This window comes from Heterocephalus glaber, unplaced genomic scaffold, assembly GCF_053883595.1.
Source record: "Heterocephalus glaber isolate CG9 unplaced genomic scaffold, H.glaber_assembly_v1.0 deba00000347, whole genome shotgun sequence".
Taxonomy (NCBI): Eukaryota; Metazoa; Chordata; class Mammalia; order Rodentia; family Bathyergidae; genus Heterocephalus; species Heterocephalus glaber.
Window position 1 is genome coordinate 9,035,480 of NW_028258143.1, and position 144,179 is coordinate 9,179,658.

The window sequence follows — 144,179 nt, forward strand, 5'->3', positions numbered from 1 at the left end:
GCAGTAAACCATATAGTTCACATTTCTTTTCAGAATGAGTTTTTTGGTTTTTGGGGGGTTTTTTGGTACCAGGGATCAAACTCAGAACCTTGCACTTGCGAGGCAGGCAGCGGAACCACTGAGCTAAATTCCCAGCCCTACATTCTTTTCAGATACTTAACTTTTTGTGAAAAAGTACTTATATATTTTTCCCTATTTGAAACCTACTGAAAGTAATTATAAGACTTTATAATATGATCTTTTAACATTATGCTTAATAGCTCCTTTGAGAATCTATGAAGTGTGGAACATCAGAGTCCTGGTAATAGGAAGAAAGTGTACAAACAGTTGTGAACGCTGGGAGGGGATGGAAAACCAATGCCAGTGCCCAAGCTCCAGAGCAGACCTCACACCTGTTGGATCCCCTAGGAACACAGAAGATGAGCTCTGTGGGGGTGAAACTAGTCTCCGAGCACAGGAGGCTGTCCTCTCATTCCTCCTCAGGATCCTAAGTTCTTGCCAGTCCCTCTACCAGTCACACCCACCACCTCACTGCAAGCTACTATTTTAAGTAAGCTTGCTTGTATCTCGTTTTCAGAAGGGTCATATATTCTGTGGCAGTTAGCCCCACATTGCTAAAAATGACTAAAATGACTGTGCCTCTTCGTGGCACCATTTGCCAACAGATTTATTTTTCTGCTTCCCTGCTTTCTTCTTTGTATCGTAAATGGGGAGGCAGTGAGGAGAGAAGGTTGGCTGGTCCCATGGGCTGTATATTCTTGGGTCCCTTGTTACACCTATAGGCACCTATTTATGGTTGGGTTTTGGCCAAGGAGGACATTGATGGAAGATTGTGGAGGTCAGGGGAAGAAGGAAGAATTTTCCATTCTGTGTCTTGCATGGGCTATCCAACAGCAACTCTTTCTCCTCTGCTTCTCCGGAAAACCCCACAATGACCTACATTAGCTCCAGTTTGGAACTGGTGCCTCCCACCTGCAGGACATGTGACAGCACTCCTCTCTTGTTCATCCAACATTAGCTGCTACGGGCTTCCTATCATTGCTTATTTCTAGGGAACCTCCCTCTGTACTATTTGATTAAGCAATGTCCTACTTTTGTCTTGCATAACTGTAGGATCAATGCCCTGTGTCTGTTTTAAATGCTTAGATGCTTTCTGTTTTTTCTCTTGACTGTGACTAATGATAGCTGATTTTAGAAAAAATGGGGAAAATATGGGTAGGGAGAAGCATAAATTCATGGATATGGTACATAGAAGAAAGAGTAGGCTGTGAGTAATGAGGTAAGGAGGAGCTATGGGTCTTCTGTGTAAAAGCACTGAGACAGAGAGATGGAATGGACATAGGATTGTGTTGGGTGTGAAAGGTACAGGGGACTCCAGGAGAAATTCAAGGTTTCTCACCAGTGCTTCTAGGAGGATGGCATTAATAGAATTAAAATAGGGGAAATATGAGACAGAGTTGAGGTTGGAAAGACTAGAAGACTAATATTTAGACATATTGCACATGATAAGGCTTTGAAAAATTTCAAAGGAGATACCACTGAGGCATCTGGAAGAGGGGAGTAGGGGAAGGGGAGGGGGAGGGAGAGAGAGAGAATGGAAGAGGGGAATGGTGGGGAGGAGAGTGGAGGGGAGAGAGGAAAGGAACAGATAAGGGAGGGAAGGGGAGAAGAGAGGTAAAAGGAATAGAGAAGAGGAGGGGAGGGGAAGGGAGAAGAGAGGAGAGGAGAGGAGAGGAGAGGAGATATGAATCCTGCAGTAGATCTTGGAGTAGTTAGCAAATCAAGAATACTTAAATAGTATTTAGAGCACCAAAGGAATAAATGTCAGCATAGATAAAAAACATAAAAGGCCAAAGAATGAATCCTTGGCACTCCAATGCTAAGACATCAAGGAGATAAGGAGAAACTTGAAAAAGATTCTTAGAATTAGTATGCAGATGATATGCAAGGCAAAACATGAGGAGATGGGAGGGGTGTCCTGGAGGTGTAGTGAAGAATGTGTTTCATGGCAGACTGTGGCAAGCAATGCTGACCAATAGAATATAATGAGTACTGAGGGTTTACCATTGGGTCTGAGGTCATTGGTTATGCTGACAATAGCAATATCAATGGAATGGTGTGGATAAGACATAGAGTATGTTCAAGGGAGAATGAAAAATAAGACAAATGACTTTCTTTACTTACCGACTTTAGCTTAGTGTAATCATGGAAGTACTGATTTCTCTGTAAGGGGCAAGGAGCAAAGGCATAAATATGTGCTGGGCTGTGTTTAAAAGTCAGTCTTCCCTGTGCTATGATGCGTGAGGCTCACAAGATAATGAATGAAAATTGGGTGTAAGGCTCAGGATGGTGAGCTTCTTTCAGACTTAGAGAAATTTACATGAAAGTGGGAAAGAGTTATTAGAATGTAAAATACCGGGCTGGAAATTGAGACTGCCTATGACTATGGGAATTGCCCTTACACAGTCACCCCAAGCATAAGATAAAACACCCTGGAAGTACAACATCCAAGTGTAAAAGGAGGAAGAAACTGACTTACATAGATCATGAGTCCTTGCATGAATGATAGAAACAGCAAATTTTTATTTTTTTCATTTTTAAAATTTAAATCAGACTTTTTCTCATTTTCAGGTTAATTCAAACAAATATGAGACTGGTCAGTCATTTCAAGTCAAATCCCAAACTCAGAAATGTTTTCTCTCTTCAGCTTCTCTAACTTCAAAAACTTAAAATTGAGGCAGATGCACCTTCCTTGCTGAGAATCAGCTTTCTTGCTGAGAGACAGCTTGTGCTTAGGTTTGATCTGCATACCAATGGTGCTGGGAAATCTCTAGCAGAAGTACAAGGTCACACACACACACACACACACATGCACACACACACACTCTTCTGCGTCTATTCCTCCTACTAAGCAGTTCTCTATGGCTGTGACTCCACATCATAAAGGGAAAATCTGTTGAGGACCAGAGCCCATCTCTCTATTCTTGGACAACACCCATTTGGGAAATAGTGGGTATAGTATGTAGGGATCTTTGAAATCCATTTCCAGCCACTCTCCAGCCTGTAGGTAAACACCTTTGGGAATGATTTTCTCTGCTGCTGTGTCTTGCAGGCTGGACCAGGCTATGATAGAAGGTAGAGATCATCTCTGTGGTAGCTACTTGTGACAGCAGAAAAATTCTGCATCATGTGCTGCTCCCTGTGCTTCACTCAAGATGGAAAACTCACATATACTGTACTATCAGATCTTCACACTTAAATGCCTTTTTTGTGTTACTTCACATATTTGCCTCACAGTTGGGCATATGTGTCTCTTCCTCTGTTTCTAACAGCAAGCAAAATGTCTCTCTAACATTCCTAATTTTTCTAATTACCTTTCTTACTATTTTGAGTTCAACCATCTCTTTTTTAGCTCTGAGGAAACTGGAATTTGACTAGGACAGAGAGAATAAAACATTGCTTACAAAAGTCATGTATGAGCTTTATCCCTGGGATAAAGTATTTTATGCCCTTTAGTTCACATAAAGAAAAACTCTCCTGATATCATTGGATAAAACACATGGTAACAACTTACTTTCCCCTGAATTATCTACTGTTATTGTGGTGAAAAGATGGACAAATAAATAATAGGCACAACGATTGATAAACACTTTGAGAAAAAAGTACTATGTGAATGGAAAAACTTGTTTATATTTTTAGAAATGAAAAAGAATGAACAGATGGCCCATTAATGCCTTTGTTGGCTTTAAGGTTGATTCCAAATGGCAAACTATTGCCTGGGCAAATATTTGGAATTGCAATGACCCTACATTATTTGTTGAGAATATTTCAGTACTCTGTGTCCTCTGCAAGTCATGTTCACCACTATAAAAAAACATAAAACTTGAAAGAAATCTGTGATTTATTAGACCACAAGAATGGAGTTTGGGTCAGGGGGAAGCAAGTGAATGAACAGATATCCATCACCAAAAGGAAAAGATGCTAACAGGAAAAAAAAAAAGACTCTAACCACATTGTGGAATCTGAGTTAAGGCAGGCATTATTTTTTTTATCTTGGCATAGACGAACTCTATTTGCTTGATTCTTCTAGGGATCAGAACTGTTATCAAATGATAATTGGGTCTACAATTATCGATTTTATTCTAAACAAGTCAAAAGCTATGTAATAAAATTATGATAGAACCAAAAACCTTTATAAGAAAATAACATTTCACTTTTATCTGCTTTTAGTTAAACACCAATTCAGTGAATTTTGGAATAGTTTTTGAGAACAAAATTAAAGTACAATGATACATATCTGAGGAACATCAAATTACTCAGGCTTACAAAGATAAAAGCAAAGAAAGTTGAAGCATGATTGGTAAATAGGAACTAAATGTTGGAGGGTGGAAACTGGCTCTGCAAATGCCGTAGAGTACAACTTGAGAGCAATGCAAAGACAAGAAGAGGTGACAGAGTCTGTGCAATCAGGTTGGGGTTTGAATTCCCACTGTGCCCTTTAATAGTTGTTTGATATTAGTCAAGTCTTAACCTGTCTTAGGTTCCACAATTTGCCTAAATATTAGTTTCTTCTATTAAATGGTAATAGTATACCAAAATCTATTTCATGATTTGCAAGAATGCACTGAGATCCATAACTATATCACTTAGCATAATATCTGGGGCACAGATGTAGGATTTTGCATGTAGTCACTACCAGTAAATTCTCTACACAAAAGATTTAACCGATATTGTCTGGGTAATTAGATTTCCTTTCGAACACATTTGGGCATAAATTCAATAAGAGGACACAATTGCTCTGCTTTCTCTCACTCAGCAGTTAAGTAAAACTGAAAAGCCATTGTTTTGTTGCAAGGAAGTTAGAAGAACCCAGACTCTATTTCATTGGTGTTTCCCCGAAGCAAAATAAATTTATTTCTCTGTGCTGTATTTTGGAAGTTCTCATTCTCTTATTCCCCTTCTTTATGCAATTGGTATACATAGCTATGATTTGTATTTGTCATGGTTAGAAGTTGGACAAATATAATTTACTCTACCGCATCCCAAGCTAATGCTCACTCCTGTAGGAGGAATCCATTATTCTCTTCATATCATGACATATTCCAGAAAAGAACATTGCTTTGTGCAGTGGGAGAAAGGGATCTCTAAAAATAAAAGATGAAATTCTTCAAGATCCTGCTCAACTGTGTCTCATCCATGAAATCTATTTTTTTCATTTCTCTAGTAAAAATTAATTGCTTTAAATGTCTTTAGTTTCTACAGTTCAATTTTGCATTTATATCTTGCTGTACTTTGTATTGTATTTGTTTTCTTACACTGTGAACTAGGTGACCTCTCTGAGGACCAGACACAGCCTCTTTCGGTCTTAGTTTTTGCTCCCACTGCATCAGGATGTAGCCATCCACACAAGTGGTGTTCAAATAAGGTTAGTGCCCATAAATCCATTACCCTCCACAGAACCCTGAGACTTGAGAGTTTTGATTATCAGCACTATATGTATAGAAATGCATGTCTTAATTTGGGAATTGGGGAGATCTTTTTTCATCCAACTGGGATTACAACCCCATTTTGAGATAAGAAAGATGAAAATTGTAGATAGTGTCTATCATGTAATGGAAAAAAAAATGTTTTCTGGTCCTGCTGGCTTCCAGTTCCTTGGCTGAGAAATGTCACAGACTGCTGAAGCTTGTCTCCAAGCCAAAGGCACATCTATTTACACAGTTATGATTATTTCTGTTTCAAATTTATGTTTGCTTCTCAAATGCCCCTCTTCCTTCACAGTAATATTTTCTCATGACTCCATGTAAATCATCCCATTTTTCACATTATTGCTCTGAAGGGGACAGAAACAGTGGCTCTGGCATGTACGGAAAAAAACACTTGGCATATGTAGTTGCCTTGAATGTCTGACACTTATGTCTACTTCCTCTTCTGAAACTTAAATAATATCCTTTTAAGGTACGAAAATGGGACTGTTATAAACTGATTTTAAACAGGCATAGATATTCTGGGCCAGATTTAAACATATTTCTCCTGGTTGAAAATGATGTTGTCTTACAGATCCCGCCAACACTATTGTGCTCAAGGAAGCCAACCTCTGTTCTTTCTGATTGGAAAATGTAAATCATACTTAAAAGTTATTTTGAAAAAAAGTCTTGAGCTGAGTCCTTGGATGCAAAGTTGCAGCTCACTGCAGATTCTGATAGTTGAGTTACAACTCACTGAAGATCAGGGATTTAAAATGGAAGTGCTGACAAACCTTCAAGCCAGGGCAGCACAAATGGCGCCTTGATAATTTATAGTCTACAGGCAGCTCTTGGGTTTATTATCACAATGACAAATGCACTGTCATTGTTAATAGGATATTTCCCAGCAAGGACTTCTTGTTATGCAAGCCAGGTTCAGTGTGTCATGCAGCATGATAGCAATAAAGTCTACAAGAATTTGTAATGAACTTCAATTACTAATAGATTATGGTTAATGGGAAATATGTGGAGTAAAGATATGGGTTTTTATACGTGCCTTCTGGTATTCTATGAGGCAGTGATTTATGCTACAATTTATGTTAACATTTTCCACTATCACAAGGCCCAATTTGGTAGAAAGCCACTTCATTTAAAACACATATTTAAGATAACTTTGCATACTATACAAATGAAGGTATAAAATTAGATAGTAATCTATTTAATTCTAGCATTTTTATTTTTATTAAAAACCGAGGCTCTTTTCTGAGTAGTACAGTTTGTTAAAAATTCTTACTATAATGCTTGCTTTGGCAGCACATATACTAAAAATTCTTACTATAAAACAAAAGCATGTGATACATGGACTTTGATGTAAATGTAAAATATTGCTTGTTAATGTCTTTCTTTAATTCCCTCTAGTAATTAAAGACAATATTAAAATTTTATATATTGTAATGTCTTATTTATGTATTAAGAAAATTCACAAATATTCTTGTTAAATTAAGATGAATTTGTAATTCACATCATGCTTCTTCTCACTGTGAAGATAAACAGCTGTTATGTAAATGTGCAAGTGCAAATATAAATGATTTGTATGGGTGTGAGACACACCCAGATGCAGACACAAATGCACATGTACACACATATATGTAGCCTATATGCCCACAGACAAAACTGACAAACCTGAAAATTGGTAACCATGATTTAGCCAAATACAATCAAAACAAAAATCAATAAAATTAAACTACAAAATTCAAATCAGGCATAGTGGAGCACACCAGTAATCCCAGGTACTTGAAAGGCTGAAGCAAGAGGAGGATAGGTTCAAGACCAGCCTGTTCAACTTAGTGAGACCCTGTCTCAAAAACAAAAACCAAAATAACAACAAAAGACCCAGAGAGACACCTCAGCCCTCCCTCCTAAAAAAAAAAAGGTCAAAATATAAAAATAATTCACTGAAAGATTATAAGTTACTACAAGTTAAAAATTATAAAAATAGTATAGTTTGTCTTCAAAACCTAAAAGCAATTTTACGAGTGTGTGTGTGTGTGTGTGTGTGTGTGAAATAGCTAAGAGAATTTACACAAAGTTTTGTCTTTCAAATTAAAATTGTCCACTTTTATTTTGGTACTGGGGATCGAACTCAGGACTTTGCACTTGCGAGGCAGGCGTGGCGCCACTGAGCTAAATCCCTGGCCCAAAATTGTCCACTTTTTATTCTCCTTTTCTTCTAGTTCCCAAATTAATGTTTTATTGAGGGAGGGGGAGTCATATAACTATACGATATCTTGCACGTGGTAAGTATAGACATAATGAAAACCTATGCAGTCACTAACTGTCCTTACTTAAATAGCCAGTGAACCAAATATTTTTCTGAATGATGATGGCTCCATTAAGCAGAAAGGCCTTAGCATCTAAGAGTTAGACGTTTGGACTTTGGAAAGAGACAATTCCAGAAGAGATTCAACTCTGTCCCTTCTTAGTTTATAGTGTGTGCAAGTCTATCTAAACTTATCAAATCTCACAGTCTTCATCTAAAAATGACAATAATTAATAAAGACTCACTCTTTTCCATGATAATTAAATGAAATAACATGTCAAGAATTTCATATTGGACTTGGCACCATAATAAGTACCCAAGTCATTTTAGATAGTATTTATTATTATTATTATCATTATTATTATTATTTGTAGCATTTAGAGAATACTGATGTATGTAAATCAGTGACTTAATATTTACATAATTATTACTATGTATTATTATGATGATGATAGTCCTTACAAGTCTCAGTATCCTGTGGGTTTTGAGGCTCTTGTGAGTCAGCCAGAGGGTCACTCGGTCTATTCATAAAGACAGAGTCCTGGGGTGCACACATGGTTTGGATTTGAGATAGAACTATAATTTTCATATCTAAAAATCCTTCCATGTGATTTTTCAACTCACTGAAATTTTAAAAGCTGTACATGGGTGCCATTAGTAGAACCTATTAATATTTATTTCTATTTTGTTGAAAAGAAACTTAATACCAGGATTAATGGGTAAGTCATTTGTTGGGTATGTGACAACATGCATATTAAACATGTAGAATCTAAGTAATTGATAAAATGGGTACACTTCTCATCTAAATATTTTGGCCCTATTTTCTCAAATAATAGTCACCCACTTTCTTAGCCCTACTGAAATGTGTGTTGTATTTTCCATAGTATTTTTCATTTTTTTTCCAAAATGGATGGTTTTTGTTTTGGTCTATTTTATAGATCAGCAAAATTATTCTGAAAAACATGTGAAAGATTTGGGTCAGATCAACCTATCTATGGTAGTTGAGGCATAGACACGGTTGCTAGCACTACAAAAAGTTAACTTTGTACATACTAAGTAGAATACTGTTTCTCTTTGACTTAATAGCGAATAAGCAGTCCTAATGTGGCAACTCTCAGACAGGTCCAGTGACCTGGCTTCTTCCCTTTGTTGTTCCACATTTCTTAGGGTATTGCTGCCCTTTTTTGCATGGTCTAAGATAGCCCACTGTCACATCCACATTCCAGCAATCCTGGAGAAGGAAAAACAGAAAAGAATAATGTCTCTCTCCATTTGTCATCTTGTCTTATAAATTATTTTACTCATTGGCTAGAACTTAGTTATATGATGATACTTGTTTTGGTTACTTTTCTTGTTGCTGAGCAAAAATACCCAACACTTAAAGTTAAAGGAGGAAAGGTTTATATTGGCTCGCAGTCTGTAGAGGTCTCAGGTCATAGTTCACTGGCTCCAGGGCAGGGTGGCACATGGCAGTGGGGTATTGTAGAGGAGAAACATTTCATGGCTGGCAGAAGCCAGGCAGGCAGCAAAGTAGCAAGCAGCAAGCAGAAAGCAGGCACATTAGCCCTTTTTCTATCCCTTATATCTGGGCTAGTCTCTTTTAGGGCTGGTAGCACTCACACCCAGGGTGGACCTTCTCAGACTCAGAACTATGCAAAATTGATCAGTAAAATAATTTAGTAATCACACACCCTTAAACCCAGCATCACACACTAGATTCAGCCACCTCTGAAAAAGCCCCACCTATGGCCGCATGAGGCTTTGTGGGGACATCTAGACACAAACCATAACAATATCTAACTTTAATGGACAAGTTATGTCTCTGGCTAAGAATTAAACATTCTATTACCTGAAGGGAGATGGGAGATGGGGTTGGGTAATGGGAACCATTTCTTTCATCATGCCTCACACATCTGGGTACCTGGAGGTACTCAGGCCTTATCAATTGTCAGAAAATGGGATCTTGTTATGGATATTCAATAAATGAGGATGTTTTCACAAGGTGAAAATAAAAGGTCAATTCATCAGGATTGCTCCTCCAAGCCCAAGAAGCCAGACCATAGTCATGCAAGCAGTGCCTTTGTTGAGCCAAAACTGATCAAGTCAAATAAGGTGCTTATCTTCCTATCAGAGTCCCCCCAGGTGAGATCAGTCCTTAGGAAATAGAATAACAGTTTGGAAACTAGTAGATAATTCCTAGATGAAGCTTGCAGAAAAGAGACAGGGACATAAACTGAACAGGAGTCTATGTTAAAGGCAAAAACACATGATGGTTATGAAATGGTCTTTGGATTAATTTGTGTGGTTTGAAATGACTTCACTAGATATAAGAACATGGGGAACCTTATATAAGCCAATAAATATTAGTCTCTTTCATGAAATTGGAAGAAAAACAGTAACTCATTTATAAGCATGTACAAAGTTTAGATTGCATGATGCATATAAATACTTAAAGCAGTGTGTGACTTCTAATAAGCCCTCAATAAATATTAACTATTATTAGTGTGAAGTACTTAAATTTGTCTATGGTTTACTTTATTTAGCAAAGAATTTCTCCATGATTAATTATTATTCAAGTTGGAAATCTACAAATTAGGCCAAAGAAAGCAAAGGGAAGCAGCCAAGCTGAGGAGCCAGTTTTTGCTCCTCCATTCCCTAGGATACACAGATGGGAGACCCATGAATTGCCAAACTTGCCTGAACAAATTCATCTCATGAGGGTTCTCCTGGAGCAGTTAAGCCCTGGCTATTCTCCTTGTCTTATTTACTAGTAACTTTTAAACAGTGAGACAGAATTCCAAAGTCTTCTCCCAATCATTGCTAGAGGAATAAAACAAAAAAATAATAGTAAACAACCACGGCAACTGTAAGTTGCCTTCCATTAAAGCTATTGTGGGATGGATGAAGCCTCCTGGAAAACGTGCAGAACAGCAGCAATATCTTGATAAATAAACCAGGGTTACAATGTGCTTCTGCTGATAATAAGTAGCATGGAACAACTGCTTCTTCCACAAAATGCTGGGATTTATATCTAGTCTCCCTGCATTGAAAACCAGAAAATTAACTCATGAAACCCATACATCAATATGTGTAGAAAAGAGTATCACAGTATAGAAATGAAATTAGCATGAAATTAGTTATCTCTAGGACATAAATATAAGAACTGACATTTTCCTGCATCTTCTGTACCAAATGTCTTTGGAGAACTCACCGAGCTTGGACTGGAGTTGATGGCCCTTGTGATTTATTTCAACATTTTCTACCCTAGGTGGGTTGTTTGCAAAGTCCTTCAAGTATCATTAAGACGAATCAGGAAACAGAGATAATTCTTCAAGAGAAGAATATGATCACAGCAAGACACTGATTATATAGAACATTCACAATGTATCATTACAGCCTCCATAATAGCACATCACTGTATTTATTAATCCATTACCACAGAGATTACAGCAATCTGACGTGGAGCTGTAATGAATTTTTGGCATGTTTGGAAATTGTGACTGTTGTTGCCCAGGGAGCTTCCTAAATCAACCCCTTTCTTACTGTGGTTGCATTTTCCTGGTATATATCACATTGAGAAATGGATTACATGATCCATAACTTTAACTATCCTGCATTAGTTGATCTCATACTATGGATGTGTATCTCACAATATGTGAATCATAGGGGAGCTAGAATATGGGTGACAGATAATTTAAACATGAAATTGGTAATGCTGGGAACCTCGTAGGAATAGAAGAAAAGAAATACAGGCAAAAAGTCAAAGCAACTGAATGGGAGAATACAAGTGTTTGTGACTAGCTTAACACAAACTTTTTAGTGAAGTATGGTATTTAGAAACACTGCTATTTCACTGAGTTTTTTTTTCATACTACTTGATTTTTTGATTCCCACATCTTCTGTTCTGTAATTACATCTCCTTTAGTTTATAGGTGGACATTTTGCAGCAAAGGTAATTTGGTTCTACGAAATCTCACTCTACATCTGAGATAAAAGATCATAAATTTAATTTGCCCAATACATAGATGCACTATCTGACAGCAGAAGTTAGCTTACTTCTTGTTGCCCACTTGCATTGAGAATTGCACTAAATTGTTTAACTTGTATCTCATTTCCCCATCTGCAAAATAAGATAATTAAAAAGTAATCTTTCTAACTCATTAAGAATCAAATGAGATATTCTATTTGTTCTAACTATGGCATTTTGAAGACAAGAACTAGGCACCAACATGTATTCCTCTTGTAAAAGGGTTAACTGTTCTTGTATAGACATAGGTAGGGATTGGAAATGACAATGAGCATTCTGCGATACAGTCTAAGCTCATCTCCCTCGCAAAGATTATGTCATCCTATGCTCCTGGCATCTCTCATTTTCCCTACAAGTCCTGCCCATTTCTCTCTTTCACACTATGGCATCCTAAAGAGATCTTTCTGCATGTGCTCCCAGAGGCTTCTCTGAGCTTGAATCTATGTTATGACCCTTTGGCTCCTATACTATAGGAAGCCACTAATGCTCCTTGCTGTTCTGCAGACATGCCAAGCTCTCTCCTACATCAAGATCTTTGTATTCCCCTTCTTCTTCAAATGCTTTTCTCCTAATTCTTCCCATGGATTGCTCCTTTACTACTTCAGTTGAATCCCTGTTCATATTTTACCCTCTAAAAGAGGCCTTCTATGCAATTCCACCTAATACTATACACTCCACTACTCCTTTCCCCTTAGTTACTTTTATTTCCTTTACAGTGCCTATAACTATATGACATTTTTGTCTATTTAATCAACTAGAAATTGGGTCACCTAGGTCAGGAACTTTCTTTCTTTCATTTTTCTTTCTTTCTTCCTTTCACCTGCTGTATCTTCCTTACTTAATGTTTCACATCTTACAGGTATTCAATAAATATGAGAGAATGCATTCCATAAGTGAGTGGATGAATGACCGACTACACCAGATTTGTAGTTCCAAATCTCTAAGAGGAGAAATTAACAGATCCATCTCTTGTTTTTAAAAGAAACTGCTCCAATTAATTTCTAGCTGACTTATAAATTGCTATCCATGAGTCAGGTGCCCACATCTTTCTGATCAGCCAGGGTTGAGATGGAGCCACTTCACATGGTACAGAGCACAGGCATTCAGAGCATCAAGGTTAAGGGAGGTGGATCCCTTCAGTGGGGCCGGAGTGGTCCAGCCCTGATGGTTCTTGGGCTTCCTGGTATACAATTTACCCCTTCAGACACAGAGAGGCCATATGCTTCTGGCTAAGAATCTCAGTTGGTTCCTTCAGGTACTAGCTTTCTACTCTCAGTCATAATCTTCTATAATAGTAATGTTTAAAAAATTTTCTCTACATTTTACATTAAAATTTTTAGCAAATAATAAATTATGGTTAATAGTTTTTAATCTTTATGACTCTGGAAACTTAATGAGTTTATTACATAGCTTAACTCCTGGAATCCTTAGTGACCAACATCTGAGGTAGGTCCTAGGATTGTATTTATGTTGCATATGAAGAAATATGAGAATAGAGAGAAAATGAACTGCGCTCATTTAGTGAGTGATTAAGGCAACAGGATTTGAACCGAGGAAGTCTTGTTCTAGAGGTCCAAATAATAAGACTATTTTTTATCCATTCATTTTACTGTGGGATCTAGCAAGAAATCTATATTTTCTTATAAATAACATTCTCATAAAGTAAAACATGTAAACATTCTTTTAAATGACAATAATATGTGCGAACTATTTTTATTCAATATATATTTAAATGCATTAAATGTACATTTGGTTCTGCACAGTTTCAGACTTAATCTCTAATATTCTTCTGTTATCTTTGTATTTCTTTTTATGGATACACAATACATATTACTTAGGTTTTTGGTCCAGAGTGGCAGAGTTGTCAATTAAGAAATTTGCCAATTTTTAAAATAAGCAAATATCACAACTCTAAAATGCTATGCTCCATATTATGCTTTTGCTTCAGATTTTGGCAATATTTCTTAATAACAAATGCAAAAATGTGTCTTAAATAGTCCTAAATGAGTTGAACTTTACACTCACTAATTCTATGGGCAACATATCATTTTACTCTCTCTCTCATAACCCTAGGGATTAAACAGAAGGCCAAAAGGCCTTGTCATGCCATGTAAGCACTCTACCACTGAGCTACTTCCCCAACCCCCTTTTGGGTTTTTTGAGCTATATTTTTAATAATAATATGAACACATAAGGTATAAGATATATGCTAGAGAAGAAAATAATTCATCACCCTTTTCTTAGCATCTCCCATATGTAAGGCACCATGTTGAACACTGAGAAATGTGATGATGTATAAAGCAACACTCCAGATTCATGCTGTATCCCCTTAACTACAAGAACTTCAGAAGTCAATATGTAACTTTCCAAATCCTTTGTAATATGAGGTGTAGAAAGAAGCCAATAGTTCCATCTCTTGAACCTATATAGCTTTGTACCCCTAACTGGTAGGTATTTTCCTAAAGAGAGCTGCATATTTTCATTACTTTGAACTAAAGCAGGCGAGAATTTATCCCTATATTTTCTAGAAAAGGAATTATAGGGATGAGAAAAAAAAGGCTGAGAGAAAAATGGTTTTTATGAATGCCAATGTGTGGACTGCTGTCTTTTCTGCATTTAAATAGCACGTTGGTTCTTTTCTCTCTCTTTTTTTTTTTTTTTACACATATGGTATTTTTTTACATGTATGGTATTTTTTTTCTACATAAAGGGCCATAAATTGCTCTAAAGAGTCCCAATTTCCATACTCCTCATGAAGTTGTTCAAGGTCATCATGGCCCCATCTCCATCCATCATGTTTGTCTCACAGATTTCCTTTGTCAGTGGTACATATCAGGATGATAAATGATTCAATGTTCATAGTCAGGAATCTGACTACATAACTGTCATTTTATTCGTTGGTTATAATTTTTTTAAAAAATTGATAAAGTTGTCTAAGAAAAGAGATCAATGTAAGTCAGTTTTACTTATTAGGAAGGACAAATTTTGGCAATTTATTAATTTAAATAGACCCAATGCCAGTGTAGTCTCAAAGGATACATTGGGGGTTTCAGGAGGCATCACCCCTTTTAAGTGGCCATCCTGCAGCATGAAGTGGTAGTGCTATTAGGGCAACGACTGAATGTTAACCTGGGCTGAAATCATCTGTACTAAGAGAATGAGGGCCTTTGGTCTGTTTAGTAAGGCCTTACTTCTATTCTCTTACTGGAAGTAGTAACTATTTACTTGCTTTTGAAAATATTTATAAGTAAATTACTTTTCATTTACTAATCTAAAGATATGTACTATTTTTACAAAAATGACAGAGCCTTATTATTAAAAATAAAATAGATAACATCAAATATGTTTTCAAAAATCCTCTAAAATATTACTATCCAAAAATAACTGTTGGTATTAGAGGAGGTCTTAGAACAATATACAGAACTATAAAATATCAAAATAAATTCATTTTACTAGGAAACTAGTAAATAATAAAATGTGCATTTGAAGTTGGAGATTTCTGCTTTCTGTTTGCCAGGAAATTTGTTTATGGATTTGGATACTATTTTTGTGAAAACAACTTGTTCTCAATCTGACCTTTAAACATATACATTTCAAACAAATTAAAAATTTTATTTTTAAAAAGTGAAAACATTATTATTATGACATGTATCAGTATTTCAAAACTTTGATTTTAGAGGAACATTTAAAATGTGTCAGAAACCTATGAATTGAAAAAAGAAAAAGAAAAAAGTATATTTGGCTGAATAAAGTAGAAAGTTTCTGTACATCAAAAATAAACACCCAAACATTATTAGATCATAGATGAAATTAAGAGAAAAGAAAATGTGGAAATGACAATATATTACAGAGTTAATTTTGTAATATTCTAAAAGTGCTTACTCTTAATATTCAATAAAATTAAGACAGAAATAACAATAAGATAATATACAAAGACAAATCCTTCACAAGAAGAGAAATATCTGTTTTCTAAGTAATCAAATTATTAGTAAATGTTGACTTCAGCAGTATTTAAAGAATCCACAGAATATATTTTATTACTATTCTAGAAAATTCTAGTACAGTTAGCAAATGGAAAGGGTTTATTATAAATAAGCCAGTAAAATTCAGTGTCTGATGTTTCCAGCTTGTGTGGTACTTAGCCTGCATACTGTCTCTGAGACAGGTAAGACTAGAAGTATTCCAGGTGATTCTACATGGAAGTCCAAAAATGTCTTAGAATTTCCTAGGTTTCATTTATAAGAGACAATGCTTTATTTATGAGATGTAGTTATAATTTTAATATAGAAATAAATGATTGACAGCTGTTCAAAATGTAATTTTTGAATACAATCTCATGGCTGATAGTTATGCCTCAATCACTATGAAGCTCAGGTTATTATTAAAAAGAACCTTCCCCTCTATCCTAACACTAAATTCAGGCTCCTGTAGATCTTTCATAATTTCTGCTTTGAGATCCGGTGGTGCTGTCATGGTGAAGTTGCAGGTTTCTGTCAAAAAATCCCAAAGCAGTTCTCCATTTTCATTACCATCAATAAAACAGTCAGTTATGTCCATGTTGGACAGAAGATCATAACATTCATACTTAATCCCCAGGCTGTCCAGCATCTGAGTGAGATCAGATGATGTGACATACTCGCAGAGGTCATTCTGTGGTAGGCAGGATCCATACTTTTTCCACAGCTTGTCCCAGCCACTGGTTCCTGTACAACAGAACAAATGTCATGTTTTCATTGATTCTTTCTTTCATTTCTTTTCCGACAGTTAGCACACTAGAGGTATGGAATAGAGTGGTGAACAAAATAATATTCTCACCCTTTTTGGAGCTCAAGTTAAGGAACATGGCAGAGAGAAAAATTTAAATAAGTAAACATATCACCTATCCAATGATGATAAGTACTAAATGAAAATTGAATCAGAGTAAGTGATAAGGAAGGTCAAAGACTTGAGGTACTGCTCTTTGATCTAGGGAGGTTATAGAGAGTCTCTTTAATAAGATGATAACTGACAGCAAGCTATGTAGGCCTCAAAGAAGAACTACAGCAAAAGACCTGAAGCAGGTGCATGCTTGGTATGCTTAAGAACTAACCAGAAAGACCATGCAGTTGGAATAGTGTGAGCAAGGAGGGAGAGTAGAAACAGATGGGGTTGGACAGGTAGAAGAAAGCATACATGAGGTACCAGATCACATGAGGCCAGATGGGAAACCATTTGTAGTCCTGCCTAGCAGAAGTTTCTGAACTTATGGAAATGTTCTATATGTGTTGGCCAACATGTGAGCCACTTACTACTTGTAGCTATGGAGCACTTAAAATGTGACTAATATGACTAAGGAATTTAATTTTAGTTTTCATTTCATTATAATCAATTTTTATTTCAACTTCAATAGCCAAATGTGCCGTCCATATTAGATAATACAAGGTTAAGGTGACTTAATTTACATTTTAAAAGACCACTCAGACCATGCACATGAGAATAGACTATAAGAGCATATGACCAGAGCACAGAGAACAGGGAGGGGACTACTGTAATAACCCGATATGTGATGGTGACTCCTAGAGAACCAGGAGGTGAATAGAAATGGTTGGGTATATTTTAGATAGTAGGTTCCCAGACTCAATGGAGTTTTTAACAACTTGGATATAAGGAATGAGCAAAAGAAAAGTTAGTGAAGGCCCCAGTGATTTTGCCTGTTCTGAAAAAAAGAACTTCCATTGTTGGAGATGAAGAGAATGAGAGAGGAGCAGTTTCAAAGGCACCTGGTTTGGAAAGGTAAATTTAAGATACATATTAGACATTCAAGTGGTGAAAAGAAGGAGGCAGTTACTTGTGTTAATCTAGAGTTCAGGGGGAGGCTGCTTGAATAGTAAACTGAAATGGAAAGAAAAATTACAATAAGTGAATGATGAGCTACTCAAAACCAAAGGGATAGACTCATTTCTTTACATCACTTATAAGATGCTGTCTTGTACTGTTATTATGTTTATTTCTATAAATTTTGTGCCCAACTCGAGAAGATAATTTAGAACTATCTGTTGTATCTAACTGAAAATTCAACCCAGTATCAAAGCTAAGAGTTGTATCATGAGGATTCAGCTGAAGTTCCCATATTTAACTCAACCCCAAGGATTATCCAAGACAGAAAATGGTAAATAATAGTCTAGATAATTGATTGTTTACTAATATTTCAGAAGATAGATAACAGCAGGATATGCTCTAGAGAAAGGTGAAATTGGAATAAGACAGAAAATAAATCTCAGTTGAATGGAAAACAAATAGAGGGTCACAATGTGTATTTAAAAATTTTTCATTTGAAAGACAGTGGATTGTCTTCCCTAAAGTAAAGCTGTTATCATCATTATTATTATTTTTAATTTTGGAGAGAAATAGGAACCAAACACTAATTGCAAAAAATTTTCTGGTGTCAGTGCTGTGACTCAGTGCCATTTTTGAGCTGAGCAATTATATTCTTTCTGGCTGAGGCATTACCATAATGGCTCTCAGTGGGCACAACATATGGTGTTACTTCTGCTTTCAACATGATATAAACTACATCCTTTTTTCCACAGTATTAAAAATAACACATCATGATTTGCCTACTTCCTTAGTCAGGTAAGAAGAGGAAAGACAAAAAGCTTAGTGAACATTCTTGCCTCATCTCTTTGAACTAAATAGGTTGCCTTTTATTTAACACATCTCTTATCTAATGCTTGGCTACAACACTTGCAGAAGCACAAGCCATTGATGTTATTTCAGTCTGAGATACTCTTTATTTAAAACAAAATCCAACTCTTTTCCTCATATTTTTCTTTTTTTTAAATTCCAAATCAATCTCTGTCAACTTCATAATTAAGAATTTCTGCTAGTTATCACTAAATGAGTTTTATTGAGCTCAGCTGGTTTTGTGATGGATGTTTAGGAACATAGAGGAAAAGTTCTTTTGACTTAAGTAAGATGTATTCCAATAGGTTGGTTAGTAAATGTCATCACTTAATTTTGATTTCCATTTGTCTTTTTTTCCTCGTTTTATTTTCCACTTAATGTTTTTGTGCAGTGTGCTTGTGCTTGTGTGTGTATAACTTTTATTTGAGCCTTTCATTCCTATTTATTAAACCCATTTGCACAGAAAGACCCTGCACCAAAAAAACCCAGCAAACCATCTGCAAATATACAAAACTTTCTATATTCCCTGATTTCTTGTCTACATATAGTCAATTTTAGATGAAATATATTCTCTTTTGTGGATAGAGGTTCAGAGCTAATAATAGTTCTGATATCACAAGGTAGAAATAAACAACCATTCAGTTCAATTCAAATTCAGTTTGAATTATCTTTTATGTGCTAAAGACTTTACAAAAATCTATAAATACAATTGAGAGGCAAAGACCTAGTCTCAAGGACTCTCTTAATCTCACTAAATGGCTCTGATGGGAAACAGCACGCTGCTGAAAGAGTTTCCTACACAAATCGGCCTTTAGATTAAAAGTCTGAAAGGCAGAGAAGTTATTTCTGCAGCCTCAGAGCCTACCAGAGTCTGTCAGTAGCAGCTCAATCAGCTGAACATACCAAATCCACACATCATTATCTTATACAGCAAACATGGAACTGAGAGGACAGCAATGCTTTGAACATGTCTGAAGACACGGTACCTTTGTGAAACTAGATGCTCTGCATAATTACATCTAGAAACTGACTCTGTATTTCACTACCTTACTTCCCAATAAATTTCACACACAGCTGTCTGGATGATGTTCAAATAACTAAGTGCTTCATTCTATTCAATGAAATAACCCATCTGTTTGGCAGTCAGTTAGTATCTGACTGAAATGGGCAGCTGTGAACCTGAGGTATGTGGCAACTCAGATAATCTTCCAGAACAAGATATGGCTGGAGTTGCACTATGGATCTAACTGGATGAGATCTTGGGTAGATGGGTGATCTTAGAAATTTAGTTCCATGAATAGTTCTAGGGTGATGTGAATCTGTCTATAACAAGTGCTCAGTTTTCTGCATTGCAGAGCATTTACAGATGAAGATGTTACTTTGAAAAGGATATATACACAGGAGAATGACCTGTGTGCAGCTGAAAAGAATGTGTATTCCAATTTTGTGGAGTGGAACACTCTGAAAACATCTATTAAGTCCATTTGTTCAATAGCTTGGTTCCCACCTCATCCCAGGAAGAATGGCTGTTATCAAGAAATCAATAAATAACAAATGCTGGTGGGGGTGAGAGGAGAAAGGAACCCTTCTCCATTGTTGGTGGGAGTGCAAATTGGTGCAACCACTGTGGAAGTCAGTATGGAGATACCTCAAAGAACTAGGACTAGAGGTCCCATTTGACCCAGCTATTTCCCTGCTGGGTATCTTCCCCAAAGAATTAAAAGAATCATACCACAGTGATATATGTGCACCCATGTTCATAGCAGCACAGTTTGTAATAGCTAAAGCTTGGAGCAGCCCAAGTGCCCATCAACTGGAAACTGGATAAAGAAAATGTGTTTTTTTAATAAAATGGAGTACTACTCAGCCATAAAGAAAGAAAAACTAGAGTCATTTTTAGCTAAATGGATGCATATAGAGGCCATACTCTTAAGTGAAATAAGTAGGACACATATGTGTAAATACCGAATAGTTTCACTAGTGTGAGAAACTGATAGTGTAAATAAGAGTTAAAATGTTTAAAGTGAATAATTGATAATTTGAAATAGGAAAAAAGGTCCAAAGACAAAGGAGTGAAGGGAGGGGAAGGGGAAAGGAAAAGAGGGAAAGGAAAAACTATGAGAAAAGAAAAAAAGAGGAAATGAAATCTATGTAAATAGGGAAGGGTGGAGGGGGTGAAGGGTGCACAGGTAATGGGGAAAAAAAATAAGAACCAAGATATATCATGTACAGGTACAAACACCCAATGATAAATGTAAATGAATTGTATACCTAAAATGTACCAATAAAAGAACTAAAAATAAAAAAGGATATATACACAGAAACATCTTTGTTGTTAGGTAATTGTGAAGTAAATTCCATTTATAAAGTAATCACAACTTAAACTTGAATATTGTCCTAAAATTTGGAACACCTATACTAAACTGGTCCACACTGGGCTGTGTTTTGACTAAGTGTTGTGTTCACTTTCTAAATTGAGAATGTGGTTTCAAAAGGTACAATTTGGGGTTTGAAGTCAGGCCAGGCAATGGTTCCTAAAGAGTGATGAGGAGGGATCCAGATGGAGCACCTCACCTGGGGAGGCTTTTCAAATTTGTTTCCTATTCACAGACTAGTCTAACAGATAGGGATTTGAAGATTTTTTTAAAGTACTGTGAAATTAATTGATAGACTTTGCACTAAGCTGTATCTCCAGTCATTTTTAATTTTTTTTAAATTTTGAAAAGAGTCTTGTGAAGTCAATGAGTTGCCCAGACTGAGCTTGAACTTGGAATCTTCCTGCCTCAGCTTCCAAAACTTCTGAGATTAGATATAAGTGCTACCATGCCTGGCTCACTGTTAGCATCAAATTGCAAAAATGACTAGTAATAACATGGATTATATCTATGCCTGTTCACAAATGCTTTTGTGAAGATATTCTAAAATAAAATTTGCAGGGGGATTGTTTCCAATGTTAGAGTAAAGCTTAATCTATTTTTCTAAAATCAGACACACAAATTGTATTTAGTATATTAATACAACAAAATAATTATTGCTGTTTTTAAAAAGAAAATATGTCCAGAGCTATCTTAAATAAACAAACTAATGTTGAACCTCAAACTTCTAGAAAAAAAACAAGTGAGGCCCAAAGCTCATACAAGGGAGGAAATTATAAATATTAGAGCAGATATTAATAGAATCAAAACTAAGAAAACAATACAAAGAATCAATGAATTGAAGAGTCAGTTCTTTGAAAGATTAAATAAAATTGATAAACCCTTAGCCAACCTTATCAAAAGAAGGAAAGGAAAAATACAAATCTATGCAATCAGGAATGAAAAGTGTGAAATCACAACAGTTCCTGCAGAAGTCCAGAGGATCATCAACACCTATTTTGAGAACCTTTACTCTAATAAGATGGAAAACACAGAAGAAATGGACAGATTCCTAGATACATGTGAATTACCAAAGCTGAATCAAGAAGGCATAAAAATTCTAAATAACCCAATATCAGCCAATAAAATTGAAGAGGTAATTAAAAATCTACCAACAAAGAAAAGGCCAGGTCCTAATGGAGCCACTGCTAAATTATACAAAAAAATTTAGAGGAGATCTAATATTACCTTCAAACTCTTTAATGAAAGTCATTACTAGAAGCAAATATTACCCTGATACCAAAACCAGAGAAAGATTGATCAAAAAAGAACCACAGGCCAATCTCCCTAATGAACGTGGGTGCAAAAATCCTCAATAAGATACTGGCAAAAAGATTTCAGCAAGTTATCAAGATTATACACCACAACCAAGTACTATTTATCCCAGGGATGCAGGGGATGCAGGGATACAGGAGAAGCAGGGATGCAGCACACACAAATCAATAAATGTAATACACCATATTAACAGAGCCAAGGACAAAAATGAAATACTCATCTCAATAGACTCAGAAAAAGCACTGGACAAAGTCCAACATCCATTAATGATAAAAACCCTACAGAAAATTGGAATGGAAGGTCTTTATCTCAATCTGATAAAAGCCAATGACAAACCAACAGAAAAATACAAAATGGTTAAAAACTGAAAGCTTTCACTCTAAAATCAGGAACAAGAAAAGGATGTCCACTAAAACCACTCCCATTCAATATAGTTCTTGAAACATTAGCCAAACAATTAGACAAGAGAAAGAATAAAAGGAATAAAGACAGGAAAGGAAGATGTTAAACCATCATTATTTGTAGACAACATGATCTTCTACATAGAAGACACCAAAACTCCACCAAACCACATCTAGATTTAATACTCAAATTCAGTTTCATAGCTGGATACAAAGTCAACCCTCAAAAATCAATATCATTCCTGTATACAAATAACAAACTTACAGAACGAGAAACTAGGGAAACCATGCTTTTCACAATAGCATCAGAAAAAAAAAAAGAAATATTTAGGAATCAATCTGACAAAGGAAGTAAAAGATTTTTACATTGAAAAAGGAGATCAAAGAAGATATCAGAAAATGGAAAGATATCCCTTGCTCATGGGTAGGAAGAACCGACATAGTAAAAAATGGCCATATTCCCAAAATTGTTATACAGATTTAATGCAATCCCAATAAAAATACCAATAGCATACCTCATGGAACTAGAGAAAACATGCATAAAATTCATTTGGAATTAGAAGAGACTTGGACTAGCAAAAGCAATTCTGGGCAATAAAGGGAAAGAAAAGGGCATCACACAATCCCTGACTTAAAACTATATTATAGAGCTACTGTGATAAAAACAGCATGGTACTGGCAAAATAAAAATGGACCTGAGGATCAATGGAACAGAATAAAAGATGCAGAAACAACTCCAAACACACTCAGCCATCTTATCTTCTACAAAGGGGCCAAACATCTTCACTGGAAGAAAGATAGCCTCTTTAATAAATGGTGGTGGCAAAACTGGCTTTCCACATACCGAAGACTAAAAGTAGACCCATGTTTCTCACTATGCACTAAACTGAAATCAAAATGGGTCAAAGATCTAAATATTAAAACAGAAACACTAAACCTGCTGGAAGAGAGAATAGGTAGAACTCTTGAAGACATGGATACAGGGAAGGACTTTATGAACAAAACCCCAATTCCATGGGAAGTATTACAAAGAATCAACAACTGGGATCTCTTCTTATTAAAACCACCAACAGTGAAGAGACAACCAACAGAGGGGGAAAGAAGTTTTGGCAGATAATCCTCAGATATAGCAGTAATATCTAGAAAATATAAAGAACTGAAAAAAATCAAACCGCCCAAATTTAAAGACCCAATACAAAAATGGGCATCTGAGATGAATAGACATTTCTCAGAAGAAGTAGAAACAGCAAATAAATATATAAAAAAGGTTCAACACTGGCCATTTGAGAGATTCAAATTAAAACAATGCTGAGATTCTATCTCACTCCAGAAAGAATGGCTATGATAAAAAAAAAAAAAATCCACCAATAACAAATGCTGGTGGGGATGTGGGGAAAAGAAACACGTCTCCACTGTTGGTGGGAGTGTAGACTGGTGGAACCACTATGGAAATCAGTGTGAAGATTCCTCACAAAACTAGGACTAGAAGTTCTACTTGACCCCACTATCTCACTATCTCCCTTTTCTTGATATATTCCCCAAAGAATTAAAAGTAATCATACCACAGTAATATATGCACACCTTTGTTCATAGCAGCACAGTTGTAATAGCTAAATCTTGGAAACTACCCAAATGCCTATCAACCAATGAATGGATGAAGAAGATGTGTTTTTTTTATATGATGCAGCATTACTCAGCCATAAAGAAGGATAAATTTGAGATATTTATAGCTAAATAGATGCACCTTGAGATCATACTATTAAGTGAAATAAATCAGACACACATGTGTAAATATCTCATTGTTTCTCTATGTGAGAAACTGAAAGTGTAAATAATGGCCAAAATAGATATTGTGCAATAAGAAGAAAATATTCAAATGGGAAGGAGCACGGGGCGGGGGGGTGGGGGGAGGAAGGGAAAAGAAAAAGAAATGAGAAAAGAAAGATAAAACTGAAATAAGTTAGAAGGGAAGGAAGGGTAGAAAGGGAGGAGGAGGGAAATGGAAAAATATAAGAATCAAGATATGTCATGTATCAGTAGCATGGGAGCTAACACAAAGAATCAACAACTGGGATCTCATCTTATTAAAAAGCTTCTGCACTGCAAGAGATCTACCAACAGAGCTAAGAGACAACCTAAAATATGGCAAGAAAGTTTTAGCAGCTGTACCTCAGACAAAGGTCTACTATCTAGAATATATAAAGAATTGAAAAAAATCAGACTCCCCCAAATTCAAAGACTCAATTCAAAAATGGGCATCCGAAATGAACAGACATTTCTCAGACAAAGAAGTAAAAACAGCAAATAAATATATGAAAAAATGTTCCACATCACTGGTCATTGGAGAGATGCAGATGAAAACTACATTGAGATTCCACCTCACCCCACAAAGAATGGCTGCTATCAAGAAATCAACAAATAAAAAATGCTGGCAGGGGTGTGGGGAGAAAGGAACCCTTCTCCATTGTTGGTGGGAGTGCAGACTGGTGCAACCAATATGGAAATCAGTGTGGAGATACCTCAAAGAACTAGGACTAGAGGTCTCATTTGACCCAGCTATTCCTCTGCTGGGGATCTTTCCCAAAGAATTAAAAGAATCATACCACAGCGATATATGGGCACCTATGTTCATAGTGGCACAATTTGTAATAGCTAAGGTTTGGAAACAGCCCAAGTGTCCATCAACTGGAGAAAGGATAAAGAAGATGTGGTTCTTTTATAAAATGGAGTACTACTCAGCCATAGAGAATGAGAAACTAGAGTCATTTTTAGCTAAATGGATGCATACTGAGGCCATACTCTTAAGTGAAATAAATAGGACACACGTGTAAATAGCGAATAGTATCTCTAGTGTGAGAAACTGAAAGGATAAATAAGGATGAAAATGATTAAAGCGAATAATTGATAATTTGAAATAGGAAAAGGTCCAAAGGAGTAGGGGTGGTGGGAGGGGAAGGGGAAAGGGAAGAATGGAAAGGAAAAATTATGGGAAAGAAAAAAAAATGGAATCAAAATCTATGTAAATAGGGAAGGGTAGTGGCGGGGGAAGGGCGCATAGGTAATGGGGGAAAAATAAGAACTAAGATACATCCTGTTCAGGTACAAACACCCAATGATAAATGTAAATGTATTTTATACCTAAAATGTACCAATAAATATAAAAAAAAAGATATGTCATGTACAGGTACAAATTCTATACAATGAATTACAGCAGACACCTCTGCTCCATATTAACAGACTGTAAGTGACAGCAGCTTCTTGCCCCTCTATCATTTGACTGTATTATCTTAGGAGTCTGACTGAAGTTTTACATGATTCAAATGGGCATGTCAGATAGGCGAGTTGGGCTAATATTGCTCTTTTGGTCACTGATAACATTGATAAGGAGGTGCTACCTAGACTTAAGTCCAAGTCTGTGAAGTCGCAGGGCTCGGCTGAGTTCACTACCAGCCAAGGTCAACTTGATTCCAAATAAATTCTTCCCTTCTGAATTAAATTTGTTCTCTTCAAGCAAAGATATGCTAGTGTCCTCTTTTTACAGTCCTGCCTTCAATAACTGCTATCAGCAGGTGTCCAAGCTTTACCCTGCTCCCCTCTTTTCCATGCTTGCTATGTCCTTGATGCCTTTTGACTTTGTTGCCCAGAACAGCTTAGATCAGCCCAAGACCCAGCTTCTTCTCTCAAGTCTCTGTGTCTTTGTCTATTCTCACTCTCTTTCTCTTTCTCAGCTTGCATTAATTGTCTCGCAGGAAATTGAGACCCACTGTGGGGGTCACTGATAACATCTCCTATAATGAATGTGATCATTATGTCTATCCAAATTGTACCAATAGACTTAATGATAAAAAAGAAAATATGTCACTTCCTTATAATGAAGGGATGATAGAATTTATCTCTAGCACATGTGCTTTGTTCAGACAGGCTTTTGCGTACATAGGCTTTTCTAGGTGCTAGCAATAGAGCAAAGGGAATTAAATTTCTCTACCTAACAAATAAGAAGGCAGAAATTGAAACTAAGAAGCTGGTATTTTAGCACTGAACTAAGAGAATATGAAGGCAATCATAAGTTGTGAGTAGCCCAAACCGGGCAAACTTGTATCAAGCAAGATAAAGGCCAGAAATAGACTGGCTGAGGAATTTTAACCCTAACTTCTGCTCTTTGCCCATCTTCCCAGTGATGGGTTTCAACATCTCTGAAAAGTAAAGAATGGTGCTTTGGAGAATGAAGGAGGGAGGGCTATGTCCATGCTTGGGTCAAGGTGGGACAAGATGAGAAGGGGCAGCTGCAGCACACACAAGATTAGGATAGAAGGAATCAAATGTTAAACTGGGAAGAGGAATTTGAAGCAAACAGTTGTTAGCTTCCATCAGGAGTATGTAAGCATCACCCCTGGGCATTCTCATGAGTGAAGCATTGTGATTAGAACTGTGATGTTACTTGATACGAAAGCTCCAGTGACTTGGCTTGAATTCTTTTTTTTTTTTAAATTCTTTTATTGGTACATTGTAGGTATACAACACATTTACATTTCTCATTGGGAATTGTACCTTTACATGATGTATCTTGGTTCTTATTTTTCCCCCATTCCCCTGCCCTCCCTTCACGTCCTCCACCCTTCCCTATTTACAAAGACTCTATTTCCATTTTTTCTATTTCTCATCATTTTTCCTTTCCCTTCTTTCCTTTCCCCTGCCCCTCCCACTACCCCTACCCCTTTGGACCTTTTCTTCCTATTTTACATTATCAATTATTCATTCTAATCTTCGGTACATTTTAGGTATACAATATAATGACTTTCATTATTGGAAATTTGCACCTTTACGTGATCTCTCTTGGTTCTTATTTTTCACCCTTGCCCAGACCTCCCTTCAACTCTTCCATCCCTCTCTATTTACAAAGATTTTGTTTCCATTTTTCCATTTTCTCATATTAATTCCGTTCCCTTCTTTCCTTTCCCATACCCCTCCCACTTCCCCTTCCCCTTTGCCTCTTTTTTTCCTATTTCACATTACCTATTATATGTTTTAGTCCTTATTTACACTTTCAGTTTCTCACACCAGAGAAACTATTTGGTATTTATACATGTGTGTCCTATTTATTTCACTCAAGAGTATCGCCGCAATGTGCATCCACTTAGCTATAAATGTCTCTAATTTCTCATTTTTTATGGCTGAGTAGTACTCCATTTTATTAAAAAAAACAACAACACATTTTCTTTATCCAGTCTCCAGTTGATGGGCATTTGGGCTGTTTCCAAGTTTTAGCTATTACAAATTGTGCTGCTATGAACATGGGTGCACATATATCACTCTGGTATGATTCTTTTAATTCTTTTGGGAAAGATACCCAGCAGGGGAATAGCAGGGTCAAATGGGACTTCCAGTCCTAGTTCTTTGAGGTATCTCCATACTGATTTCCATAGTGGTTGCTCCAGTCTATACTCCCACCAGCAGTGGAGCAGGCTTGCTCTTTCCCCACAACACCACCAGCATTTGTTATTGGTTGATTTCATAATAGGAGACATTCTTTCTGGAGTGAGGTGGAATCTCCGCATTGTTTTCATTCGCATCTCTCAAATGACCAGTGATGTTGAACATTTTTTCATGTATTTATTTGCTATTTCTACTTCTTTGTCTGAGAAATGTCTGTTCATTTCAGATGCCTATTTTGAATTGGGTCTTTAAATTTGGGAGGTCTGATCTTTTTAAGTTCTTTATAGATTCAAGATAGTAGACCTTTGTCTGAGGAAAAGCAAGTGAAGATTTTTTCCCACATTGTGGGTTGTCTCTTCACACTGCTAGTGGTTTCTCTTGCTGTCCAGAAGCTTTTAAATAAGAAGAGATCCCACTTGTTGATTGTGCTAGTTCACAGGCAACTGAAGTTTTGTTCATAAAATGTTTTCCTACAGCAAAGTCTTCAAGAGTTCTACTTAACCTCTGTTCCAGGCAGTTTAGTGTTTCTGTTTTAATATTTAGATCTTTAATCCATTTCAGTTTTAGTTTAGTGCATGGTGAGAGATATAGGTCTAGTTTTAATCTTTTTGCCTTGAATTCTTAAAGAGTTAAATATAAACCAATATGACTCTGGGACCTGGGAACTTTCCAGCTGTACAGTAAGTTGATGGCAATGATAAATAGACATAGCAATGCTATTTCTCTTTTCAAGTAGAATATCTTCTTTAAGTGCAAACTAAACTATATTGATAAAGGTGTTTTTAAAAATTAACTTATATTTCATTAATTTACTTAGTACGTCTGATAAATATAAGCAAAACAAAAAATACCAGAGACTATTTTAGACTTAGGGAAGAGAAGTAGAAAATTCAAAATAAAATAACTAAATCTATTTTTTCCTTTTAAAAAGAAATGGATGTGGTATTTCTTCCATAACAGTGTAAACCTCTTCTAAGAAGTAAAAATTATAGTAAAGGAAAGAGGTCATCTGAGTCACAATTTAATGATGTAACAATTATTATTTGTTGCTTTTTTATGTTTAGGAACAGTGTCTGCTAAGAATATTTTCCCTTTCAGGATAACGGTCTCCTGTGCTGTAAGAGGTAATAAAAAATTGTGAACTACATATTGAGAAAGTGAATCAAGTATTTCCACCATACAAAATATACTAATTGAATAATTTTTGACCCAAACACTTTTCAAAGAAAAATATCTAGTGTGTGAGTCTTTACTCCCTTTCTTTTATTTTTGCCCTGTGGTTGCACATCAACCTAATATAGATGGGCTGCACATATGCATAGATGTAATATAATATAGGTATGATTATCCATAATGAGCCCCTGAGCTAAGACTCAGAGACCAAATTCACTCAGGTCTACACAGTGCTTTGGCATTCTTGCTCCATGTATCACTAGACCTTTCACTGGTTCTATTTTCTTTTCAATATTTCTTGATGTCTAAAACCATGGATTATATTAACTTTTCATGGCATATCCAGCATAATACTGTACCTATAAGTGTACTTATTCAATTCTCAGTTGCATGTAAGAACTTATACCACTTTCTAAACCTTAGGCTTGCTTTTCTTTATTGGTAGATACATATTCATAGAATGTTGTCTCTGGCATGCAAATGTTTAACTTTTGAAACTATTTTAAATAGGACAGTGGATATGCTATTGATATGAAATATATTCTAAAATCAAACTTTTGGATGAGTTTCTGGTTTATTGATGCATATCATCAGGAACAGGTTTTCTACAATATTAGTAACTGAGTTTATTTTCAATTCCTAAATGCAGTACAAAGTACTTTTGCCAATGTTCTAATTTAAACAGAGGTTAGCAGGAAGGAGTCAGTTTACATAATTCTTTCAAATAGGAAGTCAGACCTTTCCCACATAAATGAATACTTTTAACTAGAGGTAAAAATAGTATATCAAGATGTTCACTTGGGGAGCAGGTTGCATACAGGAGCTCTCCATTACCAAACTCTCACATAAATTCAAACCCAAGATTATAGGCAACAATCACATTTGCTGTTTATTAAACTATTCCTTACAATTCAGAACAAACGAATTTTGTTATATGATTTTGGAGTGGGAAATCTGCAATATGCTTGGGAAGACAGAGACTGTTGTGTACTTAGAATCAACCCATCTACCATCAGGAGGATAATCCATAAAACTTGATGAATGGCTCCGTCTTGGAGAACAGTGCCAAGGAGCAGCCACAGGACAGAGTGGTTCAGATCCTCATTCATTCTGATCATCTGTAGGACGTGAACCAAGGCATCACCCCCTGCAGGTCCCCCCCTGGAGTGACCTCCAGATGAGAGGCAGGACCGCGCCATTTTGGCCCCGTCCTCCAGGCAGATGGGGACGCTGGGGACTTCGGTGTGGTGAGGGCCCAGCTGCCACCTGTCTGGCCCCAGAGGGATACTGCCAGGACTTTCCAACAGTGTTTTTCATGGAGTCAAATCCACGTGGTTTGTATATTTTTTTCCTTTGATCTTGGGCATTTTGTTTCTCTTTCTGTAACTTGAAACACTACCAGAGCCAATAATCCTGTACAGAGTGTATCTGCGGATGCTGTACAGTTTTATATACCTTCACAATGTACTTTGCTGCCTTCTAGATAATTTATTTTGCAACACATTACTTCACAGTTGTAAATAACTTATGTACTGTAACATCACTTTTAGTTATGTGTAAATAAATAAATAAATAGATAAATTTTTTAAAAACCTGATGAATGAAAGAAGTAGTATAATGAATAAATGACCTCAACAAAGTCAATGTTTCACTTTATAACGATGGTTACTAATGTTCTCTGTGTAGTACTTTTATATCCCTGAAAGCAACATGGTACGGTCAAATGCTTTCTTTGGAAAAGAAAACAATACCACAAAACAAAGCAATTACATCATTTTTGACAAATATTTCAGAAAAGATGCAATTAACAATGCAGCTAATGCATTGGAAATGCGAACTAATTAAATATGAGGTTATCTCAATAGTTAAACCATTATTTATTTATTAATAAACAGTACAGAGGGAAAGGGGACACTTAAGTGGCATAAAGAACATAAATATAAACATTTATTATTTTAGTTCTTATTTTAAAACATTTACCACTTTAAATTTATGTTATACAAAAATAATTCAAATATAGAAAATGAAGACTTTTCCTCAATAAAAAACTAATAGATGTTCAATTCCACTACACTTTGTGAGTGACTTTCGTGACAGAGAAAAATTAATTGACTATGATCAGAAACCAAGGCAAGAATTTTATAACAAAGACCAGATATACTAGCTTTCTCCAAACATATGAAACCATGCACGCATGCACGATTGCTGTTTGAGAACTCAGATTAAATCAAATAACTCACCTGACACAACAATAATGAGAATCTTAGCATTGGTAGCTAAGAGACTATGGAAGAATTTCAGAGTAGCTGGGATATCTTTCACATAATACAGCATCTAGATAGGAAACAAAAGAAAACTGAGACACTTCTCTGTGTTGGAGTCTTTGTTGGTTGAATTAGATACTCACTAAATGGTTTGAATTTTAAGCTGAATAAATTTTTATCCAAACCAAAAAAGAAAACACTTCTGATATTTAAAGATATTTATGGAGAGATAAAACAATAATGTAAGAATAAAACAACAAGGTAATAAAATATTTGGGGAAAGGGAAAACTATTGAATTTACCCAACTAAAGCCAAATAGATTTAACTTTACTTCCTGGCTTCTATAACACATACATTAATAGCTGGAGACACTTAGAATCCATTGTACGTGAGAACACTGATCTTATGCCTATTCTATGTTTTGTGAATTGTAGCCCTTCTGGGAGCAGGTGATATTGGAACCATAAAAACAGACTCTATTTCATGGAATACTGCTTTAAAATTAAGTCCTTTGTACTAGCTTCTCCATATGCTCACAGATTGCTTTTTTTTAAAATCACAGAAAATGTGACAGATTTTGATGTTGACAGATTCTCTAGGACGGTGGACTGTATCGAGCATGGGGTTATACTCTTGGTCACAGAGTGTTAAGAGTTAGACCAACTATTTTTAGTTAAGTTCAGGCCTTTCTACCAACACACAGAACTTGATGTTATGCATAGGGAGTGGGAAACTGTTCCTAACTGTGTGCATCCTTTGTCCACTAGCAAATCTGTCTCTTCCGATACTTCTTATATCTCATCTTCATCTCTTTTGGACAAGAAGTGAATATTCCATGTGCGTGCCCACAACAGAATTCATTGCACAAAGGGAAAACAATTAAAACTATGACTCTTCGCATGAATGAATGAAATAACATAAATCTGAACATGGCTCATGCTGCCTCAGGAGCTGCCATTTAGTATCAGTTCACTCCATGTCATTCACCACCAGGACAATAGATAGGTACCCGAAGGCAGCTGATGCATAAGAAGATTAACAACCTATGATTTGGCCTTGATAAAAAAGAGACAGTGGGCCATAACAGATTCCTTCATCTTTATCCAAGATACACTTAGATATTTGGATTGGCACTGAATACTAAGTTGAAAAATATCAAGAAGGTGTTATGGTAAGTACAAATGAGGAGATATAGTTCAGAAAGATGCATAATATCTAAGGTTAGAGAGAGGAATAGAATAGTCATGTGGAAGGAAGCAGAGTTGCTATGAGAAAGAACAAACCTGGAAGTCTTAGAAGAAATAGGAGAAAGAATCTTATCCCTACAGGTACTATATTTGGTAACAGGGAGAAGAATGAAATTCAGGGCTTAGGTGGAGGAATAATAGGAGGTTATTATAATAATATGAAAGGAAGATATGATGGTTGTAAGTGCATCTACATTTGCAAGTTTAGAGGGTGAAAGTTGAGTTTTCATCTGATGATTTCTATTTTCTCTGTACAGTATGAAGTGAGGTCATGAGTGGGAATGAGTGGTTGGAAGGTTGGAAGGTTGCATGAGGTATAAAGAGACAGAGGAGTTATAAACTAATGTGAGGAGATGGGAAAGCACTTCAAATAAAGAAACATTCTAGACATAGCAGCAAATGCTAAGTACTCCCTGAGAGACAAAAGATTTTGTCAGCTAAGGGAGCAGAAATATATGATTGCTGGAATATTTCAACCTTGGAGTTCATTTTTCCTTTGGTTTCTTACCAACTTAGCCCTTTGGAGTAACTATGGTTGTGGACTACAGAAGGAAAAGTATTTTGTCATTAATCAAGTGGCATATTTCCCAACAATAGCTAATATCCAAACTCTCCTGGTATATAGAAATACTAGTGAGACCTGAAGATCCAGCCTCATGGCATTTACTAATCACTAGTCTGTTAGTGCTAGACCATAGAAATAAAGTCTTACTGAATTCATATCAGTAAAACATTACTGGTTCTCAGGAATCATGTAACCTATGCCCCCCCTTCTGCCATGTACACACTAGCCAGGCCGTCTAGAGAAAGCAAGAGCAAGATGATTTAGAAAAACTCTGGGACACTGGACCTTAGACATTAGAGCCACTTGAGAACCGGTTAGGATATGTTGTCATGCTACTATCATCAAATCTATATATAAACTTTCCATTGTACAAAACTATTTAAGACAACATTGAAAAAAAGATGTCTGCTAAATGAAGACAACCAGCTTTTTAGATATTAATGAAAATTCGAGTGCTATCAATACTTTGATTTGGACAGATAATGCTCACTTTTAAAACTAGAAATCAGAAGATTTTATCTAAAAAATATTAAAACATTGTCCATTCTTCATACATATATGTGAAAAATCTCTTTTCTGATAGTATATTACAATAAATATTTCTTACCTGAATCATATGAATAAAGTCCCACTTATGAATGTCCTTTTTCTCCATCACTCTGTTTTGATATTCAGACGATGTCTCCTTATGCCAAGCAAACTTTATGTTCTCAAGGTTTGATGTCTTGGCTACAAGCTCTAAAATTCAGAGAAGAGGTGGCACACCATCAATTTTAATTGCAAATGTGGAGCCCATTTCCATTTAGAATTTTAATGCAATCAATGTTATATACATAACAGATATAAACCACATTTTTCTTTTTTATGTAGCTCTGAGAAACCAGAAGGCTCATTCTGATATTTTCCACTATTAAATGAAAGTAGAGGTGAAAGAGTCAATCAGAAGTAATGAGAACCTGGTCAAACAAAGGTTATACTAGTATAAATGGGGAATCAATTGATGAATTTTATTAATAGAAAATTGATGTGAAGTGGGTGACGTGTTTGTATAACCCAGGAACAGACAAACAACAGCCAGGGTTTCATCTACCCCACTATTCTATTTTCTCATGGGGCACAAGCTAAAACTAGACATTGTTCTGCTTCCTAACTGTGTGTCTCTGTCATCCATATCTCATGCAAGTTATATTACTAAATGATTAGAAAAAATCAAAAAGATAAATTGATAATTTGTCAAATTGATGTGAAATTCAAATATTAGTGTTTACAAATAAAGTTTCATTAGAACACAGTCACAATTGGTTTACACATTTCTTATGGCTGCCTTTGTGCCAGAGTTATTAGTTGTGACAGGTTGTGTGCACTTGTGAATCTGAAACATTTACTACTTAGCCCTTTTCAGGAAAATTTTGCTGCCTCCTCTTGTAATCCATTAAACATAAGCTCTTTCAGGGCAGAAACTCTATTAAATATTTCTCAGTGAATGAATGAATAAATCAATGACTCTGTCTCAAAGAATCAATTTTAAAGACAATAGCTGATGATGACGGAGGAATGGATAGAGTCAATGAAAGAATTTAATTATTCACTGTTTATATCTGAAGTGTTCAGTCATGTCTGCAACAAATAATTAGGCTCTTCTCCCAGCAAGTTTAAAAAGAGAATATCATGGTAACTGTACTATTAATCATCCAAAGCAAAAAATATGAGATGATAAACCCAAAAGGTTTATCTTATTCTAAAAGAATAAGGGTTTGCACACAGATCAGTGAGTTACAGGTACCTTTGTACTTGGTGATTTGTTCAGCACTTGGTTCAACTACCTCATTGTTGATATGAACTCCTGGGTATTGAGCCTTGACTTTGGAGAGAATTTGAAGATCAATTTCACCTAGAAAATAAATATATTTGGAATAGTTTGCATCATTCCAGGCAAAAATGATTAAGAACAGTTTGAGCTGATTTATTATCTGCCTTACCTTTGCAAGAAAAGACTAGCATAGAGAATAAAGCTCAATTATTGCACTGTCACAGTGCCTGTGAGGCAGAAAAGCTAGGTTTTGAATAGGAACAATGTGACTTGAGGAGTCGTACTGACACCACTCATTCAGTCATATAATGTTAATAGCTATTACTGTATTTTATTAAATCAAAGATATCATTGACTGTAGGAAGCAGAGCAATCCTTATTTCTGTTTCACTAAGTAAAATAACTGTCAAATATAATTTAAAGATTTTATTGATTGGAAGATATAACTTAAATCAGAGATATTAAAATATAAAAAAGAATGTATGTATCTTAGAACTAAATAAACTAGCCTAGGCTGGAAGAATTTTTAAAATGTTAGTTGAAAAAAAATACAAACATATGTTAGGTACAAATAAAGGATATGAATATGTCAGACATCTGCCTTCAAAAATTCCATTGCCTAGTGGAAGAGATGGACACAGAAACTGCTCTGGATGTACTGGGATGGATGAGGGTAGGAAACATTGTGGGGAGGGAGTGAGAGAAGAGGCCAGAGTGTGGCAGAGCTTTATGAATGAGGTCATTCTCGAGTTCTGTGTCTCTCTCCAGGTGAGCTGGAGTTAGTCTAGAGACTTTTGGGAAGTGAAGGATCGCAGCAAGAAGGGCCAGGATGACAGAGGCACAAAGTCAGGAAAAAGAAGAGTACATAAGGAACTATCAGCCCTGGAATATTAAACAAGGGAAGAACTCCAAGCAAGAGGAGATCCCAGAGGTAAACAGAGAGGAGAAATGGGTCAAATGGGTATTTATTCATTAGTTCATCAGTTCATTCATTCTTCACCTATTAGTAAACTGTTTACCATATGCCAGGCACTGCAGTAGGCTCTAGAAAATAATGATAAGAAGAACAGGTTGTTCCCTTTCCTGCTAGAAATTCAACCTGCAAGTGATAGTATAAGACACAGTGGAAAGTCAAAGGACTCAAGTCCCAAACATTGTCTTTTCCATGTACTAAGTGTATGTGACTTTAGTCAGTTTTCTTTTCCTCACCAGAAAAATTAAAAAAAAAAACAACCTAATTTATTACTTATGAGGGTTAAATGAGGTAATGCATATTAATTACAGTCCAAAACAGAGTCAGCACTGAATAAATGTTAGCTGCTAATTATTTTTATTGTTATCACAGAGTTCCTCTTGTTAAAAAAATTCCTTTCCTCCCTATTGCTGATGTCTCCAAATTAAATTTTACACTTTTATTCGATTAGGTTAGGATGTTGACCTTCATTAAATGGAAATACCTTTTGGCAAGATTAGCATATGAAAATTATGTTAGTCTCTAATGTTTTGGCATAAATGACATTAACAGAATCTTTCCAAGGTTACACATGGAAGGCAGCAAAAGCACAGAGCATAAAGACTGGGAGAGTTGGAAGGAAGGAAATGAGAAAGATAATCCAGGAAAGGAAGATGCTAGGCTAGAAAAAGAGGGCAGTCAATGGCAGAATGACAGCCCCAACTACTGTTAAGGGGACCTGAACTCTGGAGTCCCCATGTGTGTGGATGGGAAGGAGGGCAAGTGGGAAGGAAGCTGAACTGGGGGATACAGAATTTAATTTTTTCCAATCTGGCCTTACTACCTAAAATCTTTCATCCTTTCCCTAACAATGATAGCTATCATTTACTGGCCACTTTCTATTTGCCAAACACTTACTATCTCACTTGCTCCTGACAGTCAGCTCCATGATAGTATTCCAAACCAGAGAAGATGATTTGAGTATGTTGACACTCAGGGGATATTAATGTGATTAATGGTTATGGCACTTTTGTCTAAATCTGAAGTTTTTGTTTATTTAACCACTTTATACCAAGGATTAGAAAGATGCCAAATACTAAAATGGCATAAAAACTATTTTATTCTCCTCTATAGGAACTATTTTTGAAAGAAAAAGGCAAAGGGCTAATAAGAGAAGCTATGGGATAGTGAGAAATAGAGGGATCCCAGCTTGCCCCAAACGACTAGGGACACTAGATGATGAAAGTTCTAGTCTTGGCTCCATCAGTACAGCCACTGTCTTCAATTTAAACATCAGTTGTGGAGACCTCAAACTCAGAATTTTGAAAGAAATAACTGACATGTTTTCCCCTTTGTGAGGTTTGATGAGATCTCCTTCTCCTGAGATGGATTCAGACCTTCCAGATCTGCTTAAATAACAGATCACAACCAGCACAGCCAAATGCATGTTCAGAACAGGAAGTCCCTGCGCCTGGATCACTGATAAAAACACAATACTAGAACTACACCTGAAATTTGGAAACCATGATTTTAAACAGCCACATCTGGTCTGCAAGCCCAGGTGTGCTGAGTCTCTAGCAAAGTCAGTAAATAACAAGAGGAGGTTCTGAGACTGTGTCCTTAGGAGCAAGCACATTGACTGTATTTCTGACTTTATAAGCCAGGTGACCATACTTCCTGTTTGCCAAGGACAGCTTCATTTATGCCTATTGTCCCATATGCCATCTGGCTTTCTTTTGTTCTCAAATTTTTGATTTTTAACAATGTAGTATTATTATAATTTTATGTCTGAGGATAACTTTTTCCCCAAAAGAACTATTCCTTAAATAGATCAGTACAATAAAACAAACATTCAAATTGATTAATACATAGTATATTTTAAGACTGTAATAATTTTAATTGTTCTACCTACTTGTTCCACCTCTTACTATCATTTTTTTTTTGTACCAGGGATCAAACTCAGGACCTTGTGCTTGCAAGGCAGGAGTGGTGCCACTGAGCTAAATCCTTGGCCCTCCACTTCTCACTATCAAAACTATCCCTGGGCCAGGGATTTAGCTCAGTGTTTCTGATGCCTGCCTTGCAAGTGCAAGGTCCCAAGTTCAATCCCCAGTACAAAAGAAAAAAAGTATCCCATGTTGAGATACAGTAACACCACTGCGCACTCAGGATCTGGTAAAGTCCACTTCTCAGAGATAGCACCGTTCAGTCATCCTCACATGGCAGAAGAGGCTCACTAGTTTCCTTGAGCTTTAATTCCATTGAGCTCACTTAGTGACTTGAGATCACTAATTCGATTCATGAGGACAGGGCCCTGATGATCTAATCACATTCTAAAGGTCTCATCTCCTAATGCTATTACATCAGGATTAATATAAGTTTTGGAGGATTGTAAACACTTAAACCATAGCAAATATCAAGAATGAGCCTGGTTGTAAACTGTTGACTTTGAGTGGTTATGATATGGCAACATAGGTTGATGAATTTTAAGAAATATACAAATTTTTTTTGTATTAAATTTTTTATTGGTACATTGTAGGTATACAACACAATTACGTTTCTCATTGGGAATTGTACCTTTATATAATGCATCTTGGTTCTGATTTTTTCCCCATTCCTAGCCCTCCCTTCACACCCTCCACCCTTCCCTATTTACAAAGACTTTATTTCCATTTTTTCCATTTCTCATCATTTTTTCCTTTCCCTTCTTTCCTTTCCCCTGCCCCTCCCACTACCCCTACCCCTTTGGACCTTTTCTTCCTATTTTGCATTATCCATTATTCATTCTAATCATTGGTACATTTTAGGTATACAATATAATGACATTCATCATTGGAAATTTGCACCTTTACATAGTCTCTCTTGGTTCTTGTTTTTCACCCTTGCCCAGCCCTCCCTTCAACCCCTCTAGCCCTCCCTATTTACAAAAATTTTGTTCCTATTTTTCCATTTTCTCATATTAATCGCATTCCCTTCTATCCTTTCCCTTAGCCCTCCCACTTCCTTCCCCTTTGCCCCTTTTCTTCCTATTTCACATGACCTATTATATATTTAGTCCTTATTTACACTTTCAGTTTCTCACACCAGAGAAACTATTCAGTAAGAAATATACAAATTTGTTAGAGGAGGTCATTAATAGGGAAGCTATGCATGTACCAGGGAGATGCATATGAGTGATCTCTCCGTCCTCTTAATTTTGCTGTGAGTTTCCAATTTCTCTAAAGCAAACAAAGATGTATATGAAGTTCTCCATTATATTATATTCTAGGCTAACAACTTAGCATTCAGTTATAATTATTTTCTTCAAACTTTAGCTTGTGTTGTACATTATCTAGTCATCCATTCTTTCCTTTTATTCTGCTTACCTGGAAAGGAGATTTTATACTAAATTATTCTTTACTTTTTCTTTTCTGTCCCTAGCCAGCAATGCCTTTTTTCAGGTCCTGTGGTGGTTAATCATGATTATCAACCTGGTTGGCTTAAGAGCTGCCTAGGAGGTTAGGAAAGAACACTTTTGGATATGGGTGGGTGGATCATGGGCGTGCGACCTTGTAAACTATATCTGGTCCCTGGCCCCTTCCTTTTGGGCTCTTCCATTGTCCTCTCTTCCCCGATTCCATGAAGTTGGCAGCTTTCATCTACCATGGCTGTATGCTATGATGTTCCTGCCTTGGTTCCAGTTGATCATAGACTGAAACCTCTGAAACTGTGAGCCAAAATAAACCTTTCCTCCTGTAAGTTGCAGCTGTCAGTTCCCCTTACCAGAGATAGAAAGTTGACCAATACAGTCCCAAATCATCAATAGTTAAGAATACTGCATTAATATCCTAAAAGCTCAGCCTACCTTCTCTCTGGTCTTATCATCATGACAACCATTTTAAACTCTAAAACAATAAAGTGCATTACTTCGCTTCTTAAAATCTTCTAATACATTTGATCACTTGGGTTAAGGCCAAGCTCCTTGACTAAATATAGTTCACACTGCCTACTTTGTTCTTATCTCTCACAATTTCATATTGGGAAAATTTGGCTCCAAGAACTTTGCATCATTCCTGCCTCCCCCACTATGCATCATACTCTTCCATGCCTTTTGCCTTTGCCCATGTTTCTTCCCTGTCTGGAATACTCTCCTTCACTTCTTTTCTCTATCTGGCTAACTCCAATGCATCTTAAATCTATCACAAGTGACTAATTATTCTGATATTCTTTCCCACAGAATCCTTCAGACAGTAGCTACTCATCAACTACAGATGTTGGCAGCACAGATAAAACCTGCTTGTCTTCCCTGATCTAAATTTTCCTTTCCTTCAAGTACTTGAATCCTTAGCAAAGGGTTGGATTCCAATAAGTTTGTTAAGAAGACTCAAAATGCTAGATTGAATAAATGACCTGGTTTGATTGACAATAACTAAAAACCACATGAGGGGATATCAGACTTTATAATATTATGATACAGCAGTAAAAGAAATCTACCAAAAAGGAAGGAGACTATTTACTTTTACTCTTTCAACTAAATCCCTCTGAACAAGAGGCATAGTATTACAAATATGTTCCAGTATCAGGCAGTGAGCACCCTGTAAATGCTTTTGGAGAACATACAAGCCAAACTAATGTGCCAAAATGATACAAAAAGTAAACTAGATTTGAATCCAAGAAATAATTCTGAAGATCTCAGCACATGAAGGAGTAAGTGAAAGATACAAAGAAGCTAGAAGTCTGCGCTATGAGCAGTAAGGTAATACATGCTCAGTTGAGAGTGAATCACTTTCATATATGAATTGCCATTACACATTACTTAATTATAACTTTGAACTGTAAACTACTTATTTTTGACATCCTAAGTCTTATGGTACATACATACCAAGAGTTGTATATTACTAAACCTTACTAACATGACATCATATATTTCCCCCTTAAAAATCTGCAAAATTTTCTATAACAATTGTATAAATAATGATTAAATCTCTATTCCTTTCGCCACTTGCTGCACAAGCTCAAGGACCCGAGTTCAATCCCAGTACCCAAAAAAAAAAAATCTCTATTCCAATTATTATCCTCACTTTCTCTTCTTTCTTCCTTTTTTTGTGAATAGCATAACAAATCTAGGTGCATTTCAGGATATAAAATCTGATTTCCTCTGTTGATCAATGTATGAAATTTGAGCAGTTAGGCAAATCCAAATACATGTCAGCATAAATCAATGAGCCATAGAGGACTTAATTTCAAAATACAGGAGTTAGAAAGATACATATTGAATTATAGTTAGTGTTATCTCATGGTGGTAGAATTATAGATTATTTTAGATACTCCTTTCTTATCTATAATCTAAAATGTTCCTATAACACTTTAGTTGAATTAATTATTTTAAAATGTTTATCTGTCAATTGAAAATGCTTTGGGATGGTTAATTTTATTTATCAACTCTACTGGGCCATGTTGTGCCAAGATAACTGGTTGAACAATATTCTGCATGTGTTGGTGAAGATGTTTGTGGAGGAGATTAATTTGAATCCGTGGATTAGATGGAACAGATTGCCTCTGTAAGGGGAACAAGGCTCTTCCAATCAACTGTGGACCAGATCTGAGTTCCCTGGACTGGGGCATTCCTCTTTTCTGGTCCTCAGACTCAGACTGAAACTACAGGGTTTTCTTGAGTCTTAAGATGACTTGCTTTCAGACTGGAACTTACTCGAACAGCTCCTCTGGGTCTCCAAGAACAGCAGAAGACTACAGACCTGGAGATTTATGTCTCCATAATCATGAGAACCAATTACTTATTTTAAATACATATACAGATTATTGGTTCTGCTTCTCTGGAGAACCCTATTATACCTTCCTATCAACACCCTATCAAAAAAGTTAACACAAAACTCTGCCAAAAAAAAAGGTACAAGCCTGAATTATGATTATTTTACATGCAAATGACCATCCTAAACCACATATAACCAAATGTGGAACAACTCACATTACTAATAATTTAGCATTTAGCTTAATGTCATTATGTAATGTCACCACAAAAATTACCTTTCAATCATATTTTTAACACCATATTTTAACACCACATTTTTTTTATTAAATTCTTTTATTGGTACATTGTAGGTATACAACACAATTACATTTCTCATTGGGAATTGTACCTTTACATGATGCATCTTGGTTCTTATTTTTTCCCCATTCCTAGCCCTCCCTTCATGCCCTCCACCCTTCCCTATTTACAAAGACTTTATTTCCATTTTTTCCATTTCTCATCATTTTTCCTTTCCCTTCTTTCCTTTCCCCTGCCCCTCTCACCACTACCCCTTTGGACCTTTTCTTCCTATTTTGCATTATCGATTATTCATTCTAATCTTTGGTACATTTTAGGTATACAATATAATGACTTTCATTATTGGAAATTTGCACCTTTACGTGATCTCTCTTGGTTCTTATTTTTCACCCTTGCCCAGCACACCCTTCACCCCTCCAGTCCTCCCTATTTACAAAGATTTTGTTCCTATTTTTCCATTTTCTCATATTAATCCCCATTCCGTTCTATCCTTTCCCCTACCCCTCCCACTTCCTTCCCCTTTGCCCCTTTTCTCCCTATTTCACATTACCTATTAAACATTTAGTCCTTATTTACACTTTCAGTTTCTCACACCAGAGAAACTATTTGGTATTTATACATGTGTGTCCTATTTATTTCACTTAAGAGTATTGCCTCAATGTGCATCCACTTAGCTATAAATGTCTCTAATTTCTCATTTGTTATGGCTGAGTAGTACTCCATTTTATTTAAAAAAACCACATTTTCTTTATCCAGTCTCCAGTTGATGGGCATTTGGGCTGTTTCCAAGTTTTAGCTATTACAAACTGTGGTTCTATGAACATGGGTGCACATATATCACTGTGGTATGATTCTTTTAATTTTGGGGGGAAGATCCCCAGCAGTGGAAGAGCGGGGTCAAATGGGACTTCCAGTCCTAGTTTTTGAGGTATCTCAATACTGATTTCCACAATGTTTGCATCAGTCCACACTCCCACCAGCAGTGGAGCAGGGTTCCTCTTTCCCCACAGCCCCGCAAGCATTTGTTATTGGTTGATTTCATGATAGCAGCCATTCTTTCTGGAGTGAGGTGTAATCTCAGTGTTGTTTTCATTTGCATCTCTCCAATGACCAGTGATATTGAACATTATTTCATGTATTTATTTGCTATTTCTATTTCTTTGTGTGAGAAGTGTCTGTTCATTTAAAATGCCCATTTGTGGATTGGGTCTTTAAATTTGGGAGGTCTGATCTTTTTAAGTTCTTCATAGATTTGAGATAGTAGACCTTTGTCTGAGGAAGAGCAGGTGAAGATTTTTTTCCCACATTGTGGGTTGTCTCTTCACACTGCTAGTGGTTTCTCTTGCTGTGCAGAAGCCTTTTAATAAGAAGAGATCCCATTTGTTGATTGTTTGTGCTAGTTCACGGGCAACTGAGGTTTGGTTTATAAAATATTTTCCTATACCGATGTCTTCAAGGGTTCTACCTAACCTCTGTTCCAACTGGTTCAGAGTTTCTATTTTAATATTTAGATCTTTAATCCATTTTCATTTTAGTTTAGTGCATGGTGAAAGACACAGGTCTAATTTTAATCTTTGGCAAGTTGAAGCCCAGTTTTTCCAGCACTATTTATTAAAGAGGCTATCTTTCCTCCAGTGAGGGTGTTTGGCTCCTTTATCAAAGATGAGATGGCTAAGTGTGTCTGGCATTGTTTCTGCATCTTCTAATCTGTTCCATTGGTCCTCAGGTCTGTTTCTTTGCCAGTACCATGCTGTTTTTATCACAGTAGCTTTGTAGTAGAGTTGCAGGTTGGGGATTGTGATACCCCCTGCCATGTCTCTGTTACCTAGAATTGCTTTTGCTATTCTGGGTCTCTTCTTGTTCCAAATGAATTTTTGGATTGTTTTCTCAAGGTCTGTGAAGTATGCTGCTGGGATCTCAATTGGAATTGCATTAAATCTATATAGCAGTTTTGGAAGTATGGCCATTTTCACTATATTAGTCCTTCCTACCCAGGAGCAGGGGATGTCTTTCCATTTGCTGATATCATCTTCAATCTCTCTTTTCAGAGTGCCATAGTTTTCAGAGAAGAGGTCTTTGATTTCTTTCATTAGGTTGATTCCTAGGTATTTCAGTTTTTTGGATGCTATTGTGAAAGGAATTATTTGCCCTATTTCTCTCTCAGTGAGTCTGTCATTGGTGTAGAAGAAAGCTATTGATTTTTGTGTGTTGCCATTGTAACCAGCTACTTGACTGAATTTGGTTATTAAGTCCAGAAGACTTTTGGTGGAGTTCTTGGGGTCTTCTATATAGAGTATCATATCATCTGCAAATAATGACAATTTGACTTCTTCATTTCCTATCTTTATTCCTTTTATTTCTTTCTCTTGTCTAATAGTTGTGGCTAATGTTTCCAGAACTATATTGAACAAGAGTGGTGATAGTGGACATCCTTGTCTTGTTCCTGATTTGAGTGTGAAGGATTTCAGTTTTTGACCATTTAGTATGATATTGGCTGTTGGCTTTTCATAGATGGCTTCTATCAGTTTGAGGTAGAGACCATCTATTCCAATTTTTGGTAGGGTTTTTATCATAAATGCATGTTGGATTTTGTCAAATGCTTTTTCTGCATCTATGGGGATAATCATATGGTTTTTGTCCTTGGCTCTATTGATATAGTGTATTACATTGATTGATTTTCGTATATTGAACCATCCCTCCATCCCTGTGATGAATCCCACTTGATCAGAGTGTATAATCTTCTTGATGATCGTCTGCATTCTGTTTGCCATTATCTTATTAAGGATTTTTGCATCTAAGTTCATTAGTGAGATTGGCCTATAGTTCTCTTTTTCAGTTGGGTCTTTCTCTGCTTTGGGGATCAAGGTGATGCTTGCTTCCAGGAATGAATTTGGGACTATTGCTTCCCTTTCAATTTCACTGAAGAGTTTAAACAGTAGTGGCAGTAGTTCCTCTCTAAATGTCTTGTAGAATTCAACAGTGAAGCCATCAGGGCCCGGGATTTTCTTAGTTGATAAGTTTTTAATTACATTTTCAATTTCATTGGTTGATACTGGGTTGTTCAGAATTTTTAGGTCTTCTTCGTTCAACTTTGGTAATTCATATGTATCTAGGAATCTGTCCATTTCTTCTGTGTTGTCCATCTTATTGGAGTATAGTTTGTGGAAGTAGGTATTGATGATCCTCTGGATTTCTGCTGGGTCTGCTGTAATTTCACCCTTTTCATTCCTAATTGCATGGATTTGGGCCTTTTCTTTCCTTTTTCTGACAAGGTTGGCTAAAGGTTTGTCAATTTTGTTGATTCTTTTGAAGAACCAACTCTTGGCTTCATTGATTTTTTTGTATCGTTCTCTTAGTCTCCATTGCATTGATTTCTCCTCTGATCTTTATAATTTCCTCCCCTGTATGAGCTTTGGGGTTGTCCTGCTCTTCTTTTTCTAGAAGCTTGAGGTTCAGCATCAGGTTGTTTAATTGGGCTCATTGTGTTTTCCTAATATGCATATTCACTGCTATGAATTTCCCTCATAAGATTGCTTTCATTGTGTCCCACAGATTCTGATATGTTGTATTGTCATTGTCATTTAATTGAAGGAACTGTCTGATTTCTTCTTTAATTTCCTCTGTGACCCATTGGTTATGCAGAAGTGTGTTGTTCAATGTCCACGTGTTTATGAAATTTTTTGAGTTTCTTTTGCTATGGATCTCCAATTTCATTGCACTATGGTCTGATAATATACAGGGGATAACTTCAATTCCTTTGCACTTATTTAAACATGTTCTATGTGTGAGTATGTGTTCTATTTTTGAGAATGACCCATGTGCAGCTGAGAAGAATGTGTATTCTGATTTTGTGGGTTGGAAGACTCTGTAAACATTTGTTAAGTTCATTTGTTCAAGAGTTTGATTGAGTTCTAGTATTTCATTACTTACTTTTTGTCTAGTTGATCTATCTATTTGTGACAGTGGGGTGTTGAGGTCCCCCACTACAATTGTATTAGTGCATATATGACTTTTCATGTCCATTAGTATTTGTTTTATATAGTTGGGCACACGAGTGTTTTGTGCATAGATATTTATGATTGTCATCTCTTCCTTTTGGATTCTTCCCTTTACAAGGATGTAGTATCCTTCTTCATCTCTCTTAATCAGTGTTGGTTTGAAATCTACTTGATCTGCAAAGAGAACAGCTACTCCTGCCTTTTTTCGGGTTCCTGTCACATGGAGTATTGTTTTCTACCCTTTAACTTTCAGTCTATGAGTTTCCTTTTGAATGAAGTGTGTTTCTTGTATGCAGCATATTGTTGGATTTTGCTTTTTGACCCATTCTGCCAGTCTGTTTCTTTTGATTGGTGAATTGAGACCATTAACACTGATGGTTATAACTGAAACATATTGATTTTTCATTGTCATGACTTTTTCTTTTTGTTGGGTTCTCCCCCTTTACATTTACTTTCTTGTCATGCCAGATGGGTTCATTCTGCTTTGCTTCCTGGGGTTGTGATCCTCAATGTCTGTTCCTAGGATATTGTGTAAAATTCTTTGGAGTGCTGGTTTGGTATTCATGAAGTTCCTAAGGTGCTCTTTGTCATGAAAGTATCTTATTTCTCCATCAATTTTGAAAGATAGTTTTCCAGGGTACATCAATCTGGGTTGGAGACTGTTTTCTTTTAGGGCTTGGAATATGTCACTCCAAGCTCTTCTTGCCTTGATGGTTTGTGTTGAGAAGTCTGCTGTCATTCTGATGGGCTTTCCTTTGTATGTGATTTGTTTCTTTTCTCTGACTGCTTGGAGAACTTTGTTCTTCTGTTGAGTTTCTGGAATCTTAACAATTATATGCCTATGTGTGGATTTTTTTTTGATCAAGGCTATTTGGAGTCCTATATGCCTCACTTATCTGTATGTCAAACTCTTTTCCCCTGCTTGGGAAATTTTCTGCCATTATTTCTGTGAAGAGATTTTTTATGTCATCTGCACACTCCTATTTCTTCATTTAGTCCAATCAGTCTTATGTTATTCTTCTTTGCATCATCTAGCAGCTGCTGGATTGATTTCTCATGTTCCCTTATAATTTTGAAGCAATTTTTCTTTTCCTGGTCACTAATTGCAATCTTATCTTCTATATCTGAAATTCTGTCCTCACATTGGCTCATTCTGCTGTGTAGACTTTCAGTGGAGTTTTTCATGTCCTGGAAATCTATTTGCATCTGTTTTATGGATTCCATTTGTTTCTTATGTTGGGATTCCATCATGTTCTTCAGCTCCTCTCTAGATTTATTAATCATGTCTTGCACTAGGGGCACAATTTCTCCTTTTAGCTGAGAAATTATTTCTGATTTCATTTTTTCCAGATCCCCTTTTGTTGCCATTTCAGTGGATCCAGGTGTTTGAGTATCAGAGTGTTCCATCTCATTTCCCTTTGGGGTTGCTGTAGGTGATCTGGAAGTCTGGTTTTGAGACTTATTTACATGTTTTCTCATTTTGACTGGGGCAGGGGGCTGTTAGCACCTGCATGGATTACCTCCTCTGAGCTGGGTGAGGTGGGACAGGGGCTGGGAGCAGCAGTAGGGATGGTGACCCAAAAGCCCTTTCCTGTGGGCTGGGACCAGCAGGAGGGATGGTGGCTGGGAAGCCCCTTCCTCTGGACCAGGAGCAGTGGGATGGCAGCTCAGAAGCCCCTACCTCTGGGCTGGGAGCAGTGGGAGGGATGGTGACTGGGAAGCCCCTTCCTCTGGACCAGGACCAGTAGGACGGCGGCTCAGAAGCCCCTACCTCTGGGCTGGGAGCAGCAGGACTCAGTACTGTGGTCTGGTGGTCTGGTGTCCTCTGCGTCTTTGTAGTGTGGAACCAGGTGGCTGCCTGTCTGTAGTGGCGTGATTTGGTGTCTTCTGCGTGACTTGGGACCTTGGTAGGGTGTGCACAGACCTGCCTGTCTGCAGCAGGCTGATTCGGCGTGTTCCGTGTGACTCACAACTTCGGTAGGGCATCTTTAACACTATATTTAATACTGTTTCTAGTTAGACATATTTAAATACAGAATCCTTTATATACATCAGTTGTTCTCTCACATAGCCCATGCATATTTTATGAAAACATAAAAGTTTGATTTTCACAAAGCATACCTGTATTATAATAAATGATAATATATAGAAGATGTGACTATCTCTTACTTAATACATGATCTTTTTCTAGTAATTCAAAAGACTGTTCTTCTGAGTTGTAGTCTTTCTGTTTTGGGTTAAGTGTACCAGTAAAGGAGGTTATAAAATGAAACTTTGCTTAAAAAATGAGTAAGTATGTAGACAGCTGGTTAAATGAATATGTTAATATATGGACAAACTGACAAGTACTGCTAAAATAGCTTTTTATATGACTAGGAAAAAGATGTAGAAGTGGGAGGTCACAACTTGGAAAAATAGGTTTCCTAGGTACTATGGAATGACAGAATAATTTTTAAAAAACATGTTTGCAAGGTAGGATATGAAGATAGCTGAAAAAAAATAGCTTGCAAAAGCCCTGCTAAATCCCCTTTTGGGGAATTGAGCCTTAACACTGAGCTACATCTCCAGGATAGATTCAAGGCTCAATTTTGTAATCCTTCTGCCTTAGACTCCCAGAGTGCTGGGATTACAAACAGTTGGTATCATTTGGCTATAAATTCTTAATGTATGAGTTTTGGGTTCCTGTGGCACCACATTTAGAACATACTCATTTTGTCTGTGTGATTTTTAGGTAGACAACAAGAGTGGAGAGTCTCTTATGTCTCCTCTATTATAATTGATTCTGCTTGTTATAGTTATAAGATGATGATAAACCTTGTTTGCTACTATTCAGTAGAACTTTTTGACGTGACTGCTGGCATACCAGCTCTTACTAATCTCCTAATCATTGTAATTAACTCATTACACTGGCCTTAGTCAATGGGCCAATCCTTTTCATTTTTCCTAACAGTACTAACACATAATTTGAGAGTATTTAAACTTCTTCTGACCCAAATATTTAATCTATGAAATGGAAAAATATAACTCCCATTCACTTCCTTATCCATAAGATAACATTTTTTACAAATTCATTTTTATAGATTTGTTTAGTTTAATTTTCCTATGTTGATCATAAAATCTTCAATCATAAAATCAAGGCAACTAACCAATTAGTTCAAAAACTCAGTTCCAAAAGTTTTAACCACTAAAATTTTTAGATAACGAAAGTTCCAATGATTATTCAATGAAAGCCAGAGTCTTTCCAATTTGGCATGGTATAATGCCTTACCACATGCATGTACTACAGTTCTCTTATCTACCAGGAAATACCCAAAGTTTTAATTTTATAAAGATTATTATTGAATTTTATAGGGGCACTGACAATTGCACAAACTCATTCATAATCAGAGAGATGGAAATTAAAATGGCAATTAAATATCAGTTTATGTTTATTGTACTTACAAAATATCAGAAAGCTAGAGAATGATAAGTGCTATCAGGAATATTCTGGTAGAAAAATTTCATTGAGGCTCATGACTGTTATGGCCATTATAGATACTAATTTGTTAATATTTATTCAAATTAAATATATACCCAGCATAGTGGATGTAATCCCAGAACTTTGGGAGGCTAGGGGAGGAGAATTGCAAGTTCAAGCCCTACCTGGGCAACTTTAGCGAGACCTGTTTAAAAATAAAAATAAAAGGGGTTGAGGACATAACTCAATTAAAGAGCACCCCATGGTTTGTTTCTCAATACTCAGTACCCAGTAACACCCCCCCCCCCCACACACACATACATCTTAACCCAGGTGTCTTGAATTTGGAATATAATACAATACATAATTTAAAGAAATTCTCAGACTAATCTATGAGGACCTGTCATATCATGATATTCATTCCAGTGTTACTCATGAGACAATGGGCTGGATCCAAACTGGAAAATAACTAGATAAAATAATTGGGTAAATGGACACCACTCACTATTCTGTAAGACCCCAAATCCATAGATTAGATTTGAACCTTCTAGAAATAAAGATAAATCTTCAGAGTACAGTACTCAGTAGAACACACAAAGACGAAGACATGAAAATGAGTAATGTATTAAAGAAACCAGAATATTTCACCTTAACCTATGCCCCTTTGACATAAAAATAGCCTCTTTAATAAATGGTGTTGGGAAAACTGGATTTCAACCTGCCAAAGATTAAAACTAGACTCATATCTATAACCATGGACTAAACTAAGATCAAAGTGGATTAAAGATCGGAATATTAAAACAGAAGCTCTAAACTTGCTGGAAGATAAACTAGGTAGAACTCTTGAAGACATTGGCATAGGAAAACACTTTATCAACAAAACTTCAGTAGCACAGGAACTAGCACAAAGAATCAACAACTGAGATCTCATCTTATTCAAAAGCTTCTGCACTACAAGAGAACCCACCAACAGAGCTAAGAGATTACCTACAATGTGGGAAAAATTTTTTAGCAGCTGTTCCTCAGACCGAGGACTACTATGTAGAATACATAAAGAACTTCAAAATATCAGACACCCCAAATTTAAAGACCCAATTCAAAAATGGGCATCTGAAATGAACAGACATTTCTGAAAGAAGTAAAAGCAGCAAATAAACATAAGAAAAAATGTTTAACATCACTTGTCACTGGAGAGATGCAGATGAAAACAACACTGAGATTCCACCTCACCTCAGTAAGAATGGCTGCTATCAAGAAATCAACCAATAACAAATGTTTTTGGGGTTGTGGGGAGAAAGGAACCCTTCTCCATTGTTGGTGGGAGTGCAGACTGGTGCAACCACTGTGGAAATCAGTATGGAGATACCTCAAAGAACTAGGACTGGAAGTCCCATTTGACCCAGCTATTCCCCTGCTGGGTATCTTCCCCAAAGAATTAAAAGAATCATACCACAGCGATATATGTGCACCCATATTTATAGTGGCACAGTTTGTAATAGCTAAAACTTGGAAACAGCCCAAGTGCCCATCAACTGGAAACTGGATAAAGAAGATGTTGTTTTTCTGTAAAATGGAGTACTACTCAGCCATAAAGAATGAGAAACTAGAGTCATTTATAGCTAAGTGGATGTACATTGAGGCCATACTCTTAAGTGAAATAAGTAGGACACACATGTGTAAATACCGAATAGTTTCCCTGGTGTGAGAAACTGAAAGTATAAATAAAGATTAAAATGAATAATTGATAATGTGAAATAGGAAGAAAAGGTCCAAAGGGGTAAGGGAAGTGGGGGGACAGTGGAAAGGAAAAATTATGAGAAAAGGAAAAAATGGAAACAAAGTCTCTGTAAATAGGGAAGAGTGGAGGGGGTGAAGGGAGGGCAGGGAATGGGGAAAAAATGAGAAACAGGATACATCATGTAAAGGTACAAGTTCCAATGATAAATGTAAATGTATTGTATACCTAAAATGTACCAATAAAATAATTTAAGGAAAAAATATTTTTGAGCTAAAGGCAATCAAGAACAGCAAAAGGAAGCAAAACTCTCTCCACTTTTCTGATTTTCTGCCTTAAAGGCAGAAAACAAATTCTCCTTTATTGGAGACAGTTCTACCTACCAGCCCAGTGACAGCACCAGAACAAATGCAAAAAACCCATTAGTTTCCTCCTGAATATTTACTTTCCCATTCATTCAGATTTCCTAGCTTTGGAAGCCTAAAAGAACTTTTCCTCTGTCCATCCTGTTACCACCCAACAGATATTTCTTCCTTTGTTGAAGGTCCCCTCCCTTTAAGGCAGGGTTTTAAGCCACCATGTTGTGTTATTTCTAATGAAGCCACCATGTTGTGTTATTTCCCTCACATTATGAGCACAGCAAATGATAACAAACCTGTTTTTCTTTTGGCAATCTGTCTTTCATTATAGGCTTTCATCCCAGCTAAGAACTCTTGAGGTTGAAGGGAAAAATTACATTTCATCCTTCACAATATGTATCATATAAAATATGCAACAGAGAGAAGGTTTTTTCAGCAAGTATACATTGATAGTGGGGGACACATACCACATTAAGTGCAATAAGTTATAGTAGTACCATATGGAACTCATAAGGGTAAACACTGAAAATACAAAGGGAAAGTTATTGGCTGTAGTGAGGAAAGGAGAGAGGCCAGGGGAACAGGCATATCATCTTGGGGTTACTCTGTGTGTCCTAATAACAACTTACTTCCGGGTTTTGGATCACTTAGCTTAAATTCTAGAAATTTCTCTAACATAATTGTATTTAGCAGGCTGTACATGATATTTATGGCTGAGATTTCATGATATAAGGGTAAAACAATAGAGGTCAGGAAAAGTTAGAACTGACCTTGGACTCAGCTCCATCATCTACTACTTGATGATACATATTTTAAACCCTCTTGGCTTCCAAACTTCTGAACAATTTTACATAAAGCCTCATAGAGTTGTTATGATACTAAAATGTGATTACACATGTGTAGCACCTAGGACTGTGTCTTGAAAATAACAGGGCTGAAACAGAGCTTAGCTCTTGTGTGATTCCTCCTCTAAAATACATTTTACATGGTTTATGTTTTTATATCATATAAAGGGGGAGGAAAAAAGCCTTTTATTTAATTAAAACTGTTGGTTTCTGAATTTTGGGAAGCTATCCAGTCATAAGTTTGTCCAAAAGTTAATAAAATTTAGTTTAATCAAATGTGTTTTTAACAGGCTGGATAGTGGATTTTTTCTATTCTTTTTGCTCTTGCGGGGTTTTTTTTCTACCAAACAAAATATACTGACTTTTTATTTGAGAAGTGAACTGAAAAATAAATCTTAACAACTCCTTCCCTGGAAATCTCTATCCTTTCTACAAACTTGTCCAACTAATGTGCCACAAATAGAGAATGAATTCTTGTATCTCCTTTCTGGGCTACATTGAGTGTTTTACTTAATTTTAATGTCAGATATTTTTGTAGTTATAATATGTTGCTTTCATATAAAGCATACTTTAAGTGCACCAGACCTATATTTAAAGAGGAATGCTTATCTGAAATCTCTTGTAAGTGGAATTTAACAAGAATTTTTTAAAACTAGCAAAAAAAGGAAGCCTTGTTTTGAGACAATTTTTACTTACTTCTGAACTACAAAGGGCACATTTAATGTGACAACAGAAAAATGTTGCATTTTTGTTTAAAATTCAATGCCATTTAATTAAAAATGGAACAAAAATATGAAAAGGAAAAATTAGGCGCCTACAGAGAGAGACAAAACTGATGTTAAATTCAGTATCCATCAGAATTATCATGCATATCTGCCATTCTGTCCTTTCAATTGTTTATCTATAAATTAGAGATAACAAGGTCTATCTTATAGGGTCTCAGGACAAGTGCGAGAAAACATATATGGACACAGTTTGCCACAGTTCTCAATATATAGTAAATATTCAATAAATTGACATTATTATTCATTGATTTAACAAATATTTTTGAATATCTACTAAAGTCTAATCACTGGAGATGTAGCAATGAATAAACAGAGAAAAATATCCACTCTTTATGGATGTCAATAACTCATAGGAGAAAACTAAAGCAAAAAAGAAATAGGGACACTGTGGTACTAGGGCTCATTGATTTTCAATGGTCAAGTAAGCTTCTTGGAAAAGGTGACATTTATAAGAAGCCTAAAGGAGAATTGGAATGAAAAGAATGAAGATTTGCCTTTCTAAATGGGCAGCTCCATAATAAAATGACAACTTAGAAGAGCATTCATCACATATTGGTGATGTCTGGCTTGTCCTGCTGACTGATCCTACATAAAATGAAACACAAATCCCCACTTGAGAACCCTGGGGCTTCCCCAAATGAGAAAATCTGTAGGTCAAGAAAATGGAGGTGAAATGTCCTGCTATTTGATTTCAGTCTATTTCTGCTTCATTTCTCATGTCAAAATATATATGAATTCTTTAGATTATCAGCAGGAAAATTCTTATTCTATTACATGTTCCAATAAGATTACCATCCTTGTTCCCTCTACTAAAATATCAGGCAAAAAAAAATAGATAGATAGATAAATAAATAAATAAATAAACACTATTTCTAGGAAGAAAGATTGCCCTGATAACTCCATGCTTGATGATAAAAAATAATTCCAGCTACAAGTTTGCAACTAGAGCGAGAACAATCTGATTGTGAGCTGCAGTGTGAAAGACAGAAGATTTGTGACAAGATTCTCCTTTCTTTCTCTTTTTTCCCCCTTGGATCTTGGGTATCTTGGCATTGAGGCTATTTTGTCAGTATGAAAGAATGAGAGTAGAATATTAAAATAGCTGTAGGTCTCATGAAGGGGGTTACAAATATAAATTCTGAGTCAAAAGGGCATTGGCATTTGCTTTCATGTGTCTTTTGGCCCTTGGCCCAGGAAATCTACTGCTTAAATGCTTTGTGACTAATGGATGCCTAGAAAATCCATGTAATCAAATGTTCTATGAAATATAAACTTGGAGAAAATGCTGCCATGGTGCTAAACATTGACATGCAGAGATATTTGACAGACCACACAGAAAAAAGACTGAATTGTGTGCCTTAATTTTTAATTTATATATTTTAAACACATAGATACTCGAATTCTACTTTAGCACATATGTAGAAAGAGGGATGAATACTACACTCATAATATTATAATGTCTGAAAGTTACACTTGATTACTCTTAATGAAGTGCTTCCTCCTATCTGCTTTATGCTCAAAGACAAGATATTTAAAATGAAATGACTTACACTGACAAGGGCAGTCCCAGGTAATCATGTAGTTGGGATTTCATCAATACCCCCCAACCCCATTCTCTCTCCCTTTTTCTCAAATAACCTTCACAAGCTCTCATTTGAGATTCACTTCATTAGCCCATTGCCATTAATGGTGGTTAAAACACAAATCTCTCTGAGGAAAATTATCAGTCTGAGAGCCTACCGTTCTTGTAAAGCAAGAGGTGGGAAATAATCAACAGAAAACATCAAGTAATTCAAGGACTAAAGAACAAGCACCATCCTTTCAATCCACATTATCCTTAGTGTGTACTTGAATCCTGACACAGAAGAATCTATGGCACTAAAGAAAAGTCTTGCTAGTCTACTCTATAGCTGTTGTTGCTCTTAAAATATTTGTATAGGTGCGATATTGTTATAGGTGAATCAAAAATGCACTGAAGGAAAATTCTCATGGAAACATGTCTGGTTAGTGCTTTGGGCCTCCACAACTTAGTGGAGGGAGATGAAAGGGAAACTAGGGAGTTCAGCCCTCAACATCACTAGCTCATATATTAAAGTTTAGTTTTAATCTTATTGTTTTCATCTCTGACTATAATATACTATAGAAAACTTGACACATAGAGAAAGGTATAAACTAGAAAACAAAAGAAACATGTCATGAGAGGAACAAAAGTTAACTTTTTGGTTCATTTTTTGCTAAGCATTTTATTGTCTTTAGCCTACCAGATCATGATGTGCATTTCTTATTTGAGAGTTAAACTATGAATATATCAAAATGTATCTTCATGTGTTTTCTGCAGTAGTTATACTATATTCTTTTAGATGGATATGTGGAATAATTGATTTAATTATTAACTTGCTATATAATATAAATAAAATGAAAGCATATATAATATATGTATATATTCATTTATGTGTATACTTAATAGAGAAATATATTTCTATTTTCATATAGAAATATATTTCCTATACAATTTGTTTTCTCTATATAAACCAAGTGTATATTCATGGGCTGCATGTGGACTGCATATGTGATGTTGGTCCCATAAGACTACTTAGTCATGTCATAGTTGTAATTTGTGTATGTACACATCCTGTGCCCTTTGGACAGTAAGGAAATTGCTTAATGATGTATTCTTTGGAACACCATCCCATTGTTAAATGATGCATGATGTGGGAGATTTACATAGATAGATAGGTAGATATCCTGAATTTACAAACTTAATTTGTTTTAAGATTTTGAGGAAGATGACTGCATTTGTGGGGAAGATGGCCATGGTTGTTTGTCACCCAATGTGCGTTTGCAAAAGGAAGAAATCTCTTGCTGAACGCTTTTGTTTGCAAACTGAATTGTTTTCAACACACATACACACACACACTATATTTAGTTTTAAACTTTCTGCTCTTATAAAGAGCTCAACAATAAGCCATGAACATCTTTGTAAAATTCTTAACTTTTTCAGGTTAATTCCAAGAACTAGAATTAATGATGACAATGAGGCTTTTGATCTCAAGTGGTATTTTTTTTTCAAGTGGCATTTTTAACTAATATTTTCTATTCATTTCTTAAGAAAAAGTGCACAGTATAAGCCCTTGATTTCAACCCAAGTACTCAGTAAAAAACTAACAATAAACCCTAGATGGCACAGACATGGTTTGTTTGGCATAATTTTAATATTAAAAAACACCAAATTATTAAAAAAACAAAACAAAAGCAAAAACATTCCTAACAACAAGGGTGTAAGTTTCCCAGAATAGATACAGGCTAGAAATCTGGGGTGACCCTTACCCTTGTAGAGTCCTGGATGTGAGGAACAGGGGCATGGAGGAGGAGGTGTCCAGGAGGAGGCACGAAAGAGACATCTGCGGCTGTAGAGGGGAGTGGTTATACCAAGCATCTCAGCATTTTAACAACCAGAGTGCCCAGGCCAGTGTGTATTAAATGAAAATCAGAACTGTTCTTGACACCAAATTACTCTCAGGAAAATCAGACTTGTTTTCATATCCTCATGTTTTGTACATGAAAGTTTTTACATTACAATAACAATTAGCTTTTTAAATCCTGAACTGCTCTCAGTGAAACTGAAACTTTTTCTCAAATAGGAATTTTCTATTTTGCACATACAATTATATAACTAAGAAATGTTCATCATTCTCATTTAACAGAGTTAGATGAGACCTCGAATATTGAGCCTCTTCTCTCTAACCCTTGTACCCCTTATGGCACCGAATATAGTGAACTATTAGGTTCACCTTCATAAAATGAAAGTAACAAAACACTCTACATCAGAAGTGGATGTATATATATCAAATTGCAAAGTTTTATTAAATAATGTCAAGCAAAAAATAATAACGTCAAGCAGAAACTCATCCAGTAATTAAGAGACTATGTTGGAAAGTGGCACAAAAACTGACAAGACACAAATTTGTCCTTCAGAAAAATTACAATAATCATATGTCATGGACTTTCAAGTAGATTGTAAATAATCAAAACTGTACCTGAAAACCTCTCAATTCAAATGCTAATAAACACACAAAAACGAGGGTCTACTGTATTGCTGATATTACCTGTATCAGACCATTGCTGTGTTCTTATTCATTTTAAGGCTTTAAAATTGAGTTTATTTGCTTTTGTAAGTACACAGTCATTTAATCTGCAAATAATGATGGGTTTGTCTCCACTCTGCTCATTATTGCTTGTTTGTCTGTTTCAAGCCCTATTAAATTAGCCAAAACAATCTTGTTCATTCTGCTTTTAATGACAGTGACTCCAGTGCTATAGCATTATGTCCCATTCCCTCAATCCTGTAATGTACTTGTTTTTAAACAATACTTTCATGTTCACTGAAAGTTTTAAATACAATACAATGAGGTAAAATATTTTGGTAAAACTACATATGGAGAATTGTTTGTACTTTAATTACATAGTTACAAATATTTAAAAAAATATTTTATATCCACAGCCCCAAGCTATGATTATCTTAAGTAGATAGTCTTATATCTTATAGATTATATATTCCTATACCATCTAATAATGGAATAATTGCTGTCATCCTGTACATGAGTAAACTAGTTCTTACCCATTATAAGTTATAAGCAATGAGCACCTGGGCTAAACATTGTCTTCATGTCTAAACACCCCCATTAAAATTCCATCTCAATACAACCAAGCATGGTGGTAGCTATATGACTAGACAGAGCCCACCCCTTCCCTAAAAGGTTACTCATAAAACTATGGATTTTTAAAGAATGAAAGCAACTTTATTGGTCCAAACACCCAAGATACCAGTGTCTGAGTCCTTTCTATAAAATGTCTGAAAGATGTTTTTCTAGCCCAGCAGACACTCTAATGTGACAGATGACTTTTTTCCCACAATGTGCTTTCATTTCTGGTTAGGTATGACCGTGAACAATTTGTTACATTCAATCAAGAAATCACTTTCTGGAGCTTTCAAACACCAGCCTTTTGGGGACAAATATTTTGCAGTTTGTTGAAAGATGGTAATAAGTATATATAAGTATATATATATATATATATATGTGTATATATATATATATATATTTTTTTTTTTTTCTGGGTAACTAAAAATCCCCAATTTCTTTAGACATCCCAATCATTTCTAATTTGTTGATCTAGACAATTGGCTTACTCTGGGTCATTGGAAAACATTAGTCTTTGTCTCTTACCTCTTTCTAGTTTCTAAACCTGACACCCTAGCTTTTTTAGTTTTAACTCTAACTATAGTCTTTCTATTGCTGCCCAACTATCTTCTAGCATTAAGCTTCTGTATCACTTTACCATGTAATTTTTGAAAGGAAACAAGATAAAAATCTGATATCAAATTTTCAAGTAGTTGGCCATTACTAAGTACCTAATCTCTTAGCTGGTTAATTACTAAGTTTGATATCTTTTTATTACATTGTTGGACTGGACTAAAGAGATTTGGGTTTTGATGTGACATAATGGCATTCAGGTTTCTTATTTGTAAAGTAAGGGTGTTGATGGTATCTAAATTGCTTTCTATTTTTTAACCTCTGTAAGAATGCTGATGAACTCATGTTGAATAACAAGAAAACAACTTAATCTAGTTACTTTCAACAGATATCAGTAAAATTACCAAAAAGATATCATGAAAGGGTCCATACCATCTGATGATATTTCATATTTGAGTTACTAAATGGATTTTAAAGTATTAATAAAGATATATACAATTTTAATATATGGTATAGGACTTGAATTGGTGTATAATAGGTTAATAAAAAAAGAAACAGAAGTCTGGATAAAATGAAATTATTTGAATTTTAGTCCTGTCTAACCCTTTCAAACTTTCTGACATTTGACCAAAAGAACTGAACAGTGGAACAGATAAAATGATTCTCATTTCAGCAAAGCCCAGAGCAAGAACTCATTGCCCATTACTGTCTCCTGGGACATTTTTACAGGTATAAACGTATCCACTGTAAATTAATACCATTCCCCTTACCAAAAAAGTATATGGGTTTCTTTTTTTTCTTTTCCCCCATATAACACCTAGCATTAAAAAAGAACACTCATGAAAAGTTATATAATAATGAAACTCCACTGGGTGGTTTAATTTTAGGAAGCCTCAATGTTGAAGATGCACCTGAAAAGTGAATTCTATGAGATTTAGAATACAATGTAATTATTCTCAAAACCTAAAAACAATTGCTGAAATTAATGTGATATGAATAAGTAGAGACCCTGAAAAGCAATCCTAGGTCTCGTTGTGTTCATGAAAGAACAAAAACTCATGACATACATACATGTGTGTGTTTGTGTGTGTGTGTGTGTGTGTGTGTGTGCAACTTACCAGTTTGGGCTTGTAAAAGCTACATGGTCTATATTTCTATTCCTTATTTGCTTTCCTACCAATTTCCTCTGTCTCTCTCGCTCTCTCTCCCTCCCCCTTCAGTTCATATAATATTTATTTTATACATTATCCTAACACCAGAATACATAATATACAACAGTGCTGTTTGTTAGTTTTATCTTATTGATATGAAAGATTACACTAAGGAGTTTTCTATCAATTTCTTTTTTTAAATTGCTTAGACCCCTAATAACTGTGTGGCTTCTGAACTGAAATGTCAAACACCTTCCATTAAAAATTCTTATGTTTGGGCCGGGGATTTAGCTCAGTGGTTCTGGCACCTGTCTCGCAAGCACAAGGTCCCAAGTTTGATTACCAGTACTAAAAAAAAAAAAAATCTTATGTTTTTTCATAAACTATGAAAATTCTCTCCACATAAACATCAGCTCCTAAAAAGAGAAGCTAATAGATGAGATGCATATGTACCCTCTTTGCTCAATTTTCTGAAAAGAAAATCAAATAGGCCCCCAAAGAATATGATCTCACAGTGATATAAAAGCAGCAATTTCACTTGGGAAGGCTTTTAGTTTGTTATTTGGGGTATGATTTTCAATTATGCGGGGAGAAGTCATAGCACCACTATGACTAGAGAGAGAATATTTGCACCAGAGATATGCAGAAACCCATGGGCAGTTGTTTGGACAACCAAGAAGAGAACATCTATAGATAGGTAGTGTAACCAAAGATAAGTTGGTAAGCCAAGACGAAACTGCGAGTCTGTGAGATGTATTAAGACAGCTGAGTACAAAGCACAAGACAAGAACAAGAGCTTCTTCTGCCAGAGATCAGAGTTCAGTGACTCATTCTGAAATGACAATCAAGCCGAAGGATAATATAAAACCCTTCACTATACGTTGCAGAACAAGTTGGGAGAGCATTTCTCTAAGGCAAGGATAGGCAACTCCCCAAGCCATCTTGCTAGCAGTTAGACAATTACAGGTTATGAGATAAACATCTTCTTCCTCAAACTAATTGACATGGAGTGTCCTTTCCCCTCTAAATACTGGTCCTTTGTGACAAGGACACCAAGATCTACATATTTGAAATGCATTGCTTTTGATTGCATGTGGTTTATTTGGGTAGTGAAAGCTACGTATCCATAATTTGAGTTTCTCTTGAAGTTCCACTTATGTTTCTGATCAATTTCTTATGAAGAATGACCTCAGAGGGAACCTATAATCTCCCCAAGGCACAGCTTGTTATTAATAAGATGTTCAGGCTTCATCAGGAGGACTCCAAGTGTTGGTCCCTTTATTTTGATAATTTCTCTATATAAGCTTCTAGGTGTACCTTGATGTAAGGAATCACTGTGTGAGCCAAATGTTCTTTTCTCAAGATAGCTCATAAGCAACTGAATAAATTTGCATTAGAAATTCAATTAACTTTATATTAAAAGGTCAATTAACTGGGCCATGATGGAGATTGTTTTTAATTACTTTTCCTTGTAAGGTTTCTCTTCTTGTCCAAGCACAAATGATACTATCAAATCATAGTCTCATTGCCTGTTGGCTGCTTAAACTCATATGTAAAATCACTGGAAATGACTGTCTTGGTTAAATAAATTAATAGGACATTCTTTAGGCAATGCATCACTGTTAAAATCCTTTGAGCTTATATTAGCAGTAAGCAATAATAGAATGCTTAACTTATTCTTTCTAGTATTATTCATGAAAATATCCTTTATTATTTGTCCTTGCTTGTTTCTACTGTTTTGGTGTATGATAATAAAGTAAAAACATTTTAGGGATTAGTTCTTATTATATTATACAGTATCACAGTGTATTTTGTACTGCCTTCAAAAACTGCATATTCCATTTCAGTAGAGACCTTTCGGTTTTCTTGTGTTAATATGCTGTAAAGTTCATCTCACTCATGAAGCACTGGAACACTTGTACTAAGACTCAAAGAATTACTATTTGGCAGCAAGTTAGGAGTTGCAATATTGTGGCCACTATTACCAAGTGGTACTCATTACTAGGCTAGCACTTGGACAAAGGAAATAATATATAGATAAAGACAAATATATAAATAATTTGTGCACCTATTTTATATAGTAACATGTTAACTCAGACTTCCAGGTGACTAGTAACTAAAAATTAAAGCTGATACTATTCAGGACTGATGTGAGGCAAAGTTTTGAGATAAAACTTCATGCTTTATTTTTGCAGAGGGGAACAGACTTTAACTAATAGGAGCACTAACGATGTATTAAGCACTTTTTGCATGTTACCTATACTATTCTTTCTAGAATCTGATGAGATAAAATGTACTGTTTTTATTTTACCAAAGGCCAGACTTTAGGTTATATTTCAGGTAAGTTACACAGATCATTAAGGGATGCTGGAAACAACAGCACCTTCCATCTCCCCTACTGAAGTCTACACTTTCCCCTAGGATAAAACCAGTAATTGTATGAATAGTAAGAGCATCAAATGCTTATAAAAAGGGGTTAGGGAATGTTTTGAAAACTTACAAGACAGTTTTGGAATTCAGTCAGAGGAACAGAATACTTTAGGGCAGAGGAATTCAACAATTCGGTCCAAAATAATGTAAAATAACTATGTCATTGAACGTTTTCTCCCCATAGTGAATCCCTGTCAATGAAGAGAGCATCAACTTACATTCTGGTGAATTTTATAATCCCCTCATGGATCAATAACACTTTGCAAACTAGTAACCAGTCTGTGGACCATTCTGTAAGTGGCACAAGTTAGAAGAACTTCTTATAAAATTTTCCCTTTCTGTGAATGTCATTTTGGATAAAGCAAACCTCAAGTTTATCCTATCTGTTTTTTTCCACACTACAGAAAGCAGTGAAGGCTAATGTCCTAAACCCTATAAACCTGTGTGAGGGCATTAATTTTAGTTGAAATGATATTAGTAGCCTATCTGGCTTTCTTCCTTTCCTTCTTTTCCTTCCTTCCTTTTCTTTCTTTCCTTCTTTCTTTCCTTCTTTCTTTCTTTCTTTCTTTCTTTCTTTCTTTCTTTCTTTCTTTCTTTCTTTCTTTCTTTCTTTCTTTCTTTCTTTAATTATGTTGCCTAGTGTGGTCTAGAATTCCTGGGATCACCTCAGCCTACGAGGTACTGGGATTACAGACGTGGACCTCCATGAACAGCTAGTATTGCTAGTTTTAATAAACTGATCGTTTCCAAAACACAAAGGAAATAAGCTTTTGTAAAGAATGAGCAATGGCTTTTAAATAGCATGATTCTTGCAGTGAAATAAAAAAATTTTAAATATATTATTCATACCTGCACCTCCGCCTATGCTCAGAATCTTAATTTCTGATTTTGTATCTCCAATCCTGAAAAATAAAAGTATGTAGTTTAAGAAAAATATGCTATATGCTTTTAAAAATCTTATTATCAAGTCTATTTGAAGAGAGCAGACTAAATACACCATAAATAGAAAGTAGGTCAACATGAAAGCTCCCAACCATTTCAGTGGTTACATTGCCATCTTTAGAGTATCCTTAAAAATATAGAGTCCTTTCATTAATGGTCTTGAATAGGAAGACTTAGAAACAGCATTATGAATATCTCAGAGGTAGGAAATGACATTTATCCTGAAATTTCTTGGAGAATAGGAACAGAAATGTGCACTTTAGGCCTCATGATACCATACGCCATTCACTATAAATGGAGGAAAGGAAGGGGAGGTTCACATATATCTATGCTCTAAGTAGAACAAGTTTAAGTTCTTCTCACTTTCCTTCTTTCTACTTTTCTTTCAATAAACAAAATGTTAATTATTCATTTCTCAATCTAGAAATTGAGATTCAAAAATGAGTAAGATACTACACTTCTTTCAAGTTGAAATGATAGATAATCAAACCCTGAATTATGGTTCTAACACTGGACGTAGAGTGGAACAGATGGACTGGGAAGTGAGTTAGTATGACTGCTTGTAGACGGGTATGATGAGGTCGGGAGAGCACATGGCTGCACAATGATGGCTGTTTCAGCAGCTTAGATGGTGGGACACACAGCGATGCCAGAAAGGAACCTGGAGAAGAAAGTTTGACACCAAATTTACATTTTCATCAGATTTTTAAGAAATCTGAATTCAGCAGATATTTGTACCTGAAAGATTATGAGAGAGATAGGGTCAGCTATGTATTCTGGAGCATTATCGTCAAAAAGCAATGTTCAAAACTAAGAGAGTACACTCCACAACCCAGTGATATTTCCTAATTAAAAATGCAGTGCGATGGTAATGCAATAACAACTTTTAGAAGTCATTGGATTATGAAGAATGAACAAAAGAGACAGAGAAGGAATATGGTAAAGCTCAGAAAAGTAGTCTGAGAATGAGACTCAACCATCAGAGGTGTCAAAGGCAACAGAGTGAACCACAAATAAATTTAAGGAAATGAAACATCTCCCTTGAATTTGTCAATGTGAATGCCTTTGACAAGAGCAAGTTTAAAACCGGACAGATATCAGATAGCATTAAGATTAACAGTCACCCCAATAAAGAGGGGGAAACCTAAAGTCTGCTGAAACAGGATGTAAGAATGAGAAAGGAAGAGGCGCCTAGTAGAAGCAAAACCCAGACTCATAATCATGAGGCTTAGTATACCCATGCCTATCTACCTAAAAGTTTTATTCATTCTTTTTTTCATTAAGTTTATTGGTACATTTTAGGTGTAAAGTACAGTTACATTCATCATTGGGAACTTGCACCTTTACATGATGTATCTTGGTTCTTATTTTTCCCTCATTCCCCTGCCCTTCCTTCAACCCCTTCACCCCTCCCTATTTACAATGTTTTTGTTTCTGAGTAGCACAGGAAAGCAAGGAAGCAGAGAATACAGATTGAACTCCCAGCATACTGAGAGGTTACTTTGAGCAAGTTACATGATCTCTTTGTGAAACAGCACATAATTTTTAATAATAGTATCTAAGTCTTGAAGGAATCATGAGTTTTCAGTGATTTAATTCATCTAAATCTCTTACAACTATACTTGCACATACAAGCATTCAACATTTGCTAGCAATTATATGATTCTAGGTATTGCCAAGTGACTAACACAAATTAATTCTTTGGATCCTCATAACTGAGTTAGTTATTATTCCATTTCATATATATATATATATATAATAGTGATAAATAATTGTTGAACACTTATTTTTCAGGCAAGAATCTAAGTGCTTTATGTGTAACAATAACAAGATATACTGTTTATAGCTGTAACTATGCTCCAACCCGACCACATCTTCTACCACCAGATAGGGGATGTGAAAATTCTTCTCTGGGGGAACAAACAGTCCCAGTGAAGATGTTTTGATACCTGAAGATCTTCCAGGGATCAGCTGAGGTACCCTTCAATTAACTCACTCAACGAAACCTTCCTTTACATATAAAAATAAAATCCTAACCACATTTAATGCCTTGTTATTTTGTATTAGGTAGACAATTGTGGCTCATCAGATAGGTGGAGTTCTCTTCAGCCATGAGAATAAGGATTATAAGAAAAAGGGAACAGCCCAAATGCCCATCAACTGGAGATTGGATATAGAAAATGTGTGTTTTTGTATAAAATGGAGTACTACTCAGCCATAAAAAATGAAAATTAGAGACATTTATAGCTAAGTGGATGCACATTGAGGCAATACTCTTAAGTGAAATAAATAGGACACAGATGTGTAAATACCGAATAGTTTCTCTGGTGTGAGAAACTGAAAGTGTAAATAAGGACTAAATATATAATAGGTCATGTGAAATAGGAAGAAAAGGGGCAAAGGGGAAGGAAGTGGGAGGGCTAAGGGAAAGGATAGAAGGGAATGGGATTAATATGAGAAAATGGAAAAATAGGAACAAAATTTTTGTAAATAGGGAGGGCTAGAGGGGTTGAAGGGAGGGCTGGGCAAGGGTGAAAAACAAGAACCAAGAGAGACTATGTAAAGGTGCAAATTTCCAATGATGAATGTCATTATATTGTATACCTAAAATGTACCAATGATTAGAATGAATAATCGATAATGCAAAATAGGAAGAAAAGGTCCAAAGGGGTAAGGGTAGTGGGAGGCACAGGGGAAAGGAAAGAAGGGAAAGGAAAAAAATGATGAGAAATGGAAAAAAAGGAAATAAAGTCTTTGTAAATAGGGAAGGGTGGAGGGCGTGAAGGGAGGGCTAGGAATGGGGAAAAAATAAGAACCAAGATGCATTATATACAGGTACAATTCCCAATGAGAAATGTAATTGTGTTGTATACCTACAATGTACCAATAAAAGAATTTAATACAACAAAAAAAAAGAAAAAGGGAACAGGGCTGGGGATTTAGCTCAGTGGTTCTGCCACCTGCCTCGCAAGCACAAGGACCGCAAGGACCCGAGTTTGATCCCTGGTACCAAAAAGAAAAAAAAAAGAAAAAAAGAAAAAGGGAACAGAAAAAGGGAACTCAGAGGATACATGCAGAGACCACAGGAAAATTTTGTAATAGATAAGAGAAGAGAAGGTATTACATATATACAATTAAAAAGATGATAAAAAAGGGTACTATAAAAAGGAACATTGTTGGAAATTAAAAACTATAATAGCAGAAAAATAATAGATGAACTAAAACATAAAGTTGTAGAAAACAAGACTGTAGAAACATTAGGGAAGCAACCTAGAAAGTTTGGTATTTGATGAATAAATATTCTAAAAACAGAAATTAGAAAAGAGGAATGATTAAATACTAATAAAGTTTCCCAGAACTGAAAGATCTGAATCCCAATTGAAATGATCCATGGAATATTCAAAACTGGATGAAGAAGACCCACCCCATAATTCAGTATCTTATAATTTTAGAATGAGAGATAAGGAAAACATACTAAAATTCTTAAAGTAGGGTAAACAAATGAAACAAAAGCAAACAAAAAAATACCACATGTCAAAACTGAGAAAACTGAATGACATTGGGTAAGACAGCAATTCTAGTAGCTAATAGACAACAGAAAAATATCTTTAAATTTGTGATACAAAATCATTTACAGAGTTTTATACCCAGTCAATCTAGCTAACAAAGATGGACATTTTAACAAAGGCATTTTAAACATACAAAGTCTCAAAAAGTTTGCTCTTTGTTAACACTTAACAGCTATGTGATCTGCCATTGGGGAATCAAATACTGGAGAGAAGAGAATTTCTAGGAAGTAAAATAAATTCCCTCATCAATAGCTACATAGCTGACCCAAAGCAAATCCTCCCAGTATGGAATAAGAAACAGAGGGCTCCTAAAAAGATGTTTCCATGTGGAAAAATAAATAAATTACTTGATATGTTGATATATATTGAGAGGAGAGTAATACATTTGCTTAGGCAAAAATGTAGTGATAGGCACATAGAAAACTTTGAAAAGAAGCTAAAATCAAGAAAATCACAGTCAGCTCTAGGAAAAACATAAAATTGTACATGAAAGGAAATGTAATTATAGCATAACTATTACTCAAATAAGAACAATATATTCACAGGTAAAATGGCAAAAAACCATATTTTTTCACCAATATTTTTTGACATAAAGACAGTGACATGATAGATGGGGAAAATGTGTATGTTTATTTAACCATTTTAATGTAATAAAATTAAGAAATAAAAGAATGACATGCTATTTAGAATTATGAGTAAAATTGCATGAGAAACAAAAGATTTGAAGGGTGGAAAGGATTGCTTCTGCAGAGTAGGAATCAGAGTGGGAGTGGTGGGCAAGGGACCACTGTTATTTGTCGCTGTGGTTACAAGCTTTCTGGAACCATTCGACTCCTTAAAGATATGAGCATGCCTGGCTTTAATGAGAATATTGAAGTAAGTAGGCCAAATGTGCAGCCAATTAACAGCCAAGTCCACATGTAGTTACTATAGTGAGCCTCTCACGTAGCAAATCCTGCCCTTGCACCATGAGATTTGGGACCTCTTCCCTGGTTCCTCATAACCTATAAACAACTTTAGGCAAAAGATTAAAAGAGCCTTCAACTAAGTCTAATGTCAAACATTTCTTTTAGGAAAAAATTACTTTCTTAATAAATGATATTTTGATTAAGATACCTAGTTATGCATTATCATTATAGTGCAAATTTAATTATTATTGAAAACTCATCAGTCTTTTACAAAATGTACATGTAACATTCACTCCAGCTAGACTAGATACACTTCTAGGACAGGGAAGGGATTATCATTTTTCATTGATTCCGTTATATCTATCCATGGTACCTCTTCAGTCTAAACAGTGGGGCTGAAGGAAACCAAGGATCTAAATAAGCTACAGAAATGAACCCAAACTTTTTAAACTGGAAAAGAATGGAGAAATTAACTTATTATGTTTAAATTTCAAATGCCCCCCAAAAGTAAACTATTTGTTCCTAGATCAGCAGTTATCTATATTTGATATCTGCTTTGATTTTTGTATTACTGTCTTATTGCATGTTAATTTTTAATATGTAATACTCCAATATCTAAAAAGTGAACCTCATGAAACAGAAAATAGGAGGTGAAATAGAATTCCATATTCATTGAACAATGTCCGTTCTGGCCAGGCAGAGGTACTGTGGTGGTGAAAGAATTTCAGGCCCACAAGAATTTCAGCAAAAGATAAAATATCAGATTTCTTTGCTGTTTGCAAATTGGATCCACAGTCAGTCATTTCTTCCCAGTTTTCCATCATTATTTCCTGAAGCAGAGGGAGTTATAGCAATTCATCCCCAGATAGGCGATTTGATTATCTTTAACATGTGGAATCTGTTACTTTCATAATGCTTATCAGCTGTGGCACAAATTGAACACATTAATCACCAATAAAAGGAGTCTGAGAAAGTAGTGACTTTCACTGATAATGGGAAAATGCTCTTTTTTAAGGGCTACATTGTTAATACTAAGTTGAAAGGAAAAGCCTTTTTTTTTTTAGAGAGAAAGAATGACAATGATAATAATGGGTAAAGACAAACGAATTTAAATGGATATTATGAGAACCGAGAGGCACCCACTCAATCCTCAGGGACAAATAGTATTGGTAATTATTTATATTTGATTCTAATGAGAAGAATATCACATTCCATTTGAGACTATTTTGAAATGTAAAAGTTGGACGGATGAAAGATCCGAGTTCAAAAATTTGTATCTTATCTTTTCCCAAATGAACAAGGATTTGTGCCTTCAAATAGTTAACACTTATCTTCGGGCAAGTGGAAATGACAGCACAAATCTGAGCCTCTGAGTGTTTAGAGCAAACGTCTAAGCAGGCACTGCAGGCAGCAGGTCCGAGAGGGCGGGGTTGGGGTGGGGGGCTGCTGGCAGCTACTGGCCCTTCTCCCTGAGCCCGCTGGGCTCAAGCCATCTACCACTGGCACACAGCAATCCGAGGCATGTCCCTTTAACAAACGTCCCCTTTTGTTACCTTGCTATTATGCCTGGCAGCTGCTTGTCCATGAATTCCAGCATGCACTGGTGTTCCGTGGAATTGTTGAGAAACCTCCGAAAACATTCAACATATCTGCCGTGATCAGAGAACAAGCTCCTCATGGAAGATGCCATATTGTGTTTTCTAAGGAAGACAGAGAGGGAAACAACGTTTAACTTCCTCTCCTTCTCTTCCCAGTTCCTTCTTTCTCTCCCCACCCCCACCAGTTTCTATTTAAAGGAGGAAGGAGAAGGAAAAAAGAAAAAGAAAAAAGAAGAAAGAGAAGGAGGTCTTGTTTTGAATTTAATATGCATTCAAAGCTGGTGTGCAGAGCTTACTAAGTATTTGTCCAAGATTTTGCACTGATATTTTAACCCTTGCAGTTTTTTTAAAAAAAATTTTTTTTAAATAAATAGAAATATTAAACCAAGATAGTTAAATCCACAGCTAAAACTTGTTTTGTTTTGAAACACCCAAAGGGGAAAAAAAACCAAAAAAACTCCTAAAGATCAGAAAGTCATAAAAGCAGATTACATTCGAATCACTTCCTGTTTTCTCATCAGCTGCCACAAGTTAAGTTCCAAATGGGAAAGTAGCTTTTTAAAGCGACAAAACACTGGGATAAACGGGACAGCATAAACCTGTTTATCCCAGAACCATAATCAGAAATCTACAGCTGCTGCAATCTTTAACAAAAGATTGTCACCTCCTTCTGGGCTTTGTACAGGAGAGTTTCCTGAAGTCACATCTCTAGACTTTTGAACCTTAAACTCACCTGTTGTATTTCTTTAAATGCTGATTGATTTGTTGGAACTTAGAAAGTCTCAGGTCAAAGAGCAACATGAGAACTAAGAGCCAGAAGCTCACAGTTATGAGTTATGGCTTGTTCTTTAATATGTTTGCCTTAACTCCAGGGCTCCTCTATATTTGAGTATTAGGGCATAAAGACAGGAACAGAGTCACATTTACTCTGTCAGGTTGCCCACAGTAGGTTTTCAGGGGATTTTTCTTAATGATTAAATACGTGCTTGAACTATTCCATTATTGAGATGTTCTTTACTGTCAGATGGTCCATGTCTTTTCATCATTGGGTAGCTCTTAGTGTTACCAATGGTCTAATAATTTCAGATATCAAGTACTATGTGCCAGGAATCTTGTGATTCTTTTCAATATAGGATTTCCCCTTTAAAATGCCTCTGTGAGCTTCCTTACCCTACAGAGGAGAAAACTGAGTTTCTAAGAAGCTGCTTCTTTGTTCAAAGATGCCCAGCTGAAAAGCTGCCTGGCTGATGTATAAATCCAGGCTGTTAAACACAGGACCAGTGCTGTCACAGAAATGTTTATATTCAGCCAAAATCTGCATCCCTACGACTCCAGATAGTACTTCTATTTGAGGTTGCCTAAGCAGAATGGATCCAATTCCTTCCCCATGCAGTGCTCACTGAAAATTCTGAAATTAATTTTTAGAACAAACATACTCCCCAAGGTGTCTATAGTTCCAAATTAGCCCATTTTACTATGTCTTTATATAATTCATTACTCTGGTCTCATTTGGAAAATAATTGTAGTTTGTCTGGATTTCTTAATTTTTTAAAAACACAATGTGCTAAAGGCTGCCTATCCAGTGGAGAGTATTATTATTGTCTGTGCTTAGACTACTGTTTCCCAATGTTGTACCCAATCCAAGTTTTTAAATATTTTATTAGATATTTTGCAGAAAATGGTTTCATGGTCAGGTAATTTAGCACTGTTTTCAGTTGATATCTCTGGATATTTATAACACGATTAATATTAAAAGTTCATGTTGTTTTGTCATGTGATGTCTTGAAATGCAAATAGATATACGATATGTCTACATCATTTCTCTGATTAGTTTTGTAGCCTCTCAAAAAAAAAAGAGAAAGAACCAGGGGTGATGGCACACGCCCCATAATCCCAACTCTTGGGAAGCTGAAACAGGAGGATTGCCCTGAGTTTGAAAGACCAACCTGGGCTACATAGTGAGTTCAAGGCCAACCTGAACTGCACAGTAAGACTCTGTCTCCACAACCAAGAAATATATATGTATGTTATACATAAATATATTATGTATATATGGAAGTGTTGCTTTCAGAATTACTTGCATTTGATTAAATGCTGGGTTCAGCAATTGCTACTTTTTAATTTTTCATATATAATACATTTTTAATAATCCATAAACTATCTAGAATTTTCCTAGGCATTAACCCTTCTAACTGGCTAGTTGGAATCGACAAATCTTAGGAATCCTGCTTTTTCTCCTTTTTGAAAATTGGAGCATAGGCTAGGACATCTGTCTCTTGCCATGACTTCTCAAAGGTCAATGACAATGATACCATTATTGCTTTTATAAGTTTTTTCAGCACATTAGGATGTAAAGTAATTCTTCTAGACCTTAAAAGATTTCTAATTTGAATTTTCTATTTGCTTTTTGCCTATTTTAGCCTTTCATTCTGTTACCTATTATTTATGAAGCTATCAAAGTACCTTAAATACATCATTTTATGTAATACTCCTAATCTTCTGGGAGTAGAACTATTGATATCATCAAGTGAAACTCAGACCGGAAAAGTTGTGCAAGATCTCATAACTCCTAAGAGAAGAGCCTGGATCCAAATCCAACACAAGATGCCATAACTCCTAAGAAAAAAGCTTGGATCCAAATCTATGTTAGATTCTAAGCCCCACTTTTTATCACACTTCTCCTCACTTTGTACATTTCCAATATGAAGATTATTTTCCAAGTTAGAGAAGACTGGAACAAAAGATAAATGAAGTTATTCTGTATTCTTTGTATCATCTATTACTAAGATACCATTTGTGCTAGGTCAAAAAATAAAAGTTTTCCTTTCTTTAATCTTGCTCTCGTATGCTATACAAAAGAAAAAAAGAAAGAAAAAAGAAAAGAAAAAAAGAAACAGCAAAATATTCTGGACCCATTTTGGTATACATAGCACTCTTCAAATATCTGGCATTTAATCTTCCAAATACTACTTCCATTCATCTGGCTCCTTATCCTTATAGACCCCATCTTCTAAATACCATAAAATCTATCAAACAATAGATTGATAGAGATATGATAAAGGCCAAATTGTTAAGTCATCGTAATTAAATAGTTCAAAGAATCCCATTTTCTTTTCTCTTGGCATAAATGGAGGAAGATATTTTAAGCAAATTAATTGTCTTTATCTGCTGATTTACTAAAATTTAGTAGGCAAGTGGAGTCAACTTTATTCTCAAAGAGAAGTTTGAAATTACAGCACTTAGAATTTTACACCTAGATTAGACTGGTAGTTCCAGATGACTATGATAGACTTCAGGAAGGTAACTTTACTCAGGATATTTGGCTAAGTTTCTCTAAGAGTAGAAATAAAAATCTGAGTGCAATGTAAGCTTTGCCTCCTATGATGATGTGAATGATATAACTGCTCTATAATTCTGTGGTGTGTTTATTTTCATTCATAAAGATTTGAAAATAAGTTAGCCTCCATAATTTTTAAGGTTCTTTTAAATTCTAATTAAATGTCTTCATCCTTTGAGAAAGATAAATTATTGTGGCCTTGTGGAACTAAATACAGGATAGGTGTGTATATATTGAGAGCCAGTAGAGACACTATATCTAAACACAATAAATAAATAAATAAATTTATCGAATAAATAAACTATAAATAATAACTTAAAGGTAATTTCTGCATAAGAAGCACTTTGGCCTTATATAAAATATTGTTCAACAAATTTTATCAATATGGCTTTCTTAAGTTCTCTCAGCTGTTAATAATGCCAATAGCTAAGTGGATGCACATTGAGCTGATACTCTTAAGTGAAATAAATAGGACACACATGTATAAATACCGAATAGTTTCTCTGGTGTGAGAAACTGAAAGTGTAAATTAGTACTAAATGTATAATAGGTAATGTGAAATAGGAAGAAAAGGGGCAAAGGGGAAGGAAGTGGGAGGGCTAGGGGAAAGGATAGAAGGGACTGGGATTAATATGAGAAAATAGAAACATAGGAACAAATCTTTGTAATTAGGGAGGAATGGAGGGGTTGAAGGGAGGGCTGGGCAAGGGTGAAAAATAAGAACCAAGAGAGACTATGTAAAGGTGCAGATTTCCAATGATGAATGTCATTATATTGTATACCTAAAATGTACCAATGATTAGAATGAATAATCGATAATGCAAACTAGAAAGAAAAGGTCCAAAGGGGTAGGGGTAGTGGGAGGGGCAGGGGAAAGGAAAGAAGGGAAAGAAAAAATGATAAGAAATGGAAAAAATGGAAATAAAGTCTTTGTAAATAGGGAAGGGTGGAGGGGGTGAAGGGAGGGCTAGGAATGGGGAAAAAATAAGAACCAAGATGCATTATGTAAAGGTACAATTCCCAATGAGAAATGTAATTCTGTTGTATACCTACAATGTACCAATAAAAGAATTTAATAAAGTGCATAAAAAAGGTAAAACCTGGTAAATATTTAGATTCTGGCAAATTAGTAGACACTTGACAATTATCAAAAAAGTTAATTAAATTGAATTTGAAAATACAATTCATCAAACAAAATTTGTCTGAAATTCCATGTTATAGTCCATGTAAACTTTAGGAACTGCCTTAAATAGATTTAATGATGAATTAGGGCTCTGGTGAAGGAAAACTATTCAGGTGAGAGGAATCTTTATAAATAAAAGGAAAATGGGGTACAGTCTTCACTGGCATTTGGGGAAAAAAACTCACGTGCTCAAGCACATGCTGGGATAGAATGTTCTCCTAACAAGGATATCTCACATGTTCATGCCCCAAGATTGAGAAGGATATGCATACCCATAGAGCCTAGATATCCTTCTAAAAAAAGCATATTTTGCAAATTTAAAAAATTCTAAAATGTCAATATACATGTTGAGGAAATTTGGCATATGTGTGTGTGTGTGTGTGTGTGTGTGTGTGTGTTTATGCTTATGTCCACAGAACCACCACTCAGATCAAGATATAGAATATTTCCAGCCTTCTAGAAGATTTATTCATGCTTTTGATAAATAGTACTACTCCAACCCCTCAGATAATCACCATTCTGATCTATAGCAATACCTATAGATTATTTTGCCTATTCTTCAGCTTCATATATAAAGACTAGTTCAAAGACAACAATGATAATTATCAGGCTCTAACCCATATGAAAACGTATATATCATTTGGTCCAGAAGAAATTTTTAATACTGAGAATTCACTATCATAAAGATCTTTGAAGAGCTGAAAGTACCAACAAGAATCAAGATGAAACCCAAGACAGGATGTTCCTTCTTTTACCTAAGCTCCAGAGCCTGAGCTACCTGGGTAGGAGCTAGAATAGTGTAGAACAGTAGGCAAACCCAGCCTCTTGGAAATACTGCCTGAAATAGAAATGGGCAGAAGAATCCAGCATCTCATCTCATCCTGCCCTTTTGTCTTTTCCAATTTTCTTTTGTTGCTAAAACTAACTGGAAACCAGTTGGTAAGAAAGCTTAAGTGGTATAATTTATAGGATTTGACCTCCTAAAGTACTGAGCAGAACGAGGAAAGGGGCAGAAGTGGATCTAGTAGCAATAAGCAATAACCAGGCCAAGTGCCTCTGTATTATATTTGTACTGAAATATATTTTTAAAGGAAAATATAAAGCTAAACATTTAGAACATAAGTTTTCATTAAATAACAATCATAGTAAAATAATGTAAATAAAACATGGCTACTATGAACTATGAACATTACCTCTCTACAGTCAGTAACATTTGTTTTATGGTTATGGTATGTAGATGGAAACTACTTCGCAGGAGTACTTCAGGGTTTGGTAACCCCACCCAAAGACCACCAGTGTCCTATCTGGGACTTTACTGTAATTTTAAGAGCTGGCCATTGCAGAGGCTCCTAACCCCTCTCTCCTCATACAGTAGGAAGTTGGAGGCTGGGTTTGTAGAGCTAACAGGTAACTGAAAGCAGTATAAAGCCTGGCACCTCTGCTTCATTTTATATCTGTCTTCTTTATTACCATAAAACTTTTTTTTTTTTTTTTGGTTCCAGGGATCAAACTCAGGACCTTGTGCTTGTGAGGCAGGTGCGGTGCCATTGAGCTAAATCCCTGGCCCGTACCTTAAAACTTTAGGTCAGGTCTCTGTTCAGCTCTGCATGCAGGTATGTTAGTCATTGAAGGGGTAGTGGTTTAAAAAGCTAGTTTTGCAAGGTTTATTAGCCCTAAATGTACCTAACCTATCTCATCATCCTTCAAGACTTAGGATACCAAGATAAGGATAACCAACATATTGTCCTGATTTGCAGTGACATTCAGTTGGCAGCTTTTACAACATCCTATTCCAGACCCCTGAAGCAGCACCTAGATGTCTCCAGTCATTGCCCTAAACATTCCAGGAACAACAGAGCCTCACAGAGAGATCATCCTATGATTATATCACCCTCTACACACACACACACACACACACACACACACACACACACACACACACACACACAAACAAGCAGGAGCAACTCCACGACAGAGCTGAGGCAGCTGCTTCCCCCAAGCAGGAGCAGTCATCTCATGGGAACCAGACTGTCCCCTCAAATCATAGGATTACTTTGAAGGCACCTCACCAATACAGTTCTGAAATGAAAGTCAAGCAGACCATGCTTGACCCATATTATCTGTCCTACCAACTATGGAACCCCCACCCCCAGCTAAGCAAAGCTTCAACATTTACCTCTGTCCCGTTATTTAAAACCTCAACCTCTTCTGTCAACCTGTGAAGACACATCTTGAACTTTTTCATTTGTACTTCCCAGTATAGCCATGCTGATTAAAGGTTTTTCCTGACTTTCACCCCTGGTGGCCTCCTTAATTGGTATTTTGGAACAGGTGGCCAAGCCTGGTCCATTTGGGGCCCCCAGAACTCAGGCTCTCATCCTAAAACTCTCACACATTTCAGTACTCAGAGTCAGTAATAGGAGGACTGTGTGAGCCCTGCTTCTACTTCTTGCTATTCTCTTTTCTCCCCTGAGTGACTTTGACCAAGTACTCAGTTTAGCTAGGTTTCAGTTTCTTCATATGTAGAGAACTGGATACCATCATCTCACTTCCAGTTCTAAAATTCTAAGATTATTTGAACTTAAGCCTTTTATACAGGCAGGTGGCTTAGATCGGAAGTAAGAGGCCATCTTGGTGCATCTGGCACTCATTCTCTTTGGTATTCCTTTTCTTCTGAAACAAATTCAAATCTATTTTTCAATTTTAAGCAAAAATTATACCATCATGATGCATTAACCATTTGGAAAACATAAGGGGATCATAGTAATTATCCATATGCTCACCGACAGTAGAAAATAATTAAACTTTGTTTATCAATATAGCTAATTAAAAGCAAAAGGCATATGTATTGATTTATTTTTATTATTCCCTATATAGGACTCTAAGAGTTGTCTTTAAATATAGCTGATATATATTGAAGTCCCAGCCCCTTTCTCAGTGTGTTCTATCATCAGACATTACAAGTGGAGACATCAGTGGGTTTAAGTACCTAAAACCTGACCTCCAGCAAATATAGCTGCTGTTACATTTCAGTGTATTCATTTCATGCCATTAGATGAAATCTGTAGACAATAATTACACAGTTAAAGGCAGAGGCATAATATATATAAAGGTATATTTAAAGCCTCTCTGTTCCACTGATCCAAAGTAACTTTTCCATTTGGGACAGGTATAGTAACATGAAGTACAGATTGGGTACAATATATGGAAAGTGTGTGGGATTAACTCCATGACTTGAAAATTTCCTTGGCAATTCTGAACTAATCTGTACACTATCTTATCTCCAAAATTCCCCATTCCTAAAAATTATTGGAAAAGTAAAGAAGTGCAAAGAGCTTTGCCTCCTACAAAGCGTACTCTGTTTTATAGTCTGTTTTAAGTTTGGATGCCAAATGAAATGTTTGTGGGATTTTAAAGTTGGTGGAAAGTTTTCACAGTACATGGATTTCGCTAGGTCAGAGAAACACTGAGATGCCCCCATGCTTTTCATAGTACTGCTGCTAGAATCATTTTTCTAAGGTTCCTTTTTTATCACCTTTTTACCTCCAGTCAGGATAAGAAATGAATGCATATTGGAATTTAATTTGTTTAGGGAATTCATTTTGTTTAATTTGGACTTAAAATACTGACTGCAATCCAGTAGTGAGAGAAGATAGCTCCAACTTCTTAATAGCTCTATATAGAGAGATTTACATAGTGAAAATGGGGGCAAAAAGTAGATATTGATAATAGTCAAGCAAATCATTTCAGAAAAACCTAAGGAATAAACCAAACTGACATAAAACTCAAATTGGAATTAGGATTCAAAGCAAGATCTCAGTGAATATCCGGCTCTGTGCCTTCGTGCTACATGGTAGACAGAGGAAAGAATAAATGAGCTCCAGCTTTTGAGAAACTTAATTAAAAGTTATATCAAACCTGGAATTCTTCTGAAAGAATTTGAACTTACTTTAATAAAGGCTGTTTCTCCTGAAGAAGCAATTCTAATTTTATAGCAGGGTTGCAATTCTTCGCTGAATTGGTCTTTCTATGAGATCTGGTTCAGTTTAGCAAACACAATATAACCTCTCCACCTCTAGAATTCTTTTGGCATCCTGAAAGGAGGGAATGTACCAAAACAATGACGGGGATGCTTTGAAGACAATAGCATTTCTTTGAACTTTATTACTGTGAACTACGGTACAAATACAATGCAGAACACAGCCGATGCTGAGGTAAGAGAGAAACTGCATATACCATTCAGATGGAAATCTTCATTTTCAATTTTTAAATTTTAATAGGGAACTAGATCAGTGGTTTGCAAGGTTAAAGTCTGGGGTGGAGATGTGGACAACAAAAAAGCAGCAAGGGGGAGTTGCAGCCTGCTTCATGTTGATTGGTTCACATTTATTCTTTTCACGTGGTTTAGAAAAGTCACTGGAATAGGAAGCCAAGTCCAGAGGAGGGCTTCACAAAGACCACCTCCCAAACATCAGTATCATATTGAAAATCCAAACTGACACATTTTCCCTTATAAGACAGAGGATATTAACTGGAAATAAATATTGTTATCTATTTATTCTCTTTCTGTTCTGCAAATGATTCAAAAAGGCTAACTAGGAAAGCATCAAGCTGAATTATTACTCAATCATAATTTAAGAGAAATGGGCCCCAATACTTCCTGAGAAATTCCCTGAAGAGATTTTGGTTTTGGCAAATGTTATTATGTTTTCCTTTCTTCAGTGAACTCAGTATTTTGCAATATATTTCCAAGCATTAATAAACTTTCACACTGAGTTACATCTCAACCCTTATTTTTTCTTTTGAAATAGGATCTCCCTAAGTCACTAAGTTCCCCAGACTGGGCTCAAATTGTCAGTCTTCCTACATTAGCCTCCCAGAGTGCTGGGATTAAAGCACCACTATGCTTTAACTTACACTTTTTTCTTCAAAGCATTTATTAAAATCTTTCAGTAGGGAGAAACAGCACAAAAGCAAAGAATTGAGTCTATCAATAGGTGTGTCTAAGTATATCTCTAGTTTGTGGCATAAAATAAATTAGATTTAAGTTTTTCAGCTTATATATGTAGCCATGAGCCTGGAGACCCAATGTAGATCATATTTCTTTTACTTCTTAGTCATGTCATCCTGGGAAAATGCCTTATTTCTACCAAATTAAATTCTCCTTTCTATAAAACAGAAATTATATTCTTCTGTCAACCTCATATGATATTTGAGGCTCCAACGATATAATAAGTAACTTTGCATCTTTAAATTCCATATATGCAAGATGAAATTATTACTGCTGTCAGCATGAAATCTTTAGTTAGTGAGTTTGTTTCCTGGACGTAAATGAACTAAACTAGGTTATTCCATGGAGTAAGAAGCTCGTTCTTGTCACAAGAGGATGAACCATCTTATACTGTGGCTCTGTATTTAAATGTTGAGGTGACACTGAAATTTTAATAATTTTAAACCTCAAAGGCTTATAGGCTTTGAATGACTTACTTGCTGTGGGTATGTTATATGTAGAGAGATTGAGTAATAATAAAAATGATCAAAGGGTGATTAACTCTTATATTTCCATTTATGAATTTGTGTATCTATAACTTTATAAAATATCAGTTTTATACAAGTCAATAACTGGCATTTAAAATATTTTCAATATTTATATATTATCCTTTTACTTTATATACATTATTTTACTAAAAATTAATAAAATCTGTAATTTGCCAATACTGGAATCCAGCAAGACTTCTGTCAGTGATAGATGAGAATTAAAATTGCAAGCTCATTATATAGGTTTGAATTACTCTGCTCTGTTATGTGCCTTCAATATATAACATATGATTCTATGCTTATGTAAAAATGGATTGGTTTAAGTTGTCATGAGCTCTGAGTATTGGCCTGAAGAGCTTGGATCTTATGCTATAGTTGCTAAGAAGTTTTTGAACATATTTAAGAAAATTTGTAACAACAGGAATGGGCCAGGCCACCTGCCCTATAACAACAGGAATAGGCAAGATTAATTGGGCAACAATTAAGGAATTGGAGAGATTGAAAAATAATTCAGAAGTTCCTAAGAAGAAATTGAAAGAAAGGCATTGATTATAGAAAACAAGGTCATAGTTGCAGGTGTCAGTGGAAATTCAGAGCTATATAAAAGTTTTCTAAAAGAGGAAATTTAAGTATATGATACTCTTTTTTTTCTTATCAACCAACTTGTCTTATTTTTTCCTGATAATATAACAAATATATAATTATATTCTGCTTTAAAATTTGAACAAAACGAGCGAGCTAGGAGAGCAAGCTGACGCACCCGGGCTGCAGCGTCGGGAACCATGGCGCTTCTGAACATTCTGATCACTGGTACACCAGGAGTTGGAAAAACCACACTAGGCAAAGAACTTGCATCCAGATCAGGACCAAAGTACATTAATGTGGGTGATGTAGCTCGAGAAGTTATTGAAGTTTTTGCAGTCTGTTCATTTGAACTAGAATGTCACCTCTAGTGTCTTCAGAGGTTCGGCTCATAACGTCTGATGTTTGGGCATTATATAATGGCTATGATGAAGAGTCTGAGTGTCCCATTTTAGATGAAGAAAAAGTAGTTGATGAGTTAGAGAACCAAATGGCAGAAGGTGGAGTTACTGTTGACTACCATGGTTGTGATTTCTTTCCTGAACGATGGTTTCATGCAGTTTTTGTGTTGAGGACAGATAACAGTATATTGTACAAAAGACTTGAAACAAGGGGCTATAATGAGAAGAAACTAGGAGACAATATCGAGTGTGAGATTTTTCAAGTTCTTTATGAAGAGGCCATGTTATCATACAAGGAAGATACTGTGCACCAGCTGCCCAGCAATAAGCCTGAAGAGCTAGAGGACAACAGAAACCAGATCTTGAGATGGACTGAGCAGTGGGTCAAAGCTCACAACCCTTGACTGGTCACTGGGTGGTGCCTCTTTGCCCAACATGTTAGACACGGCCTCCAAGTATCTGTAAAAACCAAAACTATGTGGAAGGGCCAGCAGGTATTTTTATGCCTGGGTTTCTCTTTCTCCATGAGAAGGTTAAAAAAATCACAAATATGATGAATACAATTATTATTAAGCATTTAAAATATGAATCAGTTGCTAAACAATAAATCTGATCAAATGGGAAAAAAAAAAAACTTGAACAAAACAAAGCACAAGATCCCCCCACTCCCCTACCCCCTCCACTGCCACCTGGTGGGTTGTAATATTGTTTCTATCTAAGGAAGAAATCCTGTTGAGTTGATTCTGTAGCCTTAAGCAAGCTGATACTGGCCCAGTGTACTAAACATACCAGTTTTGGAGCACAAAGGCTAAAGACTATGATATAATTAGTCAATGAACAGCCTCTAGAAACAAATACCTTTATCTTAATGATTTCTTGTGAAACTCTTAAACAATTCTGGAATCCAGCAAGACTTGTACTAGTGGTAGATAAGAATTAAAATTGCAAAGCTCATCACATATTTTGAATTACTCTCCCCTATTTCCTTTGGATTCAGTAAAACTCGCGTCTGTTGTCCTGAGTGTTGTGCTGCTACGCCCATCTCTCTGAGTTACTGAGTAATGACAGATGGGGCAGGCACACTCATTAAGGAAAAGGGAAGTGACAGTGAGTCACAGGGAGAGAGTAAGAAAAATGAGCAACCTGAAACATTTCAGAAATAAGCGAATAACTGCATATTTATGAAGCAACAACCTGCTGTGGCTATGTAACCGCTATTGGTCTTGGTTCTGAGAATGAACCTTTCTTCTCATGGTCAAACATTGTTCCACCTATAACTTCTTATCATTTCCCAAAACAACAGGACCCTTTAAAAACTTCTTAATGCCTGTCTTACTGTCTCCTGTTGATTGAGAATTCTACCCTGAAACTTTTTTTAACTCATTGAAATCTTTTTTAAACTCCTAGTTCAAAGAGATTCCCTATGCTAAAAAGCCTCCCAAAGACTTCCCAAGCAAAGACGATGTGTCTCCCCTCTGTATCACTGACAGTATTTTGTTTTCACCACATTGTATTTTTCTTGACTCTTATCAGTGTGTACTTATTCTATTTAGGCTGCTACAACAAAATATCATAAACTGGGTATCTTATAAACAGAAATTTATATCTCACAGTTCTAGAGCCTGAGGCATACAAGATCAAAACCCAAACACATTCAGTATCTGGTGAGGGCCTGCTTTCTCCTGGATGCCAGCTTTTCACCATTCCACACATGAGGTGGAGGAGAAGGAGGTCTCTTGAATCTCTTCTCTAAGGGCAGCAAGTCCATTCCTGAGAGTTCTGCCTATATAACCTAATCTCCTCGAAGACCATCTCCTCATACCATCATCTTGGGAGATCTGGTTTCAGCAGATGAGTTTGGGTGGTGGGGAACACAAATATCCAGATCATATCATGCTCTTTATCTATTTAAATATGTATTAATAGCACTGTATTTAGACCTTCTTTAGTGGCAGACACTGGGTCTTTCAATTCTGTATTCCAAATATTACTTTATGGCTGTTACAGACACCTCCGCTCCCGTAGATAGATCTGGGGAAAAGTTAAGTGTGTACTAGACCTTGAGAACACCAGATTCTATGAGGTTGGAGAATGAATGCAGTTTATGTAAAAGTTTGCAGAGATAGTCCAAAGAAAAGAAGAAAGATTTAAAACCAATAGCATTAATAATTTCAAATGGGTTAGAAAAGGTATTCTATCTATAGGACTAGGATACTGTGACAAAAGAAAATTAAAATTTCAAAAGCTAAGACAAATTCAATAAGATTAGAAAATAAAATTTAAGCTATCTCTTTAAAAATAGACCAAAAGAGGGCCGGGGATCTAGCTCAGTGTTTCCACAGCCTGCCTCGAAAGCACAAGGTCCCGAGTTGAATCCCTGGTACCAAAAAAAAAAAACAACAAAAAAAAACCAAAAGGACAAAAATGAAAAGTGGAAAGCAGATTCAGAAGAAGTAGAATTAGAAAGGTGGCATCTTCAGAAAGACTTGATGAAAGCGACCCCCTGGCCAAGGAATGTGGGCAGCTGCTACAAGCTGGCAGAGACCGGAAAACAGATTGTCCCCTGGCCCCTCTGGGAGCATGGTCCTGCCATCAACTTGACCTCAGCCTAGTGAGACCCACTTTGGACCTCAGACCAATCACATAACAAATTTATATTGGTTTGAGCACTAAGTTTGTAGTAATTTGTTCTAGCTGCCACAACAATTTAAAAAGGCCATATTGCTTGTATCACTTATTCCCTTCCCTGGTTGTTCTAGGACACTTTCTCCAGTCCCACTTCCTCTGTCTCTCATCTCTGATCCCTAGACCTCTGTCCTCACAGAATATGATCTCTGCTCTGCTCTGCTCAGCCATCTCTGGTCACTGCTGTCACACCAGTCCTAACACCTTGCTGGCATCCCATCTCTTTCCCTGGATCACAAAGTCTTACTGAGTTACGTCAGACTCTGGCTGTCCTAGTTCACTCCCATCCTTGGCCCCTGATAGACAGCAATGAGAAGAACACCAGCTCCTCTGAGCTTTTCTGGCATTATCACATGTCAAAGAAGGTTCTGTACTGTGCCTTCCCTCTCCCTCATGGGGCCGGAATGCATATAGAGGAGTCTTAGTAATCTCCATTGAACTCTCCTTGCAACTAAAAAAAAAACAATTAGAGCTTGTATTCCTAACCCAAGGTCATCTTTAGGTCATCTCTTGATCCATTTTTTTATGTTAGTCAGGAAAGCAGTGCTATTGCGATCTAGCTCTTGCCAATACACAACTAATCATTAAAGAAAGGTCTTTGCTTTTAGGGTTGCTCAAGATTGCAAATACCACTGAAAACTTGGATCCTAAGTCAGATGTTTAAGGATAAATGTATTTAACAAGAGTAAATAATGATGGAGAGATCCCAAAGAGGGTCTCAAGCCCAAGGCAATCAGTAATACATAGGCACCATATACATAATAAGTAGGCACCAAAAGTGATAATCTGTGAGATGTAGTAGAGACAGGAAATCTGCAGAAGAGGTCAAGCTCCCATGAGTTCAAAACTTAGGTCATGTGAGAAAGTACCTGGAGTGATACTAATTTACCCCCATTACACATTTTCTTCTTGCCCAAGACTATAATCAAATTACACTCAAGTCAGCATGAAAGGAAGCCAGGCAGGAGTTTAATGTCCACAGCCTCTGTCTAATCTTTTCTACTGAGCACTGGGAGGTGGCCTGCTAACGTAAACAAAACTAGCAACCAAGATTTTGCATCAGGCTGGTAAAATCTTATTTTCAGTCACAACTCCACTGACAGGGATAAAGAACAGACTCTCCTGTCTCCTATGATTCTCCAAGGTTGTTTTTATAAAATGGAAATTTCCAAAGCTTTATTCAGGGCCCCTATGTTGATGAAAATTCTGCCTCACCAGCACCAGAGCTATAATTGTCTCTTGTTGTTCCTGAACTCAGCACTTGGCTGTTTGTTAATTAATGTTGCACCCCAGGAGCTGAGCATTTCCAAACTGTGGGCTACTAAATAAGACCTCAGTGAACACAGTATTGCCATTCCTGTTTTACAACTCTAATTATAATTTTATTCATTTCTTATTTGACATATCTATATTGAGCTTCTAACACAATAAGCTACTTTGTTAGATACTATAGAGGATGGAGTCAGTGCCTCAAGGTATCCAGAGCTGGCAGCTAAGGTGACCTCTAAGATGAATGTAGAATATGTGGCCACCCCCTTGGGTTAGGAATACAAACTCCAAATTATTTCTCTTTACCCTAAGCCTCCTATTTTTACTATCAACAAAAGGGATTTTTTCTTAATCATTTTAGTTGCAAAATAGATTTAAGAAATGTTTGGCAATGTTAAGATTCTGTGGCTGGTGATTAATCCTTATAATAACCTTATAAAGAAAATAACATTACCCTCCTATTATATGTAGCCTATATTTCCCAAGGCTTCATGACATTTTCACAGGTAAAGTGAAGTAACTGCTGCAATCTGCATTTTGTTTGCTTTTCTTACACTCACCAGCAAAGGACTTGCATTTCTATGCAAACAAACCATCCTAAGTGACAACCCAAGCTAAGTGACTCAAGACTTACAACTTTGGGTGAGCCCACAGTACTGGCCCAGCAAAACCTACACAGTAGCTGGGATCACTGCTCTACAAAGATAAGAAAATCTGGGCTCTGTAAGTTGATGAGTCATCCAACTGCACACCCTTGTAAGTGACAGACCAAAAAGCACTGTGTACTCTGACCTAAAGTTATACACATTATCTCACTTGTGTATAATACAACTTATTTATATAATCATGCAGATTAGGTTCCTTTGGCAGATAAGCTGGAATTGTGGAAACTGGGTGCTAGGCTAGGAGAGAAGTTCAGGGAGGAGTCAAGGCCAGAAGACAGCCCCCAGAGATCAAATGGCAACAGCTTCTTAGCATAGCAACCATAAATTCTCAGTATGCAGTTCTGAAGAGTGGATAGTACCAGGCACAACTGTCACTATCTCTCTAGGATGACTAGATGATCTAATGTGCTTCACCTTAGTCATTAGACCACAAACAGAAATCCAGCATTAGCCAATTGTTTACTCTATGTCAGGTACATATAACATTGTTTAGTGGCTTTCATCTATTCATCAGTCCTCTCCTCAAAGCCTGTAAGGTTCTTTAGAACAGAGAAAGCTTCTTGCTTCTTGTGGGCTGGTATTGCCTTTGCATAATATAAGACTAATAGATTTTGTTGTCTCAAATTTCAAAGGGAATGGAAATTCAACAATCTTCAACCAAATGGATCTTCCTCAAATAGGACCGATGCCCCCTTAGATGCAAATATCATGTACCTTACTAAGATGAGAAATCTTATAGTCATTGATATGTTAAGTTTAATGCTTCATTTGTTCTCTTTAAACATGAATTTTGCATTTTTTCTTCTCCCAGCCTAGAATTAAGTAAGTCAAACTCTAGCCTCTTGGAGAAAGTGCTCATCTGTTGCAGCTAAAATATGACTTCTGGGAAAGCCATGACCTCAGAAACGTGAGCATTTCAGCTTTTCTAATGCAGTTCATATTCTATCTTCCTCACTTTGGACATGTATGGAACTATTATTTCTGCTCATACCCTTGTCTCCTCACTATTGGCTCCCTGTCTCATCCTCAAGCCAGAGCTGCAAATTGCATAGACATTCTAACTGAACCATTCCTTCTAGCCCAGACATTTCTATGAGCTTGAGGTACCCATGAAGAGCTCTGTCTATCTTTACCAACAAAATTGATGTGGACAGAAGGTCTCATACAACATACCATTTGTAGAAAGTATTTCTTGTGATCAGTAATTTTAAAGGACTGCATCTCCTCCAGCTCTTAAATGCGTAATTCCAAGAGCTACTGCTTCCCTTTTCCCATCTCCTTCATCATCCATGCATTAGATCTGCCTCAGGCTGGTCATCTGCTGTTTACCAGTGGGCCGCTCCTCTCCCCCACTGTCCTGGAAAAGCCCGCTGAGGAATGAATGATTAGAAACAAAAGAGACCATCAAGAATACAATCCAAAATGTTTTAGTTCCCAGCTTGGCAAAAGTGGATACTAAGTTCATTGAAGGTTTGCTCAATAAATGCTCTGTTCATAATTAATAATAAAAATTAAAATTAAAATTAAATAACTCCTGTAGTCACTAAACTGCTTTGCAAAGCTCAAAACAGTGATTTTGTAAAATTCATTGTTTGTTGGTACCTTTTAGGTATACAATATGACGACATTCATCATTGAGAATTTTTACCTTTACATGATAGATCTTGATTTTTATTTTTTCCCCATTCCCCTGCCCTCCCTTCTACCCCTCCATCTCTCAACATTTACAAAATTTTTTTTGCATTTTTTCCTTTTCTCATATTTATTCCTTTTCCTTTCCCTACCCTCCCACTTCCCCTTTTCCTTCGGGGCTTATCTTCCTGTTTCATATTATCTATTATACATTTTGATCCTTATTTACTCAAAATAGTGATTTTTATAAGTAGTATTTGCCTGATTCTTTTAGAAATCATATAGACAGGACATTTTATATAATTCTCATGATATTTTGACCAATAAAGCATCTGCACACCAAGACCATAGACCTATTGAAGAGACAATCTTATAACATAATAAATAGAGCAGATGTTGTGCAATAGTAATTCTGCTAACTGGTAGGAGACCCTTAGTACTCCCTAATAGTGTGAAAATTAAACAAAGAATTCTTTGGAGACAAAACTTACTAAAATTGAGACTTAAAGACCAAATAATTGTCTTTTTAAAAAGCAGCAGATTGATAGAAAAGCAAAAAATTCTTAATTCTATTGTTCTCTGCTGTGTATGTATTATTAGCATACCCTGAGAAATCTGTAACTACTGGTTCTTCAGAATTTATTACACCTGGTGAATTCCATGGGTCATTCCCCCATATAATTCCCATGCATTTTCTTAATTAAGGGACTATATTAGATTGGGCAGACATGTCCTGGTAATTTTTGATCAGCTGGGGAAGCTTAAGTCTTAAAGCAAAGCTCTGAAAACATACAGTTATATTTATATAAAAAGTTATATTTATATAAATACTTAACACTATTACCTTTTCATGTCTTGATCAACCAAAGCTTGAAAAGGTACATTGTTGTGGTTGACAAGCTGCATTTACAGTTGTTTTTTTCCTAATCACTGAACACCATCCACAAATAAACAAGAAGAAAGAAGCACATGCTCTGAGCTTGACACTTCTTTTGCATTACATATTTGAAATCCAGGTTAATTGAATAACTTTTCTAAGGGTTATCTCTGGTTAGCACTGGGATTGGTTACCATCATTTTTAGGTACAGAGATTTGTAGCGTAAACATCATAAAATGTTTTCAAAGATCTTTCTGTAATCAAGATGGGTTTAGCTAAATTCTACCTACAGATGGTGGAATTGACAAGACGAGCCCTTTGACTGTCTATAAAATGTCTTAGATTCATTAATTCAAAGTTTAATACTTGAAATTTTCACAGAAATTATCTATAGTATGCTCTTTTTTTTTAACTTATACTGAGAACATAGAAGATTCCAGGCTCTATGTCAAATGTTTCCCAAATGTACCAAAGACAAGATTTTAGAGATACTTTTTCAAGTTCTCATATGAATGGCCTAATTCTTTCCTTGAACCCTACTCCATCTTTTGGCTAAACTATGAGACTGAAATCTTTAAAGGAGTTAGGAATGAGGAGCAAATGGTGCAGGATGAGTTCTATTCAGACAGGAAGAAAAAGTAAAAGCAAAGCTTATCCCTTTCTTTTGGAGAATAATGGAAAAAGAAGGAAGGTAGAAGTAGACCAAATAGATTATTTTTTCCAGCTGTTCCATCAGAGACCACATGCAGAAGTCCTTGGAACATTGAAGTAACATGGGGCAGCATACAGATACTGGGGGAATATCAGACTTTCCAGGGCAGATGGTTGGGGGGCTGCAGATCCCCAGAACAGCATATAAACAACATAATTTACTCATAGTTCCACAGCTGGATGTGCCATGTGAGTTAGTAGTATGTAGATCGGTCTAAATGCACAATCCATGGGCTTCCCATGATCATTCATGATTTTATTTTTTTCCCGAGTTTAGAAGCATATGATGCTTGTATGTGAAGAAAGATAAATGTAATTGATGGTGAGTATACAATGTGCCTTTTGTCACCATGGAGAACCCATAGAGAAATAAGAATATGTCTGTAGGTCAAGGTGACATAACGGGGTGGGGAAGGGTTGCAGTCAGTCCTTCAAGAGGCATCAGAATGGAAGGCTGAGTGTCATATCTTTACAGCTATTGTTGGACAAATGAAGAAACATAAAAATCATGATTGCCCAAGAGAGGACATAGATGAACAATTCAATGCAATAGACACTAATTAAGCTCCTTCTATACACATGGCATACTCTGAGTAGATGACACATAAACCATACCAGTAAAACAGGATACAAGACAATGCATTGAAATTGATTTTTTTCCCCTGTGTTTAAAGCAGCGTCATTCTTGCTCTAATCTTTATAAAACTAGAGGTAAAATCTGTAGCTGTGCAAAGAAGATATGGCGCAGAACTCTTAGGGAGGATTGAGCAACTTAATAAACCTGCAGCCCCTTTCACCTTGTCATAATCGCACTCCGCACTGCACTGCAATATCTGTGGCCTCTATCACATATTATGCTTCTCTTATTTTCTTTATACGCTTATCCAGTTCAGCCTTGTTTGCCAGACCTCATGCAACCCACACCAGCAGAATTCTCCTTGGACACTTCAGCTCAAATATAAATTGAAGAACAAGAACTTTGGCACTGTCCTGTTGGACACATTTCATTGTACTCATTTCTCACCCAACTAAGACAAAGAGGCCAACTTGTTTTCACTGACAACCTAAAGACAAAGGTACTTCAGGGTTATGGGAAAAAAAGGCTTCCTCTTAAAGGAGGTTGTGTAAAGGAAAAATAATGGCAATGGAATTTTACTGCTTTTAGGAAACAAAAATTAGAATTTTAGACTATTAAACCTCAATTTCTGGGAAAACAATTGAGTCCTCATTTATACCCTTTAATGAAGAGCAAAAAATACTGAGTTTAATTCTCCAGAGAAAATTAACTGGGGAAAGGAAATGTATTTTTAGCAATTTCTTCCAAAGGAATCAATGGCACATCCTGCCTGCCCTGCACCAAGCTAGATAAGCCTGTTTCCTTGACTGGGAGATCAGAACCATTATGTAGTTTGTGTGGCAGTGGGAGGTGCCATACCCAACAAAAGTTCATACTGATGGTGGTCCCTGAGAGGTCTCCAGGGACCAGGGCTGTGGAGGACTGGCATGGAGATTTCTTGCTGAAGAGGTAAATGTGTCTGAACTATGTCTTTGCAGGGTGCTCGGAGTCTACATGGGGTTTCCTGAACTGACAGAGGGTGAAATGAATATAGCAGTACCTTGCCATTGTCTTTTCTGGGGCTTTATGCCAGCTCTCTTGCATTTCATTCCTACCAAGACAGAAAAGACGGAGCATACACAAGATGTTTTTATGGCATACACAGATACCCTAAACAAATCTGGTGACTGAATGTGCAGTGCAAAGGCCTCAAGATCTCTGACATATTGACGGTAAAGCAAACCCTTCCCCACAGAGTGCACATCTATCCTCAAACTGGTACATACTGGTTCTTCCTTTGTTCCCCAAACCTAAAACAGAAGAAGCGTGTTATGTTTGGGTCTAGATGTCATCCCAAAATCTCATGCAGTCCTAGGTGGCTTTTTCAGAGGTGGCTGAATTTAGACTGTGTGATGCTGGGATTAAAGGTATGTGATTACTAAACCACTACACTGATGGGTTTGATACCACTCTAATCTTGGTAGTCTGGATAAGATAAAAGAGGCAGAAAGATGCTTTTAAAGTTCCCTTGTTCCTTTGCTACCTTCAGTCTGCCACGAACTGTTGCCCTTCTGCCATATGACACTCTACCTTGGAGCCAGGCAACTATGGAATGAAACTGCTACAAACTGTGAGCTAAGTAAATCTTTCCCCTTTAACTTTCAATGGTGGGTATTCTGTCTAGCAATGAGAGAGAAAAGTAATTAAGATACTGTCTGTGCCTTCACACCCACCCCCGTCCCTTTATACAAATACACTGCCATATACTGCCGCTTTTATATAACTCCATAGATGATAGAAGTGGAGAAAATTTTGGGAAAAGAACTTCACAATAGCATGGACTTCAGCACACTCTGAAAGAACCAAGGAAAGGTGAACTTTTTTCTCCCTCCATGTTTAGGAGGACTGAGGGCTGTGAGAAAGATTGGATAATGATTTACCAAATCCTGTTCCTTATTTCCCTCCCCCAACCCAAGGAACACTGCAGACATTTCCTAATCCCTCTTGTAGTTAGGTGGCATAAGTGTTCACTGGGCCAGCAGGACATGGGGAAAAGTAGTTACTGCTCTTGGCCTGCTAGCTTCTTCTGCATGATTCTCTTTCTCTTTCCCGGTTGCTAGGTATTAAGTCAGGGAGACCCAGGAACCTCCATGCTGAAGATGTCAGATTCTCTTTCAGCTCTTCTTGTAGCCTGGATCTCTGAAAATCTGTGCAGACTATTGTTTTGGATGGCATTGTGCCTGTCTCTCTTCTCCCTCCCACCCTCCGCCCTCCCCCCAGAACTACTTAGGAGGATACAATGAGAAGGTGACATTTACGAGCCAGGGAAAAAAAGCCTCACCAGAAACTTAACTGTAATGGTACTTTGATCTTGGACTTCTTACTTCCGGAACTGTGAGACAGTAAGTTCCTGGTGTTATTTACTCCACAACGTCTGTGGTGCTATGTTATGACAGCCTGAATTCACAAATGCAACCATAGACACCGCTCTCACCCCCACATCTGCAAAAGACTGGGTTGTACATGATGAAAAGTAAATCTTTCCTTTGTTAAGCCACTGAGATTTTGGGCTTTATCTCTTACAACAGCTAATGTTTACATTTCGAATACAAAGACCAAGCATAGCTAATCAAATGTGTGATAGCCCTTTTCTCAAAGTGTACAAGCTGGGTTTTTATATGCAAATCTTACCTTAGTGCAAAAGGTTCCTTTTTGAATGCATATTTTAAAAATGACAGTTTTTATTTAAACCAACTAAGTTTTTCAAATGTTTAATAAATATTGGCTCATTTCATCCTCATAGAAATCAGTGAGGTAGAATTACTGTTTCACAAATGAGGACATCAAGATACAGAGAGGTTGAGTAGCCTACTCAAGGTTAAAAGGACAAGGAACAGTAGGTCAGGGTTAGAAAACAGTCATGCTGACTCCAGAGTCCATGCTCTCAACAATACCCATACAAACTCATTTATCATTTTTTGTAAAACTATTTTTTTCATTAATTCTATTGTTACATTTTAGGTATACAATATGATGACATTCATTATTGGGAATTTGTACCTTTACAAGATATATCTTGGTTCTTATTTATCCTCCATTTCCCTGGCCTCTGTTCAACCCCTCCACCCCTCACTATTTACAAAGACTTTGTTTCCATTTTTTTTCACGTATGTATTCCCCTCTTTCACCATGTATTACACTAAAATTGAAATGGATCAATGATGTAAATATTAAAACAAACACTAAACCGGCTGGAAGACAGATTAGGTAGAACTCATGAAGACATTGGTGTAGGAAAAGATTTCATGAACCAAACCTCAGTCACACGTGAACTAGCACAAAGAATCAACTAGTAGGATCTCTTATTAAAAAGTTTCTGCACAGCAAGAGAAACGACCAACAGAGCTAACAGACAACCTACAATGTGGGAAACAATTTTTACCAGCTGTTCCTCAGACAAAGGTTTACTATCTAGAATATATATAGAACTTTAAAGAAATCAGACTTCCTAAATTTAATGACCCAATCCAAAAATGGGCATCTGAAATGAACAGACAGTTCTCCGAAAAGAAGTAGAAATAGCAAATAAACATATGAAAAAATGTTCAACATCACTGGTCATTCGATAGATGCAAATGAAAACAATGTGGAGATTCCATCTCTCTCAAGAAAGAATGGCTGCTATTAAGAAATCAACCAATTGTTGGAAAAACTGGATTTCAACCTGCCAAAGATTAAAAATAGACCCCTATCTTTCACCATGCACTAAACTAAAATCCATGTGGATTAAAGATCTAAATATTCAAACAGAAACACTAAACTTGCTAGAAGATAAGTTAGATAGAGCTCTTGAAGACATTGGCATAGGAAAACACTTTATGAATAAAACTTCAGTAGCACAGGAACTTGCACAAAGAATCAACAATTGGGATCTCATCTTATTCAAAAGCTTCTGCACTGCAAGAGAAACCACCAACAGAGCTAAGAAACAGCCTACACTGTGGGGAAAACATTTTACCAGCTGTTCCTCAGAAAAAAGTCTACCATCTAGAATATATAAAGAACTCAAAAAAATCAGACCCCCCAAATATAAGGACCCAATTCAAAAATGGGCACCTGAAATGAACAGACATTTCTCAGACAAAGAAGTAAAAGCAGCAAATAAAGATATGAAAAAATGTTCAACATCACTGGTCATTCAAGAGATGCAGATGAAAACAACACTAAGATTCCACCTCACCCCAGAAAGAATAGCTTCTAGCAAGACATCAACCAATGACAAATATTGGTGGGGTTGTGGGGAGAAAGGAACCGTTCTCCATTGTTGGTGGGAGTGCAGACTGGTGCAACCACTGTGGAAATCAATATGGAGATAACTCAAAAACTAGGATTAGAGGTCCCATTTGACCCAGCTATCCCTCTGCTGGGTATCTTTCCAAAAGAATTAAAAGAATCATACCACAGTGATATAGGCGCATCCATGTTTATAGCAGCACAGCTTGTAGTAGCTAAAACTTGGAAACAATCCAAATGCCCATCAACTGGAGACTGGAAAAGAAGATGTGCTTTTTCTATAAAATGGGGTAATACTCAGCCATAAAGAATGAGAAACTAGAGACATTTATAGCTAAATGGATGCAAACTGAGGCCATACTCTTAAGTGAAATAAATAGGATCCACATGTGTAAATATGGAATAGTTTCTCTGGTGTGAAAAACTAAAAGTGTAAATAAGTTTCAAATGTATAATTGATAATGTGAATAGGAAGAAAAGTGCTAAAGGAGTAGGGGAAGGGGGAAGGGTAGGGGAGGGGAAAGAAGGGAAAATAAAAAATATGAGAAAAGGAAAAACATGGAAACAAAGTGTAAATAGGGAAGGGTGGAGGGGGTGAAGGGAGGGCAGGGAAATGGGGAAAAAAATAAGAACCAAGATACATTATGTAAAGGTACAAAGATCCCAGTGATGAATGTAACTGCGTTGTATACCTAAAATGTATGAGTAAACTTGATGAAAAAAAAAGAAATCAACCAATAACAAATGCCGGCAGGGCTGTGGGGAAAAATGAACCCTTCTCCGCTATCGGTGGAAGTGCAGACTGGTACAAACACTATGAAAATCAGTATGGAGTCACCTCGAAAACCTAGGATTAGAGGTCCCAAATTCATTTATCTTTGTAGTCCTTGTTTTGTTTATTTTCTTTAACCTATAGTAAGATTGATTTTGCAAAGTTTGAGAATGAGTTAAGAATATTATAAAAAGTCGGAAATGTTATTTGAAAAACAATTATAATTTATTTAATTGTAACACCAGAAATGATCAGACTTCAAGGAATCTCAGTCATTCACTGACCAAACTGTACTCTGTAGATTTAGGATGATAGGAAAGAGGCCAAGAGCCTGAAAGCTGTTTCTCTAGACTAGAACTACTCAAGTTTGAGACAGAACCTAGATAGAAAATCAGCTAAGTTTAGTTTATTAGTTTATTAAAGTATGGTCAGGTGTGTGAATTAATCAGATGATACTGGAACGACAGGAAATTATAGGTCTCAGATACAGTTGGACAAATCCGGATTTAAATCCTTGCTCTAACACAGCCCATGACCTTCAACAGGTCAGTTATGCACACTGGGCTCAGTTTCCGAATCTCTAAACTAGAAGTGATAAAATCTACTTCCCAGGATTGTTTGAAGGACAATTACATTGTTTGAGAACATATTATCATAGTGTCTAAACTGATGATAAGTGTCTTAAAGCTACCGGTTAAAGTTTCCAGGTGTTTTATTGTAACTTACAGATTTTTGTCCAGGAGAGGCAAATAATTTGGTGGAAAATATAACCCAAATGTTATTATATACAGCTTTTTAAGATATTAACCAACTTTGTATATGTCCCAAAATATCTTAAAGGAATATTTCTTTATTAAATTATCTATAAATACCTAGCTCTCAAATATTCTTCGAATTTGTCTTAACATTTAATTGTGCCCTCACTAATGAATGAGTTGAACAAAATATATGACATGTATTCATCCTAAATCTGTATAATAGTCCTAATTTTACCTTTTTGAAATTGTATTAGCACTAGAAAGAAAAGTCATAGTCAAAATATTAGCACTTACCATAATGATGATTATATTAGTTAGAGTTGACTCAAGAAAAATTGGTTGCTCTAGACAATCCAAATAAAATAGATTTAAAGTGATCATTGAGAAGCTTATACAATGACTGGAAGATGGAAGAAGCTGCATTCAAGAAAGCCACAGTTGACAGCTTCGACCTTAGCTGTGAACTGCTTCCCTATCCTTTGTCCAGAACCTCTGAATGTCTAGAAATGTCTCTTCAGCTGGCATAGTCTGAAATAATGAAGCAGTTTTCCAGTGAAGCCTCTCTGATCCTCACATTTGACCCATGTCTTCCTACCACCACCTCTAGAAAATGATGGGCAAAAGAAGATTAAATAACCTCTAAACAGATTTGACCAGGCTGAGAAGTCCCAAAGACAATGGTTCTCAATCTGAAAGTAGATGAACACCAAATCAGAAGCCAAGGAATATGAGTTCCAATTCCAGCTCACCCTTGAACTGTGTCTCTGAATAACATCTTGGGCCAATCACTCTGGGCTTCAGCTTCCTCTTCAATAAAACAAGGAAAATCATCGGGATTTAGCTCAGTAGTCTGCCACCTGCCTCGCAAGTGGAAGGATCTGAGTTCAATCCCCAGTACCAAAAATAACAACAACAACAACAACAAAAAAACCCCAGAAAAATCATGCCATGCCTTAGAGAATCACCTTAAGACTAACATGTGAAAATATTAAAAAATATGTGAAAACATCATCAATATTTAATCTTCACATCTATGTAAAACCCTAATATGTTCTCAGCTTAGTCTAAAGAGGCTTCCAGCACTAGATTGGATTAGGGACAGACAAAAATGAAAAATCAAAGAGCAGAGCTAGAGTACTTATAAAAGTTCACACATATTTGTAACATTCTTCTGAAATGGTCTGCAAAAATTGGAGATATTAGTCCAATATTTATAAAGAAAAATCACATTTTGAATGTAGCCAGTGTCTAAAAAATGATTGCTAAAAAGTAGGGTAATAGAGGAAGGATCAGAATTAGGAGCATTAGAGGAAAATATATGTATTTGACAAAAGGAGAAGAAATATAATACTCAGAGGCAGAAAAATAAAATTTCAACTTAATGTAGTTTACAGAAATACACATAAAATAAATGTTCATGTATATTGACAATTTTAAAGAGGATGAAGTTTAGGGGAGGGGCAAGTTGCCTATTGAAAATCCTTGGAACTTTTAATACCTTTTATGTTTTCTAAATATAGGTTTCATAAACATGGGTTAAAACCACCTGAGAAACTAGAGCTTAAGGTAGTTTATCCTTGACATAATGGATTATGTAGCTCTATATAAGTCCCATAACTCACTTGGGCCCAAATTTACTAATCTGTAAAATGAGACTGTGGTAAAACAGTTTATGTATAAGACGTCTGTAACTGTTTATGATTAATGCAAATTTACATTATAAATTTCAAATTTTCTTTAGTTGTTATATAACTGTGATAAAACAAATGAAGCAAAACATTTTACTTTCTTGACAACTAATCTAACTTAGCAAGTATCACTGGTCTTAGGGTAGTACTGCCTATAGTTTCTGAAGTCTAGTTTTTTTTCTTGAAAATAATAGTACTTACCAGAATCCTTTGATGTATTTATCTTATAATAAATAAGAATGAGATGATGGAGGAGGGAAAAGAGAAATATCTGCATTTAAGATTGACTATGATCAACAGCCATTTCCTTGAAATGACTACATTTTCCAAATATTAATGGTATCTCCTGGAGACATAAGACACAGCACATGTATAAGACATGGCACATGCATCTAGTAAATCCACCCCAAAGCCTGGACCACCAATATACCACTATCCCAAGAAAAGGTCAAAACTTAAAATTCAGAGTAAGATTTTTACTGAGTGCATATTGGTTTTGCATCATCATAAAGTCAAAATTCACAAATCAAACCATTATAAGCTAGAGACTATCTGTAGTTAAATTTATGAAAACAAATAAAATGGTGATTTTCTGAGTTTGGGGGCAAGGAAGAAATGTGGAGTTGTTTAATGGATATAGAGTTTATTTTTGTCTGATGGAGAAGTTCTGGACATTGTGCAATAATGTGAATATACTTAACACTACTGAACTGTATACTTAAAGGTAGTTAAGCTGTCAAACTATGATATGTTTGTATATATATTTTACCATTTCAAAAATTAATGTATATAAAAAAGGCAAAATTTTATTTCTAACCATAACTTCTCACTAATAGTCTTGGGGGAGTGTTATGTTTCAGAAATGATATGTCCCCAAAAGGATAATTGTGTTGAAGCCTTAGTTGCTGATTGACTTTGGGGAGGTAGTTCAATCACAAGAGGTCTAACTTCATCAGTAATAGAGCAATCCATTGAGGAGATCATAATTCTGTGGCATGATTGCAAAGTGATGGAAACTCAAGGGGTAGGACTTAGTTGAAGGAGTAAATTATGGAGGCATGACTTTGGGAATTACATCTGTTCCCTGGCCACTTTCTTTCTGGCTCTTTCTCCTATGTCTACTTCCTGGCTGCCGTGAGATGAGATTTTCTACACCACCCCTTTTCACCATGATATTTTGCTTCACTTTAGATCCACAACAATGGCCCCAGCCATGCCTGGACTGAAATCTTTTAAATCATGAACCAAAATAAATCTTTCCTCTTTCATATTGTTTTCCTTAAGTATTTGGTCACAGTGATGAAAGGCAGACTAACATGGAGAGTGTGTGTGTGGGGGGCGGTTATTGTGGAATTTTAGGTAATTTATATTATCAGTGTACATTGCATTACAGGTTTATCTTTCCACTGAAAGTGAAGAAGATGAAGGAGATTGGATGCCTAAGCATCTTGAAAGCCTAAGCATCTTGTTAAATCACTTCCAGGGGATAAACTCCAAAGGGATCCAGAAGACTTTGACTGTGCTTAACAAGATCTATAAAAAGTATGCTGCCTTTTCTTCCCACTTGGTCCTGTCTCCCATGTCAACTTGCTCCTCAAAAAGAAGAGCAGAAAACAGAGAAATACTTCCAGTTATCCTACTATACTATCGAAAGGAAGAAATAGAATTATTACATTTTAGTCTGACAATAAAATTTGACCATGAATTATAAAACATTGTTTACCCTCACAGTATCTGGCAAAAATTAGACAATGTAATTTTGTTTTCAATAGACAGACAGTGTTTGCCCATCTGGAATTCAGAAAGGGAAGGAATCAAGCAAACAGATTTAAGCACATTGTATGGGAAGAAACAGGACACCTGACTCAGGCTTGAAAAGGCCTGAGTCAGTACCAAATTCTGCCATTAGCTAGCTCTGTGACAATGCTAATTCATTTAACTTCCTTTATCTTCATTATTTTCCTATGTTAAATTATAGTGTTAAAAACAATCTTTGTAAATTGAAATGTAGGTCAAAAGGATAGTCCTGCATGTCTTCTACTAATGGTTTAACCATTTGCTCCAGTTGAATATTCCCTGGATTGCAATTAGTGTTGCTAGTGGTTTTATCTCTGGGGTTCTCAGGGAGAAATCTAGAGACAGAAATCCTCAAGAATGTCTCCCTAGAATGAATCCAAAACTGGTCTTCTAAAGGGAATCTGTAGAATGTTTCCTCCTTAGCCTATAGTTTGATAGAGTGAGGAGATAAAACCCTGCAGACCTGAGGGTTTTTAATGGATTCTATTATTTTATTGAAGACCTGAAAGAAGTGTCTAATGATACATATCTTAGGAATTACTTCAATGTTTTTAATTAATTTATTTATTTAGTTACAAAATTCTTTCATATAAAAGAGACAAAGTATTATCCTTGATCTGTAATCAGATAATTGCTGATAAGGTAGGGTTTAAAGGAGTCTAACGCATGTTGGCCCTGACTCACTAATTGTAAATACAGCTGGAGTGTGTTATATAAATCTTACTTATGTAAACTATATGGAGTTTTCTTTTGTTGCAAGTGCTGATTTTTCACTAATAGAGTTTGTGTTCGATGTGGTGTTATCACAGAGTTCACCAAACTATCTCTCTGTGGATTCTAGCTTCTTATCCAAGACAGTGTCTTGCAATGTGTCAGCATAAAATCCCTATATTCATTTCCTAGAGATGCCATAAGAAAGTACACCAAAATGGGTGGCTAAAATCACAGAAAAGTATTCTCTCACAGGTCAGAAGTGAAATCAAGGTATTTGTAGGGATAGACTCCCTCCAAAAGCTTCAATTGATCTTTGTGTCTTCTAGGTTCTGGTGGTTCCCTACATTTCTTGGCTTATGGCAACATCACTCCAATTTCTGCTTCCCTATTGAGATCACTTTATTCCTTCTGTTGCTGTGCCCTTCATTTTTATAATAAAGACACCAGTTATTTGATTATGAGTGTACACTAAGGCTAGAATGTTTTCATCTCAAGATCCTTTTTTATGTCCCAATACATCTATAAAGATTCTATTTTCAAATGAGGTTACATTCAATCATAACGGCAGAGTAGGAGACAGCTCTTATATAAACACAGAGAGTGCAGACAGAAGCAACTGTCCGATGAGAGCTGCTGTTTGGAAGAAAGCTGACATTTCCAAGTCACTGCCCTGCAGGGTGGTGAGGAATAAACACTCCTATCAGGGATGCATTCAGCAAAAAACCAGAGGGTAAATGACAGGAGCAAAAGTAATCAGCTTCTTTCACAAAACTTCAAGTCAGCAAAGGATGAAGAGTGGATGCAGAGGGCCAAATGGAGATTCTCCAGCATCTCTTTGTATTAAATACTTATTGTTTGCCCATATGTTTTCTATTGAATAGCCACCTCCTCTCAATAAAACTCCACTGAGGGGAGCGGAGCCACCTGGAGTCATCCGGGCTACACCACCCTCTTGAGGGCCTCCCATCCAGGGGCGCACGGGTGAGGAGCAGAGCTGTGCAGGCAGAGGGGCACGGGACTGCAGCACTACCCCAGCTCCCCCCACCTCACCCTGGGCTCCTGGTTGCATTTGTACCTGGATCCATACTCCAGAGGCACAGGGGGTCATAAAGGCCCTTGTCCTGAGCTCCAGAAGATAGAGCAGAAGTGAGCAACAGAGAGAGGGCCTCTCTCAGGCTCCTTGATGAAAATTAGAGCCCACTGGAAAAGGGAAGAGAATCTCTGCAATAAAGGCACACCAGACCACCATAGTTGGTAAGCTGGAGGGAACACTACCTCCCATCGAAACCTGGACTATCTTCAGGGGAAGGGCAGCTGGAACCTGTAATAGAACCTTGAAGAGTTCAACCCTGCAGGAGGTCACGGAGTTCAACTTCGGCCTTGCAGCCAGAAATCAGCCTGAATTTCAGGGGTCTGCTGCTCGCTTGCTGAGATGAATTAACTTAGATCTGCACACTGCTGCCCACATTGTCTATTGTGATAGCAGGGACATACCGTAAAGGAGGCCCTTCATTTTTATTTTTTATTTTCAAAATTATTTTTTCTCCTATTATTAATTTTTAATTTTTAGGGTTTTTTTATTCTTTTCAAATGTTTTTCTTTCTTTTTCTCTCTTACTCTCCACTCTCTCACCCTCCCACATTTTTCTTCATCTCCCTTTTTGTTCCTGTTCCTCCCCTAATTTGGATTTCTTCTTTTTCTTTTCTTCTCTCTTTTTCCTTCTCTCAATTTTCATTAGTTTCAAAGGAAAGTGAATACAGTTTCTAGCTTCCCTATTGCTGATAAGTTGTTCTGTCCTTGTCTTTGTTCTTTCATTCTGTCTTTTCCTCTTGTCTTCAACAGTTCCCCAGAGTTTGCGTGATCTTCCTGTGTCCTCTGGCCTCACTTCTAAACTTTCCCTGTCCTTCTACAAATCTACTCCTCTCTCCCTAACTTCTTCTAAATCCCCATCCCAAAGGGTAAAGTTGCTATATTGAAGAGTTTATTCACTATAAACATATTTTGAGCTGGTCCTCGATTTTGATTTAATTCACATAGTTAAAGATGATAGATTAATAAGTACCACAAATTGTCATTTTTGTAAGCTGTGCTTGATGCTATTGTGTTACTGATTGTATCACTTGGACTAAGGTGTTGTCATCCATCTAATCAGTTATCCTTCAAGTATAATGAAAATGAGATTGCCCCAGAGTCATTAGAGGCTCAAAACCTTAAGACCAGCTATATCTGGAAGACACCTTTGAGAAGCAATCATTCCATAAGGGTTCTAAATACAACAAAGATACCTACAATAAGCAATATTGAAGTATCAACCCAGGAACTAAACCAAGGACAGTATCAACAACAAAAATAGAAATGAGAAAACATTTAAGCAAGGCACAATCCCAGACTCCCAGTTCAACAAAGGCAAACTCTGGGAGAAACAAGGTAGAAAAGTCTTATAATCAACCACCTGGACACCCTGAACTGATACCACAGGAAGTAACAAAACAGATGAATGAGGCTCTATAACAATTCAAAATAGAAATAATTTCCCAGATAACTATAGAGATGGTGAGCAGAATGAAAGACATGATTAGATACTCTAGAAGAGAAACAGATAAAAAAAATAGATGAGTTCAGGACCATGATGGAAACTATGAATGCCCAACATAGGAAAGAAATGGAATCCATGAAACATATTCCAACAGATATCCAGGAGATTAAAAACTCTATTGAAAATATACACAGCAGACTGAGCCAGTCTGAAGACAGAATATCAGACATAGAAGACGGGATGGCAGTCATTGACCATGAAAAGAGAGATCTCTTAAAAAAAGTAAGGGACCATGAGAAATCAATCCAACAGCTCCTAGATGACACGAAGAAGAATAACATAAGACTGATAGGTGTCCACAAAAAAGCAGGAAAAAGTACAAAAGACATAAAAAAACTGTTCACAGAATTAATGACGGAAAACTTCCCAAACAGAGCAAAATAACTTGACATACAGATAAGTGAAGCATATAGGACTCCAACTAGCCATGATCAAAAAAAAAAAAAAAAAAAACTGCACCTAGACATATAGTAATCAAGATCCAGGAAACCTGACAGAAGAACAAAATACTGCAAGCAGTTAGAGAAAAGCAACAAATCACATGCAAAGGAAAGCCCATCAGAATCACAGCAGACTTTTCAACACAAACCCTCAAATAAAGGAGAGCCTGGGGTGAGGTATTCCAAGCCCTAAAAGAAAACAACCTCCACCCTAGACTGATTTATCTTGCAAAACTATCTTTTAAAATTTATGGAGAAATAAGATACTTCCATGACAAAGAATACCTGAGAAATTTCATGAATGCCAAACCAGCATTCCAAACAATTCTAAACAATATCCTAGAAAAAGACAATGAAGGTCACAACTCCATGAGGCCCAATAGAGCAAGTCAGTCAGGCAAGGCAAGAAATTAAAAGGAGAGAGGGAAAAATAAAAAAGAGCCAATAACAGGAAAATAACAAAACAATGATAAGTCAATACATATAAGTTATGACCATCAATGTTAGTGGCTTCAACTCTCCAATCAAAAGAAACAGACTGGCAGAAGAGATTATGAAGCAAAATCCAACAATATGCTGTATACAAGAAGCACACCTAGTTCAAAAAGAAACTCATAAACTGAAAGCAAAATGATGGAAAACAGTTTTCCATGCAAGAGGAACCCAGAAAAAAGCAAGGATAGCTATCTTATTTGCAGACAAAGTAAATTTCAAAACAAAACTAATTAAGAGAGACAAAGAATGTCACTACATCCTTGTAAAGGGAACAATCCAAGAGGAAGAGATGACAAGCACATATGCACCAAATATGAATGCCCCCAACTATGCAAGACAAATATTAAGGGACATGAAAAACCAAATGAGCACTAACACAATTGTAGTGGGGGACCTCAATACCCCACTGTCACAAATAGACAGATCATCTAGACAAAATTCAACAACGAAATACTAGAACTGAACCAAGCTTTTGAACAAATGGACTTAATAGACATCTACAGAGTGTTCCACCTCCACAAAATCAGAATACACATTCTTTTCAGCTAGACATGGGTCATTCTCAAAAATAAATGACACACTATTTCATAGAACATGTTTAAGTAAATGTAAAGGAATTGAAGTTATCCCATGTGTATTATCAGACCATAGTGCAATTAAACTGAAGATAAATAGCATAAGAAACTGAAAGAACTTCACAAATACATGGAAACTGAATAGCACTCTCCTGAACAACCAATGGGTCACAGATGAAATTAAAGAAGAAGTTAGACACCTTTTGCAATTAAATGATAATGCCAGTACAACATACAGGAATCTATGGGAAACAATGAAAGCAGTTCTATGAGGGAAATTCATAGCAGCAAAGGCCCACATTAGGAAAACAGAGCGAGTTCAAATAAACAGCTGAATGCTGGATCTTAAGCTCCTAGAAAAAGAAGATAAGACAAACACAAAGCTTGGACAAGGGAGGACATTATAAAGATCAGAGCAGAAATCAATGCAATGGAGACTAAGAGAATGATACAAAAAAAATCAGCAAATTGAAGAGTTGGTTTTTTGAAAGAATAAATAGACTCGATAAACCCTAAGCCAACCTTATGAAAAAAGGAAAGAAAAGGCTCAAATACATGCAATTAGGAGAGAAAAAGGTGAAGTCACAACAGATCGAGGAGAAATCCAGAGAATCATCAATACCTACTTCCAGAACCTGTACTCTAAGAAAATGGAAAACAGAGAAGAAATGGACAGATTTTTAGATATATATGAATTACCAAAGTTGAATGAAGAAGATGTAAACATTCTAAACACCCCAATTACAATCAGTGAAATTGAAAACATAATTAAAAATCTATCAAAAAAGAGCCCAGGTCCTGACGGCTTCACTGCTGAATTCTATAAGACATTTAGAGAAGAACTATTGCTACTACTCTTTAAACTTTTCAATGAAATTGAAAGGGAAGCAATACTTTCAAATTCATTCCTGGAAGCAAGTGTTACTTTGATTCCAAAACCAGGGAAAGACCTAACCAAAAAAGAGAACTACAGGCCAATCTCCCTAATGAACATAGATGCAAAAATTCTTAATAAGATACTGGCAGACGGAATACAGAGAGGGTCATAAGAAGATCATACACTCTGACCAAGTGGGATTTATCCTAGGGATGAAGGGATGGTTCAACATAAATAAGTCAATAGATGTAATACACTATATTAACAGAGTCAAGGACAAAAACCATATGATCATCTCAATAGGTGCAGAAAAAGCATTCAATAAAATTCAACACCCATTAATCATAAAAACCCTGAAGAAAATTGGAATAGAGGGTCTCTATCTCAAGTTGACAAAGGTTATCTATGAAAAACCAACAGCCAACACCATACTAAATGGTCAAAAACTGAAAACCTTCACACTCAAATCAGGAACAAGACAAGGAAGTCCACTATCACCACTCCTGTTCAATATAGTTCTGGAAACATTAGCCACAGCAATTAGACAAGAGAAAGAAATAAAAGGAATAAAGATAGGAAAGGAAGAATTTAAACTGCCATTATCTGCTGATGATATGATATTCTACATTGAAGGCCCAAAAAATTCCACCAAAAGAATTCTAGACTTAATTGACAGATATAGTAGAGTAGCTGGATACAAGGTAAACACTCAAAAATCAATAGCCTTCTTGTATACAACTAACAGTCTCACTGAGAGAGAAATTAGGGAAAAGATCCCTTTCACAATGACATCCAAAGAAATGAAATATCTAGGAATCAATCTAATGAAGTAAGCAAGAGACCTCTTCATTGAGAACTACAATATTCTGAAAAAAGTGTTTGAAGAGGATATAAGAAAATGGAAAGACATCCTCTGCTCCTGGGTAGGAAGGATTAATATAGTGAAAATGGCCATACTTCCAAAGCTGCTGTACAGATTCAATGCAATTCCTATTGAAATCTCAACAGTATATTTCACAAATCTAGAGAAAACAATCCAAAAAGTCATTTGGAATCAGAAGAGACCTAGATTAGCAAAAGCAATTCTAGGCAACAGAGACATGGCAGGGAGTATCACAATCCCCAACTTGAAACTATAGTACAAAGCAAGTGTGATAAAAACAGCATGGTATTGGCAAAGAAACAGACCCAAGGATCAGTAGAATAGACTAGAAGATACAGAAACAACTCCAGACATACTCAGCTACCTCATATTTGACAAAGGGGCCAACCATCCTCACTGGAGGAAAGATAGCTTCTTTAATAAACGGTGTTGGAAAATCTTGATTTCAAATTGCCAAAGATTAAAACTAGACCCCTATCTATTCACCATGAACTAAACTAAAATCCAAGTGGATTAATGATCTAAATATTAAAACAGAAACACTAATCTTGCTGGAAGACAAGTTAGATAGAACTCTTGAAGACATTGACATAGGAAAAGACTCTATGAACAAATCTTCAGTAGCACTGGAACTTGCACAAAGAATCAACAATTGGGATCTCATCTTATTCAAAAGCTTCTGCACTGCAAGAGAAACCACCAACAGAGCTAAGAGACAACTTACACTGTGGGAAAAAATTTTTACCAGCTGTTCCTCAGACAAAGGTCTACCATCTAGAATATATAAAGAACTCAAAAAAATCAGACCCCCTCAAATATAAAGACCCAATTCAAAAATGGGCACCTGAAATGAACAGACATTTCTCAGACAAAGATGTAAGAGCAGGAAATAAATATATGAAAAAGTGTTCAACATCGCTGGTCATTCAAGAGATGCAGATGAAAACAACACTGAGATTCCCCCTCACCATAGTTAGAATAGCCGCTTTGAAGAAATCAACCAATAACAAATGATGGCGAGGTTTGGGGAGAAATGAACCCTTCTCCATTGTTGGTGGGAGTGCAGATTGGTACAACCACTGTGGAAATCAATATGGTGATACCTCAAAAAACTAGGATGAGAAGTCCCACTTGACCCAGCTATTCCTCTGCTGGGTGTGTTCCCAGCAGAAAAGAATCATGCCAAAGTGATACATCTCTCCCATGTTTATAGAGGCATAGTTTGTAATAGCTAAAACTTGGAAACAATCCAAATGACCATCAGCTGGAGACTGGATAAAGAAGATGTGCTTTTTCTATAAAATGGAGTACTACTCAGCCATAAAGAATGAGAAACTATCTCTAGTATGAGAGACTGAAAGTGTAAATAAGGACTAAATGGTATAATGGATAATGTGAAATAGGAAGAAAGGGGGCAAAAGGGAAGGGGAAGTGGGAGGGATGGGGGAAAGGAAAGAATGGAATGGAATTAATATGAGAAAATGAAAAAATGGAAACAAAATCTTTATAAATAGGGAGGGATGGAGGGGTTGAGGGGAGGGCAGGGGAAGGGGGAAAAAAGTAGGAACCAAGAGGGATTATGTAAAGGTGCAAATTTCCAGTGATGAATGTCATTATATTGTATACCTAAAATGTACCAATAAAAAAAAAAGAATGCTCACTGGAGTGAGCTGCTAAATCTTTACAAATGTTTAGGATAAAGCATAAATGAGAAAAATATGTTCAATGAAGCTTTTTGTTTCTAACTAAGCCGTGTTGTTCTTAATCCTCTTCTACTGAAATGTAAGCCTTTCGAACCAAGCAGAATGACTGCAGGCCACGTGCCAGAGCCCCGTTCTCCAGGAAGAGTCCCCCACTCTGCTCCCCCTTCATGACACAGAAAGCCAATACCTGTGTGCTCTCCTTTAATAACAGTTTGGGCCCACAAGTCACAAATCATCTTCCAGGCCACTGGCAGATGTTTCAGATGGAGGCAGAAACTTTGATGGATGAAGATGTTGAATAACCAGGACAATGAAAAAGAAACCAGGGTAAATGTCAGGAGGAAGAAGAAAGCCAGTTGTGAGAGATAAAATTGGACTTTATAGAATTTTTATGGAAAATTATGGAACTATTATATATGTAATTGTGCAAATGGTAAATGTATAGCTCAGTAAGCTTACACAGAATGAGGACACGTGTGTAACTACCACCTAGATCAAGTAGCAACATTGCCAGCCCTAGTAGGCCCTTTCTGTGTTCTCTTTCATTGCTGTCATTGTCCCCAAAGATGACTATTATCAAGACTTCTATCATAATCCATTTTGCCTAGCATTATAAGTACAATCTTTCATGAATGGTCTTTCTTACATAAAATTTTGTTTGTGAAACCCATTCATGTTATTGCACATCGCAATTCATTGTTCCTAATCCAGGGCAGAGTCAGGCAGACTACACCCCACCACAGCCTGTTTTTGTATCATTCACCAGGGAAGAATGCCTTTTACTATTGTAAAGGGCTGTAAAAAATAGCAAAGAAGAGCATGCCACAGAAACAATATGTAGCTACCAAAACCTACAATGTTTACTCTCTGGTCCTATAGAATATTCTGTTATTTGTCTGCACCACATCTTACTGATTCATTCTACTGTAGAGGGATGTCTGGGCTGTTTTTCCACTCTTGTGTCCATGGCTAGTGCTGGTATAACACTTTTGCATAGCAGGGTACATGTGTGCATATTTCTCTCAGGCATGTGCTGGAGGTGGAAGATTCCTGAGGTATAAGGGATGCAGATTTTCAGTGTAGTGGATGCAAAAAAAGAGAGAATGAGAAACTAGAGACATTTATAGTAAGTGGATGCACATTGAAACCATGCTCTTAAGTGAAATAAATAGGATCCACATGTGTAAATACCGAATAGTTTCTCTGGTGTGAAAAACTAAAAGTGTAAATAAAGATCAAAATGTATAATTGATAATGTGAAACAGGAAGAAAAGGTCTAAAGGAGTAGGGGAAGTGTGAGGGGTGGGGGAAAGAAAAGAAGGGAACAGAAAAAGTATGAGAAAATGAAAAAAATGAAAACAAAGTCCTTGTAAATAGGGAAGGGTGGAGGGGTTGAAGGGAGGGCAGGGGAATTGGGAAAGAATAAGAACCAAGATACATCATGTAAACCTAGAAGTTCCCAGGGATGAATGTAACTGTATTGTATACCTAAAATATACCAATAAACTTAATGAAAAAAAAAAAACCCTACTGAGGTTGAAATAGTAACATCCAAATCCAAAGACCATGACCAAGGAATTGTATCTCCCCAACTCAGTTAATTAATGAGATTCAATCTTAACATTTAATACAGGATTCTTAGAAAAGAATCTTCTTTTCATTTAGATTGTGAGGCTCAAGGATATAGATTTCTAACAATTAGAGTCATTTTTCCAATGAAATAGAAAGAGCTAGCCTGACCATGGAAACAATGCAAAGAAGGAAGACAGACACAGATCCAGGATGAGTGTGCTTAAGACCCTATTTCAGTATAGTTCTACTTTTGACATTTCTGGTATATAAATCTTTTCTATTGGTGTTGGAACTGTTAAAAGTGTAAATAGGAACTGTAACATACCCAGAGGCTGGAAAGAGCAGGATGTCTGTCATGCCAGCATTGGGACTCAAAGGGAGGCTTTGGCACCACCAGAGTATTGGCCTCAGTGGGTCCTAGAACCATGAAGAAGGAGCTGCCCAGAATATGTGGGGGTTGCCAGGCTGGATCCACAGTGAAGTGTGCACAACAGGAGAAAAATCAGAGAAGATATGTGATCATTGTTGTCCTGCTGCTTTTAGCATAGAAAGTGAGGCGTAATAGTCTGGCATTTCCTTCCCTTTCATCTTTTCGATTCCAGTCCCTTTGCATACCATTGGCTAAACCCAATAGGTAACCATTTGATAAAGGAAGCCTGGACAATCTGATTTGCCAAGATAAGACTGCAGTGCTGAGCCAAGCAGGAGAGGGGTAGAGGATAGCTACGAGAGCAAGCAAACAATATGAGTTATCCAAGAACATAAGTTCTCTTTTCCTCTGTCATTCCAAAATGTAGTACAAACTTCAGTAAAAAATGTACAACATATTTTTGTTCTCAGAGCTCAGAGGATGTGATCCTTGCTTAGAAATTTCAGTGGATTAATGAGACAAGACAATGTGGTTGTATATTTAAGGTCCTTTACACTTTTGCCATTATTTATGGGCATGCTCTCACATGACAGAAAAATATGAAGATTATTTAGAATCTAGCCACATTATACTCCTTGCTCTTTTTCACTAGAGTGTATTTTATTTTTATTTTTATTTTTTCCATTAAGTTTATTGGTACATTTTCGGTATAAAATACAGATACATTTATCATTGGGATCTTGTACCTTTACATGAGTATCTTGGTTCTTATTTTTTTCCCCTTCCCTTGCCCTCCCTTCACCCCCTCCACCCCTCCCTATTTGCAAAGACCTGGTTTCCATTTTTTTCCTCCTCTCATATTTTTTCCTTTCCCTTTTTTCCCTTCCCCTACCCCTCCCAATTCCCCTGCTCTTTTATACCTTTTCTTCCTGTTACACAATATCAGTTACACATTTTTTAAATTACAATATTAAGATCTAGGAGACATTACCACAGATTTTAAAGAATTTAAAAGGATATAGAAAGCATATTACAAAAACCTTTTTGAAATAAATTTGACAACTTCTAGGATGTACCTTGGAAGACAAATTAATGAAACTAACTCTGGAGGAAATATAAAATTTGAATAGCACCTATTAAAGAAAGTTTTCTGCCATCACTTCTGTGAAGAGTTTTCTATGTCATCTGCACTCCTGTTTCTTCATTGACTCCAACCAGTCTTATGTTATTCTTCTTTGCATCATCTAGCAGCTGCTGGATTGATTTTTCCTGTTCCCTTACAATTTTAAAGCGATTTTTCTTTTCCTCCTCACTAATTGCAATCTTATCTTCTATATGTGAAATTCTATCCTCGCATTGGTTCATTCTGCTGTGCAGACTTTCGATGGAGTTTTTAATCTCTTGGAAATCTATTTGTATCTGTTTTATGGATTCCATTTGTTTTCTATGTTGGGATTCCATCATGTTCCTCAGATCATCTATTTTTTTTAATCTGTGTTCTCTCTAGATTTATTAATCATGTCTTGCACCATGAGCAAAATCTTTGCTGTTATCTGAGTAATTATTTCTGATTTCATTTTTCCCAGATCCTCTTTTGTTGTCAGTTCAGAGAGTCCAGGTGGTTGAGTATCAGATTGTTCCATCTCATTTCCCTTTGGGGTTTCTGTAGGTGATCCAGAAGTCTGTTTTTGAGATTTGTTTACGTGTCTTCTCATTTCCATGGGAGGGGGTGCTTCTGGCACCCACGCGGCTCACCTTCTCTGCCCTAGGAGCTTGGGATGGCAGCAGGGGAGCTTCCTTCTGGGTGCTGGGACTGGCTGAGCTTCTCTGCCCTAGGACTCTGGGATACTAGAGTGTATTTCAATACCCTTGTTTATGTTATTCCTACCAGGCTTAATATCCGTTGCTCCAGCTCTCTTTATTAAAACCTTATCTTCATATCACAAATTAAATGCTATTTATTGCAAAAAGTTACACTGGCTTACCAACATCTTCTCTTTTCTTCCTTAAACTTTCTATTGTTCTTATGGCTCTTAACAAATTGAATCTTGTGTTTCACATATTGAAATTTCTGTCATATTCTCCATTAATGGAGTATGAATTCAAGAACAAAGAGTGTTTTTCTCAAATTGTATCCTATAGCACAGGTTGAAATGATCCTTACTGTCTATTCAGGGTTTGACGAATGTTGATTATAGGAGATACACTTTTGGAACAGTAACACAGAGTCCGAAGTTCTATTGTTTTCTAAGTCACATTACTGTGACTTTCAGAATAATATGGCTCAGCTTTCTCCTCTGCACAATGAGACCAAGTTAAACGGATTCCAAGGTCCTCCTTGGCACATTCCTAATTTTCTCCTTTTAAAATAAAAATAAAATATAAAATAAAAATAAAATAAAAATAAAAAATAAAAATAGTGAGCAGCAAAGTAATTCTGATTGAGAATTTCTACTTGGGAAAAGTGAATATCCCATGATCTCACTCTTGCTGAATTCTTTATCAAAACTTTCCATACAGCTGAAATTTACAACTTTGAGAAAAATGTATGAATGCTTAGATAGTCTTCGTTCTATTTTTTCTTCCTTTATGGTTTTGCACTGGTGAATGCTCATTTTATACCAAGAAGCACCTCATTTTATAAACAGTATGTAAAGCATAACAAGCAATGAAAGAAAAGAAAGATTATGAAATATTACATCCTATAAAAGGATACTGGTCCTAATGCAACCATAAAGAATGAAGTTCATAAATGCTGCTTTGCCAATTATGATGGCAAAATAGATTTCTATATAATATATGTGATATGGTGGAGGCAATAGAAGAGGTTTTGGCACACTTATTAAAATTTATTTTTATGAAAACAGATAAAAAGTAATGTCTGCTGTAAGCAGTCACATGAAAATGCCTAAATACAAAAGCAAACACAAGAGTATTCAGCAGAGAATTTTGAGTCTGAACAACCCACTTTCAGGCAAATCTTATATGGTACATAATTTTAGCCCTTTATTATGCAAAGCTGCCAATTCAATTTTACAATGCAAAGAAATGTTTGGCACAATTATCAAGTTATATTTACCATTCTGTGGATCTACTAAAAGATGCACCATCTTGAAAGTCTGTTCAAATTACCTCTGAACACACTTTTAGATCCTCATTGGTAAGCAAAAGTTGACAGAGTAAATATATTATTTCTTAACTAGCATCAGCATGTGAGACTTTACAAAAATTGGAAGAGCAAATGATGATTCAGTTGCAGAGCCAGAAAAATAATTTCCAAATCAACAAATTCGAACAGAGGGAAAAAGTTGCTGATCTTACATGAATTGGCACGTGTTGCCACTTAATTTCACATGTGGCTGGCTAGAAAAACTCTAATAGAATTTTTCTCATTCAACAAAATACTTATTTCAAGTCTCTATGTTTTAAACTGCACCATGCCTTATAAGAAGAGACAACATTAGGACCTCAGAGGGTCTATTGCTAAACCTGGACATGAGAGTTTGAGATGCAAGTTGGAGAACCTGAGATTCTGGATCCTCATTCACCCTCTAGCTTTTCCTCTCCGTTCCTCTCCTCTCCTGTCTTTTTCCTGCTCCTCTTCTCTCCCCCCCTCCTTTTCTTATTCTTTATTCTTCTCCTTTCTTCTCCTCTCCTTTTCTCTTTCCCCTTCCTCCTCCTTCTTTCTAGCAGAGGCCCCTGAAAGAGTTTTATATATTTAGCAAACTAAACTCCTCTCTTCTCTCTCCTCTGTTTTGAGGCATTTGTTTCCATCTCCCCACTAAAGCACTAAAATATTTTGTCCACATCATGGATGAACTCCATGCTATTAAACTATTATTCTAGCCCAAGGCCTTGTCAAACTTGACCATAGCAGCATGTAACACAACGGACCCTCCCTACTCCTTTAAGCATTATCTTTTCTTGTCTTCTTGACTCCACACTCCTGCTGTTCCTTCTCTCATTGGCTTCTCATTTTCAAGGTCTCTTACTGGTTCCTTTTTTTCTTTCTAAAGAAGTGTACGATATCTTAGTTCTTGAGCCTCTTCCCTAATCTATCTAACCTCATTTCCCTCATGAGTTCATCTATACTCATGATAACTCTCAAATGTATAGCTTTAGCCAGGGTCTCTCCTTTGAGATACAGACTCTGATACAGCCAACTAAATGATGATCTCCCCTTCATTGATCAATAGCCATCTCAAACCCAGCATGTCCAGATAAGACTGCTGATATCCCCCCACCCTCACCAATCCTGCTTCTACACAGTTCACCCCAATTCAGTTGAGAGTGATACCATTCTACTGGGTAGGACCAGCCTAGGGTGAAATAAGTCAGTGATTGTGCACAGCATGTCACACATTCAGAACATCATGTAAGCACCAGTCCCAATTTTTGCAGACCCTGTGAGTCCTTCCCTAATTTGGGGGCCCATAAAATCTCACTCAATGCTCCACTGACCAAACTAAAGACTTTAGTACCATACTTTACATCTCTTGTTTCTCTCACTTTAACTCCTAGCCTATCAAGAACTGTCAGAGCTACCATCATTAGTATTTTTGGTTCACCACCTTGATAAAATTTATGTATCTTTTCCCTTGAAATTTTGTGTGGCTATGACTAATTTTAGACAATGGGCTACAGCTGGAGACAGTGTGTGCCATTCCCCAGTCACAGCCCTATTTTTCAGTTGAGATGTCCTAGAACCATTTCCCCTGTTGCCACCATTGAAAACAGTGCAGGTGGTAAATTTTCCACCAGCCTAAGTCCTTGAATAAGGATAATATGGTGCAAAGCCCCAAGGGACATGTGATAACTGGTAGTATGCAATAAACTGTGATGCTCCAAAGCCACTGAGATATCAGGATTATTTGTTACTTTAGCATGGTCTGTCCAGATTCATACAACCAGGTTACTTCTAACTGGAAAGCAAGATAATTAAATAAGAACACATAAAAATAGAATAAATGATATGAAATAATAACTAAGCTTCTTATGAAATAATAACTATGAAATATGCTCTCAATTGCTTTCAGGGAAACATATAGATACACACACACACACACACACACACACACACACACAGCAGCATACACCTGATATATCTAAGAGGCTTCATGCCAGACATAGCAAATGGAGTGCTGGTTTTTATTCAATAGCCCTAATGATGTTTATGGTTACTCATTTATCTGGTAAAAGTCATACCTTGCTTTTTCCTCCCCAGCTTGGATATTCAGTACTGATCTAAAAGCCATGTATTTGCCTTTGGAGATAGGTCACAGTGAAGATTATAGTGGATAAAATAGGATATTGAAATGTTTATCCCCATTATTGAAGAAGTCATTAGAAGTATTAAAAATAATGGAGCCAGTCTTTCATAAAAAATGTGCTTCTGCTAAACTATGAAAACCAAAATCCCACCTAAATTTTACAAAGACAGGGACCTAACAGAAACTAGGCATATTGTTTCAAGTATGTTTTATTACTTTTCCAATTTTTATTTTTGTATTAGTACATGTTTGCATTGCATAACGATTACATTCCTTGTGTGGAATTGGCACAAGCACAGGACACATCTGAATTTCGTTTTCATCTGTTTCCCTCCAGTCCCTCCCCCTTCTCTCCTTCTCTTGGTCTACTTTCCTTTTGCAAAAGATCTATCTCCCTATTTCCTACTATCTACGTCTTATTTTGTTCTTTATTTATATTTTGAGTTTCTTGTAAAGAGAAACCATGTGATACTTAAGCTTGTGTGTATAATTTATTTCACTTAACATTATGGTCTCAAGGTGTGTCCATTTCCCTGCAAATATCTTGAATTTAGGTAATAGACTTCAATTTTTTAAACCAGTTTTAAGTTTGCCAAAAACTTGAGTGGCAAATGTAGAGTTCTCATATACCATCTTCCCTAGTGCCTGCCTAGTTTTCCCTATTATTAATGTTTGGCTCTGGTATGGAACATTTGTTCATAAACCAATATAAATATGTTATTATTACTTGCCCTCTGTGTCAAGCCAGAACAGGGACAGAAGGCAGAGACAGCTTCACCTGCCTTCCATGCTGCAGGCTCCTGTTCAGTGCAGTCAGAGCACCAGCCCAGAGGGTCTGGTCCATGTGCACAATTCCCTTCTCCCCTGCGCAGAAGGAATAAGCTTCCAGACACTCCAAAAATGTCATGTATTCTGCAAAACTGTCCCAATTCCTCCTAGCAATGTAGTTATTCTGCTTTGTTTATTCTAATATGTTTTGGTGCGTAATCATGGCACCCTTCAGGCTTTCTAATCCTCTGTTCACAGGTCTATCTCCCTGACGAAATCATGGGGTTTTCCCAAGCAGGAGTTCCATCCAGCCACCTGTGTCTTCCTCAGGACCTGTCTTTGGTATTTACTGATAGTGTAAGGGAGAGCTGGAATGGGAGGGGGTAGTGGGTAGTCAGAGGAATGAATAAAGAGAAAAAAGGGAAAGAATAAAGGAAGAAAGCAAAACAAGCAAGCAAGTTTTCCAGGCAGGAAAAAAGGAAGGGTGTTTGTGTCCATGTACCTTTGTCACAGTCCTCATAATGGGAACAAGCTTCTGCACCAAAAAGGCAAGAAGACAAGTGAATGAGAGGAAATCTCTGATTCAAGCTTGATGAGTTCCTCACATGTAGCTCACACTCAACATAGCCATATTGCTGACTACTTCTGGGGATATTAGTCAGCAAGATCAGCTGCTAACCAGCCACCCCAGTTCCACATGAGATGATTACTACTACATCACCAATATCACTAACACCTAACATCTAAGGATCAATGAATTTATAGTTACACAGAATGATTTTGTTTGATAGATATTCAAATATAGGAGGAAACTCAAACATCTTATCTTATTAGGTAAATTGCTTTGAAACATTTAATTAAAAACAGATAAATCAAGCTGGGTTCGGTGACACATTCTTGGAATTGTTCCACTTCCTGAGGCTGAAGCAGGATGGCAAGTTCGAGCCCAGTCTGGGAAATTTAGCAATTTAAGGAAATCCTGTCTCTGAGTAAAATACTAAAAAACGGCTTGGGACACAGTGCAGTACAAAGGCAACTGCTTCAATCCCTAGCATAAATAAATAAATAGTTTTTTTTTTTCTTTTGGTTTTTTCTTTTTTCACTTTTTTGCTTGGTCCTAGAAGGTGTCTTAAGACTTCTAAAAGAAGGAGAAACTTGAGATATTTCTAGGTAAATGGATGCACCTTGAGAACATACTCTTAAGTGAAATAAATTGAACATACATTTGTAAATATCACATTGTTTCTCTGGTGTGAGAAACTGAAAGTGAAAATAAAGACCAGAAAGAATAGAAAAAAAGGCTTCCCAAAGCTCTTGAATGTCACTATGAACAGCCAGTATGACTATTTTGCATCCCTGTTGCATTTGTTTGGCCAATCCTTCAGTTTCCGAAAAACTGACATTTCTCACAATAGATTAATTACACAAAATGTTTAACATTTTAAGTTCCCTTTTACTGAAATCTTTATGGCCTTAAAAGTGGAAGCGCCTTATTTTAAGATAAGGCTATACTATTATTTTTTTTTTAATTGAAGTTTAAAGAGAATTAATAAATTGACATTTTAAATGTGCCTATACTTCAAAATATAATTATGATTTTCATGTTAATGTTCCTTAAGCCAACAAAACTACCTTCAAAAATTTGTCCTACAGAAGTATGAAAATATATATACAAAGTTCCAATTTTAAAATGCGTGATTAAATTATTTGCAGTAGTGAACAAAGCTATTTGAAACAATGTAAGTGGGTAATAGAGTATTAAACAACTATATTTTATACAAAATAAACAGTATCTAAAAATAAGATTTTTGACGATTATAATAATACAAATGCTAAAATGCACACTCAGTGAAAGTTTCAGGACTAAATGTATAATGTTGAGATAGGAGATAAGGCATGGCTTAAACTGGCTGGGAAGAAAGGCATGGGATCCCAGCATGTCCTCTCAGGACCTGTATATAGAAGTTTTCATGAGTTCCCTTCACATTAGGACAGCAGAAAAGGACACAGACGTCATGAAGACCTTGCCATCACGGCTTTCCTCTGGACATCCTCCCTTTGTCTTCCAGGGTGTACATTTATTTTACATTTTCCTCCTTTATTTGGCCTAAGATCACTCTGCAGAGCCAGTTTCTCCCTCACTCTTTACTTTTACTTTTAAAAATAAACTTTGTCACTACTTTTTTGCTAGTTTCACTCAATTCTTTGTTCAAACTGAGAGGAACCTGGGAAAGAAAGTTCACCTGATCAATATCACTTTCCTCTAGCAAACCATCACATTATCATGAATACTGGGTCAGAGGGAGTATCTTCATATTCAAAAAATAGCATTTAATTATCAAAGGCAAAAATGTAAAGATCGTGAACAGCTTGATGATGGAATTGGTTCACATTTATTATTAGAAATCCTATTTAAAATCCAGAAGAGAGCAACTTAGTAGATAAAACATGTCAGAGAGTAGGTGACAAAGAATATGAGAAAATTACAACTTTTTCCTCACTGAATTTAACAATGTTTTGCACTAAATGCCTAATTTGACTTAAAGCCTCTCTGAAGATGTACACTCTGGGGGAATTCTTTTTGCCATTGTGCCAGTCCATCACTCAGTCAGTCTAGGATTTGTATCTTGTGCCAGTCAATATGATACCAGAAATGCTCAGTAGAAAACAGGAAGACATTTTCCCCTTCCATAAACACTGACTGGACATGGAATCAGATGTCTATGGTACTGAGGTACAACACAGTGAAAGGCAAATTTGTAAAGTTTGAATTTCAGTTTAAAAACAAGCTTTCATGTGTTCATGTGTAAAGAACAACCACCATCATGATCAAACCTATAAGAGAATGTCTTTGTAATGTTTGACCCAGTATCATAGACTTCTTCCATCTTGGTGTATCCCTCAGTTGGTACATGTTAAAGATAATGGACAATGTTTTACATTCCAAAGAGAGGAAATAGAGTAATAAATGGACAAATGTTTCTAGCATCTTCAGATATTCTATTGGGAATTTCATATGCATATACATATGTACATACATATATGTTAGTTTGCTCTGTTATTTTTAAACATATTTATTACTTTCATTTTGATTAAAATCTCTCCAAAATGCCCTAATGATACATGTTTTCATCAGGGAAATTTGAATATAACACATATGAATTAATCTTTTCCTTGGGCCGTGAGATCATCCCTTCAAATCATCTGCTTGGGCTGTGCTTCTATAATGTGATAGTCATGGGTTTTGAGGTGATGCCTGTCCCTGCACCGAATGACCCCAAGCTGCTGTATAGTTACTGATTTCACTGCTAATGTTATCTTCTTTACTCCTCTGATGTTTTTCAGTGTATCACATTTCCGATGTTTTCATTAGCTTTGTTATCAACAGAAACATCAGATAAGTTAAAAGTTACCAGAGGGAGGGAAGCCTAGTGGAGAACAGTAGCTCTCAGTCTTCATGGAGCCTCATAATCATCTGGAGGCCTTGCCAGGTCCCACATCAGACTTTCTGATTCAGCAGGTCCAGAAAAAATCTTGAGAATTTTCATTTTTAACAATGTGTCACCTGAAGCTGGTGGACAACACTTTGAGAGTTATTGCAAGAGAAGAGGGATACAGGTTAGTTAAATGAATTGAAGGAATTTGGGATCTTAGAAAATATTAGAAATGTCTGCAAATAGAAAAGGGAATGTTATTTTTCATATATTGGGCATTATAGTTGTGGAACATACAACAGAAAGGGTAGAGCTATGGGAAAAATACAGAAGTTTGTAAAAATTGTAGATAGAATTACATATTACATGTTAGTTCACTAAGTGATTTCAGGAAGATGTGTTAAATACATCTTACACTATAAACAGATATCACATCAAATAGCCTTGCTTTCCTGAAAACTTCTCATATTGCCTTTTTAATAGGCTGGCCTGGATGGCCCATTGGTTTGACCCCATGTGGCATTTCTAATGCCTTTGTATTCTAATCCAGTGGTTGCCACTAAAGTGCTTTACCAACAGATTTTGTTCTCAAATAGTGCACAGCCCTGAAAAGAAAATCACTTTGCAAATCCAGTGATTTCATGGGCCACTAGGCTCTTTGCATTCTCTATTAACCAGTTTATCTTTTGTTCATTTAATGCATTGCCAACAACATTGAATTAGTTTGTTGGACAATTAGGTAAGATATTAAACTAAAGATGTACATATACATATGTTAAGTAATTATTTTAAGAATACATCTGTAAGGCATAGTTAGAGAAGGCACTTTGCAAAAGCTTTTTCCTCCTGATCTCTTTAATATCTCAGTGAGTCTCAACTTTTATAAATAATTTACCTTTTTCTAGGTGCACACAGCTAAGAAAAAGAATTGGCTATAATGGATGCTTAAAAACATCATTTCTAAGGAAATTAGCTCTTGTAAACATCCTGAAATAAATGTCAGGAAATTAAATTCGTATCTGTTAGTAGAATGAACATTCCCCAATCCATTCCAATCTTTGCAAATGTTAGCTCTGTCCTAGTTTCTAGTCACCATCTCTTCGTCCTGACCCACAGCAACACAAAGTCAGATGCCTTCAGCATAGATGCTGAAATGATGCTTGACAGATTTACTTGTCAAGCTTCATTTCGGGGTATCAATAGCCAGGGTTGACCCCGTTTCCTTTGCCTTTGTTCTAATGTATTGCCTTAGTTCTGGTTTAAGTGGATCTCAATCTGCTCCTAAGACTTAACTTGCCTATTCCTCGGGCACTCAACGTTTTTTTTTTTTTTTTTAGTACTGGGAATCGAACTCAGGACCTTGCACTTGCCAAGCAAGTGTGGTGCCACTGAGCTACATCCCAATCCCTAGGCATTCAACTTTGATAACTAAGCTTCAGCTTGATTCTCTTTTGTTATATGCTATCTTTCTTCCCAAGAAAGAGGATCCCAGCCCTGGATCCTGCACCATTGCCTTGGACCTGTCTCTGTAATGACAGGTATTTTACTGTCCTTCTTGTATGAATTGTTTCATATCTGACATATGTTTTTATACAGATCAAGACATAATTTGTAGCCCTTCATTGGTATCTACTCAGCTAGGAAATAAGTGTTGTTTCTAGATCCTATTGAACATGCTGCTGTAGTCTCTGTTTACATCCATGAGGAAATCCATCCCACTACAATTCTATTAAATAATAAACATCCCCCCCAAATTTTAGCCCTTTCTCATCTGATCTATGTGACAGTAAGAAACTGGCCTCATCTGGTTTATTAATTCTGAAAACTCTGCATGTTTATTGGACTATTGAAACTATATTTGCCACTGGAATGACGGACATGAACAAGATACCATTTCTTTCTTGAAGAAACTCATTCTAAATGATAGACCAAACAGGCAAACAACTGAGTCAATTGAAATGCAATGCTTTAAATGGTAAGTTCTGAGAACATTTCTCACCCAAATATAATACCAGAGGTCAGAGAATTGTCCTTACATAAACATTCATTCTTCTTTCCTTGCTCAGATTCTACTCTGTGGTAGGCATTTGTTAGTACGTTGGGAATGCATCTGGAGGACTTTTCTTAGAATTGTAAATCAGACCCATTCACACTGGCCTGGAACACCTGAGATCTTTTTTCTTTAAATACTAATGATATTTGTCTTTTGGCCTTCAGAAGCGAGCCCTTTATCACAGCCTCTGGAACAAGCTCTTACTCCCTGAAAATAGAGAAGTCAAGGAACATCTTGGATCTATGTATTAGAGGATGGGGACTTGTAAGTTTGGATATCTTTCTTTTCAGAGCTCTGAATTGAGTGTCAGCCTTTCATTTCACACTTCCTGATTCACTGTGGCCAGATACTCTGAAGGGGTGGAATTTTCTGAGCTGACTATAGTGCCTGTCAGGATAGGTAGAAGCAGATCCTGGTGATAAACTCACTGTAACTTTCAGAAATCAGCATTAATCCCTGAAGTAGCAGGGCTGCCTTGAGCTTGCAGTTCCAGTGGAAATGTCTGCCTGATGACCCTATTACACACTCAATCGCTGAAGAGACATCTGTCCAGTCCTTGCAACTCCTGAGTTCTAGGGACATCTAAAACATTATTCTGTGTCAGTAAAGCTTTCTATCACTTTGGACTGATGGATCAAATGACATCTGGGCCTTAAATGGGTACATCGGGGATTTGTAAAGCATCCTAGGGAAAAGTGATGGATGCCTTGGTGTCTCTACCTAACTGTAGAACTAATAGACAATTTCCCAAGCACTGTTGCAACTCTCCCTGAATCCCAAACTGGCTGTAGCACACTAGAGGGTAATTCGGAAACAAACCTGGAAATAACTTCTCTACTCAGTCAGCTTTCCTGAGGTTTAAAGAGAATTTCAAGGGGCCGGGGATTTAGCTCAGTGGTGCTGCTGACTGCCTCACAAGTGCAAGGTCCTGAGTTCAATCCACGGTGACCCCTCCCCCCCAAAAAAGAAAGAGAATTTTGAATAAAAGAGTCAGATATTTGGCAAAGAGATGGTAAGAAGGCCAAGATAAGGGGAAAACTCAGGTAGTGGGGAAGAGCATAGGACATTCCATAGACATGCAGCAAAAAGACCAAAGGCTTGGCTCCAACACAAGCAATGATCCTAAGGGCTAGTTTGGGGCTGTGTTTTAAAGATATATTGTATTTAAAGTTATATTTTAATTATTCACCTCTTTCTAATTTTCTTGTTGAGTTAAATATTTCTCCTTTGTTCTTATTCATGAGCATGAATGTCTTTTTCAAAGCCTGAATTTATCATCACTTGAAGCTTAGCCAGGGGTTTCAACAGTCTAGTACTGCTTAGGAACGACAGGTGTGGCTCAGTGGTAGAGCACTTTCCTAACATGCACAAGGACTTGGTTGACCCCCAGCACTGTAGTATAAATAAATAAATAAATTTTGTTTGGAAAATTTGTTCTTAAGAAATAAAAGAAGTGTTTGTAAAATAGATTTGTAATCAAATGCTTGCTGGCCATCGGAACAAGTCTATACTGCAAAACGGATGGCTTTTCCTGCGTGTCATAAGAGTTTCTTAAAGCTGCAATAAATTATTGCATAACCTGTATTTAGGGATTTTTAAAAATGCAGATTATCAGCCTGAGAAACACTGTTGTCTCCAAAGGAACATTTGCAGGCTGCCGTGCAAATCTGCATTTGAGCAACTTTCACATTATGATCTTAGTGAATTCTTGACCAGATGGACTTGAACAGCTGCCATCCATGCCCGGTAAGTCTCTTTGCTTGGGAAGACAAAATAGCTCATTTGTTTGCAATTCCTTCCTGAAAGTACACTAGGGCAGTTTTCCACATTGTGAATTACTTCTATCAGAACAACATTTTCCCTGAAAGACCACAGCTCATTATGCTATTTAGAAACAAATAAAAAAATTATGCACAAACATTTTTTTTCAGGAGTGTCATAATTTGTGGCCAAAAGGGAGAAGTTCCTTTTTAGATTAAGTTTTTAAAAAATGTTCCTGAGTTGCCATTACATTCAAGCTGACATGGAAGGTTATAACTGAGAGAACCCCTCTGAAATAATAATGCCTTACATTTGTATAAAACCATATTTTTCAAAGTGCTGTCAGACACATTATCTCATGTGATCCTCAAAGCAACTCAGTGAGGTAAGATGGGTATCTTCATGCATTATTTAATTGATAAAGAAACATTTACCCCACAAATATTTTCTGAACATCTACTAACTCCACTGTATTTTGTTAGGTGTTATAGAAGCTAAAATAGCATATTCCTAAAAGAAAAATCTTATTCCCAAAGAAAAATTGTATTTCTAAAATTAAAACACATATAAATAACAAAAATGCACAATATGGTCCAAAAGATGACCAACACAATTCATGTTTAAAGTATTAGAGCTATTTATAATGCATGAACTGCATTCTGGAAGATTCAGGGTGGCTTGTTAAAAGTGGTACCCAACACAAGTGGCTGAATGACGGCTGGAAATTTGTGGAATCTGTGAGAATATTTACATTTTGGTATCACAATTACATAATCTTCAAATTTGTAAGTTTAATTGACAATTTTAATTTTGTAATTTGGAAAAGATTTTGGCATTCATCTGCTTTATCCTGACAAATTTTCTGTGGTGTACTGGGCAAAAATATTAGCACAGCCATGATTCTTAAAAATTTTATCTTACATGCAGTTACAATCTCTATCTCTATAACTCTACCCCTTGCTGACTGGAGCAAAACAACTCTAATCTATTTTCCCATCCAGTGGAAAGCCTTTAATATATCAGTAGTCAGCTTGATAGCTTGATTTGCCTGTCTTTTTCTCTCTCTATTCAATCTTTAAACTACTCTAGGTATTCACAGTCATTATCATACTGCTGGGCTCTTATCTCATTTGTCCATATTATCTCCCACTTCTGTTACCCCAAATTAATACACTGTTGTAAGATGCAGATCTGAATGGGATTCTTACTTCCTGGACTCCAAGCACTATGGTTATTGTTCCAAACCATTTTTAGTATGTGTGGTACTGCCAGCTGTGAACATTTCTTATACATCATAATAATTGGCATCTAAATGTTGTTTAATTAATGTACCTGAGATGAGTTATGAATACTTCTTAAAGAACAAAGGCCACTTTCGTCTTTCTGGCTTTTTTCCCCTTCTTTTACTTTTTTTCTTAATCCAGTCATGATCTATGCATTTTTACCAAGATGATCCTTGCTTAGGGGAATAATAACAAAACAGTAATATAACAACAACCCTTGGTATTTTGTTTCTCATTTTTATTAACTGGGAAAATAAAATTAATAGCGCATGTAAATTAATAAGCCAATACTGACCTCTGGTGTGTAATGAAGAAATTGCTTACTGGCTGAACAAGTGGATTCTTGGGAAAAGTTTTATGTTTTTTTGTTTGTTTTGTGTTTTTTGTGAAGTTTTACAGTCAGTTTACTAAATTCAATGGTGAAAGTTATCAGAAGAATATTCTCGTGAGAGGTATATTTTCTTAGAACAAAAAGAAAGGAAAATTAAAAGCCTCTCAGCACAGCCACAGATGCTGTGGCTGTGGAGCTCTCCGGAGATGGTGCCTCAGTCCTCTGAGTCGCTCCCTGGGCCAGCAGGGCTGTAGTCTGGGACGTCCTCAACATCCTCCAGCTCCAAGTCACCCAGTTCCTGGAACAAAGACTCACCTACTTCCACATTATTTCCAGCATCCTCCAAGAACTGGATATCAGATGTGTCAAGATTATGACCAGTTTCAAACAGCTGTTTGCCACTTAATTTATTTTTTCCTGCTTGCTTTTCTTCTTTTATCCATTTCTTTTTAATTTCCAAGAGTTCTGCATCAAACTTGGCTTTCCAACATAAGAAATTCTCAATTGTAACAGGGGTGCTGTGGAATAATTGCTTCTTTGGTTCTTCTGCTTCTTTTTCTTTTAGTTTCTTTTCTTCCTCTCCTTGTTTTTATCTGATCTACTATTTCCTTTAATTTTTCTTGCACTGCTGTCACTAGAGTAAAGATCATGACCACACCAAGATTTTCCTCAGCCTGTAATGCTAATAATTTAAAAATGTCTGTGACATCATTATCTTCTAGGTTTTCCTGGGAAAATATTTCATACAGAGGAGCTTCATCTGGGTATTTTTCACTGTATGTAAACTTGAGGGCAGTCTGGACAGTTTCATCATTTTCTCCAGCCTCAGATGTCACAGTGATGCTGAAGCTGGGTGGATTTTCCGATACTACTGAAAAGCACTGGCCGCAGCTCCAGAGTTTCTTAGCAGGACCTTGTCAAGTGAAGAACTACTGAAGAATGTAGTATCAGGTAAGTCCACTTATATTTTGGAAGACTAGTTGTTAGGAGGGATGGCTCAATGTGTAATCAAGCTTAGGAAATGAAAAGAACAGCATAATCTAGGTTTTCTTGCCTCTGCGTGCAGTGTTCATGTCTATTTTCAAAGTACTGTGAAGGAGTCGGGGTAGGTAGACTCCAGAGCCTCCAGTCCGTTTCGCTGCTCCTCGCTGTAGTCTGTCAAAGTTTTATGTTTTAATGTAAGAATATCTTTCCCCAAGCAAGGAAGTTTCCTAAGTTACAATTACAAATGTAAAAATGGAAGGGTGTAAAAGTAACTGACTGGAGAGAATTTCCTTATGCTCTTTGTGTTTGGTAAGTAAAAAAAAAAACAAAAAAATCTACTGATACTGAAACAGTCTTTCCATAATATTTGTGCCTGATGGGGTCAGCTTTCAAGCACCTGTAAACACAGTGAGTTGAGAAGTGATCTACCCTCCCTCACTGGATACCATAGAAACTGGATTTTCCAAAAGAAGACCCACTGTGAATTTCTGTGGGTCCTCTCCTTAGATGGTAGGTATGTATTTATTGCCTTCTTTTCCCCAAACTGCCTCTCCAACTTGTTTCAGACACAAGCCAAGGATCCAAAGTCAGCTTTTTCTGGTTGTGTTTGCTCTTCTTCACGTTCATATAAAACTCTAAAGCCACACTATATGCTTGGGATATACCTGTGGGTAGTCATCTGCAGACCCAGATTCCGATTCCTGGTCCTATCCCTGATTACTAGGAGACTTTTCATAACTGTGGACTGCTAGGCTTCTAATTGCAATCTATAAAAACAAATGAGTGGACCAGATGATTTCTAATATCCCCTGTGCTACTCTAATTCTGCAAATCTGCAAACGTGGGCTAAGGATGCCAGCCTAGAAACCTGGGATTCCTATGTCCTGCAACGCTCTCAGTTACTTTTTGCTCTCATCCTCTATCTTGTATAGTATACTTCCCATGATACTAAACTGGTATAGTACCTTCCACTACATTCCACTGTACCTATTTGTGTGTCTTTATTTGTGTTTTCTTTATTGGCCTGATTCAGCAGGCTTTAACTAACTGTACAATGAATGACTAAAGAAAGAGTACCATGCTTTCATCCTGAAAGTCTGTATCTGCCACATAGTCCTTAGAAGCCCCTGGGCCCTTAGAAGATTGAAATCAGCATCAACAGTTTTTGCTGATTCTATAAGCTTGATCATATGTAAGGATGGTGCTTCTTCCAAATTTTCAATGATTAGTAGTTACAGTCCACACTGGAGGAAAATGCAGTGTATCAGGTTGTTTGTGGGAGCCAAATGCAGAGTGAGTAGTTCAAGTTCCCAGAGTCAGGCAGACAGGAAGAGGTAGGTAAGAAGCAGAGATTAAGTAGAGTCAGAGGATGGCATTAGTGGCATGGTTTTAGATTGAAAACGGTGTGGGCTTTGGACTGAGTCGTTATATGAAACAATAGGTTACAACCACAGTTATTAATGTGAAATCATCTGAGAAAATATTCAGCAACCAGGTAAGCTTTGCTCTTTCGAAAAAATCCATTTTGTATTATTGAAAAGAACTTGTAAATTTTTAAACCTTTCCTTTCCTCAAAGCTTCCCCCTTCCAGCTCCATGCAACTAATGGTCTATCATCTATTTTTCAGAGATCGTTGGGAGGGAAGACGAAACATTCCTTAATTTTCGTACAACAAATCTGTGAATTTCATTTTTTCCCCAGAATTCTGAGTCTCTAGTGCCTTCAGTCCATGCAGGTGTCCCCACACTCCCCATCGGGAGCTGAAATCTAAACACGGTGAATAATCCTTCTCAGAAAGAGTATTTTCTAGCACTTGATGTCTAAGCTCAAAGGGCTGGAGAGAAAAGCACACCCAGGAGGGTGCTGGCACAGAGTGTGGCTTTGACTACAAAGGGTGTGCATGTGAAGAAGCTCAGGGTGTGATTTAAGAGTTCAGTCAGGGGGAGAGGACATCTGGATCCGAGTGGCAGCAGGAATTAAAGCCACGGAACAGGAGGACTCCGTGCAAACATGGTGGGAGCCCATCTAGGAATGCCAGAATCCAGGCGAGATGTAAAGGGCCTTGCCACAGAGATGTGGCATGGATGTCGTGTCACAGTCTGAATAAGGAGGGGCGAAGACTGGCATGGGGCTAGCCTAGGAAGAATGAGAAGAATATTTATGTGAACTGGGTGGCAGGGGTCATAGTCTGAGGATGGCACTTGAGAACAGCAGGAGCCAAGTGCTGGGATGGGGGCCAGGGTGGAGTGGGGAGGGTGAGCACTGCAGGGGGAGCTTAGTATAAGAGCTGAGGATACTGAGTTGGGTCTGAGAGTTAAAAGAGTGGCAAAGTATTAATAACAATACACCATGCTGATAACTGTGTTGTCGCTATGTTGGAAAAATCCTTTTTGTATTCAATGAATCTGAAAGGTTTTAAAAGGGACTGGGCATCAGGTCAGCAACTTATGCTCCAATAATTCAAAATTACATTTTTTTGGTAGTTCTACTTATAACTTTTCTTTAAGTTTAAAATTGTATCGAAACTTTAAAAACATCATTTGAAAAAGGCAATAGCAGTATAATTCAAGACAAAATGATTCTACTAAGAAATGGGAAGATTGTGTAGCAAGTGGAATATTCACACACTGCCTGAGGGAGTGTAAAGTGGTACAGCCATTTGGCATCTCTGGCTATATTTTCTAAAGTTCACTATATACGCGCAGAGAGTCAGAAGTATATTGAAAGGTTTCTCAAGCTTGGATATTTGAGAGCTATTTTAAATTTTATGTATGCGGACAAACATGGACACATACTCATATACACACACTCATACTCAGATGGTCTATCTACTTTTCAGGACCTTTTCAGAAAATTCATTTGACTTAGTGCTGAGTGGACAGTTACATCATATGATGAGTTTCTTTCTTCTGCTTTTTAATGTTTTCTTCTTTTATCTTCTCTCTTTTGCTTGCTTTCTTTTTCTTTCCTTCTTCCCTCTGTCCCTCCTCTTTCTTTCTTCCTCCTTTATTTCCTTTCTTTTCTCTTCCTTCTTTTCTCTATTTCTTCCTCATTTTCTTTGCTTCATCCCTTGGCAACTCCTTTATGTGGGCATTGTAACAAGGATTTAATTTACATGTCATGTAACTTTTACTTTATATTCTTCATTTCTTTATATCTTTTAAATTTTATTTTGGGATAATGGATGACTGAGGTTAATCTTCTAAATTTTCACTAACCTAATATGAAGGCTTAGTACCTTCATCCATAGACTACTATGAGGTTATTTTAGGAAATAAAACAGTAGTCTTCCAGTGTATAGACACTCTAATGTAAAGAAATATCATATTACATTTGAAAATGAAAAATAATACAATTTATGCAGAGTGACAGCTCTAAATATCTGTGTATAAATACAATCTGTGTGTATTAAACAGGGTACTGGCAAATGTATTTCTAGAAACCCATGTCAGTGGTTGGGTGCATTTGTTTTCAAGAAACAGAAGAATTACTAATAGTGATTTAAGAAATAAAATAATTATTTTTTCCATATAAGAAGAACTTTAGAAATGTAAGCTATTAGGTTTCCTGCATGAAACCAATGACGTAATCAGAGACCCAGATTCTCTCTATGTTTCTGCTCTTCCATCCTCAGCAGGTCTGATTTTCATCCTGTGTAATTCCTCACAGTGATAAAATCACTGTCTAAAGTCCAGTAATTATGACTTGAAGCGATAGAGTCAAAGAAAGCAAAAAGTCCATGTTTTTGCTATCATTTTCATCAGAGATTGGAACTTTACTTATAAGCTCCCTTCCTTGGCATTCTTTATAAATACATCCTATTAGGGACAACATGGTCAATTATTCATCTTTAGAGGAATCTCAAGCAATGGAAGTTACACTGACATTTTTTTGAGACAGAGTCTCTCTATGCACCTCAGATTTTCTTTGAACTCAATATGCAGCCCAGGCTGGCCTCAAGCTAGCAGAGATCCTCCTGACTCAGCTTCCTGAGTGGTGAGATTACAGGTGTACACCATGATGCCTAGCACATCAACATTTTTGTTAGCCAGCTTTTGCTCCAATGACACTTAAGAAACATGCCAACATGTCAAATATCTGCAACAATGAGCATTTATCTTCCTCATGAGTTGTGTGGATTGGTTGCAGCAATGTTCATCAGATAATGGGTGAGCTTTCAGCATGCTTTATCACACCTACATTTCTACACCCAGGTTAAAGGATAGAGATTACCTTGGGCATATGATTTCCATAATGCTGAGCAGGAATGCAAGAAGGGGCACAGAAACACGTGACCAGGGAGGCAGACTTTTTCGAGATAGGAAGAGGATCTAGGGAAGGGGGAAAAGGCAAGGAAGGAGGAAGAGATAGTAAAAATGATCAGGATGCCGTTGAATATGGGCCAGTTCCCCATGTTGAGTGCAATTATCATGTATCACAAACATACACTAAGAAAAGTTTTTAAGAAGTTCTGCTTACAATAGGCACACCACCCCTCCACCCACATTCCCCTGGATAGTGTAATCATATAACCAAGTCTGAAGTTAAACAGAGAAATATTTTCTTTCCTTATTGAGGCATACCAAGGGCTTGAAAGAGAACAAAGAATTATGATAAATAGTTCAATAATAACATACCACAACTTTTATGTTTTGGCCACTCATGTTTCATCTCTAATTGAGGAAGGAATTCATGTTCCCTGGACTTGTTGCAACAATACAAGCATGAACAAAATGTGATTACTTCAAAGTAAGTAAATAAGGGGTTGTGGCTATTGAGCAGACACAGCAACATCTAACATAGTTCTCCTCAACCTTTTAGTAATGCTTATCATGAGGGGGATGCCTGGGCTGGAGAAGTGACACCGAGATAGACACAGGCCATTGTGGGACAAGAATAAAACTGTTCTGTGTCAATGTCTCACTGTTAAAAAATTAAAAGTCTCTTCTAATTGGAAAAATGTGCCAACTCAGAAACTCAACTCAAATATTGATGAAAACAGCAGTGATTTATTTTTTACTAAAAATTTCAATTCAACAATTTAGAAAGTGACTTTTATCTTCAGGAAACCATTCTACCTTGTTTTAAGAGGGCTAACATTCATATAGATGGTGTATTAATTACACTGAACAATCAGGCTCCACTTAGCAACAGGGATGTGTTCTGAGACACGGATCCTTAGGTGATTTCATCATTGTACAAAATCATGGAGCACACACAAACTAAGACAGTTGTGATTTCACCGGACAATGTAAAATTATCAGACCACAACCATGTATGTTGTCTACCATTGACTAAAATATTACCATGTAGAAATCAGACAACTTTGACAGTTTAGGTGAAGAACCCCCAGTCATTCTGTCTGTAGGAGAGCAATGAATTTTCTCTTTGAATTCTGTCCTATCCTCTAGCACAGACTGTTCTTTTATGTTTTACTGTCATGGGCAAGTGATGCAGGAAGAGAAACATTGCTGATCTGTGAAATTGGACAATATATTAAATCTGTCTTGGTATTTAAACCAGAATAAGTACCATGTTTAATTGGGTTTATGAAATGACATCTTGTTCAGGGCAAGGATCGGTATGGAAGAGAAGCTATGATGGATACTAAATTAAATACTTAACTTAAAGTTAAATTATTATCTACAGACAAGTCAGTAATTTCAGAACTGTGTCTCTCTCAAATGACTCACAAATTGACCTTTTTCCACATAGTTCAGCATAGTATAGGAAGCATTTTATGTGACATAATATGGTATTAATTTCTAAGGCCTAATATGACTTCTTTCCAATTATTTGTCAAAAATATATAATTGAAATCTTCTCTCTCTGCATTTCCTGATTTTTTTCCTTAGTACTGAGTTAATGGAAGCCTTCAAAGTTAAAATTATGGTAAATACAAGAGCTTATCCAATTGTTAAAGTGTGAATCTTAGGGCCTAACAACTGTAGCATATCTAAAGACAAATATCAACTTCTCTGATTTTCTGGAAGTACTAGATGTGCAACCTCATTGCATGTAGAAGTGCCTTATCAGGCACAATTTTCATAAAAGGAGCTTAAAGAGCTATTTTAATTTGTACACCAGACCGTATACTCCCGGAATATAAGGCTAATGAGCCACTTTCCCAGAGAACTGCCTTTTCTAAATAAACAAGGTCTACTGCACTGACCCAGGACTCTGAGTTATAGCTGAAAGACTGATATCAATATTGTTATGCATACATCTACAACAGTACAAAACAATATTCTCTCCACCTCCAAAGCTAGATGATGGATTAGATAAAATCCAGTTTATTCATCTGGAATATCCTTAATGTTTTCCCTTGCACCTCTAAAGGAACTTATAAACTTTTCCTTTTAAAAAAAATGGAAAATGCACTATTTTTACTTTTCATTTAATATACATAAAAGTCCCTCCATACATAAAATCTACCACTAAATTTCTCCCTTGGTAACTTGATCTGTAAAATAAATTAGAACAAATCATTATAAGCAGAATACTCTCAATTAAGACATGATTAATTAAATACTGAATATTTGGAGATGTGCAAATAGATGACTGATTATACAAGAAATCTAATATTATGCTTACATAGCCAGCCATGTCACTGATCTTGACTGGCTGACCCACCATGAGTGAACAGGAGATTGGACCTTACTGCAGAGGAAGAGCGCCCAGTGGGGTGGTGTTTCTTGCAGCAATTCTACAGTCATATCATAGCTTCCTTCTGTAGATAGTAGGTAAGGAGCAACTTTCCTCCTGCCTTCATTTTTATTTTTCAATAGCACTTTGTTTACTTTTAAATAAGCAATACTTATATTGTCAAACTGCAACAGGTCTTTTAAAACCTTTTGAACTTAGTAACACTTTTTAAAATCTTTAACAGAAAGTTGATAATTAAAATGTTAAACATGTTTAAAAGGTACTGAACTTGAGTATTTTACTTAGGGATTATTTAATTTTGCACTTCAAATTTTCTTTCAGTTATAGATACAGATGTCTGAAACCTACATTCTGCTGTTGGTGTTTATGGGTTAACCATGTCCCTAAACTTACCAAAAAATCTGAATTTTATTGCCCAAGAATTGAGAGGGATGATTTAGCAGTTTGCTAACTGGTAATGTCAATGTTGATGTGACAAATGAAGGGATTGCCATCACATAATTTGAACAACATATAGGCCCACGTACAGCCAGGATTTCTTCTCTAAATATAGAGTGTATTGTTTTAATTTTTTGAACATTTAAAAACTTCAAAAGTGTTTTCAAGGATTCTAAAAAGTGGGTGATTGAAGAGTGAGCAAAGAGTTAATGAAAATGAGAAGCATTTATTGGATGCCTACTATTATTTACATACACACATGAGTGCGCGCACACACACACACACACACTCACATCATTAATCTCTCAGCCCCAAGCCAACACTTCTGTGCCTTTTTCTGCAGTGCTGAAAAAGGAAACTGCAGCTGTCTTTCCTTGAGGCAGAGGATCATCTCACAAAGCATGATAGGAAAGACCCTCAGACTAGGTATTTCCTGAAATCTAGCCATTAGCATTCTATTTCATCGAGTTTGACATTTTCATTTTCAGATAACTCCTTGGAAAGTGCAAATGTTCATTAAAGAGAAGAGTAGTCACCTTTTGGGTCATGGAAGCGTTAATATTTGTGGGTTTGCCAGATAATTTTCTTCAACAGTAGTGGATACTCTGTCACAAAGGCAGAATAGGGAACCAGAGCCAATAAAAAAGAAAAAAGATACAATAAAATGAGACAGAAGGTTGTCTTAAGTCATTTTCCATTTCTAATAACATAGTACTACATATTCAGTAAGTTATAAAGAAAAGCCTTTAATTTTGGTTTGTGGTTTTGTTCCGAGTTTGAGGGTCCATATGTAGCGACAGCGTTCTTGTTGCTATAGTCCCAAGGTGCCACATGGCATCACATTGCGAGAGAAGGGGAGTCCAAGAGAGATCTAAGTAAATTGGCTTTCAGAGCAGACCCTCTCTCAAGATAACATATTCACCTATCTATTAATTGTAGGGCCCAAATCATCTCTTAAAGGTTCTACCTCTTAATGTTTCATAAACAGCGATTTAATTTCAATATGAGTTTCAGAGAGGACAACCCAAACCCATTCATAGCAACAATATGCTTTTACTATCCATGATCTTATTCAGTTTTGTTCCTAGAGTTATCAAAGATTGTTTCCATTTCCCTTTTCTTGTGCAATTCTTTAATCCAGATGTGGTCTGACCTTTGGAAATGACTATAGAAAGAGGGGTATCAAGAAAAATAGAGTAGGCAGAGAGTCATCATGTTAGCAGTCTAAGTAGATCTCACCAAACTGTGGTTCTCAATGGACCTACCTGGGAGGTTTTTAAAAAAATACTGCCACCTGGATCCCATGATCAGAAAATTTCTTTTTAATTTCACCAGGTGGTTGTTACATAGTGAACAAGGTTGACAGGCATCATGCCAAGGATCTGAACAAAATCACATAAGTTTTTATGATGTGTCCATGGAATTTAGAAAGGCTCAGCACAATGTACAAATGTAAAAATAGGTAGTATTGTTTTGCTTTACCATTCAGCATCCAACTCTGACCCCATGCTTTTCCTTACTTTCACCCTTGTCTTTGCCCCAGGAGATCTGTGCAAGGAGTCATCAGGAAAGGGACTGTTCCCTTGGCCATTTAAAGATTGTGACAGTAATGCAAAGTGTGAGATGTCAGAAAGCCTGACCTTTAGTGAACAGGTGCAAAGAGAAGCAGGACTTGATGGAGAATTCTGGGAGTGATTCAAGGTTCCTAGAAACTGTGCAGCTTTGCTGTAAGATTTCCTATGAAGAGGTAGACTCAAATAGGAAAAAAAGGACAGAAAGTTTAGAGCCTTTTTCTTAGATTCCATATGTAACCTTGCAGAAGGCAGCAGGAGAATTTGCAAGGCGTGTGGACTCACACAGCTAGGGTGCAACAAGGTAGGGAAAACCAGGCACAAGAAGGAAGGAAGTGCCTTGTAGTTCTTTTTGCAAATTCATTTTCCTCTAATATCCCATAGTACCTAAAGCTCTAAAATTTCAACCTCATCCTTTGTGTCTTTTTCTCATTCCTGTCCACAACTGTTGGTGTCCCTAAATTTTAATGATAGCTTGAGTGGAAGCATCATCAGAGTTAACCTAACAGGCAACTTAATTGTGACACGACCATGGGAAACACTTTCCAGTCATCGATGGGCATCCAATATGTCTCCACTGTGTAATCCAGGTCAGTCTAATTTCCCACAGGCTGTTCTTCTGGGTTAACCAATATACTGTAGCCAATTTACCATAGAGATTCTCTAAATTAACAGAATTAATTTCTAGACCAATTAAACAGCTTAAGATACCAAATACTTTACTTTCAATTAAAAAAATCAAAAAGAATATCTACCTGCATGAGGAAAATGAAAGACAAAGTAACCATTTCTTGTTCTAGACACCATGAAACCAGAACTTTAGGATAGAGTTGGACTGAGATTGGTCTGCATGCCATGATGCTGCACGTCATGGTGTGGGGGCTGTCACACATTCCACATGCAATTGTGAAGGATTAGTCCCACTGCCCTTCTTTGTGTACCCCTTTTTCCTGGGAGTAAAAAGGATAGAAGTGGTAAGAACCTCTCAAGAGTCAGTGGAGTAGGGTTCTGTTGGAGGTACAATCTGGTGTGTCTGAGGAGAAGGGAAAGAATTGAGGTGATTGCCAAGGAGAAACAGAGAAGGGAAATTGAGAAGGCCCCACTTTCATTCTTAACATGAAGTTTTCTAGAAAGTCTAGGTATGTATACATAACATACGTTCATTATTTTCCTCTGCATTCAAGTGGTAAACAATTTCAGGTTTAGTATGCTAAGGATTAAATGATAGAGGCCTATTTTTATTTTCTTCCAGATATATATACCCAGCTGTATCAGTTTTACATTATATTATTCATTATTTTCTCTTGTATTTGAAATACCTTCAAATCATCTATTATTTCTCATATAGACTAGATTATTATCTATTATTTAGATTATTATCTATTTTTCTCCAGTGATCTATTTGTCCTATTTTACAGAATATAAAATTACTCATTTTTTTCTTATATGTGGAAGTCATCTTGGTCTTCTTCTTAGAGATCATTTTGGTAATGGTAATTATTTTAGTAGAAGCATTAAGATTCTCTTCTCCATTTAAAAAAATTGTTGAGTTTCTGATTGGAATTATGTTAAACTTATACATTAATTCAGGAGAATGAGCAATAGTATGAAATTAAGCTTTTTCATCAAAGATTATATGTTCCTTTCACATTTTTGTTCAGATATTTTATTATATCATTCAACGTAAATTTATGATTTTCTTCTTATAGACCAGTGGCTCCTGAGATCAATAATGCACTGGAATTATTTACAAGGTCTAAAAAAATGTTGATCCTGTGTTCAAGATCAGTAATTTTGATTTGTTTTATGTCAGGTGCAGCCTGAGCATCGGGATTTTTCAAGCTCCCCAAGATATAATTTTAATGTACATCCAGTGTTGAAAATCATATAGATCCTGTGCTGTTCATGTTAAACCTATTCCTAATTATTTTATCATCTTCCTTAATTCTTTGCCAATAATATACCTTAATCATTATTGATATCTTTCTATTGCCTTTGCTCTGTATAAATTTCTCATTTATTAATTGGTAATGGATACTTTATTAGGAATTTATTCATTCACTCTAGGTTTTCAAAAGTATTTCCATAGAGGTCCATATTCTCTCACTGTGTGTGTGCTAGGGTTATACTTGGATATCTTTATGTAATTTTTTTGTTTTGTTTTAGATTTTCATTTTCTTCAGCAATCTTATTTTACTGGAACTATATTCTGATTCTTCTGCTGGATCTTCTTTTGGTGCTAGTCCTATTTTTACCACTGCACTGAGACTCATTTTTGATGGCTGGAGTAATGTAGGACAGTACAAAGAAAAGGGTCCCTGTGGGTCAGTTCTGTTGGGCCTCTGAGCCATGGAACCAGGGAGAGCCCTTTGGCTCCTTAGATTCTATTCTATTTGCAGCAAATATATAACATCTTCCACTAACTCATTCACATTTTTCACTTTTTAGGGATTAGGAAATCTAGCACCTTGTGGGAGACTCATGTTGCCATTCTCCCAGGGGTCCTCATCTTTGAAAGCCAATCTTTTGCCTGGAGAGGCCATTTTCTTGTGTTCATCTCTGGGCTTTGCTATGATCCCTGGTCCCTTGGTGCCTTGTGCACTGACACCACTGCAATTCCTGCATCCATGCTCTCTGCTCAAGCCTGGACAAAACCTAAGAATCACTTTCTCTCTATTTCCCCTCGGTTCCAGCAGCCCCTTGGCTCAGCTGATCCCAATCACTGCAAGCTGGGGTGCAGCTGACACAGCTGTGTTCAGGGTGCCTTGCCCATTGCGATGGGAGGAGAAGAGGCCCCTCAGATCACACTGCAGAGGACCTTACCAAGTGTCGAAACTTGCTATCTTGGATGAACATTCAACGTGCCCTTCCCTGATCTGTCTTGTCCAAGCTTATATCACAATGGTATTCTTTTTTTTTTTTTTTTTTGGTACCAGGGATCGAACTCGGGACCTTGCACTTGAGAGCCGGGTGGCGGAACCACTGAGCCAAATCCCCGGCCCCTCACAATGGTATTCTTTCCAAGTTTATAGGTGTGTAGATGGTTTCACATACTATTTTGGTCCTCATCTGAGGAGGAGGAGGAGGGCTATTATTATATAAGAAAAGAAAAAAAAAAACGTGCAGGTGTGCCAAAGTGCATATTATGAAAACTTGTGCTTAATGGGCATTGAATGGGTGTTTAGTATTTTCTCATATATTAACTCTACCTACCTGTATAAAACTTGATACTTTAAAACTTCCTTTCAGTGTTGATGATAAGTCAGTGTCTCATGTCAGGGGGAAAATTATATTTGTTTTCTAAATAACAAAGTGGAAACATGAGGTGAATTGAGGAACCTTACATAAATAGTTATTGTAGTACATTTAGCTTATTTTGGTAGGGTATGACCTGTAATAGGTGGCGAGATAATGTCTAAGTTACTTTCTCACGCAGAGACACAATACCCAGAACCTACAACTTGAAGGAGGCAAGCTTTATTTAGCTCACAGTTTCGAGGTTTCAGTACATCGTCGGCTGGCTCCCAGGCAGGAGGGCACGGCAGAGGAGAAACACTTCCTAACGTGGTGGGAAGCAGAGAGAGGAATACAGGGAGGAGGAAAGGAGATAGACCCCCTAGTCCAGGCCCCCAGTGACCCATGACCTCTTCCTCAGCTTTACATTCCAAATCACTTTTACCTATAAGCTCCTGAGTGGACCAATCCATTGATGAGTATCAGACCCCCATGATCCCATCCCCTCCCTAAAGTACCATTCAGTAGTGCAGGAGCCTTTAGGGGAATATCTAGATAGAAACTATGACAGACAGCGTATGTTAGTTGTGATTATACAATTTCTTCTCTTGTATTAGGCCTCTTTCTTAATGCGACTTGCACTCCCCAGCTCAGGTACAAACAAAAACCAGGGTATAAAACAGGATGAGGGCTAAGTGCAAAGTGCTCCTCTTCTTTTCTTAATATTTCTGATTTAGCTTAGAGACAAGTAAATTTCTTGCTTCTCTCCTAGCTCAGAATATAAACAGAACAATTCTAATCTGATTATATTGCTACATAAACAGCCATTTATATTGTGAGACTTGTGTTCATGTGGATGCAAAAGTCTGGATTGCATTATTAGGGGAGAAGTTAACTAGCCCTCAGGAAAAGAAATAGGCCTCATCTAAGTTTTAAATGTGGCTTATTTCCCTTTGCTTTGTCTAGAGCCAGGTGAAGCATAAAGTTTCACTTCTAACCCCACATTACAGGCCATTGCTTGATAATTGTAATACACTTAAAAATAAAACTAAATTTTGGTTTTTAGGAAATTATTAGTTATTGGCAACATTCATGTCAGAGAATATCACAGAGTTATTAAAAACAATACACAGAGTCAAAAGTGGTGGCACACTCCTGTACTCACAGCACTCAGGAGGTCTAAGGCAGGAAGATTGAGCCTAGCTGTGGCAACTTAGCAAACCCTGTCTCAAAAGACCTTATTTCATTCATAGGTAGGTAGGTAGATAGATAGATAGATAGATAGATAAATAGATAGATAGAGATTGCTGGGAACATAGATCAGTCCAAAGGCCCTGAATGCAATCACTAGTAGTGCAAAACAAACTAACAAAAATAAGATATCATGTGATAACAAAGGTAGGATTTAAAACTGTAAATACTATTGGATAGTCTATTAAAATGTCAAGAAAATGTATTAAAAGGTCTCACCCTATTATAACTGTCATTTGAGTTCATTTTCATCAAATAGTGAGGTTATAGATTTCTCTTGATATTTATATCTTATAAATATTCTGTGCTATATTTTTATAATCAGCCACAAATTTAATAACATTTATAGGTGTTCACTTAGACAGTCCTGGGTTTCAAATGCTCACATCCTGAGGTAGCACTCTTAGCAGGCTAAAAGTAATTAGACCTGTCTGAAACATTTGAGCTAATTGATGCTTTTAGATAGATCATATTTTTCTCTGCTCCACTTCCCCATTTTCATTTAAGCATCTATCTTCCTTTGAGTGCCCACCACTTCTTTGTCTCAGGAAAGCTTAAATTTATTTCCAGCAGTTTCCCTTGCATTCACATGAAAAAACACATCTGCTGCTGCTGCTGCTGCTGCTGCTGCTGTGTGTGTGTGTGTGTGTGTGTGTGTGTGTGTGTGTGTGCCTCTTTTTTCTTGCAGCTCACTGAGAGTATGCTAGCATTTTTCTGATGATTTGTGGAAAAGTAAATATAGTTTCCAAGGCTATTCACCCCATGTAAATTCCTAATGATCCCAAATGTGAGGGTATGTGTGACAATGTGCCTTGGTAGAAAGCCAGCTGCTCTTTTCATTTCAGCAATAGTTTCATATTATTCAGCTCACTAAGTGAGCTTGTTTGTTTCGACAGCTGTTGACTTCATCTCCCTCTCAATGGATAAAAAGAAGATAAAAGGAAAGCTCTCCTTCACATCCCCTGCCTGGCTACCTTTCAGCAGGGCTGTTTACTAGGTAGTAAAGTTTTAGCCATTATTGGAATTGGAGGCTTTGGGAGGTAGATTACAACAGCCAAGAACCCTCTTTGTGAAGTAGTTTTCCACTGCATACATTATGGTAAGTATTGTTAACCACTTTTTATCAGATAAGACAGAGGCTCAAATTCATTAAGCAGCTTGCCCAAGTTCACAAATCTTGTGGAATGGAAGTCTGAGAAGGAATTATAAGGACTTCTGAACGACTTGGAGTTAAAGACTAGAAAAAGAAATAAGCTACAATATTCTTATTTGGCTTCTGGGCTTTCATTTGTATACTTGGCTGCAATCACTAACAAAAAGACCTCTGCCTTCCAGCAGGAGGACATGGGCTCTTCTGCAGGCCCAGGACTCAGGGCCTTCCAGCTTCCAGCTTCTCTATGGCATCCACTCAGGGCTTCAGATCCCAGATCTCTAAGTTTATCCCTCCCTTACCAAGGATGGGATGTTGCATAGGAGAGATGCTGAGGACACAACCTCAGCTTCTCTTTAGGTCTGGTACTGTCAGTTATTCCTGAACCAAAAGCCATCAAAGGGTCTTCTGACTTTCTAATCCTATCTAAAAGTGACCAGCTGACAGCTTCCATTTTCTTTCTTCAAATCACCATGAACAAAGCCACAAGATTTGTTGTTACCATTTATTTTGTACCTTTCAAAGGCCAAAGGAAATTGCACAGTCTATAACTCTCCATCAGAATCTTTTTTCCTAAGGTTTCCATAACACAGTACCACAAAATGGCAGCTTAGAACCCTAGAAATATATTGTCTCATGGTTCTAGGGCCAGAAGTAAAAAACTTCAGTGTCAATATGAGTGATCTGGAAGGCTGTGAGAAATGATGTGTTCCATGTTCTCCATTGCTTCTGGTAGCCTCCTGTGTTCCTTGCCTTATAGATGTTCTTCTTGGGTCTTCATAACATCTTTCTACTGTATGTGCCTGTGTCCCAAATTGTCCATTGTTGAACACAGCAATTATAAGGGATCCTAGAACTTCATCTTAGCTTGATCATCTGCAAAGCCTCTAGAAAGGTCATTTTCACCAGTTCAGCAAGTCAACCTTCATGTCCTTTTACGTTGCATAGTTTAACCCATGACATCATCCTACTCCACCACTGGTGAAAGTTTTAGCAATTACAACTTATAGTGCCAGTAGCTCTGCGCCCCACCTGTGATAGAATCTATATTGTCATTTGATGACTTAATCTACAGCACCATCGTTAGATCCTGTTCCAAAAACTACCCCAGAACTCCTGGTAACAGATACCTAAACTATCCTTTCCAGAAGCAGGAAGGATGAATTCAGGAGCAAGGGATTTTTAAGGGCCAGGAAAAGCATGTAAGAAAGAAGGGTATAAAGAAAAGAGAAGGACATGATTTTAGACAAATTTTCACACCTAGCTAAATCCCCTGGGGTGTTCTATACCTTAAACTGTGTCAAAGTTTTCTCCACTTGGGGTCAAGAGAGTCATGCTTTAAGATTCCTGCAAGACAGACCTAAGCTACTAGACTGTCTCTCTGTGTGGGCTCAGACTGGCTCAAGGCCAGTCCTCTGAAGAGGGCTGCAGGGGCAAGCCATCTGGGGCAAGCTCAGAGAGGCTGTAGCTTGTGTGCACATGGCGGGTGAAGAAGGCTGCAGGGAATGTGGGCAAGCGTGGACAAAGTCCACTTCACAAAACTTTGTATTTCAATCTACATGTACATGAAATTTACTGGGCTTCCACAGTGGCTATTTCAGATAAAAGAGTTACTTTGGCATTGAGGGTTTCAGAGAGCTAAGAATGTCTTGTGATAGTATTTAGCCTTTCCTGGAAGCAGAATGGCATCCAATGGGAGACAGGTGCTTGGCAGAGGTAATTCTGAGATCAGTGGCAACTGCAGTGGAAGACTGGGCAGGGGGTACTGCAAGAACAACTCTTCCGGGGCAGTGCAGAACAGCAGCAGCAGTATTACTGTCTTGAGTGAGATCCTTTTGTGAGATCCCTCAGAAACTTCCAGAAATTAATGCAGGAGATGCTGCAGGGGAGACCCACTGAAGGCATCATAAAAACAGGCCTATAGGTACAGCCAGAAATATTACTCCCACCTTCACCCTCCAGTGCTGGAGATTGAACCCAAGGTCTTGAACATGCTGGACAAGGGCTCTGCCACTGAGCTACACCTGCAACCCTGTCTACTATTTTTAATGTGTCATACTTTCTGTTCTTCCTTATTAATGACAGACAGGTGTGCCAATCCTTTGTTAAGGACAAAACTATTTTATATATTTTCTCCATGATAGTAGGGAAAAATTCATAGGGCTTGTTAGAAAGATTTAGTGATTGGAAAGTGATTTGGGGAACTAGATAAAGAGCAGAAAGAGGCAGAAATTTTCTTGAAGACAGTTGCCCAGCCAGGGCTGCATGAAAACAAATGTCATGTTTGCCCTCTTCCCAGCACGTAGGGTTGCCAGAGAAGAAAATAACTATCCAAACACTCTGTGCCCATGAGATTTAGGTTTTCTTGAGCTGAGGTCTTGAGAGAACAAATTTTTAAGGATACTGAAGTTCCAAGAGATTGATATTTCTCAGAATTACACAGCTGTGGATTTTGCAGTCAAAAATATGAAATTTAAACTCTAATAAGAATTATAACTGAGAAGCAGGTGTCTTTTGTGAGAACAGAATGTCCCATAGCTAAGTCCAGCCTTATATTCTTCCAACCATAGCCCAAAACTGAGCCCCACATTCACACACTTCCTCATTCCTGCAAGTAAACCTTAAAACTTAGGTATCTTAATATGTAGCCAACACCAGCATGTGGTAGCATTTATTAAGTTGCAGATGAATGTCAGCCTTTCTGAATGTGGGCAAATGTTTCCCCAAATTCTAGCTGCAGAATGACGGAGAAATGTGTCTTGCAGTTTTGGTCACTTGGTCACTTGTATCTTGTTACAAAAGATCTGTAATCCATGGAAAGAAGCTTTTAGAGGCCCTTTAGGGGTGAGAGGCAGCAAGCTTCTGTGTTTGGGATTCTCTAAGCCTCTGAAATAATACTTATATAGTGTGTTTTGGACACGTGAAAACGGAACACTCCCAAAATGAAGTCTTAGCTGCTGTGAAACGAACCAATAAAGGCACAGAAAGCTGAGGGGGCCTAGGTGGAGAAGGCGGTTCGCTGTCCCAGTGCCTGCACCCGGCTCGCTCTCATTGGTTGAGCGCGCCCTCTAGTGGCTACAGATCCCACTGGCTTTGTAACTGAGCATCCTTGAAGACTGCAGATGTCTCCGCTCAGTGGAAACAGCTGATTATGTCAAAAGTCAAATGAATCTTTTCGCTGTTCGCCACATCACAGCTGTCAGAAAATATAACTTTAAATTTTAACTTGAGCAAGATTGTAGGTGTTTTTATAGAATAATTCTACTCGGAGGACAGATTTCATTCTAATGTGACAAGGTAGCATTGGTAAAAGACTGGGCAATGTTTTCTGGAGTGCTACTAAAGCCATCACTTCCAAGCAGACCCTTGCTTTCCCGGGACCTCAGCTCGACCCTCTGCACGACAAGGACAGCACTGAGTCCTGCTCTCAGCCATCGTTTAAAGTGAGCTCCTCACTTGCAGCAGTGGACCTCTGAGGAGTGAAGTGTCAAACATGAATCAAGTCGCGCCTGCCCACTTCTGCAAGATGTACTCCTCTCTGTGCTGCTTCTAAGCCTGAGAATGTTATTGTACAAGTTATTTAAATTATCTGATACTAATTTAAAATTTTGGAGTATGTGAAAAATTAAACTGCCACCACGTATCGCCTTCTGCCATTAATATAACTCTAATATGCATCTTTTTTCCTCCTTTTATATGCACATTTCCACTGCATATATATGTGTATATAATAGGTAATTTGGCCCTTACTCCCATTTAGTGCTATTGTTTTATTTTTCATTTATATGGTATTATGGTGTTATTTTATTCTGTTCCTAGCTTTTTTGAAATGTTGATTAATTATTACCTTGAGTGAATTGCATTCAGAGAATATGCTATAACAACAAAAAGCTTAATAATAAGGGATCTGGACTAAAGTGGATCTAACTGTGTTCTTGATTTTACTATGGGTGATTTGTGAGGCCCTTTCACCAAAGATAGCACACAATGAGAAAGAAGAGAATATTGCAGCTGAAGGATTTCGGAGTGTGCTGTCTTGCAGAGACTGTTTTGGAGGTCAGCCCCAACTTGGCCTTACACTGTCCTGGTGAGTCATCCAAATAGCCAAGAGTTCATGCTGACCCAGCTCTTCAGACCATTCTAATGAGATGTGTCCCCTGATGAAGCACTGACCACCCAGACAGTATGTATCTGTCTTTAGCCATATTCCATTATGGGTTTGCGTTTGGTTAGCCAGTGACACATTTAATTCATGCTAAGCAGATCAGAGTCTACTTCTGGCAACAGACAACCCAGGGCAGTTTGGGAGCCAGGGACAGAGAGATAGTCCAAGCTCCACAGGAAATAGGACCTGGCCTGATCCTACCTGGACTCTATAGGGCAGATATGGGATGTTCTGTGTCTGTTTTCTTCATGAACCAGAAGAATCAATTGTATATATGTGTCTTCCCATGAGAGCCCCTAAGTGATATGCAGTGCTGATGGCAGACTCAAAGGTAAAGATAGATCAACTGAAAGTGTAAATAAGGACTAAAAGGTGTAATAGATAATGTGAAATAGGAAGAAAAGGGGCAAAGGGGAAGGGGAAGTGGGAGGGGTAGGGGAAAGGAAAGAAGGGAATGGAATTAATGTGAGAAAATGAAACAATGGAAACAAAGTCTTTGTAAATAGGGAGGGATGGAGGGGTTGAAGGGAGGGATGGAGGGGTTGAAGGGAGGGCAGGGGAAGGGGAAAAAATAAGAACCAAGAGAGATTATGTAAAGGTGCATATCTCCAATGATGAATGTCATTATGTTGTACACCTAAAATGTACCAATAAAAGGATATACGAAAAAAAGGTAAAGATAGATCACATTGAACAAACAGGCTGACACTTATGATTAGCAGCAGAAATTCCAGAAATTTCTTGACTTCTTGGCATTCATACTATCAGCTAGATATGGGGAGTTTGGTCTTGAGAATTCAAAAGCATGGGGACTCACATTCCTGTGATTTTGCATTGCCTCTACATGCATTTTGAACATAAGTTTGACACAGTCCTGACACAGTTTCCGGTTCTCCAACTCCTTCCAGTTCCTCAGTCCGGGTGATCCAGATCCCTGCCTCACTCAACCTCCTGGTGACCACCTCTTATGGGACAGCTACATACAGTCTGCCTGACCCTTCCCACTGCCCCAACACCCCACCAGCATGGTGCAGATGTGGCAACTCTCCAGCACAGCATGGCCCATTAGGACATGCAGAGTTGCTCTAAGCCCATCTGGGTTTCTAGTTCCCAATATAGGCTTCAGGCCACAGGGCCCTTGCCCTCTTTTAATGTCGCTTGGGTGTGCCACTCCCTTCTCTTTGCCATGTGAAAGTAACACACTGCTGTGCTTTTCCCAAGTTTTACTGTGTTTCTTCCTCTGAATCTCACCCAATTGACTCACCTGCACCTAATGTCTTCCCTTTTCAGGGCTCTTCAAGGGATTGGCTGTCTTGGTAGAAATAAACTGGACACAGCTCAGCACACCAGAGGCACAGGGGCATCTTCCAAGGACACCCGGGCATGGTCAGATACTTAGGCATTAGGCCATCCACTAGGATGAAGAAATGTCCATGGAGGGTGCACTGTAAACCTCAGTGACTCAATCCCCTGGAGCCCCATCCATTCAGGGCCAGAGTTTATAATTGACCTCCTCAGAGAGCCCTCCAGAAACAAAATGCAGGGCCCACCCTCCAGCTGATTCTAGTGAAGAGCTGCCTGCCGCTTTCCCACTGGCCTAGACTCTGCTCTTTCCATCTCTTCCCCAAGGGGCTGGAGCTGTCCCTCTGCCACAGAATGGCAGAAGAGAGGAGAAGGTAAGACATCACTATCTCTAGTATATAACTTTTTAGTTAAAAATTCTCTTAACATTGTAGCTGACATTCTGTGACCAATTTTATTTCTA

At 36.8% G+C, this 144,179-nt stretch overlaps 2 protein-coding genes across 2 annotated transcripts; one reads left to right on the plus strand and one right to left on the minus strand.

The window, feature by feature from the left end:
• Positions 1 to 15,822: 15,822 nt before the first annotated feature.
• Hnmt (histamine N-methyltransferase) lies at positions 15,823 to 77,710 on the minus strand. The gene is made up of 7 exons (XM_004836121.4): positions 77,555 to 77,710; positions 69,041 to 69,187; positions 62,918 to 62,970; positions 35,032 to 35,139; positions 33,856 to 33,986; positions 31,412 to 31,505; positions 15,823 to 16,515 (listed from the first exon to the last, which is right to left on the minus strand). The coding sequence occupies exons 2-7, from the start codon at positions 69,175 to 69,177 to the stop codon at positions 16,160 to 16,162; spliced, it is 879 nt and encodes a 292-aa protein (XP_004836178.1). The 5' UTR covers positions 69,178 to 69,187; positions 77,555 to 77,710; the 3' UTR covers positions 15,823 to 16,159.
• A 2,129-nt stretch (positions 77,711 to 79,839) lies between these two features.
• LOC101702578 (adenylate kinase isoenzyme 6-like) lies at positions 79,840 to 80,649 on the plus strand. The gene is made up of 2 exons (XM_087197654.1): positions 79,840 to 80,045; positions 80,108 to 80,649. Exons 1-2 carry the CDS (start codon positions 79,926 to 79,928, stop codon positions 80,528 to 80,530), a joined length of 543 nt encoding a protein of 180 aa, XP_087053780.1. The 5' UTR covers positions 79,840 to 79,925; the 3' UTR covers positions 80,531 to 80,649.
• Positions 80,650 to 144,179: the final 63,530 nt, after the last annotated feature.

Excerpts from the sequence above, each read along its gene's own strand:
- Hnmt (XM_004836121.4), bottom strand. The coding sequence starts at position 69,177 with ATGGCATCTTCCATGAGGAGCTTGTTCTCTGATCACGGCAGATATGTT. Across the intron at positions 62,971-69,040 it reads CTGCCAGGCATAATAGCAAG|GATTGGAGATACAAAATCAG; the intron begins GTAACAAAAGGG and ends TTTATTTTTCAG. Across the intron at positions 35,140-62,917 it reads GAGCATAGGCGGAGGTGCAG|GTGAAATTGATCTTCAAATT; the intron begins GTATGAATAATA and ends TTTATTTTCTAG.
- LOC101702578 (XM_087197654.1), top strand. The coding sequence starts at position 79,926 with ATGGCGCTTCTGAACATTCTGATCACTGGTACACCAGGAGTTGGAAAA. Across the intron at positions 80,046-80,107 it reads TGGGTGATGTAGCTCGAGAA|GTTCGGCTCATAACGTCTGA; the intron begins GTTATTGAAGTT and ends GTGTCTTCAGAG.